Source organism: Anomaloglossus baeobatrachus, chromosome 9 (assembly GCF_048569485.1).
Source record: "Anomaloglossus baeobatrachus isolate aAnoBae1 chromosome 9, aAnoBae1.hap1, whole genome shotgun sequence".
Lineage (NCBI taxonomy): Eukaryota > Metazoa > Chordata > Amphibia > Anura > Aromobatidae > Anomaloglossus > Anomaloglossus baeobatrachus.
In genome coordinates this window covers 33,244,233-33,366,761 of record NC_134361.1, presented here as the reverse complement: position 1 = coordinate 33,366,761, position 122,529 = coordinate 33,244,233, and the positions used below count along the sequence as shown (strand labels likewise).

General features: G+C 50.0%; 4 protein-coding genes across 9 annotated transcripts in view; 3 read left to right on the top strand and 1 right to left on the bottom strand.

The window, feature by feature from the left end:
- Nucleotides 1-6,406: 6,406 nt before the first annotated feature.
- LOC142250382 (F-box only protein 27-like) lies at nt 6,407-13,555 on the bottom strand. Its single transcript, XM_075322540.1, has 6 exons — nt 13,471-13,555; nt 10,367-10,795; nt 9,931-10,042; nt 8,261-8,356; nt 7,572-7,710; nt 6,407-7,306 (listed from the first exon to the last, which is right to left on the bottom strand). Exons 2-6 carry the CDS (start codon nt 10,779-10,781, stop codon nt 7,151-7,153), a joined length of 918 nt encoding a protein of 305 aa, XP_075178655.1. The 5' UTR covers nt 10,782-10,795; nt 13,471-13,555; the 3' UTR covers nt 6,407-7,150.
- Nucleotides 13,556-13,664: 109 nt separating this feature from the next.
- ACP7 (acid phosphatase 7, tartrate resistant (putative)) lies at nt 13,665-46,605 on the top strand. Of its 3 annotated transcripts, none has more exons than XM_075323490.1 (14): nt 13,665-13,861; nt 24,373-24,477; nt 26,719-26,922; nt 33,985-34,167; nt 35,403-35,428; nt 35,819-35,916; nt 36,088-36,150; nt 36,233-36,347; nt 36,747-36,860; nt 38,681-38,738; nt 39,072-39,139; nt 42,000-42,071; nt 43,999-44,136; nt 45,737-46,605. In XM_075323490.1, exons 2-14 carry the CDS (start codon nt 24,378-24,380, stop codon nt 45,782-45,784), a joined length of 1,287 nt encoding a protein of 428 aa, XP_075179605.1. In that variant the 5' UTR covers nt 13,665-13,861; nt 24,373-24,377; the 3' UTR covers nt 45,785-46,605. The 3 variants fall into 3 exon arrangements, with proteins under 3 accessions (XP_075179605.1, XP_075179604.1, XP_075179606.1); XM_075323489.1 differs by lacking the exon at nt 13,665-13,861 and adding an exon at nt 17,241-17,327; XM_075323491.1 differs by lacking the exon at nt 13,665-13,861 and adding an exon at nt 17,245-17,327 and having other exon boundaries at nt 24,377-24,477.
- A 3,914-nt stretch (nt 46,606-50,519) lies between these two features.
- PAK4 (p21 (RAC1) activated kinase 4) lies at nt 50,520-101,083 on the top strand. 2 transcript variants are annotated; one of them, XM_075323488.1, is made up of 9 exons: nt 50,520-50,552; nt 86,317-86,534; nt 89,388-90,038; nt 90,130-90,552; nt 92,643-92,776; nt 93,414-93,540; nt 94,010-94,135; nt 94,227-94,361; nt 97,713-101,083. In XM_075323488.1, exons 2-9 carry the CDS (start codon nt 86,331-86,333, stop codon nt 97,866-97,868), a joined length of 1,956 nt encoding a protein of 651 aa, XP_075179603.1. In that variant the 5' UTR covers nt 50,520-50,552; nt 86,317-86,330; the 3' UTR covers nt 97,869-101,083. The 2 variants fall into 2 exon arrangements, with proteins under 2 accessions (XP_075179603.1, XP_075179602.1); XM_075323487.1 differs by lacking the exon at nt 50,520-50,552 and adding an exon at nt 72,214-72,319.
- A 15,846-nt stretch (nt 101,084-116,929) lies between these two features.
- LOC142251009 (uncharacterized) overlaps nt 116,930-122,529 on the top strand; it is a 14,267-nt gene continuing 8,667 nt past the window's right edge. The window contains exons 1-4 of one of the 3 annotated variants that reach the window (XM_075323485.1): nt 116,930-117,917; nt 118,008-119,256; nt 119,542-119,616; nt 121,583-121,679. In XM_075323485.1, the coding sequence (XP_075179600.1) occupies nt 117,021-117,917; nt 118,008-119,256; nt 119,542-119,616; nt 121,583-121,679 (2,318 nt within the window). In that variant the 5' untranslated portion in view covers nt 116,930-117,020. Of the gene's footprint in view, nt 119,257-119,541; nt 119,617-121,582; nt 121,680-122,529 lie in introns of all 3 variants that reach the window. The other 2 variants (XM_075323484.1, XM_075323483.1) reach the window with 2 other exon arrangements.

Below are 122,529 nucleotides of genomic sequence, written 5' to 3'. Positions count from 1 at the left end.
ATAGTTCAGGAATTCAAATATCTGGGTGTAAATATTAGCCTAAATCCGCATGATTTCCGTGCCCTTAATCTTGACCCCCTGCTGGCGCAATTTAGATAGAAAGTTTATTAATACCTGGTGCCGACTTCCACTATCAAACATTGGCAGAACTAATTTAACTAAATGGTGATGATGCCGCTATACCTTATACATAATTCTCCAGTGTGGATTAATATGGACTTCACCGAAATTGACACCTTATTTCGGGAACTTAAAGTACCGATCAAAAGTTTGGACACACCTCATTCAAAGAGTTTTCTTTATTTTCATGACTCTGGAAATTGTAGATTCACATTGAAGGCATCAAAACTATGAATTAACACATGTGGAATGAAATACGTAAAATATGAAACAACTGAAAATATGTCTTATATTCTAGGTTCTTCAAAGTAGCCACCTTTTGCTTTGATTACTGCTTTGCACACTCTTGGCATTCTCTTGATGAGCTTCAAGAGGTAGTCACCGGAAATGGTTTTCCAACAGTCTTGAAGGAGTTCCCAGAGATGCTTAGCACTTGTTGGCCCTTTTGCCTTCACTCTGCGGTCCAGCTCACCCCAAACCATCTTGATTGGGTTCAGGTCTGGTGACTGTGGAGGCCAGGTCATCTGGCGTAGCACCCCATCACTTTCCTTCTTAGTCACATAGCCCTTACACAGCCTGGAGGTGTGTTTGGGGTCATTGTCCTGTTGAAAAATAAATGATGGTCCAACTAAACGCAAACCGGATGGAATAGCACGCCGCTGCAAGATGCTGTGGTAGCCATGCTGGTTTAGTATGCCTTCAATTTTGAATAAATCCCCAACAGTGTCACCACCAAAGCACCCCCCACACCATCACACCTCCTCCTCCATGCTTCACGGTGGGAACCAGCCATGTAGAGTCCATCCGTTCACCTTTTCTGCGTCGCGCAAAGACACGGTGTTTGGATCCAAAGATCTCAAATTTGGACTCATAAGACCAAAGCACAGATTTCCACTGGTCTAATGTCCATTCCTTGTGTTCTTTAGCCCAAACAAGTCTCTTCTGCTTGTTGCCTGTCCTTAGCAGTGGTTTCCTAGCAGCTATTATACCATGAAGGCCTGCTGCACAAAGTCTCCTCTAACAGTTGTTCTAGAGATGTGTCTGCTGCTAGGACTCTGTGTGGCATTGACCTGGTCTCTAATCTGAGCTGCTGTTAACCTCCGATTTCTGAGGCTGGTGACTCGGATAAACTTATCCTCCGCAGCAGAGATGACTCTTGGTCTTCCTTTCCTGAGCCAGTTTCTTTGTAGCGTTTGATGGTTTTTGCCACTGCACTTGGGGACACTTTCAAAGTTTTCCCAGTTTTTTGGACTGACTGACCTTCATTTCTTAAAGTAATGATGGCAATTTGTTTTTCTTTACTTAGAATTTGTATTATGGCAAGAAAAAAGCAGCTAACAGCCTATTCAGTAGGACTATCAGCTGTGTATCCACCAGACTTCTGCACAACACAAGTGATGGTCCCAACCCCATTTATAAGGCAAGAAATCCAACTTATTAAACCTGACAAGGCACACCTGTGAAGTGAGAACCATTTCCGGTGACTACCTCTTGAAGCTCATCAAGAGAATGCCAAGAGTGTGTAAAGCAGTAATCAAACCAAAAGGGGGCTACTCTGAAGAACCTAGAATATAAGACATATTTTCAGTTGTTTCACACTTTTTTAAGTATTTTATTCCACATGTGTTAATTCATAGTTTTGATGCCTTCAATGTGAATCTACAATTTTCAGAGTCATGAAAATAAAGAAAACTCTCTGAATGAGGTGTGTCCAAACTTTTGGTCTGTACTGTATATGGAAGTAAAAGCATGCTAGGATTCGATTGGAGGGACTACAGAGAGGGAGGGAAGAGGGGGCTGGCCTTACCGTTCCCTTATTTATATTTTATTGCTTCTGAGATGCCGCACTTTAGAGGTTGGGGAAATGAGGGGGCATACGCTGTAAGTGGTGTAGTGGTGAGAGAAGGCTCGGATTGGAAATATACAAAACCAGGCCGCAGTCGATCAAGTAGGTGCAAAATAATAAAAAAAAAAAATCATAGAGAAAAACCCTGCTAAAAATTAACTTTTAATGATAATGTTAAAAGGTCAGAGACCAAAAAAAAGACGCAAACATAATAGGTAAAGTGCAGAGTGTGTAATAACATATGCTAGGTGGGAGAATAAAGATTTAGACTGGCCCTAGATAAGCCCTAATAAATCTCTCCCTACCTAGCAATGGAGGGTATGACGCCCTAGGGTTGTGGCGCCCCCATTCACCAACGGGAGACCCTACGTAGCCCTAATTAGCCCTGCACAAACCAAAAACCAATTAGACAAATAGAAGACCCCCATCAAAATCAGATGGAGAGTCAGAAAAACCTTATCTGAAAGTGTCCAGAGACAATGTCCCAACGCATTTCCTCCCACAGGTGCCAGGGATTCATCAGGGGACAACTAGAGGGTAGACAGCCAATGCAGGAGCCTCCCTGGGGTGCCAGATAGCTGGTGCAAGAAGGTGATACCTGGATTGCCCTAGTGTGTGTCTGCTCTTATATCTGTTACGTCACCGCCGGAGTCTGCTCCAGCGACTTCTGCTCCAATCGCCAGGCGACGCCGTGTTCCTACCATGGATGGTGCTGGTGATGGGAGAGGAGTCGATGCCAGCGGCACCGGTGGGCGCAGGCTCCGATCATCCACTGGGCTGGGTTATCTTGGGATCTGCAGTACCACTGGCTGACTGTACGTGGCATGCGTCTTCCAGCTGAAGTTGCCAGCGTTCAGCTACAGCCAATGGGAAGACCCCACACCCTTCTTAGTTCCCCTCCTGTCTGTTGACCTCTGCCAGAGATAGTTCTGATTTCCTGGCTCCTGGCCCGCCCTATTCTGTTTTGTGATTCCTGTGTGCTGACTTCTGCGTGTTTTCTGACTACCCTCCTGCCTACTGTTTTTGTACCTCGCTGCCCGATCCGGATGTGACCTCTGCTACGTTTGCTGACTACGTCCTTGCCTGCCGATTCTGTCCCTGTTCCGCAATTCCTGGTTTGACCCTGCCTGACAACTACTCTCATCGGACTGCAGCCTTCCACAGGTAGTGATCACCAGGGCCCTGTGTAATTCCAAATCCCTGTATAGGGGTTAAAGGGTTTCAGGGTTCTGGGGGTCCTGCTTGGCGAGTAGCTTCCCTCTAGCCTCCCCTTTACAGCCCATCTGAGTCTGTGGATCCAGGCAGGCGTTACATTATCCTTATCAGGCCATGACCCATAAACCGGAAGTACAAAATGTATCTGTAATCCCTGCGTCCGAAACATAAAATATATAATAAATTGTATGACTGGTACCAAGATTTTCATTAAATATGAGAAAAATGTATAAGTAATATAGAGTCAATACGATACACTACCTGGAAGTTATAATGCGTATTCCAAGGAGTTGTATGTACAGAACGTATATGTGTTCTAAAGTGCGCACCGGAAGCGCATCATCTGGGTGGAACGCAGGCAAAACCAAAACCGGAAGTTGTCAAAGCATAATGTGTGGAACAAAAATGCGTTCCAAAGCGCTTATATAGTGTGCGCACCAGAGGTAACGTCATCCAGGAAGCGCCAGGCATGCCAACATGCTAATGGGGGCGACTAGCAAGGGAAGCAACGCCCAGGGGACTAGTCCACTGGCCCATTAGGAGGTGTGCCTGCCCCTCCACAGCAGTCGAACCGCTCAGGTCCGGGATGGTTACTCATGACCCGGGGGCCAGTGGCCACTCTCAAATGATAAAGGGGAGGCTATTTACAGGGGAGATATAGTTCGTGACGCCACCCGTGGTGTGCGGTAACAGGGATTACCGCCGCTGGCGATGGGAGTTCCCGGGGCAGATGACACGGGGGCAGCCAGATGACGTTTCCCTCCACGGGTAGGGAAGGCCCTGGGACTCTGGATGGTGGTATGGATTGCAGGGGAGCGCAGGGCTGGTTGGGCGCAGGGGAATCACGTACTCACTCAGGTAGCATCGACAATCAAAACAAACCCTGACAACTCAGTAAACCAAGTCTCTGGGTGGCGCTGCCCTCTTGGGGGAGCTCGTCCGGGTATCCAGCCCCTGTAGTATTGCCGGGTGGTCCAAAGCCTGCCTCCGTGCACAAAATTGGAAGTGTTAAGGTGGCGCGTAGGCATAAAGCTGTCCAGGCCCCGCTCCCCAGTGTTGGTAGAGGAGCTGTGCTCTCAAGGGCTCACGCTTGGGATTTCTGTGGGATGCATGGGTTGGAAAGCCCTATCCCCCTCGTTTCGCTAGTGCCCCTGATCTCTGACCTTTGTGGGAACAGTCCATAAAGTCACTATCCTCCGCAGGTTAATTGCTGGGTTGCTTGAAGCTACTCCCCGAGCTAGGATCCAGTACCCCGCCGTGCTTCCGGTCCCAGACCGGCTATTTTACTCGAGCTGCTGACCATCCTACAAGACTAGGTCTAGGCACCCAGTCCCAATACCCCGCGACCAGGTCTCCAACTCCTCCGGACCCAGACCACCATCTGCAACCCAACCTTCAACTCCCCGGGAGCCACATACTCCCAGCTCCTCACTGCTCGAGGGCTACTTCACAACTACTCTCCCTTCGCTCCCCTGGAGCAAACTTCTCTCTAACCCCTCCCACCAGTCTGCCTGACCCCTAGGTGGGCAGCCCTATTCCAGCTCAGCAGCCCACTGGTGTGTCTGACAGGTGTGGTGTGAGGTGTGATTGCGATTTTGGATGCTGATGGAGGCAGTACCACAGGTTGGGAACCCAGAACCAAGAGGGGTTGAGTCCTGCACTAAGAATAAAGAGCGTGCAGTCCCCTGTGACGGCCTGACTAGTCCAGGGGCGTCACACATACGATAAGTAGTTCTCACAGAAGCACTCTCCCCAAATACTTTGCAGACTTATCGAACTAGAAAAAGGATCTCAGATCTTTATTAGACCAAAAATATCTCAGACCTGTGAAAAATATATATATTTTGTATTTGATCTGTGCAGCAGACATGTGCAGCTAACAGGCGCGGGTGGTTCTTGTTGACTAGTGATGCTGATGATGACATTGAATCATATTGACACATCAGTTATCATATAGTGAACATGGTAATAAAATAAAAAAAAATGATGCAAATGCAGTTTTTTTTGCGATATCAATGCATGCGAAATTTTTCCTCATTTTCCAGCACATTATGTGGCAGAATGAATGGGGTCATTCAAAAGTACAACTTGTCCCGCAAAAAACAAGCAAACGGCTATACTGACAAATAAATAAAAAAAAAGTTATGGCTCTTGGAAGAAAGTGAGGAAAAAAACCCAACAAAAAATGGAAAGTTGCCAGATGGTAAAGGGGTAAACAGAACAATATTCTGACCTTTCCCTTTTGGATCTTGTTAAAAATATACTCTTAAATATATTTTTCTTCCAATACGTGATAGACGCATGAAAGACAAAACTTCAAAATATGTAGAAAAATGAATAGATGTATTTTATATCTAATAAATTGGTTGCCAAAGTTCAGTTACAGAAAGGAAAAATAGTATTCTTCGTTAGCTTACGTAAAGAGTTAATAATTAGTCCATACAAATCAATAGAAATCTTCATCCAATCTTTCCTTGGTTCCTGAATGGAATCATGCTGGAGACCTGTCCCGCATATCTGGGCTGGATGGAGGGATCAAAGGAACAGGCTCTCAATAGCCTGACATGTGCGAGCGCGAGCAGCAGCCCCCTCCCTCCGTGTCCTGTCATTTATATGCAAGGTGTCCAAACCATATAGGTTGACGCATGTTACATGGTGTAATCTGCTTCCAGTATCTGGAAAGATCCAGTATGGTATTTATATCACACTATGTCAGCATTTATGTATATTCAATATTTATTCCTTATAAGAATTGTTATCAATAAGCTATGCCCTCCAACATAAAACAGAATTGTGAACATTTATAATATGTCCTATTATAAAGTGTTTGATAACTAGATGTATTAATTTTAATGTTTTTACAGATAGTCTTATTTCCAAGAAACCTCTTTACCTTCCTTGGACCGTTCTGTCTCTGATGCACTGGTATATATCTCAGAGGTAAGAAGCAAGCAGGGGAAGGATCCAGCTCAGACTCCAAGGATTTGAAGAAAAAGCATTTCTTTATTTCAACTTTGTTAAAGAGAATATATCCAAAAAGGTATAATGACACCGGCTGAAAAACACTGACAGATGGTAGATGATGGGGGAAAAAAAAAAAACTACGCGTTTCGGCGGTACGCCTTCATCAGGTCATTTCACTATGACCTGATGAAGGTGTACCGCCGAAACGCGTAGTTTTGTTTTTTTCCCATCATCTACCATCTGTCAGTGTTTTCAGCCGATGTCATTATACCTTTTTGGATATATGCTTTTTAACAAAGTTGAAATCCACAACCTCCGGTAACTGCCCAAGACCAGACGGATTTACATTTTGTAGAGCCTAATTAGCCCCTATAATGGCTAATACCTTTAACTCCCTGGATGAATGCACTTGTTTTGGCCCCCAATCTCTAGAAGCTCACGTCAGTGTACCCCCCCTAAACCAGGAAAGGATCTTTAGGTAACAGCTAATTATAGGTCCACATCCTTGTTGAACATCAACATAAAATTAGTCTTCAAAATAGACAGCGCTCTTTTCCCAACACAGATGAGGTAGGATTCATTTAAGGCAGAGAGGAGACAATGCTCATCATCTCCAAAGCTAAATTTTGCTCCACACTCTTTGGTCTTTTATCTGTTGATTCATGAAAGGGTTGATTAGGGGTCATAAGAAGACAGAAGGATTTGCACAGAAGATCTGTGGTTGGTTCTGCAGGATGTTTGGCACGAGCTCTCCGCCGACTACCTTCACAACCTGCATTCAAGGGTTGGTCACAGCAAATATTGATCCGATTTAGATTTCTCTTTTGTTCATTCAAAAAAATTGAATGATTAACATTTCTAATTTTTTCATGGCCTCTTCGTTCTGCAGCCTTTTCTTTTCCACACCTGCCTAGAACTTTTGCACAGTACTATATTTTTTAGTCTCGTACAGATTTTCAGTGTTAAATAATGATCGTCCGCCTTCAGTTGATTTGTTGGAGGGAATCATCCACAGGGCTCAAGGTTGTGACATTTCACAGTGACGGAGGAGTTTGTCATCCGAGCTCCGTACCATCCTTTCCAGAATTGTGTGTCTTTACCCGTGTGACTAAATTTCACATACCGGACGCCGGCTCCATACTGGCGGAATTCATGAGAAACCTGCGGAGACACAGCCACAAGTCACTGGATATTACTAAAATTACAAGAAAGAAGTCGCCCATAGAAGATGGCCCCGCAGTCAGGCTCCAGTGGAGCGTCCTGCGTTGGCACATAGAAGTGAAGGGGGCTGGCTGATGGCCTCATTTGAATAGCAAATGGAGCCCCCTTCTCTGTATATGCATCAGACATCAAAGGGGTCTGGCTTAGCGATTCACACGAGCAGTCAGGGTCCGATTCCCCCACATATGAGAGGACCACATCATACCTGGTGATAACTTGTGTCGTTCCACTGTGGGATGGGCTCGGGGGCCAAAGAAAACTCCTTTACAACAGTATGCTTATCGGCAGCCAAGAGCTGCACCTTTATCCGGTAGACACAGCCGCAGTCCTGGCGTCCGGCGTACCTACAGGAAAAAAGAAAAAAAAAAAAATTAACGGAGGAAATACAGGATCTAAAATGTCTCATCAGAACCGGACACCGCAAATCATTCAAGTGAAGTAAAGCGCTGACGACAACAGCGGCGGCCCCTGCACCGGACGCGATCAGATAGGTCTATGTGTCTGTGGTTCACAAGAAGCAGGTAAGGGGGACACCGCGGGAACGGAGGACAGGTAAGAATAATTTTTTGTGGGACCCTCACTCGGCGTTTTCAGCATAAAAAAAACGGGCTGAAAAACTCTTATACTCGAGTATATACGGTACTTAGAAATTTTATTAGTTTGGGCAAAATTGTCCTTTACAGTTCTGACACGGCAGAATTAGGGAGGCTCCAGTACAACCTCCCCCCCACCCCCCAGCTGCCAAGGCAGCTCATTAGCACCCCATGATCTTGTTGCACAATGAGCTGACTTTCTTTGGTGACAGCTGTACAACGCAGCTGCCATTCGCACTGCATAGAGCAGGTTCAGCACCAGGTTTTTAGACTTTAGTGTAAAGTGACTATAGTAACCCACCAGTCAGATATGCAGATGCTGGGCTGGTGCACGTCCAGGAGATGCTCCCACAGTCCTTCCTGTAACAGGTCTATGATCTGACTCTTCTCGCACCACCTGTAGAGAGAGGTAAATGGTTAATGTTCAATAAGATGCTCAGATTGTCAATATACGAGGGGCGATCCAAAAGTAATGATAATCGGTTATTTCTATTGCACACAGAAATTAAAATAAAATGTTTTCTTCTCTCTTAGGTACCCCTCTAGTCCAGGAAAAAAAAAAAATCACTTAAATAGGCCACGATTCCCAGGAGCTACATTCATTGAATATGAACTGCCGAGGAGTGAACATCAAAATGGAAAAAAACGAGCTCAGAGCGGTCACCAAATACCTCTGCTTGAAAAAAATGACTACCAAAGACATACACAGCGACTTGGTGGAAACATTGGGGGACTCTTCTCCTCCATATTCCACAGTTGCACTCTGGGCCAAGGAATTTAAGCTGGGAAGAACATCGCCGGAAGATGAACATCGTGAAGGACGCCCATCCACGTCCCTCAATGAAGAAAACGTGAAAAAAGTTGAAGAAGTTGTATTGGCAGATGGAAGAGTGACTATCAGGCATGTAGCTGAGGTCACATGGATCTCATATGGCAGGATTCAAAGAATCCTTGCAAAAGAATTGCATCTGAGAAAGGTCTCCGCGCGTTGGGTGCCAAAAATGTTAACCGACGAGCAAAAGAAGAAACGAGTTGACATTTCAATAGTAAATCTCGAAAAGTTACAAGCAGACAAGGAAAATTATTTGTCACGTTTTTTTTGACCATGGATGAGACCTGGATCCACCACTTTGATCCCGAAACTAAACAACAATCGATGACATGGAAACGAGCCGACGAACCGACGCCGAAGAAATTCAAAGTGTCAAGCTCAGCAGGGAAGGTTATGGCGTCCGTTTTTTGGGACGCTGAAGGAATTATAATGGACTATTTGGAGAAGGGAGCCACTATTATGGGCTCCTACTACGCAGAACAAATAAGATTGCGGGAGGCTAGCAAGGAGAAAAGGCGCGGCAAACTGCGGGCTGGAGTGCTGTTTTGCTGTTTCACCAAGATAACGCGCCGGCTCTCAAAGCTGCAGTTGCCATGGCAACCATTCAAGAAGCGGGCTTTGAACTGGTGGAACACCCCCCGTATTCGCCAGATCTAGCCCCCAGTGACTTCTTTCTCTTTCCTCGCCTCAAGGAACACCTCCGGGGCAAGAAATTTGATGACAATAGCGACGTGATAACTGCTGTTGGGGATTTATTTGAGGGTCAAGATCAAGAATTTTTTTTCGAAGGGAATTCTAAGTTTAGAAAAGAGATGGACTAAATGCATAGACTTGTTAGGAGACTATGTCGAAAAATATATATATTTTTTTTTTAACAAATTCGTGTTTATTATTGATTATCATTACTTTTGGATCGCCCCTGGTATAAGTAGATCCCCGCTTGTTTATGATCCATTCATAAGGATCCGGTACACACTGCACGGGCGCAGAATGCTCTTTCGGCCCCCGGACGGCGTGCATATTGCCTGCAGAACGTCCCCTGTTTACAGGAGGAAATGTGCTGCATGATCGGCGGCATGATAAAACGTGCCGGAGATTGGGAACGGCCATTATGAACTCTCAGACGACTGGTTACTCACGAGAATGAAGTGACGAAGCAGGTTTGCCTCTCCGCACCTTCTAAAGCCGAAAGGTTGACCTCCACCGTCCATCCATCGCCTCCATTTCTCACGGTCCAGTGCTTCAATCGTTCTGCAGGTAACAGTAAATCAGAATTATACAGCACGCGGTGAACGGCGACCATGAACCGATCCTTCAGCCCGTCCCAGTTTTGGTTGCTTCCTCTCCCACGTAGGTCTTGTTCAAGCCTGCGCTAATTGGGATAAGTGTTCCACCAGTATGGAATATTCGGGCTAAGCATATTTGTTATCCCTGCATCTATAAAAAGTCTCATCATTATCTAAAAACATTTAACAAGTATGGACAAACCCCCCCCCTCCCAAAAAAAACCCCAAAAAATTCAAAAATGCTGTTTTTTGTTCTTCAAAAGGAAGTCGCCGAGTCTTACGGCCTCACCTGCGCCATATGGATTACGCAGCAGGTTCTTTGAGAACGGCGTCTTCAGACAAACTCTCTGCCAGGAGAAGTCCCCGCACATTTCAGCCGCAAGGAGGATCTCTCGCCTACGATCTCGCTCACACTTGGTCCTCCATAGCGTGGGCGCATCCACCAGACGTCTCCAGCGCCGGCTCACGAGTCTACAGTGGAGGAGCAGGTCCAGCGAAGGTACGAAGCTGAGGATCAGGAGGAGGATCTCCTCCGGGAAAGGCTCCAGGTCCATGAAAAATTCCACATGCTGTAGATTACGTGAGTATTTGTAAACAGAGGTGAGGGCGTCATCAAGCATTTTCCGAGATGATGAAGACCGAAATGGTGATTTCTCCCGGGCCGATGAAGACGATATTCCCTGGGAGCTGCCCTGACCCATCATGAAGTGATCACAGCCTACAAGACAGAAAGGAAATATAAAGCAGCTACATAATAAGACCAGCCAGGACATGTGGGCACTGCTCGGCACACGGCCATGAGTATATCACACAGAGACCGACTGGCACCAGATGCTCAGTCCTCGGATCCAGTGCTGCTAGGACCTCGTTCACACCCAGACTGGACTACGAGCGAGATCAGGAGAGATGGTGGAGACGGCTGGAGCAGGTGGGAGGCGATGACGTGAGCGGGGGGGGGGGGGGGGGGGGAGCAGGTGCAAAGTTTCCCAACCAAAAAAAACTAGGAGGAGGAACATCTTCCAGCACGGCCGCGATCATTCACATCTGACGTCTGTTCTACTGAACACTTATGAGGCTTCCTCACGAATTCCCGAGTCTGGAGCATCTTCTATCATTACTGTGCATTGTGTTACTCCTCTGGAATTCTATGAGTGAAGCCGGAGCCACAGGATTCTTTTATGGAGCCATTGTCTCCCGGCCAAAGCAGTTCTGGGAATTGCACAGCATCGTGTGGACAGCAGCGGTCATTACAGGAAAGCCAAATAAATAAGGAATAACGTTTGGAACTCCATTCTAAGTCTGAACTGGGTGCAAAAACCTAAAAAAACCATCACTATGGGGAGATAAGGTATGCACACCAGTGACTATGTAAGGGGAATACATGAAATAGCAGAAACTGCTGTGTGAATACTGACATGAAAAATCCAATAGCTATATGTACAGTGAAAATGTGAAAAATGGAATCTGCATTACTGCCATGAACATATGAATCAAGAGAAATTTAGCTACGCCTTTGGCGTAGTGTTGGGGCTCTTCTGCATTGATCAATTCAGTAGCTAAATTTCTCTTTATTCATATATTCATGGCAGTAATGCAGGTTCCATTTTTCACATTTCATTCTTACATATAGCTATTGGATTTTTCATGTCAGTATTCACACAGCAGTTTCTGCTATTCCATGTATTCCCCTTACATAGTTACAGGAAAGCCGTCAGTCCCGCTGCAGAATCCCGGAGTAGCGGGCTGATATCCGAGCCTGTGGGCTGCGCTGGAAGCCAGAAGCCACGGCTACTGCAAATGAGTGCACTCACTTGTGGCCACTGCACTGTGGGAGCCCAGCGACAACCCGATACAGGAGGTCCCGTAACAAGACCCCGGCCACAGGCGCCGCCCCCCGCCCGTATCAACATGTTAATCTACAGGTTGAACTAGATGGACTTAGAGTCTCCCTTCAACCTTAAAAACTATGAAACTATGAAACTATGAAACAAGACCCCCGGCCACAGGCGCCGCCCCCCCCGCCCGTAACAAGACCCCAGCACAGACGACGCCCCCCCCCCTTGGTAACAAGACCCCGGCCACAGACGACGCCCCCCCCCCCTTGGTAACAAGACCCCGGCCACAGACGACGCCCCCCCCCCTTGGTAACAAGACCCCGGCCACAGACGACGCCCCCCCCCCCTTGGTAACAAGACCCGGCCACAGACGACGCCCCCCCCCCCCCCTTGGTAACAAGACCCCGGCCACAGACGACGCGCCCCCCCCCCTTGGTAACAAGACCCCGGCCACAGGCGCCGCCCCCCGCCCGTAACAAGACCCCAGCCACAGACGACGCCCCCCCCCTTGGTAACAAGACCCCGGCCGCAGACGACGCCCCCCCCCTTGGTAACAAGACCCCGGCCACAGACGACGCGCCCCCCCCCCCTTGGTAACAAGACCCCGGCCACAGGCGCCGCCCCCCGCCCGTAACAAGACCCCAGCCACAGACGACGCCCCCCCCCCTTGGTAACAAGACCCCGGCCACAGACGACGCCCCCCGCCCGTAACAAGACCCCAGCCACAGACGACGCCCCCCCCCCCCTTGGTAACAAGACCCCGGCTACAGGCGCCGCCCCCCGCCCGTAACAAGACCCCGGCCAGACTGCGCCCCTCCCCATAACAAGACCCCGGCCACAGACTGCGCCCCTCCCCATAACAAGACCCCGGCCACAGACTGCGCCCCTCCCCGTAACAAGACCCCGGCCACAGACTGCGCCCCTCCCCGTAACAAGACCCCGGCCACAGGCGACGCCCCCCGCCCGTAACAAGACCCCGGCCACAGACTGCGCCCCTCCCCGTAACAAGACCCCAGCCACAGACGACGACGCCCCCCCCCTCTCTCCCGTAACAAGACCCCAGCCACAGACTGCGCCCCTCCCCGTAACAAGACCCCAGCCACAGACGACGACGCCCCCCCCTCCCGTAACAAGACCCCGGCCACAGACTGCGCCCTCCCCGTAACAAGACCCCAGCCACAGACGACGCCCCCCCCTCCCGTAACAAGACCCCAGCCACAGACGACGCCCCCCCCTCCCGTAACAAGACCCCCAGCCACAGACGACGCCCCCCCCTCCCGTAACAAGACCCCAGCCACAGACGACGCCCCCCCTCCCGTAACAAGACCCCAGCCACAGACGACGCCCCCCCCTCCCGTAACAAGACCCCGGCCACAGAGGCTGGATCATGCTGGATCTCACGCTCCGAGGCCGCCATTAAGATACATTAGAAAGAAAGCGATGAGGTCATGAGCAAAATCATCACATTCTGCTGCTCACCGAGGAGACCTCTCCTGGGGCCCCGGTAACCCGCCCCTCCGTGTCACTCCCCCTCTGTGCCGGGCTCCGTGCACGTTACCTGTGAGGATGATCCGCGCTGTGTGCACACTACTCGCACATAGCAACAGCTGAGGGTGCAGAGCAAAACGAAACCAAACCGGCGATGACGTCACACAGCCACGCCTATCCGTGGGCGGAGCTCGGGCCATATGTTCAGGGAATTGTGGGAGTTGTAGTTTTCCCGCTGCAGCTCGTCTCCTGCTCCGCAGTCTATTATTTCCCTGCATTGTATTTACCGTTGTTTTAATTTCTCTTTGTTATTAAACCTGTAACAAGGAAACTTGAAATTTAGCAAATCAGATCCTACTGAATAAGGACCCGGCCTCAGCAGAGGGGGTTTCACGTTTTTCAAACTTTCTCAACAAGGAGCAAATAAGGAAGGAGGGGATCACATACTAAAAAGCCAAAAGGTATGTCCCTACACAAGCAAAACTAGTTATGGGGGTCAGAAACACAGAAACATTGCCAGGAGGAGCTAGAGGGGAACACACACTTTGCTGCAGACGTTCTGGTATGGGAATCCATGGAGTGTATGTGCTGGATGATGTGAGGTCGGGGGCTCTGCTGGGGCCGGATCATCCCCTCCAGGACTGGATGATGTGAGGTCGGGGCTCTGCGGGGGCCGGATCATCCCCTCCAGGACTGGATGATGTGAGGTCAGGGCTCTGCGGGGGCCAAATCATCACCTCCAGGACTGGATGATGTGAGGTCAGGGCTCTGCGGGGGCAGGATCATCCCTCCAGGACTGGATAATGTGAGGTCAGGGCTCTGCGGGGGCAGGATCATCCCCTCCAGGACTGGATGGTGTGAGGTCAGGGCTCTGCGGGGGCAGGATCATCACCTCCAGGACTGGATGGTGTGAGGTCAGGGCTCTGCGGGGGCAGGATCATCACCTCCAGGACTGGATGGTGTGAGGTCAGGGCTCTGCTGGGGCAGGATCATCCCCTCCAGGACTGGATGATGTGAGGTCAGGGCTCTGCTGGGGCAGGATCATCCCCTCCAGGACTGGGTGGTGTGAGGTCAGGGCTCTGCGGGGGCAGGATCATCACCTCCAGGACTGGATGGTGTGAGGTCAGGGCTCTGCGGGGGCAGGATCATCACCTCCAGGTCTGGATGGTGTGAGGTCAGGGCTCTGCTGGGGCAGGATCATCCCCTCCAGGACTGGATGGTGTGAGGTCAGGGCTCTGCGGGGGCAGGATCATCACCTCCAGGACTGGATGATGTGAGGTCAGGGATCTGCTGGGGCCGGATCATCCCCTCCAGGACTGGATGATGTGAGGTCAGGGCTCTACAGGGGTCGGATCATCCCCTCCAGCACTGAAGGATGTGAGGTCAGGACTCTGCTGGGGCCGGATCATCACCTCCAGGACTGGATGATGTGAGGTCAGGGCTCTTCGGGGGCCGGATCATCACCTCCAGGACTGGATGATGTGAGGTCAGGGATCTGCGGGGGCCGGATCATCCCCTCCAGGACTGGATGATGTGAGGTCAGGACTCTGCTGGGACCGGATCATCACCTCCAGGACTGGATGATGTGAGCTCAGGGCTCTGCTGGGGCCGGATCATCACCTCCAGGACTGGATGATGTGAGGTCAGGGCTCTTCGGGGGCCGGATCATCACCTCCAGGACTGGATGATGTGAGGTCAGGGCTCTGCTGGGGCCGGATCATCACCTCCAGGACTGGATGATGTGAGCTCAGGGCTCTGCTGGGGCCGGATCATCACCTCCAGGACTGGATGATGTGAGGTCAGGGCTCTGCGGGGGCAGGATCATCCCCTCCAGGACTGGATGATGTGAGGTCAGGACTCTGCTGGGGCCGGATAATCCCCTCCAGGACTGGATCGTGTGAGGTCAGGGCTCTGCGGGGGCAGGATCATCCCCTCCAGGACTGGATGATGTGAGGTCAGGGATCTGCTGGGGCCGGATCATCCCCTCCAGGACTGGATGGTGTGAGGTCAGGGATCTGCTGGGGCAGGATCATCACCTCCAGAGCTCCTGGATGTTGGGGGTCATTGTTCAGCTGCAAATTAAATTTGGAGCCAATGAGACACCTCCCAGATTACATGCGGGGTAAGTATCTGCTTGAATTTCTCAGCATTGGGGTCATTAAGGGCCCATGCCCACAATCAGCGTGATGTGATTATCTGGACGCAGGGTATTTTTTGCTTGGTCCGCTGCATACTCCCGCGTCTCCACACGAGAAAGTGACCTGCTGCACATAGGAAACCTGCAGCGCAGGTCAGTGTACACAGCGGAAAAGAAGCAAAGTGGGCTGGAGATTTCTACACATACCATCCACTGTGCTTGTATTGTACACCACAGCAAAAGTACCCGACTAACACTGATCTTGGGCACGGACCCTACAAAATCAGCAATGTTCAGGATCATAGGCACAGTGAGCGGCCAAGGAAACAGTGCAGCAGAGGAAGACAACATACCCTGTAGGAAAATGCCTGGAAGTGACATCAGCTGAGAACTGCAGCAACCAGAGCACTATATGGAGAAAAGTATCGCTGCCAGATTTTACTAGTGAATTCACATTTGTCATTTGATCACATTGCCCCCAATGTATAACATTCAGCCCTCCCCCCCCCCAAACCCTCCCCCTTCCCGTGTATAACATCTGGCCCCTCGCCCTCTGATGTACAATGTCCGGCTTGTTACCCCCCAGTTAACATCTGGTATCTCGCCCCTCGGTGTATGTCATCCCCGATATAAAACATCCATCTCCCAGGTGTATAACCTCAAGACCATAACATATGGACCTTCCAGATCTCTCATAATGAAGAATCGACGAATTTCAGCTAAAGCAATAGACATCATGGGGATTTCCCGTGAACGTGATTGTGTCATTATCCATGAACATTTGGATATGAGGAAGCGATCTGCAAAGTGGGTCCCCAAATGTTTGACAAGAGATCTGAGAGGCAGCGAGTGACAACGTCCCAGTCCATTTGTCAGTGTTTCCGGACTGATCAGAACTTTCTGGATCGACTGGTCACTATGGATGAGACCTGGATTTATTTGTATGACCCTGAAAACAAGGGGCAGTCAAAAAAGTGGAGGCACAGTGGTTCTCCTCGTCCAAAGAAGTGCAGGGTGCAAAAAATCAGTCACTAAGGTGATGGCGCCTGTGTTCTGGGATAAGAAGGGTGTGCTGCTAGTGGACTACCTTCAAAAGGGTTCCCCCATCAATGCAAGGTATTACATTGAACTTTGCGACCAATTGAAGGCAGCGCTGAAGGCCAAAAGGCACTGTCCAAAGGAATCTTGTTCCTGCGAGACAATGCTCTGCTCACACTGCACAAAGTGACCACGGCAAAACTGGCAGAGCCGGGCTTCCAGCTGGTGACCACCCACCTTATTCACCAGATCTAGCTCCCTCCGACTATCATCTGTTTCCAAATCTGAAGAAACACCTCAAGGGTACCAAATTTCACACCATTTCTGATGCAATGGCTGCTACGGATGCCTGGTTTAAGGCACAACCGAAATCCTTCTGTTTGCTAGGCTTACAGAACGTGAAATACCGATGTAAGAATTGTGGTGACATCAGTGGAGAGTATGTGGAATAAATGGAAAGTTTCATCATCCTATCTCGTTTCTTTCTGGGTAAAGCTAAAGACTTATCAGCAGATCTCGTAGTTACACTCCACCAAACATAGAAACATCCAACTAACTATTGATTGTTCGTTTTTTTATGCACGTCTTGTGCATTGCTGGTTTTGGGCAGTAGAGGGAGTCGTTACCCGCACAGGACGCGCCCCATAGGACGTCCCTTTTGTTTTGTTTCCGGCTTTTCCAACACTGTCTCCAGCTGAAATTTCACTTGCGGCTGAGCTGAGGGAGAAGTGTTTCATTTTACCCCTTCCCAGGTACGTACCACATAGGATTCAGCCCTGACGTCTCATGTACAACACTACACTGCGTTCTGTGAGCCGTTTTCATGGGATACGTGCCCTGAAATCCGCACCTAAAAAGTGTGTTAAAGGGGTTTCCAGTTTCGCTGCAGGGCTTGTAAAAAAAAAAAAAATCAAGAAGCTGTGCCTTGCTCACCCTCCCCTGGTCCAGCACTGAGTCTCTGCTTCTGCTCCGAGTGTTTATTGCCTAGAGCTCTGAAATCACGTCAACGGTGCTGTAGACAATCAGTGATCTCAGAGGCTCTTAGTGGCTTTTACTGTCAACGTGGGCAGAGGCACTGAGCTCACTGACTGGCTGCAGCTATGTCGATGTGATGTCACAGCTGCAGACAATCGCCAGGAGCATTGGCGGATAATCAGCACTGGACCTGAGAAAGGTGAGTTAAGCTCTGTCTGTTTTTTTTGGCACAACAAACTTCATCCTAAACTAGACTTTAAGGCCCTGTGCACACGCTGCAGTTTTTTTTTAAAAATCTGCATGCCTCTCCTGAAGCCAGCAAAGTCTATGGGTTTAGATTTGCCGTGCACACGGAGCGTTTCTTGTCCTTGCGGTTTTGGTGCAGATTTTGATGCAGAAAAAGTCTACAGCATGTCAATCATTGATCGGGTTTACGTTTTTTCACCCATAGACTTCAATTCATTGACTTTCTTGATGGACCAAAAAACTGCATCAAAACCGCATCTGTATTTTTTGCCACAGCGTGCAGATCTGGTGCAGAAAATTTCATAGCCTTAATGTGCGGTGAACATATCCTGAGTGTCTACTATGAAGCCCAGTTATAGGCGCTGGGCTTCACAAGTGCCCAAACATGGCAGACATGGGGCCTTCAGGAGGACACAGCTCCGATGGCAAAGCCATGGAGGACAATAGTTGCCTGACAGGAGACCTTCTCCCCATTTCCAACCTCTTAAATTCCGCAGCATCTAAGGCGGGCTTTGCACGTTGCGACATCGCAAGCCGATGCTGCGATGTCGCACGCGATAGTCCCTGCCCCTGTCGCAGGTACGATATCGTGTGATAGCTGGCGTAGCGAAAATTATCGCTACGCCAGCTTCACACGCACTCACCTGCCCTGCGACCGTTGCTCTGGCCGGCGACCCGCCTCCTTCCTAAGGGGGCGGGTCGTGCGGCGTCATAGCGACGTCACACGGCAGGCGGCCAATAGCGGCGGAGGGGCGGAGATGAGCAGGATGTAAACATCCCGCCCACCTCCGTCCTTCCGTATAGCCGCCGGCAGCAGGTAGGAGATGTTCCTCGCTCCTGCGGCTTCATACACAGCGATGTGTGCTGCCGCAGGAACGAGGAACAACATCGGACCTGTCGCGGCACCGGCATTATGGAAATGTCGGTGAATGCAACGATGATACGATAACGACGTTTTTGCGCTCGTTCATCGTATCATCTAGCATTTACACAGTACGATGTCGAAAGTGATGCCGGATGTGCGTCACTTTCGATTTGACCCCACCGACATCGCACGTGCGATGTCGCAACGTGCAAAACCGCCCTAAGGCGGTTTTCTGCTGCAATCAAAGCTAGACACAGGTGCTGGCTGTATAACACAGCTGGCACTATTGTTTGGTGCGGGCTCAGCTCCTGAACCTGCACCATGCACAACTACAGTACATGTACAGTGGATGTCGCTAATGGAAATGAGCGAGCCCCGAAACTTCCCTGGGTTCACGAGGTTCTGATGCTTTTTGAGTCAGTTTGCAGCTCCATGCTGATTATAATACAAAATATTACAGTTTTATCTCCCTCTATTAGTCACTGTTCCTCTAAATCCCAAACCACAAACCACTTTGCTGTGTCACGACTCCTCCATATGACCCAGATAGGAAGGATACAGCACGTGATAGAGGGAAACGGAAGGTTCAGTGATGGTGGAATAGGTACCGCAGAGCTGTGAGCCATTGCTGGAGAAAAGCGGCACCAGAAGTGTCTGGCGTCCACTTATCTCCCCCATCTATCTAATATATAAAGCTAAGTGTATGTATGTCTATAAGGCTATGTCCGCACTTTGCGTCGTCCTAGTTGCAGTTCTAAACGCATCCTCTGGCAGAAATTGCTTTTGCCAAAGTTGCTTTTGAGCACAGAATCGCGGTAAATACGCGTGCGTTTTTGCCGCAGTTTTAGCCGCGTTTTTAGCGCTTTTTGCATGCTTTTCCAATGCTTAAAGACAGATGCGTTTTGAACATAAAGACACTGCTAAATAAAGATTAAACAGTAAAACACTATGAAAAAAGGGGAAAAAAAGAAAACATAATTATTAAATCATAACGAAATTAGTTATGTTTAATAAAATTATAGCGGTTTTATGCTATTTATCGCTAAAATTCCAAAAAATTATTGTTTTTCATTAATTAAATTGTCGGACTATGTGTGTAAAGGGACATATCATTTCATTATTTTGATGGCAGAAACGCATGCGTTTATATAGTCCAAAACGCATTCTTTCTGCACCTAAAATGCAGGTAAAACGCTGGAATTCTGATGTTGGTTGCTTTTTACAGCTTCTCATTGGCTTCAATGTTAGCAAAACGCAGCCCAAATGGCAAAAACAATTGACATGCTGCTTCTTTGAACGCAGGGTTTTTGCCCAAAATTATGCAAATTAAACGCAGCGTTTTGAACTGCAAAGTGCGGTCTAGAAATCCCCATTTTCCATAGACTTTGCAGGAAAATCAAAACGCATGACTTTTGGCATGAAAACGCTGCAGAAAAGCAGGTGAAAATGCAAAGTGCACACATAGCCTTTGTGTGTGTGTGTGTGTATATGTATGTCCACTAAAGGGATCCGCACCGTTGTATGTACAATCATGAAATTTTGCACAGACGCCCCATGTGACTCAGGGAACATCGTAGACTTTGTTTTGACGGGAAAAATTAACGCCGCGCTTTACAGTTACTCTCAAAAATCCTGCCCCCATTAATCTGAATGGAGCTGGGAGACACGGGCTATTAATAGCAAGTGTCAGTGGTTGCTATAGGAACAAAATAAACTGTTAGTATAAGAAGCTTATGTGTGAGTGAGAGACAGAAAAAGACAGACAGAGACAGACAGGGAAAGAGACAGAGACACAGACAGAGATAGACAGGGAAAGAGACAGATAGAGACAGCCCTGGAAAGAGACAGACCCCTGGAAAGAGACAGCCCTGGAAAGAGACAGCCCTGGAAAGAGACAGCCCTGGAAAGAGACAGACCCCTGGAAAGAGACAGCCCTGGAAAGAGACAGCCCTGGAAAGAGACAGCCCTGGAAAGAGACAGACGGGGACAGAGACAGCCCTGGAAAGAGACAGACTGGGAAAGAGACAGAGACACAGACAGAGATAGACAGGGAAAGAGACAGATAGAGACAGCCCTGGAAAGAGACAGCCCTGGAAAGAGACAGACTGGGAAAGAGACAGAGACACAGACAGAGATAGACAGGGAAAGAGACAGATAGAGACAGCCCTGGAAAGAGACAGCCCTGGAAAGAGACAGACCCCTGGAAAGAGACAGGCCTGGAAAGAGACAGCCCTGGAAAGAGACAGACTGGGAAAGAGACAGCCCTGGAAAGAGACAGCCCTGGAAAGAGACAGACCCCTGGAAAGAGACAGCCCTGGAAAGAGACAGCCCTGGAAAGAGACAGACGGGGACAGAGACAGCCCTGGAAAGAGACAGACTGGGAAAGAGACAGAGACACAGACAGAGACAGGGAAAGAGACAGATAGAGACAGCCCTGGAAAGAGACAGCCCTGGAAAGAGACAGACCCCTGGAAAGAGACAGGCCTGGAAAGAGACAGCCCTGGAAAGAGACAGACTGGGAAAGAGACAGCCCTGGAAAGAGACAGCCCTGGAAAGAGACAGACCCCTGGAAAGAGACAGCCCTGGAAAGAGACAGCCCTGGAAAGAGACAGACGGGGACAGAGACAGCCCTGGAAAGAGACAGACTGGGAAAGAGACAGAGACACAGACAGAGATAGACAGGGAAAGAGACAGATAGAGACAGCCCTGGAAAGAGACAGCCCTGGAAAGAGACAGACCCCTGGAAAGAGACAGCCCTGGAAAGAGACAGCCCTGGAAAGAGACAGCCCTGGAAAGAGACAGCCCTGGAAAGAGACAGACCCCTGGAAAGAGACAGCCCTGGAAAGAGACAGCCCTGGAAAGAGACAGACCCCTGGAAAGAGACAGCCCTGGAAAGAGACAGCCCTGGAAAGAGACAGACGGGGACAGAGACAGCCCTGGAAAGAGACAGACTGGGAAAGAGACAGAGACACAGACAGAGATAGACAGGGAAAGAGACAGATAGAGACAGCCCTGGAAAGAGACAGCCCTGGAAAGAGACAGACCCCTGGAAAGAGACAGACTGGGAAAGAGACAGCCCTGGAAAGAGACAGCCCTGGAAAGAGACAGACCCCTGGAAAGAGACAGCCCTGGAAAGAGACAGCCCTGGAAAGAGACAGACGGGGACAGAGACAGCCCTGGAAAGAGACAGACTGGGAAAGAGACAGAGACACAGACAGAGATAGACAGGGAAAGAGACAGATAGAGACAGCCCTGGAAAGAGACAGCCCTGGAAAGAGACAGACCCCTGGAAAGAGACAGCCCTGGAAAGAGACAGCCCTGGAAAGAGACAGACTGGGAAAGAGACAGCCCTGGAAAGAGACAGCCCTGGAAAGAGACAGCCCTGGAAAGAGACAGACCCCTGGAAAGAGACAGCCCTGGAAAGAGACAGACGGGGACAGAGACAGCCCTGGAAAGAGACAGACTGGGAAAGAGACAGAGACACAGAGATAGACAGGGAAAGAGACAGATAGAGACAGCCCTGGAAAGAGACAGCCCTGGAAAGAGACAGCCCTGGAAAGAGACAGACCCCTGGAAAGAGACAGCCCTGGAAAGAGACAGCCCTGGAAAGAGACAGCCCTGGAAAGAGACAGCCCTGGAAAGAGACAGACCCCTGGAAAGAGACAGCCCTGGAAAGAGACAGCCCTGGAAAGAGACAGACGGGGACAGAGACAGCCCTGGAAAGAGACAGACTGGGAAAGAGACAGACCCCTGGAAAGAGACAGACCCCTGGAAAGAGACAGCCCTGGAAAGAGACAGACTGGGAAAGAGACAGACCCCTGGAAAGAGACAGACCCCTGGAAAGAGACAGCCCTGGAAAGAGACAGACCCCTGGAAAGAGACAGCCCTGGAAAGAGACAGCCCTGGAAAGAGACAGCCCTGGAAAGAGACAGCCCTGGAAAGAGACAGACCCCTGGAAAGAGACAGCCCTGGAAAGAGACAGACCCCTGGAAAGAGACAGCCCTGGAAAGAGACAGCCCTGGAAAGAGACAGACCCCTGGAAAGAGACAGCCCTGGAAAGAGACAGACCCCTGGAAAGAGACAGCCCTGGAAAGAGACAGACCCCTGGAAAGAGACAGCCCTGGAAAGAGACAGACCCCTGGAAAGAGACAGCCCTGGAAAGAGACAGACCCCTGGAAAGAGACAGACCCCTGGAAAGAGACAGCCCTGGAAAGAGACAGCCCTGGAAAGAGACAGCCCTGGAAAGAGACAGACCCCTGGAAAGAGACAGACCCCTGGAAAGAGACAGACCCCTGGAAAGAGACAGACCCCTGGAAAGAGACAGCCCTGGAAAGAGACAGACCCCTGGAAAGAGACAGACCTGGAAAGAGACAGACCCCTGGAAAGAGACAGCCCTGGAAAGAGACAGACCCCTGGAAAGAGACAGCCCTGGAAAGAGACAGACTCCTGGAAAGAGACAGACCCCTGGAAAGAGACAGACCCCTGGAAAGAGACAGCCCTGGAAAGAGACAGCCCTGGAAAGAGACAGACCCCTGGAAAGAGACAGACCCCTGGAAAGAGACAGCCCTGGAAAGAGACAGCCCTGGAAAGAGACAGACCCCTGGAAAGAGACAGGCCCCTGGAAAGAGACAGACCCCTGGAAAGAGACAGCCCTGGAAAGAGACAGCCCTGGAAAGAGACAGACGGGGACAGAGACAGACGGGGACAGAGAGAGACACAGAGATAGAGACAGACAGACAGACAGAGAGACTGATACAGAGACAGACAGAGACAGACACACAGAGACAGACAGACAGAGACAGACAGAAATTCGAAGGGAGATAGCTACTATCCCAGGCAACGCCCGGGTACTACAGCTAGTTGATATATATATTTAGGAAGGTGCATATTTATAATTACACTGACCAAAACCAATATGAGCCCGATTCATCATTTGTGTGCTTTTCTTTTTTTTTTTATTTGAGTGCCAAATTCTTCAAAATGACAATCGCAGTTCATCAATTTTGCACAAAATAAAAACGCTCTTTGTTTTTTGTCTTTAAAGCATTTTTTTTTTATTTTAGTGCTGAAGTTGGGATTTAAATCTAACCCTGTTTCACCCTGCCTAATACTCCCCCTATAATTTTCTATTGCCGTTGCTCTGATCGGTTTCCAGTGATTTGGGACCTGCCGGCATCTCCACTGTTTCATGAAGCCGGAGGTCAGAACTCAATACAAGTCTATGAGAGCCTCATTCTGGATCTCATAGACTTACACTGAGACCTTGTGACTTGTGCAAGGATGAAAATGCATGAGGGTGAGTATAAGGCCAGCTGCAGGGGACTTAGATTTAAAGCGCCACTCCAGTGCTGAAAAAAAAAACCCACTGGAGTGGTGCTTTAACCTTTTTTTGACCGTTTAGTACAAATAATCGCACATTCCTCTAAAATGTTGCAAAATTTGAGCAAAAAATGTTAGACATACATTTGATTTTAATCCATCCTGTTTGTTTTTTGTCATTTAGATGAGTGGTGCTAGTGATGACGGGCGTCCACTTTTCTCCCCCTGTTATTGAAATTACAAGCACTCTCATCCGCGTCTTGGAGTGCAGAATGGGGGGGGATGCTGGTTGTGTGATTGGACCCTTATGGTTTTTCAACCAATGATCCTGTACATTGGGAAATTAGGTATTTGTATATGGCCTTACTGAACTGATCTGTTCCTTTTATCAGGCAGGATGAGGACGTCTATTCTACCCCTGTGCGCGATCGTCATGGTCGTAAGCAGCGCCAGCATTGGGTGGTACCAGCCTGAGCAGGTGCACCTCTCATATACAGGTGAGCATCGGCCATAAAGTGGACTGTAATTTTGCATAAAAAAAACGTGTGTCATGTACAGGAATAAAACACAGAACACTGAAATGAATATTTTTTACCTGTTAAAGATGTGTAAAGATTGATAATGTAATGGTTTGCTGGTTGATGTCAGCTGTGAATTGTCAGCTGGCATCAAGCCCTGGGGTTAGTAATGGATAGGCGTCTATCAGACACCCTCATTACTAACCTAATAATAATAATAATAATAATAATAATAAAAATAATAATAAAAATAATAATAAAAAAAAAAAACACAGAGAAAAATACTTTGTTGAAATAAACACTCTCCAACACTTTCCCTCCCTTCGTTCATCACTTTATTAATAAAATAAAAAAACAAGCAGGTCCGCCGTAGTCCAGGAAATCCATCATAGTCCACAAATGGAAACCTAGAAAAAAAATACAAACACAGAGAAATAAAACAAGACATTTACCTTAATTCACTTAATTCAAAAAGAAATAAAAAATCCCACTCAGGTCCCACATAGTTCAGCGATTCCATCAAACAAAGTCTATGGCGCATCATTCTGACACTCCATAGACTTTGCTTATAGGCAATTCCAGGGTTACGCTGCACTGCATGATACCGGTGCCTATGAAGAGCAGTGACATCAGTAACGTTACTGTAGCACTCAGGGATAAGGGGTACTCGGTTCCGGGCAGAATAGGTTTTTCAGGAACTCACGGTGGTGGCCGTTACCCGATTCCGTGCCCTGGACCCTTTTTGTAATGTGGATATTTACAGGGGAGAATAAGGTAATGTTCACTTGTGACGCCACTTGCGGTGTTGCGGCTAAGTGTAGGGAACTGCCGCTGCAGAATTTCTCTACTGGGGCTGATGGTATTGGCAGCTAGAATGGTAGTCCCTCCGCAAGTATGGCTTTCCCCAGAGGATATATGGTGTAGTGGGCGTCGGAAGAAAGAGTCCACACAGAGGTATAGTGCAACTGGTTTACTCACTGCTGGTAGATGTTAACTGGTTGCCCGAGGCCGGCTGGTCCCGTTCGTCCCAGTGCCAGTTTAGTTCTCTGGTACCTTCTTCCCCTGCACCTGTCTCTGGTAAGTGGGTCCCCGTGGTATAGAACACTGGGGGTCCCCGGTTTGTGGTTTGTCCACTTCTGCTGCCTGACGGTAGCGTGAACCCTGTGGGGTTGGAGTCTTTGGTCCTGTCCTCAGTTCTCCCTTTGCTACTGAGTCTTCGAATTCTTACGGCCAGCAAGGTCCTTGATGGTCACCTTGCTGTGCAGTTGTTATCAGGTCGGCTTGGAGCTCTTTCCTGTCGTAGGGTCCTGTACCCTGTCGGTGCGTAGTTCCGGGAGTACTCCACCGTACTCCACTGGCAACCACTTCTCCTGGATACCAGGTCCCCATCAACCCGGGTCAGACAGTCTTCACCTTTCACTTTACACTCCACACTCTCACTCCGATTACTGTCAACTCTCCCTGTCCACAGTCTGCCCCTCCCACCTGGTCAACTAGTGGACTGGAGTGGCTCCACCTCTAGGCGGCCATCCATTGGTCCCACCCTAGCTATGTACCATTGTATGGGGGATTGTTTGGGGGAAAATTGGGATTTCCTGGGTTTTTTGTGTTACCGACACTGGGGTTCTGGGTCCCTAAGGGGGTAGGCCCTGCATCCCTGGTGGGGATATAGTACCTTGTAGCTCCCTGATGGCTTCGGGGGCGCTACATTACTGCTCATCACGGGGTCACCAGGTCACTCCGCGCGGTGAACTAGACTCAGCACCTCTGAACAGTTGTAACATTGCTGATGTCACTGCTCTTCAGAGGCACTGGGTATCACTCAACGCAGTGTGGCTTGGAATGGTCAGTAAGCAAAGTCTATGGAGTGTCAGAACGAGGCTCCATAGACCTTGTTCATTGGAATCGCTGGACTAAGTGGGACCTGAGTGGGACTTTTTTCTTAATAAAGTGGTGAATAAGGGTAAGTGTATTGTTTTATCTCTGTGTTTGTATGTTTCTGTTTTTTTTTTTCTTCACAGGTTTCCATTTGTGGATTCTTCTGCTACCGCCATAACACAGTGTATGGCACCGTGCAGAACGGCTCCTTCAGCTGCCTAGAGTCAGACCCCCCCATTGGTATTGATGATCTCTCCTGATGGTTCCTTCCTCTGGTGGCGGCATCCATCATACTGCTCAGTATAATTTATAATTATTGCATTGAACTTACTTTCCATCCAGGTCATCCAGCAACAATGACTGTGACCTGGACCACCTTCAGCTGGACCCCGTCGGTAGTAGAATACAACCCTCTGCCCGGACGTCCTTCCTTCAATCTCACTGCTTATGGCAGTGTCAGCCTCTTTGTAGATGGAGGACCAAAACATAGAAAGATGTTTATCCATCGGGTTACTCTGGAGAATCTGGATCCTGGTCAGAAATATGGTAAGATAAGATCAGAAATGACGGGAGGATGGAATGGTTGGGGTGGTCTCTTCTCATTGTGTCTTAGGTGGGCTTTGTTTTATACCAGACTAGTGAGTGTGATGACTGTCACAAGGTGGTGCTAGACACTATTTGTATGCCGTAAATGGAGCAGTAGTCAGACAGGCCAAGATCAAAAACCAGTAGGGCACGACAATACACTGGGTGGGGGGCAGACAGAGACGAGGCCAAGATAGAAGCCGAAGGTCAGGATTCTAGGAGTGTATGTACAAAATACAGGGAGCAGGAGGGGACGTGGTCAGGAGGAAGTCCGAGGTCAGAAGCCGGGAAGTCACAACAGAAATGGTGAGGTCAGGCAGAGACAGGTAAACAACAGTCCATGGTCGAGAAACCAAGATCTGAACACTGAGCACCACGGGAGCCAACAGCACAACTGTAAACAAGAAGTACGACTGGCGAAGTCCTGAGCTAACAGACTCCCTAATGAAGCAGGGCAATCACCGGGAACGAGAATCATCTGCGAGAGCCTCTCACAGGAAAACGTGAAACCCAGTGCTGTGAAACAACCTGAAGAGCACTTATCCTGCACCATAGGCAACATGTACCGGCTCTGCAGGACAGCATAGCAGAACAATACAGAATGTTCTGCACATAGGAATCATGACAGTCAGGTTGTTGAATACTATAGTTATAAGTAACTTCTTTAACGAGAACCTGTCACTTGCAATAATTATGTAATCTTTTAATCTAGTGTAAATGCCGCTGTTCTCCTGAATCCGGCAATGTTTTTCTTTAATTTTTACTCTTCTCTGTTGCTTCGATATGGACCACTTTTACCTGTATAAAATATAGTCTTGTTATCAAGTGGGTGTGGTCCACAGCTCCTCAGGGGATGACTCCTTGATGACCACACCCACTCATTAAGGCTAGAGTTATATACAGGGAAGAGTAGGCCATATCTCAGGAACAGAGAGGTCCAGAAACAAAAGAAAAACATCGCCGGATTCAGGAGAACAGTGACACTTACACTGGTTAAAAATTAAATAAAAATATTTGCGGCAATTAATTGTTATACAGGTGTAGCAAAGTTGGGGCTGTCATCTGGCCGTAATCGAGTATGTTAGCTGAATTCTGCTGGTGTCCAACCACTAAAGAAAGTAAGTTCTGTAACATCTGTACTTGGGCTTATATACTTTAGTGTTCACAGCTTAAACTGAGCAAGACAAGCTGTTCTCCTCCTCTTCTAATCTGTAAGCTTTTTAGAGCATTTACTTTTGCTTTAAGCCCCTCTGGTGCCATATTTTTTATAGTGAAATCTCATCAGACAGATGTTACAGGAGATATCCAGTTCTTAAAAACACTCATTATTAGTATATTACATTGGGTATGGGTCTGAATTTCCGCAACTTCATCAATCAGCTGTTTCAGGGGGCCACAGTCCTAATGTACAGAATTCCAAATACAAGTTTATTGAAATATTGGGGGGAAAAAAACACAATTCCGCCATTTTTTATATATATTATATATAATATATATGTATATATATATATATATGTATATATATATATATATATAATTCTCCAGGCGTATCTAGATCTAGGCCCTGTTTTTGATGTGTTTTTGGTGCAGTTGTGGGTACAATTTGGTGCCCTAAACTGTATAAATTTCCTTCTCCAGCAAAGTCTATGAGAATTAAGGCTAGGCACGTGCTTTGCGTTCACCTACTTGCAGTTCAAGAAGCACCTTTTTTCCCTAATCAATTTGACCAAAGTTGCCTTTTTCTGGAATTTTGCGCTGAAAACGTATGCGTTTTTGCCGCGTATTTGATGCGTTTTCAGCGCTTTTTACATGCGTTTTCACCAGCGTTTTGACAGATGCGTTTTGAACATCAAGACACTGCCTAATAAAGTTTAAACAGTCAAAAAGAATGAAAAAAGAGAAAAAAAAATAAAACTATATTAATGGGAAAAAAAAAGAAAATAGATGTAATTCATAAAATTATAGCGCAAATATACATTTTATCGGAAATATAGCAATAAATGCATATTTTTCATAAATTTAATTGTCGGATTTTGTGTGTGTGTAAAGGGAGATAGCAAATCATTATGTTAATGTCCAAAAACCGTGCGTTTTGGTAGTCCAAAACGCATGTTTTCTGCACTGAAAAAGCAGGCAAAACGCAGGAATTTTAAGGAATCTTGGTTTTTGCCATTTCTCATTGACTTCAATGTTAGCAAAACGCTGCAGAAATGGCAAAAACAATTGACACGTTGCTTCTTTGAACGCATGGTTTTTGCCACAAAATATGCAAATTAAACGCAGCGTTTTAAAACGCAAAGTGCAGTCGGAAATTCAGGTTTTACCATTGATTTTGCTGGAAAATGAAAACGCAAGCCATTTGGCATCAAAAAGGTGCTTATCAAAACCCTGCAGAAACGCAGGTAAAAACGCAAAGTACGTTCTCAGCCTTAGAAATGCTGTCCGTACAATGCTTCTTTTTTGCCTGCTGTTTTGGGTGCAGAAAACAGAAGCAGCATGTCAATTTTTGCATTTTTCCATTGAATATAGTGAAAAAACACATGGGCAAAAACGCACCAAAATGCGGCTAAAACGCACCGAAAACGCGTAAAAAATGCATGCATTTTTTAATGCGATTTTTCAGCAGAAGGAGCGTTTTTTTGATGAAGTAACAAAACTGCAGTGTGCACATATAGCTTCATATACTTTTTTTTTTTATTTTTTATTTTTTTTTTTAATTTTGTGGTTCAACAAAAATTGAGAATTTTATACACAAAACCCCAAACAAATAAAAAAATAAATTTGGTTTACTTCTTTCTGAGATCCATCTTTTTTTCTTTGTCTGTTAATGGAGCTGTATAAGTTCTTGTTTTTTTGCAGGGCCGGGTTTTAGTTTTTATTGATCCGGTTTTGGAGCACTTGTGATGCTTTTTAGCGCATGTTCAGGGGGAACGGGCAATGACTGAAAAGAGGCAATACTGGGGTTTTCATTTTGTTTTCTTTTCGGCATTTGCCTTTTAGGTTAAATCATTTTATGTTTTTATACAAACGGAGTGTTAGGTCCTGTGCACACGGTGCGTTTTTTAATGCATTTTTTGTATGCGTTTTTTGAGAAATCTGCTCCAGAATCTGCATGCCTCTCCTGAAGCCAGCAAAGTCTATGAGATTTCTGAAACGCTGTGCGCATGTTACTTTTTTGTTTTTTGTAGATTTGGTGCAGAAAAAAATCTGCAGCATGTCAATTGTTGGGGCATTTTTTTTCCTGTGTTTTTTAGCCCTTACAGCCATTGATTTCACTAAAAAAAAAATATAGAAAAAAAACATCAAAAACGCATGCCAAACAGTGCATATTTGATGCAGGAAATTTCTGCACCAAATCTGCAGCATGTGCACATAGCCTTATAGATAGGGTGATACCAAATCTTCAATGAAGCTCAGCCACAGGCTGGGTTTCATAGGAGGATGATGGCGGCTTTCATTAGCCCTCAGATGCCATGGCGACCCGTAGCTGCCATGACACAGCTACATTCATGAGCACCGTTATGAGGACATACTATTAGATCAGGGTTAAAAAAATATACAAGCCGGGCTTATGTAATTGGTTGCTACGGGCAACAAAAAACTGTTTTTCTCTTAGGGCCACAATGATAGTTCATAATAGGCCTCATTTCTCCAAACTGTTTTTGTTGTCTATAGCAACCAATCAGAGCACATCTTATAATTATTAAGCTAGTCTGGTAAAATGAAAGCTGCACTGTAATTGGTTGCTATGGGCAACAAAAGATGCATTTCTCTCGATGATAGATCGTAATAGGCCTCATTTCTCAAAACTGTTTTTTGTTGTCCATAGCAACCAATCAGAGTACATCTTATATTTATTAAACTACTCTGGTAAAATGAAAGCTGTGCTGTGATTGGTTGCTATGGGCTACAAGGCTTATTTTTCTATTTAGGCTATATCGGCGAAAAATGATTGATTGGGGTCTGACCATAGGGCTTCCCCCCAATCTGGGGAATAATGAAGTCCACTTACGGTAGTGCACATGGGGGACCACTGCTCTAATCACTGTCTACAGGAACAGTAGTCACACACGTGCACTACCACTGCAATGAATAACGGGGAGTCTGCCGTACATACTACCAATCCATTCACACATGAAACACAGGACCCCCGTTCTCAGAAGTCGGACCTCCACCCCAATACTTATACCTCCACTGATCATACTGTTATTACCGTAACTGTCCTGTGACAAGGTGATGAATCTCACTCTAGTTCACCAGGACTACCATTCTACCACTCTAGTCCACCAGGACTACCAGGGGTTGTCCCTTTTCAGAAAATCTTGGTATAATAAACAAACCATGCGTCAGCGAAGACAATAGGCAATACCAGATATTCAGAGCTGGACCTGGGGTAAATGATTAAAGGCCGATTTGTTTGTTTTTATATCAAACTGGGGACCATGATTTCCTATAAGTAGAGAATCCCTTTAAGGCTATGTGCGCACTTTCCGTCGTCCTACATGCAGTTGTAAACGCACGTTTTAGCCTTAATTGATTTAGCCAAAGTTGCCTTTTTCAGAAATTTAGCGCTGAAAACGCATGCGTATTTACCGCGTTTTAGATGCCTTTTTAGCGCTTTTTCCATGCGTTTCCACATGCGTTTTCACAGATGCGTTTTGAACATCAAGACACTGCTAAATAAAGATTAAATAGTCAAACAGAATGAAAAAAGAGAAAAAAAAGGGACAAATCTATATTAATGGGAAAAATAATAGAAAAAGATATATTTAATAAAATTATAGCGTTAATATACATTTTATCGGTAAAATAGCAATAAATGCATAATATTCTTACATTTAATTGTCGGATTATGTGTGTGTGTAAAGGGACATATCAAATCATTATTTTGAAGTTCAAAAAGCATGTGTTTTGGTAGTCCAAAATGCATGTTTTCTGCAATGAAAAAGCAGGTAAAACGCAGGAATTTTGATATTTCTTGCTTTTTGCTACTTCTCATTGACTTAATGTTAAGAAAACGCACCACAAATGGCAAAAACAATTGACAGAGTCCTTTTCTGAATGCATGGTTTTTGACCAAACTTATGCAAATTTTGAGATGCGTTTGGAAACGCAAAGTGCGGACAAGAAATCATGAATTCTCATTGTCTTTAATGGAAAACCAAAACGCATGCATTTGGGCACAAAAACGCTGCAGTTCAAAACTGATGCTAAACGCACCTGAAACGCAGGTGAAAACTGAAAGTGCGCACATAGCCTTAGGCTGTGGTCACACGAGCATATGGCATCCGATGCGAGTGTATCGGATGCGGCTCTTGGCTCCCGCTGTGCTGCGAGTGTAAGCAGAGTGTCATGCAGCGGTGATCCGATCCTGCAATCGGATCGCAGCTGTGGAGGAGAAGGCAGGCGCTGCGGAGGAGAGGGAAGGATTAAGCTCCCTGTCTCCTCCATACTCAGCTGATGCAATTATCGCACTGCACTTCGGTGTCATCCAAGTGCAGTGCGATGTTTCTCTCACACCTATAGACTTGTATGGGTGCAAGTGAAGATGGATCGGATTTCACCCGCAGCATGCTGCAATTGTTTTCTCAGTCCGATTAGGGCTGAGAAAATACTCGCAGATGAGAGTAACATGGATCTGAGTGGAATGCAATTTTTTATCACGTTTTCACGGTCTGTGGTGTAGGTGTATGTTACATGTGTGTGTTCAGCGTGTATTGTCTGTGTACTATCTGTGCTAGCCAATGAAGAGCAGGAACTTCTATACTCTGTCCCTGGCGCTGCGGTCTCCGGCGCTGCTGATTCTGGGTCCGCCTTGCAGTGAATATGCATGAGCATAATGAGTGGGCCCAGAAACAAGTGACAGCACCGCCGAAGACTGCAGAGCTGGAGACAGAGAGTATAGAAAATTATTTTATTTCAAAGACACGTGCTTACTCCGGTACGTGTCACATGGATCACATCAGTGTTGCGATCTGTGTGACACCCGTGCTGCCGGAGAAAAAGAGACATTTCGCCGTGTGGAGCACATGGACATGCATGTGCTTCAAACGGGCACATGTCCGTGAGAAAACAGGGATATGGGGCTGCGTATGTCCGTGTAGATATGAAAACGGACGTCGTACGTACCAGAATCACGGATGTGTGAAGGGGGCCTAACAGAGTGTTTTTACTCGAAACGCGTAGAGCTGGATAATACCATCATGTAATTATTTTATCCCCCTTTTTTCATTTTTTTCCCAATAAATGCGGTTTTAATATGGACTGAATATCTCTCTGAGGTTGCTGGATCTTCCTCGCTTTTTCTTCCTATCTCCAACATACCCTTGTGATACGGCTGATCGTTGGTGATCATGGCCCGCTTCATGGTGCCAAACGCTTTTGTTATTTTTTGCTGTCCGGGAGGTATTTGGAATCGTCACCACTATCACTCATCATCCTCCATGTGTGAAATCCCTAACCAGTGATAATCATACAGTCATCTTTGACTTCTTCTATAAAGCAGCAATATTTCATGGCGATCATAAGGGAGTAATCCACGGGTGTAGTTTACGGCCTTAAAATATGTGATGTGCTGTATACGGACAAATACCATACACCCTGCACCGTGCCATATATCCATCATCTGCCATCATCTGCCTAACAGTCTCCTTGGTCTGAGAGTGAATTACGGCCAGTTTGGGGCCACCTGCCATACTGCGGCTCGTTTATCTCAGTATATTTCTGAGAACCTTGTTTTTCTCACTGATGATTTATTATTTCTAGGTCATAATCATTGTGTCCTTGCTGTAATGGGAGTTATGGCTCCCAGCACGGACTACACCTACAGGTGGGCTTGTACTTGTACTCCGCAGCCTGCCTGAAAAAGCAGAGCTGCAGTATTAATGCTAGTCAAGGAGAAGAGTGAGGCTTCCTGACTACCCCCAGACTCCATTAGATACTGTGTACACTTGCGGATGATTGACAGCTGGGCCAGGTCAATATTTTTATTTGACACTTATTTTTTACAATTCTTGCCCTTAGTTTATCACTGCGGCAGTTCTCTTGGTTGGAGTCCTCAGTTTTCCTTCCGAGCGCTGCAGGTTGGTTCATCGTGGGGACCCCGCTTGGCTGTGTATGGGGATATGGGAAACGACAACGCTCAGTCCTTATCGAGGCTCCAGAAGGAGACGCAAATGGAAATGTATGATGCCATACTTCATGTTGGTAAGTACTTGACATTTAGGGTTAAGTTATAGGGTTAATTTTTAGAAATTATTAGGGAATTGCAGAAATACCAATGTTGCACAATAGTGTTAGGGAGGTCACATACATGTAATCTACCTTGAAAAGTCATGGAGGGGGTTTCTGTCTCCCAAACACTTTGCCTGGATCCTTCTTGCCTTGATTGACATTTCTTTTTGGCTCTGATACATCATCACAAACCAGCTATGGTGGCAAACGGCGCATGCGCAGAGCGGAGAAGGAGCAAAGGCCAGAATCGCTTCACTGTGCCTGCAGCAAGAGTGACATGGTGCCTACTGCTAATTACCCTGAAGACCCACAGAGGTGGTTCTCGTCTGCCATACAATTACACCAACCAGCCCCTTTCTGGCTTGATTGACCTTTCTTTTGCCAGTATACGTCATCATAAGCTAGCAATGGGGTCAAACAGCGCATGCGCAGTACGGAAAAGAGACACAGGCCAGAATCACTTCTCTGTGCCTGCAGCAAGAGGGACATGGTGCCTACTGCTAATTACCCTGAAGACCCACAGAGGTGGTTCTTGTCTGTCATACAATTACACCGGCCAGCCCCTTTCTGGCTTTACTGACATTCCTTTCACCTGTATTCGTCATCACAAGCTAGCAATGATATCAAACAGCGCATGCGCAGAGCAGAGCAGAAGCGGAGGCCAGAATTTTTCACTGTCCCGGAAGCAAGAGGACATAGTGCCTACTGTTAATTACCCTGAAGAGTCACAGAGGTGGTTCTTGTCTGCCATACAGTTACACTGGCCAGCCCCTTTTTGAATTGGCTGACATTCCTTTTGCCAGTATACATCATCACAAGCCAGCTTCGGTAGCATTGAATGTAGCGTGAAGATCAAGCCAAGGCCAGTTCATCTCGCTTCACTGCGCATGTGTCGGATGCCGATGGAAAAGCCATATGGATATCGCCTCTTGCTTAATATCCTGAAGAGTCTTGGAGGTGGTTCCTCTCTCACAAAGAGTCCCAATTCCTGGCAGCTATATGTCTTGTCCACAAGCCAACTATGGTGGCATGCAGGGTATACACAGTGAAGAGATGAAATGGAGGCCAGTACCCCGCACTCTATTACACCAAATACTGATGAAACGCCTATAGACATGTAAATCAATCCAGGAGGTGTAAAACTGGGGACAATATAAGGTGCAGGTCTCTCCCCAAAATAACGTCCTTTCTGTTTCTATTTCTTGCAGGTGATTTTGCCTATGATATGGACGAGGTAAAATATCTTTATGTCCTGCTGATACGCTAAAAAGATAGCTAATTTCTTCAAGGAACAGCGTCCCTTTTGTCCATAGGCGGTGTCCAGGATAGCAACCCTGGATATCAAGCCTATGAATTGTAACGAGCTTTCAAAAAGAAGGGAGAGCTGGGCTGCTGATATATTATGCTGAAATTATCGTGGATACAATTGTACTAAATTCTCAACTATGAAAAACATCACATCAAGAACGAAGAGATATTGAAAATGTTGAGAAATGTAAAAAATAGAAAACTCTACCGTAAACCACAGATCCCTATTTATCAGCATAGAGTAACAATATGCCAATGCTAGCTATGTCTTGGTTATAGTTATATCTGTTATAGTTAGGTCACACCTTTCTTCTAGGATGACGCTCAAGTAGGTGATGAGTTCATGCGACAGATCGAGTCGGTGGCAGCTTACGTTCCCTACATGACAAGTCCTGGAAACCACGAAGAGAAATAGTGAGTTGTGACCTATATCACTGCCATTATTTGTTGATTTTCAGTTCTTGGACCCCACCAAAAATTTGTAGCATGGATGCCCACCTACCGTATGCCGGCTGGACATGGCATGTAGACTTGATTCAGTTTTTACCATTTTTACATCCCCATCCCCGCATTTTTCTGTTATAGTAACTTCTCCAACTATCGAAACCGGTTTTCCATGCCGGGAAATACCGAAGGTCTGTGGTACAGGTGAGCGGACAGTGGTTGTGCTGCCATAAAAATACATGGTGACATGAGGACATTAGATATCAATGTGTTGTTATTTTACCAGCTGGGACCTAGGACCGGCTCACATCATCTCCTTCTCCACCGAGGTCTATTTCTATCTCAAGTATGGCCAAGAACTGGTGGCCGAGCAGTATCGCTGGCTGCAGAAAGATCTTCAGGTTCGGATGCAAGGTTTCTTTCTTCTGTTTGATGGATGGATGATTTGTACCAGTTTGGGGAGCATACAGCTCCTGAACCCACTGTGCCATAATATGGGGGTGTACTTGAGTGCTATATATTGAATCTATAAAGCCGATGCCAGCAAGGGGTTGATTCATAAAGTATGTTGGATCTAATAGTGTTATGAGGGTAAAAGGCAGAAATTTATATTAAGTTATTCAAAAAATACACAATGTCCTGGAATGCAAAACTTTGGGAGCATAGTCTTCCATTGGTGAAATTTCATCACGGTCCTGCCAAGGGTCCCCCATAGCCCCCTGTACTGTATACAGCACTCGGAGGCTAGCACCGGACACTTTGTACAGGTTCATGACTTACTGATGTTTTATTGTCTGCAGGAGGCCACCAACTCGGTTCATCGTTCTGAGCGGCCATGGATCATTACGACGGCTCACCGACCCATGTACTGCACCAACTTCAACAGTGATGACTGTGTCCAGCTAGATAGTACGGTAAGCCGGCGGGACAGAATGAAAAGCGATGAGACGTCGAATAGAGGAGGAGGATGTAAGAAAACGATGGAAAAGATGGATGGATTAGAAGGGGTATGACTAATAATAGCCTAAAGTTGGCCGTACACTAGACACCTCTTGGCCTAATGCTCATCCGGCAGACAGCTACCTCTCCCGGCTGGCTCCCCTACACACGAGTGCATTTTTTGGCTAAATGTTCATCTGTTTTCAGTTGGGAGAGAGGAGAAAAAAGCCGCCACACTCCCCGGGCAGTGGCTTAATTCCCATTTTAGAAAGAGAATGAAAGCGTTGAAATCGCAACGTGCCGATACTTCTCTCCCTCAACACCATCTGTCTGGTGACAATTGGGAGACCCCATACATATTAGATAGTTGGCTAATCCCACTGAAATTGGCCAATTGACTTTCTTCTTGAGACAAAAGACTTACCTCCATCATACATCATAGAGATTAGTTGTCTGAACCTGCCAATTTCAGCAGGAACGTTTGACCATCTAATTTATATGGTGGCCTCCCCCACTCTCTCCTGGGATCTGGAAGGATGATGAATTTTAACACCTGATTCTTTAGTCCTTCTAGGAGCTAAGCGGCTGGTAGGGATGCCTAGAGGAGAAAGAGGCGACTGGCAGAGGATTGCTCCCCTTTCTCTTTGCAGAACACACATGAATGCTGCCACGAGGGACTATAGGGATAGCGGGAAGCCGGGGCTCCAATGCTGACCTGCAGACTAGGAAGCCTTGTGCTATCCCTATTCTCAGAGGTACCTCTAATGGTGGGAATGTCTGAGTCTCCTTCTTGGTCTTGCTCTAGACCAGCCTGATCTTATAAACCCACCCCCTCCCCCAGAGGGGGTCGGGACAGGAGTGTGATTTAACCCACAGAAATAGACAAACAGAGGAAACCAAATCTCTGTCACACAACACGCACACACAGAGGTATAAGACAATAAGAGATTAGGAGGAAAACAAGAGCAGGGTGGAAACAAAAAGGCCATGGGTAACTCCACATCAACACAAAGCACAAAACAATGCTTTCTTTAGCAAGTTTGTGACACCAGAACTTACAGAAGAACACAGCATAAACTATAGTCGGCGTAGGTAGAAAATTTCCTCCAGCCTAAAAACGAGAGGAGCAGAAGTGATTGGCTTCCTTACAACATGTGATCAAAGATGCCTAACGAGCAGGCAAGCATAGGTTAACTCTTGCTAACCTGTCTATGAATGAACAGACAGTAGTTTTACACCTGGATCTGCCTGATTTGATCAGAAACACCAGAGAAACCATCGAACAGAGTCTCAGACTCTGCAATGTGAACAGAACCTGATTCCGCCATGACAGTCGGAGACTTTTGTGCAAAACTCTGTGTGCCACATGCTCATTTGAACACAGCATGCATGAGTATCGATTGGACGTATATCTGTCAATCAAATGAGCATTGGGCCAAGAGCTAACTCAAGTTTATGCCCACCAGACTCATGAACGATGACCATATAATACAAGGTCTCTCTGGATCCACCACTCTGGAAGTGGTATCCTGCTTAGGTTCACGGAGGGGTCTTGAGGAGAACCCCTGAATCACATCCATAGGCCCTGGACAGGTGAGGTCAGATGTCTTACTAATATCAAAAACCCTTCATACATGACCCAATTCTTGGAGCAACTTCTGCCTCGGGCCGTGTGGGGATGTTTTTAGAGAATGGGTCTGGATTGTTCTCTACACCTTGATGTTTCAGGTATATAGATATCTCCTATGGATCTCGTTGACTCCTCCACTAACACATTTCGTGATCTATTTTGTAGACCAGGACTGGACTGCCGGGTGGACAGTACGCGTTGGAGGATCTATTCTATAAATATGGTATAGTAATAGATATGTCATTTCTGAATATAATAAGAGGATACAATCCTTACTCTTCTGATATTATTTCTGTCATTGAGATGTCTACGAAAACGTAGAGACACAAGTTTCAGACACTGAACACAAAGCCAGCGTGTAATACTACAATTCACCTGTAGTGGGCGCTGCAGAAAAATGCATAGTCAGCTGGATCATCCCCCGGCACAATCCACGCCGATTACCCTTTGTTATTGGTCAGCTATGTTCAGCTTTACTGATGCAAAAATCAGCCCATGTATAATGGCGCAGTGGTCATACATCAGTATTTATACTAATTACATGCATATGTTTTAGGGGTGGACTTGGAAATCTGGGCACATGAGCATTCCTACGAGCGGATGTGGCCTGTATACAACTGTACGGTGAGTCTACTGCACATTATAACATGCGATATTACAGTTACGCGGGTGATGCTATGACATCATGGTGAGTTTCAGACAATTTATCAGGTATGACATCACAGTAGGTTTACTTTAACTAGGTCGTTATGACATAGTCAGTCAGTTAGCTGTTGTCTCGATGTGACTGATGGATAGCGAGGGACAAGGGGCTCTTATACTGTCCCTCAGGCTATCCCTAACCTCCGGATTACCCCTGATGGTAGAGAGTCCCATGCCTTACTATTCTCCTGACCAGCACTAAACTGTTTTCCCCAAGGATGGAAGGTGCAGGAGTGTGATGCCAAGTTGCCAACACAGACAAAGACAGGGAAAAACCAAAACTCAGACACACAGGAATAAACCATAAGAAACTAAGGAGAAAAGCAAGAGCAGTAAGGCAGCAACAAAAGAACAATATGGGCTAAAACCACAACTGCTCATAGGTATAAAGAACTACAACCACCAGTAAGTCTGGATCACAACAGCTCACTAGACCAGTATAGAGAAGCTATAGCTGGCACTAATGGAATAGTCCAGCCAGCATATATAGGAAGGGAGAGAAAGTGACTGGCTCCCCCACAGCATGTGATCAAAGGAGACTAACAAGAAGCCCAGCAGAGATTAACTCTTGCTAGCCTGCCTATAGACTACAGGTCTGTGAATTGATGCAAGAGTCTGATCATAGACATCAAAGTAGTTAGCAGGCAGAGTGCCAGAATCTGTAGACCCCACATATCCTGACGCCGCCATGACAGTCAGCGATGTTTGTAAAATCCTCCTCGTGATAGCTGTGACGTCACAGTAAATTTCAGGCAGGTAGGATACTATGACATCACAGTAAATTCAGGCAGGTAGGATACTATGACATCACAGTAAATTCAGGCAGGTAGGATACTATGACATCACAGTAAATTTCAGGCAGGTAGGATACTATGACATCACAGTAAATTTCAGGCAGGTAGGATACTATGACATCACAGTAAATTTTAGGCAGGTAGGATACTATGACATCACAGTAAATTCAGGCAGGTAGGATACTATGACATCACAGTAAATTTCAGGCATGTAGGATACTATGACATCACAGTTGGTTTCAGGCAGGTAGGATACTATGACATCACAGTAAATTCAGGCAGGTAGGATACTATGACATCACAGTAAATTTCAGGCAGGTAGGATACTATGACATCACAGTTGGTTTCAGGCAGGTAGGATACTATGACATCACAGTAAATTCAGGCAGGTAGGATACTATGACATCACAGTAAATTCAGGCAGGTAGGATACTATGACATCACAGTAAATTTCAGGCAGGTAGGATACTATGACATCACAGTTGGTTTCAGGCAGGTAGGATACTATGACATCACAGTAAATTTCAGGCAGGTAGGATACTATGACATCACAGTTGGTTTCAGGCAGTTGGATACTATGACATCACAGTAAATTTCAGGCAGGTAGGATACTATGACATCACAGTAAATCCAGGCAGGTAGGATACTATGACATCACAGTAAATTCAGGCAGGTAGGATACTATGACATCACAGTAAATTCAGGCAGGTAGGATACTATGACATCACAGTAAATTTCAGGCAGGTAGGATACTATGACATCACAGTTGGTTTCAGGCAGGTAGGATACTATGACATCACAGTAAATTTCAGGCAGGTAGGATACTATGACATCACAGTTGGTTTCAGGCAGGTAGGATACTATGACATCACAGTAAATTTCAGGCAGGTAGGATACTATGACATCACAGTAAATTCAGGCAGGTAGGATACTATGACATCACAGTAAATTCAGGCAGGTAGGATACTATGACATCACAGTAAATTCAGGCAGGTAGGATACTATGACATCACAGTAAATTCAGGCAGGTAGGATACTATGACATCACAGTAAATTTCAGGCAGGTAGGATACTATGACATCACAGTTGGTTTCAGGCAGGTAGGATACTATGACATCACAGTTGGTTTCAGGCAGGTAGGATACTATGACATCATAGTAAATTCAGGCAGGTAGGATACTATGACATCATAGTAAATTCAGGCAGGTAGGATACTATGACATCATAGTAAATTCAGGCAGGTAGGATACTATGACATCATAGTAAATTCAGGCAGGTAGGATACTATGACATCACAGTAAATTCAGGCAGGTAGGATACTATGACATCACAGTAAATTCAGGCAGGTAGGATACTATGACATCACAGCTGGTTTCAGGCAGGTAGGATACTATGACATCATGGTAGGCTTCAGGCAGTTACGCTACTATGACATCACAGCTGGTTTCAAGCAGGAAGGATAGAATGACATCACAGTATGTTTCAGGTATGTAAGCTGCAATGACATCACGGTGAGTTTCAGACAAATTATCTGGTATGACATCACAGTAGGTTTCCATTAGTTGGCCGTTATGACATCACACATGAGTTTGTCAGTCAGTTAGCTGTGACATCACAGTAGATATCAGACTGGTAATCTATTAAAACACCCCAAGAGGCTGCATTCTGCCAACATTTATGATGTCAGAAGTGGATTTCGCTCAGGTAGGACACTATGACATCACCAGTGGGTTTCTCCAGTAAATTGCTGTGACATCACCAAGTAGCAGACATAACATACGTACCATGAGACAGTCTGATCTGCCTCAGGGGCTCCTATATTTGGCGTCTACCCTCACGGGTTTGATCCTCTATACTCTCCGTAGTACCACCTTTACCGGTTTAGTAATGACTGCAGAGCTGACCCCCCGGAGACCCCATCAGACAGTGATGAGTATGAGGATCGGCGCTATGCAAAGATTTCCTATTCAGACCGCTGTTCATTGCAGGTTTATAATGGATCCCTCCAGGCTCCTTATACAAATCCCAGGGCTCCGGTGCACATAACCACGGGATCTGCGGTGAGTTATATGTCCTTGTTATAGTTCACAGAGATCTAGTTGTAACTTAGAGTCATTCTAAGGTTCACAGAGTTTTAAACATGTTTTCTGGGACTTCATTATTGATAACGTATCATCAATATCATATCTATGGGGGTCCGACTACTGCCCCCCCCACCGATCAGCTGATCGAAGAGACTGTGGTGCATTGGAAATGGAACAGCGCCGTACACGGTGTAGTGGCTGTGATTGGTACTGCAAGTTCTCTCCAATACAAGTGAATAGGATGGGGCTTGCAGTACCATTTATGGCCACTACACAATGTATGGCGCGCTTACACTTCTGCACATCAGCTGATTGGTGGAGGCAGGAGTCGGACCCTCACCGATCTGATATTGATGACTTATCCTAAGTGATAACACCTTCAATCTGCAGTATGTAATCATTTGTCATTGACAGGGTGTTGGTGTGTGAATCCTGCTTCATACAGGGCAGGTGTCAGCTGTGTTATACAGCCAGCACCTGACTCTAACAGCAGCAATTGGAGCTGTGTAACCCCTTTAATGCCGCTGCCGCTTTCTGACAGTGGCATTTAAGTTGCTCAATTCTGGTGGGGTGGTCTTATATGTTGGTGTACACAGTATTCTGCCCCTAGTGGTGGCTATAAACATGCCCAGTTTTGATAATTTAAAGGGAATCTGTCAGCAGGTTTTTGCTGCCTAGGCTGAGAGTAGCATAATTGGTTTGCCAGAGCATACAAATGCTCAGCGTCCAGGTGACCATGGGGATGGTATGGAAGGAAGGCCCTGGTGATAGGGAGAGAGGACACCTGCAATTCAGCTGAGTCTCTACCCTAAGCTCCCTAGCATCCCTATACGGGTTTTATCGCAGTCATGTGCCTAAGCACTCGCTTGCCCTGAACTCACCCTGGCTAGTGAGAAGGCCGGCGAGAACACTAGTCTCATCACTGCAATAATACAAAACAACATGAAGGAGACAACACTGAGGGGAAAAGAGACATTAAAAAAACACTTCAAGTTTTTTTAATGCAGGAAAACACAGCAGCTGCAATAGTCATGACTCCTCATCTTCTCCAAGAGACAGGCTCCTTACAGAACGATCAGCATAAGAATGAGATTCTATAGCCGGCATCAGATGGTAAGACACGTGACTCTTTATAGCGAAGGGGAGTGGTCACAAAAGAGCTGCACCAGAGATTAAGGCTACAAAGGACAGCCAGATAGGAAAGAGTCGTTAACCCCTTCAGTACTAAAACAAAATAGATACATTAAATTACCAGTTGTAAACCTGCGAACATTAAGGTGAACCTTCTCACCCGAGGTCTCCCCAGAGCAAGATACACTCATGACAATAATGTAGGGACAGATACCCTGATTCCTCTAATGTGTCACATACTGGGTTGCTTAGTCTAGTTTCAATGAAGTCACAATAGGAGATTATCACTAGAGGACAAAGTGTCTTGTGCCATGTAGTCTCCTGTTCTGTGCAACTCCTCCATTGATGCACAGTGTACACAGAAAGCTGCCAATCAGTGATGTGGGCGTGGTTACACAGAGCTCCGCCTTCAGAGGACTGTTACATCTGTTGCAGAAAAGAACAGTGATCATATCAAAACTGCAGCAAGCAGCCCAGTAAATGACACATCACTGGAATCAGGGTCTCTGTCCCTACATTATGCTGCTGTCAGATTACATAGCAAAACCTGGTGACAGATTCCTTTAAGTCTATGGTTTACGGGAAGCAGCAGATTTGGTGTCGTGTATCAGTAAAACAAAGCTCCAGATACTATAAAGATAAACTATTAAATTGGAAAGTACAGACTTTTGGATTTCACAATGATCTGCTGTGATTGTTGGATATTCAGTTAAGTGAAATTTCTAAATTTATTGATAAATTTATATTAAATTTTTCTTTTTTGGGGGGTCAGGGATGTAGGGAGCAGCTGGATCCTTTTTTTCCTCTGCATCGCGAATGGAGTGCGGTAAGGATAGAAGATTACGGCTATACGCGGATCCACATAGCCAACAAGACTCACATACACATCCAGCAGGTGTCCGATGACCGGGTGAGTGCGTGTTACATGGTGTGTATATATATATATATATATATAGAGCACGTGGGTTTAGCACGGGTGCTGTCTTATGACTGACATACTGAGGGTTCGGAGGGTCACACGTCCATAGAGTCGTTTGTAGGACACTTTATTTTCCATAGTTCTTCTGCTAGTGCTAAATATAGGGTCAGTCCATCCTCTGTGAGCCAAAGCTGCAGGGCGCTGTCTCCTCATCAGTGCAGGGAACTATCAGCCAGAAATCTAGTGCAGCTCACAGAGGATTGTCTATATCAGAGGAAAATGTGGTGCGACTCCCGTACAAACAAAGCTCTGATAACTATGACGTGCCGCACCCGGTGTAAGCATCGCGTGACCAAGAGTGATCTCGTCCTCTGAAAATTGTCTATTGTTTAAATGAGCTGGCTATGGAAAATACTTTTTTAGAGCTGGGTTTGTCACAGAGTCCAGGCAGAACTGGCCATGAAAGTAGCAGTGATACCCCAAATAATACAACATATAACAAATGGAGAAAAAGACATGGATCGCACATCCCAAAAATACATTGATCTAACAGCCGCTAGGCAAAAATTTTGTTACCATTCTGATCAGACTGTATTAAGCCCACTGCCACGTCACGGCGAACCTCTAGAGTGGGTCCCTATCCTAAGCCTTTGTGGTGCGGCACTGTGCACCAACCACTGCTGCAGCGACAAAGCACCAGCAGGGCAGGCGACCCGGTGCCTCACAGCACCCATGCTGCAAGGCAAAGCCCCTAAGGCTCCAGGCCGCACTGCCCCACTGTCACGACACCACCACAACAGCGGCCACCGCACAGCACCAACACACAGTGAGAGGAGCTGCGCACTCACCTCCCACTGGGTCCCATAAGTGAACTGGGAGCAAAAAAGGCTGACCCCCCTTGCAGTCTCCTGCTAATTAAAAACACCTGTGCCAAATGGGGGGAGTGCAGATCCAAGCAAAAAAACGAGGGGGATAGTACATATTAATATAACAAGAGCTGGGTTTGTCACAGAGTCCAGGCAGAACTGGCCATGAAAGTAGCAGTGATACCCCAAATAATACAGTAGAGCTGGGTTTGTCAAAGAGTCCAGGCAGAACTGGCCATGAATGCAGCAGTGATATCTCCAGCGATACAGTAGAGCTGGGTTTGTCACAGAGTTCGGGCAGAACTGGCCATGAATATATCAAAGATATCCACAGCAAAATAGTAAAGCTGGATTTGTCACAGAGTCCAGGCAGAACTGGCCATAAAAGTGGCAGTGATACCTCAAATAATACAGTAGAGCTGGGTTTGTCACAGAGTCCGGGCAAAACTGGCCATGAATATATCAAAGATATCCACAGCAAAATTGTAAGGCTGGGTTTGTCACAGAGTTCAGGCAGAACTGGACATTCTCTGGCTTCCTGATATCTGCAAGATCCGTCTCCATAAGGTTTGTATGTAGTTTGCAACCTTGGAAACAAATAGGTGTGCATAAGAGCTGTATACACAAAACGGTAGGAAGCTAAATGTTTGTTTTTTTGTTTGTTTTTTTTTTTCATAAGGAAACACATTATATTATACCTTGTGTTGTGTGTTTTTCTTCCACAGGATGGAGAGATAGTGGATGAGATCTGGCTGGTTAAAGACAAGCGGTGAACCCTGAGGTCTATGTTTTCTGGATGCGAGTGAATTATTGGACTCGGAATCATCTCCAGAATTGTGTCCTTGTGTCTGTGACTCAGGATTAATGTCCCATGTATCTCAGGAATGATCCCTCTGATTCTGCTGATCTCTTAGAATGAATAGGCACTTAAAGGGGAAGTCTCATGATGATGACAACCCTTGTATGGGGCACATATATGTATGTAGAGCGGTCTCTATGAGTCTGAATCATATTGGTGGACTGGAGCCGTGCTTGTGTTATATGTATGGATGCCGTTTACCATAGACTGTAGGTGTCAGGGGCGCGATGTGGCGTCATCCGTTATACTATAGTGCACAAACAACGGACGCATCCCGTCTGAGATGAAGGTCAATGCCCGGATTTATGTTCTATGATTTCTGACCGCACCTCTCAGCTTTATCCTGATGATTTCTTCATGTCACCATCTTCACTCCATCTCGGACTGGACAGAACTAAAAGAGCCTCATGAAACCGGAGAGGAACCCGCCCCGGACTGGGGGTCTCATACATACAATGCAGCCTAGGAACAACTAATTATACCCAAAAGACAAAACATAGCCCTTTTTTTTCTCTTAACGAGGCCAATAGTAAATGGAACCTCCAGATTGGTGTGGAAATGTCAATATTAACTGATTTCAACCAAACATTGATTTATTTTTAATATTTACAAATATGACATTCCCTCCATTGTTCTTTCTATTCCATCTTAAAGGGAATGTGTCATCAGAAAATTACAGTGTTTACATCAGATTGTTATGTTAAATGTATTCAAGGTGTTACATTTCTGATAATGGAAAGAAATAGTAGAAATCGGGTTTCTGAAGCCGCGCCAAAGATCACCACCAGGACATCAGATTTATGTGACTTTATTACAGCATCGGTCTACGCGTTTCGTGAGCGCTGCTCACTTCCTCAGGACCATATGAAAGACACCATCAATCAGGTGTCTTTCATATGGTCCTGAGGAAGTGAGCAGCGCTCACGAAACGCGTAGACCGATGCTGTAATAAAGTCACATAAATCTGATGTCCTGGTGGTGATCTTTGGCGCGGCTTCAGAAACCCGATTTCTACTATTTCTTTCTGTTATCAGCCCTTGGGTTGCCGCGGCCAGGATCCATTGATACATGCGAACATAGTAGTTGTGACTTTCACAACTACATATGGTGAGTAGTTTTTCTCCCCTCCATACCCTGTGTCTATAAGGGTAAGACCCTATTGCGCTCTTTGTCCACAGCTCCTGTTTTGTATTTCTGATAATGGATCATAAAATGAATCTTGCTCCAATTTCAATCTTGCAATTTTCCTACTGACCACAAGGAGCAATATTAGACTCCTATTTCCTGTTTTTAACATGGATATTAGCAGCAGTCGACTGACTCAGGCAAGCCCCACATGTATGCAAGGTTTATATTAGCATCCCAATCTGTACAGAAGGAGGAGGAGGTGAGCTGTGACATCACCTATTGTGAATGGTTGATCCTGTGTCATCTACAGTATATAGAGGTGTTATCAGTCATTGTACAGGAGGAGGAGGAGGTGAGCTGTGACATTACCTATTGTGAATGGTTGATCCTGTGTCATCTACTGTATATAGAGGCGTTATCAGTCATTGTACATTAGGAGGAGGTGAGCTGTGACATTACCTATTGTGAATGGTATATCCGGTGTTATCTACTGTATATAGAAGTGTTATTATTCATTGTACAGGAGGGGGAGGTGAGCTGTGATATCATCTATTGTGAATGGAGGAACCTGTGTTATCTACTATATATAGAGGTGTCATCAGTCATTGTACAGGAGCAGTATGGGGAGATAAGGTATGCACACCAGTGACTATGTTAGGCTATGTGTCCACGGTAGAATGTACCTGCGGATTTTTCTGCCTGAAAATCTGCGACTTTCGCGGCAAATCCGCACCCGCGGATTTGCCGCGGATTTACCGCGGATTTTGATGCGGATTTTTTTTTTCCCCATTCAAAACCAAAAATCCGCACCAAATCTGCACCAAACAATTGACATGCTGCAGATTTTTCCGGATCAAAATCCGCGGCAAATCCGCAGCGGAAAAATCCGCAGCATGGACACAGCATTTCCAAAATGCCATTGAAATGGCTTGGAAGTGCCGCTGCTGCAGATTTTTGGCAAATCCGCGGCAAATCCACGGCAAAATCCGCGGTAAATCTGCAGCGTGGGCACATAGCCTAAGGGGAATACATGAAATAGCAGAAACTGCTGTGTGAATACTGACTTGAAAAATCCAATAGCTATATGCAAGAGTGAAAATGTGAAAAATGGAATCTGCATTACTGCCATGAACATATGAATCAAGAGAAATTCTTGATTCATATGTTCATGGCAGAATGCAGATTCCATTTTTCACATTTTCACTCTTACATATAGCTATTGGATTTTTCATGTCAGTATTCACACAGCAGTTTCTGCTATTTCATGTATTCCCCTTACATAGTCACTGGTGTGCATACCTTATCTCCCCATTGTACAGGAGCAGGGCCGCCTCCAGGTTTTTATGGACCCTGGGCAAAAGAGTCTCAGTGGGCCTCATCCACACATAGACATGCACAGATACATACACATACAGACATACGTACACATACATATTTAAAGGGAAATTCACAAGAACACATAAATAGACATAAATCTATACACAGTCATATACACTGACATACATAGATACACATCATACATGCACACACACATTATTTTTATATATTTATACTGTACATATATTTCTAATATTGGGAAGCCGGCAACAGCCTCATTCACCTCCCGGCTTGTCTAACAGACATGGCCGCACATAGAGCACACTAACACTGCTGTATATACATCACAAGAGAGGCTGGGGACATACACATTACTGGGGGGAATACATATTACTGAGGAAAGGGGTATACAGCAATGGGGGGCATACAGCTCTAGAGGAGGACAGTGACTCTGAGGTGGGGGGATAAACAGCTCTAAGGTGGGGGGGGTGACATGCAGCTCTGGGGGTATACAGCTCTGGGGTGGGGGGGGCACATACAGCTCTGAGGGGGTATACAGCACCTGGGTGGAGGGGACATACAACTCTGGGGGTATAGTAGTATGCAGCCCCCATATTCCTCCATATAGTGTTATGAAGCCCCCATATGGCACTATGCAGCCCCCATATAGCACAATGCAGACCCATATAGCATTAGGCACCTTCATGTAGTATACAGCCCGCATATAGCACAATGCAGACCCAGATAGCATTACGCATCCTCATGTAGTATACAGCCCCTATATAGCACAATGCAGACCCAGATAGCAATAGGCACCCTCATGTAGTATACAGCTTGTATATAGCACAGCTGTATACAGCACAGTGCAGAGCCAGAGAGCAGTAGGCACCCTCATGTAGTATACAGCTTGTATGTAGCACAGCTGTATACAGCACAGTGCAGAGCCAGATAGCAGTAGGCACCCTCATGTAGTATACAGCTTGTTTATAGCACAGCTGTATATAGCACAGCTGTAGAGCCAGATAGCAGTAGGCACCCTCATGTAGTATACAGCCTGTATATAGCACAGCTGTATACAGCACAGTGCAGAGCCAGATAGCAGTAGGCACCCTCATGTAGTATACAGCTTGTTTATAGCACAGCTGTATATAGCACAGCTGTAGAGCCAGATAGCAGTAGGCACCCTCATGTAGTATACAGCCTGTATATAGCACAGCTGTATACAGCACAGTGCAGTGCCAGAGAGAAGTAGGCACCCTCATGTAGTATACAGTGATTGTACATACTCACTTCTCCTTGTTACCCCGCTGCTCCGGTCTCCTCGGTTCGTCCATTGCTGTTCTCGCTCTGACCTCTCAGCAGGTGCGCAGTGATGACGTCACCGCGCTCCGCTGCAGAGCTGTCAGTTACAGCGGGGAGAATGATAAGAGAGGGAACGTGCCGCTCCATCTCATCATTGCTCTCAATTGTACCGGCAACTGCGATGCCAATACAATTGAAAGCGTGATCTTTGGCGGGGGGAGGGGGGCGGTGACAGCGCGGGCACCGGACCCCCCTGAGTAGCGGTGCGCCACTCCTGCCACCGCGAGTGGGCCCAGGCCCCCCCCCCCCTACTGCATAAATATGCAACCTAAGAAAAATAAATAAAAAAAAAGTTTGTTCTTGGGCATAAATGCCAAAATGGTAAACTATATATTTGTACACACACACACACACACGTCTACAGATCGTATAGCTCTATAGTTAGGAAATTACATAAAAGCTAAAGCTCTTGGAAGAATAGAAGAACACAATGGAGAGCAAAGAGCGGTCCAGTGTGACTGTGACCCCGGGGGCCCTCAGGAGCTTGTGCTGCCCCCGCGTAGGGCGCAGGCTCCGCCATCATGGCCGCGGCGCTGCAGACACCGCCCTAGTCACGGCTCATCCCCTACTGCCGAAAGCCGCTAAACAAACGTGCGAGATATGAATCCTCTCCGCCAATCAGCAGCCTCCATCCACATGACTGACATTGGCCTAGTTCACCCAATCAAAGAGCAGTAATCTGCAGAGTGACAGATTTCCCCCCCAATGAGGACGCGCTTCCTCATCCAGCAGGCGGGGCCGTTGACGGCGTACGGCGTTGCTGGGCAGCAGGCGCTGAGGAGCTAGTAGTCCCCGGATGTTGAAGCTCGTAGGACAACATGGCGCCCGGGGCCGCAGGACAGAGGACAGTAAGACGAGGAGAGCCTGGGCTCCAGGTAAGGGCAGTGTGACGGCGGCGGGAGGTCCGGTAGAATCTGCTTGGTCGGGGCACTTTGCAGTATCTGCTGGTGCAGGCTTTGCTATGTATGTACTGACTTGTGTAGTTTGTGTGACGTACGACAGTAATCGCCCGATATGATTTTAGCGTACCTGCTGTTAATGAGACAGGTGCGGAGCGCTACAGGGCGTCGTGACAGTGGGGGAACGGAAACTGCCCCTTATCAAGCGGCTGAGATCTACTCCTACAGGCGGGACCCAACTCTGCACACAGCAGCATACAGGACATCGGCTATTCAAGGGCCCGGCTCCAGGGCTCCGCGGGGGGAACAGGGACCCGGCTCCGCGGGGGGTCCAGGCGTCAGGCTCCGCGGGGGTCCAGCTCAGGCTCCGCGGGGGGGGGTCCAGGCGTCAGGGCTCGCGCGGGGGGGGGGTCCAGGCGTCAGGGCTTCCGCGGGGGGGGGGGGTCCGGGCGTCAGGGCTCCGCGGGGGGGGGGGGTCCGGGCGTCAGGGCTCCGCGGTGGGGGGGGGTCCGGGGCGTCAGAGGGCTCCGCGGGGGGGGGGGGGTCCGGGCGTCAGGGCTCCGCGGGGGGGGGGGGGTCCGGGCGTCAGGGCCTCCGCGGGGGGGGGGGGGGGGGGTCCGGGCCGTCAGGGCTCCGCGGGGGGGGGGGGGTCCGGGCGTCAGGGCTCCGCGGGGGGGGGGGGGGTCCCGGGCGTCAGGGCTCCGCGGGGGGGGGGGGTCCCGGGCGTCAGGGCTCCGCGGGGGGGGGGGGGGGGTCCGGGCGTCAGGGCTCCGCGGTGGGGGGGGGGGGTCCGGGCGTCAGGGCTCCGCGGGGGGGGCGGGGGGGTCCGGGCCGTCAGGGCTCCGCGGGGGGGGGGGGGGGGGTCCCGGGCGTCAGGGCTCCGCGGGGGGGGGGTCCGGGCGTCAGGGCTCCGCGGGGGGGGGGTCCGGGCGTCAGGGCTCCGCGGGGGGGGGGTTCCGGGCGTCAGGGCTCCACGGGGGGGGTTCCGGGCGTCAGGGCTCCACGGGGGGGGGTTCCGGGCGTCAGGGCTCCACGGGGGGGGGGGGGGGGTTCCGGGCGTCAGGGCTCCGCGGGGGGGGGGTCCCGGGCGTCAGGGCTCCGCGGGGGGGGGGTCCGGGCGTCAGGGCTCCGCGGGGGGGGGTTCCGGGCGTCAGGGCTCCACGGGGGGGGGTTCCGGGGCGTCAGGGCTCCACGGGGGGGGTTCCGGGCGTCAGGGGCTCCCACGGGGGGGGGGGGGGGGTTCCGGGGCGTCAGGGCTCCGCGGAGGGGGGGGTCCGGGCGTCAGGGCTCCGCGGGGGGGGTCCGGGCGTCAGGGCTCCGCGGGGGGGTTCCGGGCGTCAGGGCTCCACGGGGGGGGGGGGGGTTCCGGGCGTCAGGGCTCCACGGGGGGGGGGGGGGGGGTTTCCGGGTGTCAGGGCTCCGCGGGGGGGGGGTCCCGGCGTCAGGGATCCGCGGGGGGGGGGGGGGTCCCGGCTCCAGGGCTCCGCGGGGGGGGGGTCCCGGCTCCAGGGCTCCGCGGGGCTGACAGGCACCCGTCTCCAGGGCTACGCAGGGGGGGATGGCGGTGGGGGTTCCAGCTCAAGGCTGCTTGGGGGCGGCAGGGACCCGACTCTAGGGCTACACAGGGACAGCAGCGGGATCCCGGCTCCAGGGCTACGCGGGGGCGCTGGTGGGGGGGGGTCCCTGCTCGAGGGCGCTGGTGGGGGGGGGTCCCCTGCTCGAGGGCTGCGCGGGGGGCGCTGGTGGGGGGGGGTCCCCTGCTCGAGGGCTCTGTTGGGGGGGGTTCCCCTGCTCGAGGGCTCTGTTGGGGGGGGGGTTCCCTGCTCGAGGGCTCTGTTGGGGGGGGGTCCCCTGCTCGAGGGCTCTGTTGGGGGGGGGGGTCCCCTGCTCGAGGGCTCTGTTGGGGGGGGGGTCCCCTGCTCGAGGGCTCTGTTGGGGGGGGGTCCCCTGCTCGAGGGCTCTGTTGGGGGGGGGGTCCCCTGCTCGAGGGCTCTGTTGGGGGGGGGGTCCCCTGCTCGAGGGCTCTGTTGGGGGGGGGGTCCCCTGCTCGAGGGCTCTGTTGGGGGGGGGGTCCCCTGCTCGAGGGCTCTGTTGGGGGGGGGGGTCCCCCTGCTCGAGGGCTCTGTTGGGGGGGGGGTCCCCTGCTCGAGGGCTCTGTTGGGGGGGGGGTCCCCTGCTCGAGGGCTCTGTTGGGGGGGGGGTCCCCTGCTCGAGGGCTCTGTTGGGGGGGGGTCCCCTGCTCGAGGGCTCTGTTGGGGGGGGTCCCCTGCTCGAGGGCTCTGTTGGGGGGGGGTCCCCTGCTCGAGGGCTCTGTTGGGGGGGGGGGGTCCCCTGCTCGAGGGCTCTGTTGGGGGGGGGTCCCCTGCTCGAGGGCTCTGTTGGGGGGGGGTCCCCTGCTCGAGGGCTCTGTTGGGGGGGGGTCCCCTGCTCGAGGGCTGCGCCGGGGGTGCTGGTGGGGGTCCCTGCTCCAGGGCTGCGCGGGGGACGACGGCGAGGGTCCCTGCTCCAGGGCTCCGCGGGGGCGACGTCAGGAACAACTTTCTGAACATTTTTTTCCCCCCACTTTGGGGGCGGAAGAGGGAGAGGGACCTGAAGTGCTTTGTTTTCTAGTGGCGTCACACACGGGGTTACACTGTGTTTTATTAGTGCTGTCACTTTTACAACATAACAAATCTGCAGCTGTTTTTCTTCAATAACATGAAACAGGAGGGGACAAGGTTTTCTTTCTGGACTTGGCTTTTGTACAATCACTATGATATTGTCATATTGTGGTGTATTATGGCAGACACGGCTGACACGAGGGCCTGCAGCGCGCTCCAGGATGGGGCCATATTCGCAGTCTGCACGCGCTCGCTCCAGATTCTGCTCTGGGCTTTTGCTGTTTTTGGTGCCGATTTCCACATCTATAGATATCAGTAGGAGTGTGACTTGTGGGAAATCGTGTGACAAATGTGCAGGAGTGGATGGTCTGTCCTCACTGAAATGAATGGCAGATCCGGAGTAGGTGGAGGTCTCCGCGGCCGGACCCCACTGATCAGACTCTTGTGATCGCGGTCACTCTGCTGTCAGTTCTATATTTATATTAGATTTTTCTGTGCTCTCTTGTCTCGCTGTGATGGGGGTCTGGAGCTGTCAGCTCTTTGTGACCAATGAGGGGTCTGTCCTCTATCAGTGTGGATTGTGGAGTGTCTGTCCTCAGAGCTGGGACCCTTGTCACAATTGACACTTGCGGGTGTGACATTGCTGTGCAGGATAAATCCCAGACACCAGTAGACGGGGCCTGAAGATTGCACCGACCTAACTTCTCTTATTAGCCACCACATTCACAGCCCACGAAGTTATCAGCCATCTCATGTTAATGTTGGGATTAAATCTTTATAATATTACAGCATTGCATTATGGGGAGTCCCAATACATGATAGCTTTACATTTTTGGAACAATTAACTATACCTTCAAGACTTTGTACTCTAAAGACCCCCCTCAACTCCTGGGAACGCCCCCCCCTCCTCTGACTTTTGGGGATCTGGAGGCCCCTCCCCCCTCTCCTCTGACTTTTGGGGATCTGGAGGCCCCTTCCCCCTCTCTGACTTTTGGGGATCTTGAGCCCCCCCCCATCTCTGACTTTTGGGGATCTGGAGCCCCCCCCTTCTCTAACTTTTGGGGATCTGGAGCCCCCCCCTTCTCTGACTTTTGGGGATCTGGAGCCCCTCCCCCCTCCTCTGACTTTTGGGGATCTGGAGGGCCCCCCCTCTCCTCTGACTTTTGGGGATCTGGAGGGCCCCCCCTCTCCTCTGACTTTTGGGGATCTGGAGGGCCCCCCCTCTCCTCTGACTTTTGGGGATCTGGAGGGCCCCCCCTCTCCTCTGACTTTTGGGGATCTGAAGGTCCCGCCCTCCTCCAGTCTCCGACGCTTGAGTCTTCATTTGATGATTCCTACTGGTCTTATTGCTGGGACCAGTGGTCAGAAAAGTGAAGGGGTTTTGATGAATCAGACTTTACACTGCATAAGCCTGCAGTGGTGAAAATAACAGAGCGTTACTCCTCCGCTGCTGCCCCTGGCCTAGTTAGCATGGTTGTAGTCAGAAACTGGGGACAGCAGCCTTTTGTCAACTGCATCGTTATCACCTGTATAGCCCTGTGGGTACATGGGGACATGACTTGGGAAGTTCTCCACGTATTTTCCTCTGACGGCTGGCTCTAGCGGCACAACTATACTGGATTAACACCGGATTCCATCCTGTAGAGTGGTGACATGCGTCCAGGATATATAATCGTGTGATCAGCAGAGCGCTGTCATCTCCATCATTCCCTACAATGCAGGAGTCCGAGCACTGATTCTCCTCTGTCTCCCTATACAGCTGCCCTCTGTACCGGGGATCTGCAGCTCGCCCCTTACCTACCCTCTGTACCGGGGATCTGCAGCTCGCCCCTTACCTGCCCTCTGTACCGGGATCTGCAGCTCGCCGCTTACCTGCCCTCTGTACCGGGGATCTGCAGCTCACCCCTTACCTGCCCTCTGTTGTACCGGGATCTGCAGCTCGCCGCTTACCTGCCCTCTGTACCGGGGATCTGCAGCTCGCCCCTTACCTGCCCTCTGTACCGGGGATCTGCAGCTCGCCCCTTACCTGCCCTCTGTACTGGGGATCTGCAGCTCACCCCTTACCTGCCCTCTGTTGTACCGGGATCTGCAGCTCGCCGCTTACCTGCCCTCTGTACCGGGGATCTGCAGCTCGCCCCTTACCTGCCCTCTGTACCGGGGATCTGCAGCTCGCCCCTTACCTGCCCTCTGTACCGGGGATCTGCAGCTCGCCCCTTACCTGCCCTCTGTACGGGGATCTGCAGCTCGCCCCTTACCTGCCCTCTGTACGGGGATATGCAGCTCGCCCCTTACCTGCCCTCTGTACGGGGATCTGCAGCTCGCCCCTTACCTGCCCTCTGTACCGGGGATCTACAGCTCGCCCCTTACCTGCCCTCTGTACTGGGATCTGCAGCTCGCCCCTTACCTGCCCTCTGTACCGGGGATCTGCAGCTCGCCCCTTACCTGCCCTCTATATACCGGGGACCTGCAGCTCGCCCCTTACCTGCCCTCTATATACTGGGGACCTGCAGCTCGCCCCTTACCTGCCCTCTATATACCGGGGACCTGCAGCTCGCCCCTTACCTGCCCTCTATATACCGGGGACCTGCAGCTCGCCCCTTACCTGCCCTCTGTACCGGGGATCTGCAGCTCGCCCCTTACCTGCCCTCTGTACCGGGAGCTGCAGCTCGCCCCTTACCTGCCCTCTGTTGTACCGGCATCTGCAGCTCGCCCCTTACCTGCCCTCTGTTGTACCGGCATCTGCAGCTCGCCCCTTACCTGCCCTCTGTTGTACCGGCATCTGCAGCTCGCCCCTTACCTGCCCTCTGTTGTACCGGGACCTGCAGCTCGCCCCTTACCTGCCCTCTATATACCGGGGATCTGCAGCTCGCCCCTTACCTGCCCTCTGTACCGGGGATCTGCAGCTCGCCCCTTACCTGCCCTCTGTACCGGGGATCTGCAGCTCGCCCCTTACCTGCCCTCTGTACCGGGAGCTGCAGCTCGCCCCTTACCTGCCCTCTGTACCGGGAGCTGCAGCTCGCCCCTTACCTGCCCTCTGTTGTACCGGCATCTGCAGCTCGCCCCTTACCTGCCCTCTGTTGTACCGGCATCTGCAGCTCGCCCCTTACCTGCCCTCTGTTGTACCGGCATCTGCAGCTCGCCCCTTACCTGCCCTCTGTTGTACCGGCATCTGCAGCTCGCCCCTTACCTGCCCTCTGTTGTACCGGGACCTGCAGCTCGCCCCTTACTTGCCCTCTATATACCGGGGACCTGCAGCTCGCCCCTTACCTGCCCTCTGTACCGGGGATCTGCAGCTCGCCCCTTACCTGCCCTCTATATACCGGGGACCTGCAGCTCGCCCCTTACCTGCCCTCTATATACCGGGGATCTGCAGCTCGCCCCTTACCTGCCCTCTGTACCGGGGATCTGCAGCTCGCCCCTTACCTGCCCTCTGTACCGGGGATCTGCAGCTCGCCCCTTACCTGCCCTCTGTACCGGGAGCTGCAGCTCGCCCCTTACCTGCCCTCTGTTGTACCGGCATCTGCAGCTCGCCCCTTACCTGCCCTCTGTTGTACCGGCATCTGCAGCTCGCCCCTTACCTGCCCTCTGTTGTACCGGCATCTGCAGCTCGCCCCTTACCTGCCCTCTGTTGTACCGGCATCTGCAGCTCGCCCCTTACCTGCCCTCTGTTGTACCGGCATCTGCAGCTCGCCCCTTACCTGCCCTCTGTTGTACCGGCATCTGCAGCTCGCCCCTTACCTGCCCTCTGTTGTACCGGCATCTGCAGCTCGCCCCTTACCTGCCCTCTGTTGTACCGGCATCTGCAGCTCGCCCCTTACCTGCCCTCTGTTGTACCGGCATCTGCAGCTCGCCCCTTACCTGCCCTCTGTTGTACCGGGACCTGCAGCTCGCCCCTTACCTGCCCTCTATATACCGGGGACCTGCAGCTCGCCCCTTACCTGCCCTCTATATACCGGGGACCTGCAGCTCGCCCCTTACCTGCCCTCTGTACCGGCATCTGCAGCTCGCCCCTTACCTGCCCTCTGTACCGGGACCTGCAGCTCGCCCCTTACCTGCCCTCTGCACCGGGGATCTGCAGCTCGCCCCTTACCTGCCCTCTGCACCGGGGATCTGCAGCTCGCCCCTTACCTGCCCTCTATATACCGGGGACCTGCAGCTCGCCCCTTACCTGCCCTCTATATACCGGGGACCTGCAGCTCGCCCCTTACCTGCCCTCTGTACCGGCATCTGCAGCTCGCCCCTTACCTGCCCTCTGTACCGGGACCTGCAGCTCGCCCCTTACCTGCCCTCTGCACCGGGGATCTGCAGCTCGCCCCTTACCTGCCCTCTGCACCGGGGATCTGCAGCTCGCCCCTTACCTGCCCTCTGCACCGGGGATCTGCAGCTCGCCCCTTACCTGCCCTCTGCACCGGGGATCTGCAGCTCGCCCCTTACCTGCCCTCTGCACCGGGGATCTGCAGCTCGCCCCTTACCTGCCCTCTGCACCGGGGATCTGCAGCTCGCCCCTTACCTGCCCTCTGCACCGGGGATCTGCAGCTCGCCCCTTACCTGCCCTCTGTACCGGCATCTGCAGCTCGCCCCTTACCTGCCCTCTGTACCGGCATCTGCAGCTCGCCCCTTACCTGCCCTCTGTTGTACCGGGATCTGCAGCTCGCCCCTTACCTGCCCTCTGTACCGGGGATCTGCAGCTCGCCCCTTACCTGCAATGGAAACCTAATGCTGCGGCCCCTTTATTCTCAGAGACTTGACCACCACTGATCATGGAGTGATGACGCGTCGTAACGCCAAACTATTGCATCAGAAGATAAGATCCGCGCCGCTCACAGTAATAAGCAGCCGCAGCGTATATTGGTGATTTGTCGTTCTGGATTATTAGCAGCACAAAAGTTTAATATCTCAAGAAAGAAATATGTGGATCGCTGCGTGCTGCACTTTTACCCAGGAGCTGCGCTCCCTTCTGCTGCACCCTGTGCTGGGCGAGTCCGCTCAATATTATTTCCTCTGTCCTCTCACCCCTTATGGACATTCTTGTTCTGCCCAGTGACTTTCTGACCCTGGACATGGAAGGGTTAAAGCAATAATCGCTGGTAGGACAGAGGTGTGGCAGCTCTGGATTGGCACAGGTCGGGTGATTTAAGGACTGGGTGCGGTGCTGTGAAGAGGACAATGAGCCGGGGCTTTCTCATTTATGGCTTATGCGGATTTAGCTGCCAAATCGTCACTTATAGACCCTGCAGTTTTCTGGAAGCATTGTCTGTATTCTACCTTATTAGAAAGCGGGTTATTGCCTGGCGGGAGTTATGTAATGTCGTGCAGTGCTGCCCCCTGCTGTCCAGGTGCAGCCATAGCGATGACAGCGCTGAGTGACAGCATGACACAGGTGTATCGCTGCCAGACAAGCTGTGACCTGCTGCAGGAACAAGTGCATCCTCCTCCACACCCGTCATTACCCCGTGTCTGCCACCGATGGCTTCAAATTACATCTCCAGCAGATGGGGAACTACAGCTCTCAGCATGTCTTGTAGAGTCAGTGTTACATTCACAGCCCTACTCCACCATTACATGTGCCTGCACGTTACTATGAGCAATATCTGCAGGAGCTGTGCTGCGGAGACTTTAGAAAGAGAACCCCATCTTGTGCTCTGTGGAGTTTCTGGGGAACCCCCAACCATCACCACACCACCATCTCTGGGGAGAGGCCCCCACCCATACTGGAGACTTTATGGGGAGGCCTCACCCGCCCGCCCAACGCTACAGACTCTAGGGGGACCCTCCCACCAATAGTGGGAAGAGGCCTGAACCCCCCCCCCCCCACACACGCTGGCGACTCTGGGGAGAACTGACCCCCCCCCCACCGTCACTGACGACTCTGGGGAGAACCGGCCCCCCCACCCTCGCTGGAGACTCTGGGAACAGGGCCCACCCACCCACGCTGGGGACAGGGCCCCCCCCACACTGGAGACAGGGCCCCCCCCCACGCTGGAGACTCTGGGGACAGGGCCCCCCCCCCCCCCCACGCTGGAGACTCTGGGGACAGGCCCCCCCCCCACGCTGGAGACTCTGGGGACAGGGCCCACCCACCCACGCTGGAGACTCTGGGGACAGGGCCCACCCACCCACGCTGGAGACTCTGGGGACAGGGCCCACCCACCCACGCTGGAGACTCTGGGGAGAACCGGCCCCCCCACCCACGCTGGAGACTCTGGGGACAGGGCCCCCCCACCCACGCTGGAGACTCTGGGGACAGGCCCCCCCCCCCCCCCCCCCCACGCTGGAGACTCCACATATGAAACTTTGCTTAAAGTAAATAATTGTTTTCCCATTTCCAAAAATCTGTTATTCACGTCTTCAAATGCATCGTGCGAGGCTTGTAATTATCCAAATCTAATTGCCCCCAGAAGGAGCGCAGGGTAGAGACTTCTATATTATGTAACGCGATGTGTGATGAGGCATGTGGCGCTCGTTCTGCCCGGGGCTGCGGAGTCTACCACCCGAGGAGGGCATAATGTACCCTGCTATACAGAAACCTAACACAAATCTCATGCAAGTGATATTCAGTGTTAAAGGGGTCCTCTGAGGTCAGGACATAGTCACTGTATGATCAGTCAGCGACCGCCACAATCCAAAAAGCCATCGGATGAAGGCTAGCACCAGAAGCCTTTCCTGTTCTGTTCATGAACCAGGAGGCTCAGGATGAGCAGAGCCGTCCTGCAGATTGTCATTAGTACTGCTGGTGCCTCTACCATAGCTGTGCGGGGCGGGGGCGGCCGGTGCGTTGGACGCTGTCCAGGTTTCATTCCTGCGAGCTGATAACTCCCATTATTCGCTCCTCCACGTCACATTATTTGGATTGCGGGGCTTTCTGGGGTCCGATCGTCCGCCTTGTTACATTATGTAGATTGCAGGGCTTTCTGGGGTCTGATCTTCCGCCTTGTCACATTGTGGATTGCAGGGCTTTCTGGGGTCCTATCCTCCGCCTTGTCACATTGTGGATTGCAGGGCTTTCTGGGGTCCGATCGTTCGCCTTGTTACATTATGTGGATTGCGGGGCTTTCTGAGGTCCAATCGTCCGCCTTGTTACATTATGTGGATTGTGGGGCTTTCTGGGGTCCGATCGTCCGCTTTGTGACATTATGTGGATTGCGGGGCTTTCTGGGGTCCGATCGTCCGCCTTGTTGCATTATGTGGATTGCAGGGTTTTCTGGGGTCCGATCGCCCGCCTTGTTATATTATGTGGATTGCAGGGCTTTCTGGGGTCCGATCGTCCGCCTTGTTACATTATGTGGATTGCAGGGCTTTCTGGGGTCCGATCGTCCGCCTTGTTACATTATGTGGATTGCAGGGCTTTCTGGGGTCCGATCGTCCGCCTTGTTACATTATGTGGATTGCGGGGCTTTCTGGGGTCCGATCGCCCGCCTTGTTACATTATTTGGATTGCGGGGCTTTCTGGGGTCCGATCGTCCGCCTTGTTACATTATGTGAATTGCGGGGCTTTCTGGGGTCCGATCGTCCGCCTTGTTACATTATTTGCATTGCGGGGCTTTCTGGGGTCCGATCCTCCGCCTTGTCACATTATGTAGATTGCAGGGCTTTCTGGGGTCTGATCCTCCGCCTTGTCACATTATGTAGATTGCAGGGCTTTCTGGGGTCCGATATTCCGCCTTGTCACATTGTGGATTGCAGGGCTTTCTGGGGTCCGATATTCCGCCTTGTTACATTATGTGGATTGCGGGGCTTTCTGGGGTCCGATCGTTCGCCTTGTTACATTATGTGGATTGCAGGGCTTTCTGGGGTCCGAGCGTCCGCCTTGTTACATTATGTGGATTGCAGGGCTTTCTGGGGTCCGATCGTTCGCCTTGTTGCATTATGTGGATTGCAGGGCTTTCTGGGGTCCGATCGTTCGCCTTGTTGCATTATGTGGATTGCAGGGCTTTCTGGGGTCCGAGCGTCCGCCTTGTTACATTATGTGGATTGCAGGGCTTTCTGGGGTCCGATCGTTCGCCTTGTTACATTATGTGGATTGCAGGGCTTTCTGGGGTCCGATCGTTCGCCTTGTTGCATTATGTGGATTGCAGGGCTTTCTGGGGTCCGATCGCCCGCCTTGTTACATTATGTAGATTGCGGGGCTTTCTGGGGTCTGATCCTCCGCCTTGTCACATTATGTAGATTGCAGGGCTTTCTGGGGTCCGATATTCCGCCTTGTCACATTGTGGATTGCAGGGCTTTCTGCGGTCCGATATTCCGCCTTGTTACATTATGTGGATTGCAGGGCTTTCTGGGGTCCGATCGTCCGCCTTGTCACATTGTGGATTGCGGGGCTTTCTGGGGTCCGATCGTCCGCCTTGTTACATTATGTGGATTGCAGGGCTTTCTGGGGTCCGATCGCCCGCCTTGTCACATTCTGGATTGCGGGGCTTTCTGGGGTCCAATCGTCCGCCTTGTCACATTGTGGATTGCAGGGCTTTCTGGGGTCCGATCGTCCGCCTTGTTACATTATGTGGATTGCGGGGCTTTCTGGTGTCCGATCGTCCGCCTTGTTATATTATGTGGATTGCAGGGCTTTCTGGGGTCCGATCGCCCGCCTTGTTACATTATGTAGATTGCGGGGCTTTCTGGGGTCTGATCCTCCGCCTTGTCACATTATGTAGATTGCAGGGCTTTCTGGGGTCCGATATTCCGCCTTGTCACATTGTGGATTGCAGGGCTTTCTGCGGTCCGATATTCCGCCTTGTTACATTATGTGGATTGCAGGGCTTTCTGGGGTCCGATCGTCCGCCTTGTCACATTGTGGATTGCGGGGCTTTCTGGGGTCCGATCGTCCGCCTTGTTACATTATGTGGATTGCAGGGCTTTCTGGGGTCCGATCGCCCGCCTTGTCACATTCTGGATTGCGGGGCTTTCTGGGGTCCAATCGTCCGCCTTGTCACATTGTGGATTGCAGGGCTTTCTGGGGTCCGATCGTCCGCCTTGTTACATTATGTGGATTGCGGGGCTTTCTGGTGTCCGATCGTCCGCCTTGTTACATTGTGGATTGCGGGGCTTTCTGGGGTCCGATCGTCCGCCTTGTTACATTGTGGATTGCAGGGTTTTCTGGGGTCCGATATTCCGCCTTGTTACATTATGTGGATTGCGGGGCTTTCTGGGGTCCGATCGTTCGCCTTGTTACATTATTTGGATTGCGGGGCTTTCTGGGGTCCGATCGCCCGCCTTGTTACATTATGTGGATTGCGGGGCTTTCTGGGGTCCGATATTCCGCCTTGTCACATTGTGGATTGCAGGGCTTTCTGGGGTCCGATATTCCGCCTTGTTACATTATGTGGATTGCGGGGCTTTCTGGGGTCCGATATTCCGCCTTGTCACATTGTGGATTGCAGGGCTTTCTGGGGTCCGATATTCCGCCTTGTTACATTATGTGGATTGCGGGGCTTTCTGGGGTCCGATCGTCCGCCTTGTTACATTATGTGGATTGCAGGGCTTTCTGGGGTCCGATCGTTCGCCTTGTTGCATTATGTGGATTGCAGGGCTTTCTGGGGTCCGAGCGTCCGCCTTGTTACATTATGTGGATTGCAGGGCTTTCTGGGGTCCGATCGTTCGCCTTGTTGCATTATGTGGATTGCAGGGCTTTCTGGGGTCCGATCGTTCGCCTTGTTGCATTATGTGGATTGCAGGGCTTTCTGGGGTCCGACCGTCCGCCTTGTTACATTATGTGGATTGCAGGGCTTTCTGGGGTCCGATCGTTCGCCTTGTTGCATTATGTGGATTGCAGGGCTTTCTGGGGTCCGATATTCCGCCTTGTCACATTGTGGATTGCAGGGCTTTCTGCGGTCCGATATTCCGCCTTGTTACATTATGTGGATTGCAGGGCTTTCTGGGGTCCGATCGTCCGCCTTGTCACATTGTGGATTGCGGGGCTTTCTGGGGTCCGATCGCCCGCCTTGTTACATTATGTGGATTGCAGGGCTTTCTGGGGTCCGATCGCCCGCCTTGTCACATTCTGGATTGCGGGGCTTTCTGGGGTCCAATCGTCCGCCTTGTCACATTGTGGATTGCAGGGCTTTCTGGGGTCCGATCGTCCGCCTTGTTACATTATGTGGATTGCGGGGCTTTCTGGGGTCCGATCGTCCGCCTTGTTACATTGTGGATTGCGGGGCTTTCTGGGGTCCGATCGTCCGCCTTGTTACATTGTGGATTGCAGGGTTTTCTGGGGTCCGATATTCCGCCTTGTTACATTATGTGGATTGCGGGGCTTTCTGGGGTCCGATCGTCCGCCTTGTTACATTATGTGGATTGCGGGGCTTTCTGGGGTCCGATCGTCCGCCTTGTTACATTGTGGATTGCGGGGCTTTCTGGGGTCCGATCGTCCGCCTTGTTACATTGTGGATTGCAGGGTTTTCTGGGGTCCGATATTCCGCCTTGTTACATTATGTGGATTGCGGGGCTTTCTGGGGTCCGATCGCCCGCCTTGTTGCATTATGTGGATTGCGGGGCTTTCTGGGGTCCGATCGTCCGCCTTGTCACATTATGGATTGCGGGGCTTTCTGGGGTCCGATCGTCCGCCTTGTTACATTATGTGGATTGCGGGGCTTTCTGGGGTCCGATCGCCCGCCTTGTTGCATTATGTGGATTGCGGGGCTTTCTGGGGTCCGATCGTCCGCCTTGTCACATTATGGATTGCGGGGCTTTCTGGGGTCAGATATTCCGCCTTGTTACATTATGTGGATTGCGGGGCTTTCTGGGGTCCGATCGCCCGCCTTGTTGCATTATGTGGATTGCGGGGCTTTCTGGGGTCCGATCGCCCGCCTTGTTACATTATGTGGATTGCAGGGCTTTCTGGGGTCCGATCATCCGCCTTGTCACATTATGGATTGCGGGGCTTTCTGGGGTCAGATATTCCGCCTTGTTACATTATGTGGATTGCAGGGCTTTCTGGGGTCCGATCGCCCGCCTTGTCACATTCTGGATTGCGGGGCTTTCTGGGGTCCGATCGTCCGCCTTGTCACATTGTGGATTGCAGGGTTTTCTGGGGTCCGATCGCCCGCCTTGTTACATTATGTGGATTGCGGGGCTTTCTGGGGTCCAATCGTCCGCCTTGTCACATTGTGGATTGCAGGGCTTTCTGGGGTCTGATCGTCCGCCTTGTTACATTGTGGATTGCGGGGCTTTCTGGGGTCCGATCGTCCGCCTTGTTACATTATGTGGATTGCAGGGCTTTCTGGGGTCCGATCGTCTGCCTTGTCACATTGTGGATTGCAGGGTTTTCTGGGGTCCGATCGCCCGCCTCGTCTCCCCCCAGCATATGTCTTGCTGGTGCTTGTGTATTGTAAGACGCAGCTGTCTCGGATAACAAGTGTAAGTAACCCTCTTGGAAAGGATAGTGCCACGTGCACGGCTGGCACTCGCTGCTGTGCCCATATTGTAGACGCAGGGCACAGCATAATGCCTTGTGACAAAGGCGCTTACCAGGACGGACGTTACCCTTTCATGTCACACATGGTTATTATTCCACGGAGGGCCACGCCGCAGGAAGGAGCAGAATCAATTGGCATCAGCCCTGCTGTAATCTGAACAGTCATTTGTAGGGGTCATGTTCCTTTAATACCCTCTAGACCCCGGCATGTGTCTGGAGGCGCAGGGGGGCAGCCTGGAGATGGGCTCGTGTCTCCTTCTACATTCCTCACATAGCTGTCCCATCCCCCGTGTCAGTAACCCCTTCACCCCGAGTGTGGTAAGAATCCGCACATTGACTCATGGAGTATGTCCTGCCATGTGCACAGGGCGAGCTTTGTGTATGGCGTATGCCGGGCCGCGGGCACAGCTGCCGCTCGCTGCACGTATCCACCACATGGGTTATTGGGGGTCGCTCAGATACAGCAGCCTGTGTGTTACCCTGTGATGGCCGTGTTGTGTTCATGGGACCCTCACTTTGTTGGGTATTTTTTTTGAAAGATTGGCAATGTGTAGGGAATGACCCAAAATAATGAAAGGAGCATACCCCTTCTATGACTGTGGTGACGTCCCATCCATGAGTCATGTCCGCTATGGTCAGTCATGGGCTGTGCTGCGATCAGCAGAAATGGGAGACAAGTTCGGAGACGCTGCAGACCATGGTGGTTCAAGGTCTTCAGACTAATCTCCAGCACTGAAGAGGATAGACCTCCAATCCAGCCTCCGGTCTCCATATGGTGACCACATGGGTAACACCATGAAGAGGCCTTCATGAGGGAACGTCTCATTGGTCTAATTCTGGGATTATGGTGTTGGAAGGCACAGTGGCGGCACGGTGGCTCAGTGGTTAGCACTGCAGTCTTGTGGTGGCTCAGTGGTTAGCACTGCAGTCTTGCAGCGCTGGGGTCCTGGATTCGAATCCCACCAAAGACACTATCTGCAAGGAGTTTGTATGTTCTCCCCGTGTTTGCGTGGGTTTCCTCCGGGTACTCTGGTTTCCTCCCACACTCCAAAGACATACTCGTAGGGAACCTAGATTGTGAGCCTCAATGGGGACAGAGTTGCCGATGTATGTAAAGCGCTGTGGAATTAACAGCGCTATGTAAATGATTAAATATTATTATTTTTATCCAGACCCCTCTATTCCAGGTGCTCGGCATTACATTCATTTGGTGACAGTAGAACAAGTGGTGCGGCCATTTCTCCAAAATATCTCCAGTGTGGTTTTTTGGCACAACACCAGGCCACATGTTTCTCGTACTACTGTTCGCAGCCTGCACTGCCTTGACGTACTCCCATGTCTGCAGCTTCTCCAGACTTGCCTCCCATCAAGCACATCTGGGACGTCATTGCTCAGGAGCTGCCAGCAGAGGATCTTGATGATTTGCATTCAGTGCAGAAGAACATTCCTCAGATGACCATTCCTTAGGCCATCTGTAGCAGCCAAGGTTGGAAGTGTGGGCGCGCTTCTATTATATAACCCATATATATATATAATATATACAGTTAGGTCCAGAAATATTTGGACAGTGACACAATTTTGGCGAGTTGGGCTCTGCATGCCACCACATTGGATTTGAAATGAAACCTCTACAACAGAATTCAAGTGCAGATTGTAACGTTTAATTTGAAGGTTTGACCAAAAATATCTGATAGAAATTGTAGGAATTGTCACATTTCTTTACAAACACTCCACATTTTAGGAGGTCAAAAGTAATTGGACAAATAAACCAAACCCAAACAAAATATTTTTATTTTCAATATTTTGTTGCGAATCCTTTGGATGCAATCACTGCCTTAAGTCTGGAACCCATGGACATCACCAAACGCTGGGTTTCCTCCTTCTTAATGCTTTGCCAGGCCTTTACAGCCGCAGCCTTCAGGTCTTGCTTGTTTGTGGGTCTTTCCGTCTTAAGTCTGGATTTGAGCAAGTGAAATGCATGCTCAATTGGGTTAAGATCTGGTGATTGACTTGGCCATTGCAGAATGTTCCACTTTTTTGCACTCATGAACTCCTGGGTAGCTTTGGCTGTATGCTTGGGGTCATTGTCCATCTGTACTATGAAGCGCCGTCCGATCAACTTTGCGGCATTTGGCTGAATCTGGGCTGAAAGTATATTCCGGTACACTTCAGAATTCATCCGGCTACTCTTGTCTGCTGTTATGTCATCAATAAACACAAGTGACCCAGTGCCATTGAAAGCCATGCATGCCCATGCCATCACGTTGCCTCCACCATGTTTTACAGAGGATGTGGTGTGCCTTGGATCATGTGCCGTTCCTTTTCTTCTCCAAACTTTTTTCTTCCCATCATTCTGGTACAGGTTGATCTTTGTCTCATCTGTCCATAGAATACTTTTCCAGAACTGAGCTGGCTTCATGAGGTGTTTTTCAGCAAATGTAACTCTGGCCTGTCTATTTTTGGAATTGCTGAATGGTTTGCATCTAGATGTGAACCCTTTGTATTTACTTTCATGGAGTCTTCTCTTTACTGTTGACTTAGAGACAGATACACCTACTTCACTGAGAGTGTTCTGGACTTCAGTTGATGTTGTGAACGGGTTCTTCTTCACCAAAGAAAGTATGCGGCGATCATCCACCACTGTTGTCATCCGTGGACGCCCAGGCCTTTTTGAGTTCCCAATTTCACCAGTCAATTCTTTTTTTCTCAGAATGTACCCGACTGTTGATTTTGCTACTCCAAGCATGGCTGCTATCTCTCTGATGGATTTTTTTCTTTTTTTTCAGCCTCAGGATGTTCTGCTTCACCTCAATTGAGAGTTCCTTAGACCGCATGTTGTCTGGTCACAGCAACAGCTTCCAAATGCAAAACCACACACCTGTAATCAACCCCAGACCTTTTAACTACTTCATTGATTACAGGTTAACAAGGGAGACGCCTTCAGAGTTAAATGCAGCCCTTAGAGTCCCTTGTCCAATTACTTTTGGTCCCTTGAAAAAGAGGAGGCTATGCATTACAGAGCTATGATTCCTAAACCCTTTCTCCGATTTGGATGTGAAAACTCTCATATTGCAGCTGGGAGTGTGCACTTTCAGCCCATATTATATATATATAATTGTATTTCTGAACATATTTTTGTAAACAGCTAAAATAACAAAACTTGTGTCACTGTCCAAATATTTCTGGACCTAACTGTGTGTGTATATATATATATATATATATATATATATATATATAAATACAGTATATACTCCAGACACAATGCCCGTGTCTGTTTCTTCTGCAGTCATGTGTAGGTCAAGACTTCTGACCTCTCGGTCGTAAAACTATCTCCTGCTTTTCATCTGTGAACCTTTCACGTCCCTCCGTGCTGAATTATTCCGAGCTGTTTCCTGGCTGTCACCACCTGGGGGGTGCTTTTACTTTTGCATGGTACAGACCCTTGTTTGTTTCTGGTCAGATAGGGCTGTAATGTCATCAGTCGCAGGCACCGTCTGAAGATGAATCCATCTGACGCTTTGTGTATTCTGGTTTCCTATAGTGGTGATTTAGCCCCCGGCCACCCCTCTCCTCCCCCTCCCCGGACCTCTGCTGTGTCCTGCACATGTGATTGTGGACACCAATATTTTAAAAAAAGAAGGTAAAGGAGGTGTCTGCTTTGGATAGAAGTAGCCCAGAGTGCGCTGATCAAAGCTGGCACCATCTGTGGGGGGACAGGCAACAAGTTTAGAGGGGTATGCCCATCTCCAATATCCTATTCCAATATGTAGTAGGTGTAATAATAATATTAGCAAATACCTCCTATTAGAAATGTAGTATAGATCTCCTGATATAGCCATTTCTCTTACCTCATGTGCAGGGCATTGCAGCTTAGGTTATCCGCTAGAACCTAACTGTCCCTATATAAGTGGACGTAACCATGGATGCCTCAGCTGCAATACCCTGCACATGAGGTAAGAGACATGGCTATATCAGGAGAACTATACTACATTTCTAATAGAAGGTATTTGCTAATATTATTATTACACCTACTACATATTGGGATAGGATCTTGGAGATTGGAATACCCCTTTAATGTTCCCATGCAGCGCCTCCGCAGGGGATCCGGAGCATTACACCTACTAAGTAATGTGAATTCTCTAAAGCTAAGTTCACATTTCCGCTAAAATCTATCAGTCACAATCCGCTGCTCTTGTAAACAGCGGAATCCGTTTAGCGGATTCCGCTGCTCCCATAGACTTGTATGAGCAGCGGATTGTGACTGATGATGCTGCGTTGCACCCTCCGCCCGACTGATCAGTCGTGGAACGATTGACCGCCGGGCGGGAGGAACGCAGCATGTAACGTTTTTTGAGCAGCGAGATCCGTCGGATTTCGCTGCGCATGCTCTCTGGCTCCCTGCACACGTCACCAGCTTTGGTTGGTTACCCGATATTTACCCTGGTTACGGTGCAAGGAGCCAGCGCTAAGCGGTGTAGGCCCGTAACCAAGGTAAATATCGGGTAACCAAGGTAAACATCGGGTGCTTTGCTGTTACCCGATATTTAGGCTGGTTACGTGTGCAGGGAGGCCGACACTTCCCCGCTCGGCCCCGCCCCCTCCCGCACTCCGCACATGTATGTACACACACACACACACCTGTCCCCAGCCATGCAGACAAGCACTGACACCCTCGTCTGGCCCCGCCCCCTGCTCGGCTCCGCCCCCTCCCGCACTTTGCATGTGCACACACACACATACATACATACATACATGCACACACACACACTCACTCACTCACTCACAGATACACTCACCTGTCCCCAGCCATGCAGACCGCAGCACTTCCACTGACATCCTCAGCGCCTGGCCCCGCCCCCTGCTCGGCTCCGCCCCCTCCCGCACTTTGCATGTGCACACACATACATGCATACATACATACATACATACATACATACATACATACATACATACATACATGCACATACACACACTCACTCACAGATACACTCACCTGTCCCCAGCCATGCAGACCGCAGCACTTCCACTGACATCCTCAGCGCCTGGCCCCGCCCCCTGCTCGGCTCCGCCCCCTCCCGCACTTTGCATGTGCACACACATACATACATACATACATACATACATACATACATGCACATACACACACTCACTCACTCACACATACACTCACCTGTCCCCAGCCATGCAGACCGCAGCACTTCCACTGACATCCTCAGCGCCTGGCCCCGCCCCCAGCTCGGCTCTGCCCCAGAACTCCGCCCCCCGCACACAACGGAATCCGACAAAGAATTCTGTTCTTTGTCATCCGTTGTACAGCGTTGAACAGCGCATCAGTCACATGCGTCAAGCGACGCATGTGACTGATACAAATCAACGGAAATGTGAACTTAGCCTAAGGCTGCTTTCACACATCCGGTTTTTGCTGTCAGGCACGATCCGGCGAAAAAACTGATGCGACGGAACAATTTTTTTTCACCGGATCTGTCGCATCAGTTTTTTCCATGTGTTACTTCCGTTTTTTGACGGATCCATTGTGATACTGAGCATGTGAAGATCAACGGATCCGTTGTTGGATTCCGTCATATGCCAGATGACGATGGATTCGGTGCCCATAAGCTTCCATTATACAACATGCCAGATGGCTCCGGATCCGGCGTGGTCCGTTTTTTTTTGTTTTTTTTTTTTGCCGGAGACAAAAAACGTTGCATACTGCGACCTTTCAGGCAGCCGGACGAAGAAATTTCGCTGCATCCGGCGGGCACCGCATGCAACGCAAGGCAATCCGGCATAATCCAGCGCTAATGCAAGTCTATGGGGAATAAAACGGATCAGACACCGGATCCGTTTTAACCGCAATTCGCCGGATTGTGCTTGACGGCGAAGATGTGTTGAGCGTTGAGTTTCCATCACTGCTCCCCCCATCATTTGGCTGCAGCGTTGAGGTTATGTGGACATTGCTGCAGACAACCACTGAGATCAGTGCTCACTGATGGTCTGCAGCGGTGTCACCATTGCAGCTAATCTTAACCCGTTGGGGTTTAGGAAATGAAATTTTTTTTTTCTTTTAGTTTTCTGAAAAGGGCACAGCCATCTTTACGGCAATCCCCGCAGAGTCGTGGGTTATGGCGGTCATATAATAGCCGGTCGTGCGGCCGGTGAGCAGTCAGATGAGCCGGGTCACGCCGCTGGTTACTCTCTTTAATCCTTTGTGTGCGTACAAGCAGTGAAAGCAGATATACATTAACATGTGCACAACACGCCTTGTCATTAACCCCCGCCACCAGCGCCTCCGAGCGTCCCCTGTGCCAGCCAAAACTCGCTCCGCCTGTATTTCTAGAAGGCGATGTGACACTTCTCTGCCAGAAGATGTGTGTGAGAGTCTGTCGCTCCACACGGCTGTGGACAAGGACGGCAAGGGGTCAAGAGCTTGCAAAAATTAATCAAAAAGCATCATAAAAGACTCCTGTCCAAGGCGGCGTCCAAATATTGAGGGTCTTTGTGGGGTGCAGCAATGGAGATGGATAAGGACAAGCCCTGGATCTCTGTTTATAGGACAGGTGCCCACATATCTCAGCATGGGGGGATGTTTAGGAAGCCCCCCTGAGCTCAGTTACATATAACCCCCTTTGTCTATCAGGTATTGTGTGTAGAATATAATATATTTATTCATTTATATAGCCTGGTAATTCCACAGCGCTTTACATACATCAGGAACACTGTCCCCATTGGGGCTCACAATCTAAATTCCCTATCTGTATGTCTTTGGAGTGTGGGAGGAAATGGGAGACCCCGGAGGAAACCCACGCAAACACGGGGAGAACACACAAACTCCTTGCAGATGTTGTCCTTGGTGGGATTTGAACCCAGAACCCCAGTGCTGCAAGACTGCAGGGCTAACCACTGAGCCCCCACAAGACTGCAGGGCTAACCACTGAGCCCCCACAAGACTGCAGGGCTAACCACTGAGCCCCCACAAGACTGCAGGGCTAACCACTGAGCCCCCACAAGACTGCAGGGCTAACCACTGAGCCCCCACAAGACTGCAGGGCTAACCACTGAGCCCCCACAAGACTGCAGGGCTAACCACTGAGCCCCCACAAGACTGCAGGGCTAACCACTGAGCCCCCACAAGACTGCAGGGCTAACCACTGAGCCCCCACAAGACTGCAGGGCTAACCACTGAGCCCCCACAAGACTGCAGGGCTAACCACTGAGCCCCCACAAGACTGCAGGGCTAACCACTGAGCCCCCACAAGACTGCAGGGCTAACCACTGAGCCCCCACAAGACTGCAGGGCTAACCACTGAGCCCCCACAAGACTGCAGGGCTAACCACTGAGCCACTGTGCATGTATGTGACAGTGATGGCCCCTCTGCTCTTTATTATCACATGAGTTGTATTCTGCACTGCACCCGGCTTGCAGGAGACATCCTGACATGAGGTGCTCTCTTGGGTGTGGGGGTGCCAGGCTTGTATATGATCCTTGGTATTGTTTTCGCAGCCCTCTCTTGTCTGTGTATTGTGATCCGGACCACTCCTGGCACCCTCCGTCTTCTCCTCTCCTCCTCCCTCCTCGCCTGGGCCGGGGAGGAGCTGATCTGTCACGTCATGAAACTGGCTGGGGCAGCGAGAGGGCCTGAAACTTCCCACCAGACAGCTCCAGATCTCCTCTCCTGCAGCCGGTGCCCTCTGCTCCTCAGCCTCTATGGTGTCCGGAGCCCAAAGCCATGCCAAGGGTGAGTCCTGACTGTGGGGGGCTGTGTAGGGTAACCCCGAGGGGACCTTAGTGCGGTCCTGCCTCAGCCATTATTATAGGGGAGCCACCTGCGGAGCGGAGTAATGTCCATCCTGCAGTGGTCACAGTCCTACACCCTTAGTGTCTCCTCTGCTTTGGCCTGAACCTTTCAGATGCTTTATTACATGAACACGTTTGGGGGGTGAGGGACTCATTCTTTTGGGGTATCTGGTCGTAGATCTTGATTGCTACACTTGACCCTTAGGCTATGTGCCCACGCTGCGGATTTACCGCGGATTTTGCCACGGATTTGCCGCGGATTTGCCGAAAATCTGCAGCAGCGGCACTTCCAAGCCATTTCAATGGCATTTTGGAAATGCTGTGTCCATGCTGCGGATTTTTCCGCTGCGGATTTGCCGCGGATTTTGATCCGGAAAAATCTGCAGCATGTCAATTGTTTGTTGCGGATTTTGGTGCGGATTTGGGTATAGAATGGGAAAAAAAAAATCCGCATCAAAATCCGCGGCAAATCCGCGGTAAATCCGCGGATTTTCAGGCAGAAAAGTCCGCAGGTACATTCTACCGTGGACACATAGCCTTAAGGGACATTTTATTGACCCATTCATCGAAGACATTTCTATTGATTGTAGAAAAGTGTTCTCGACATTCCAGCTGTTGTGAAACTACAAGTCCCAGCATTCCCTGACAGACGCAGGTTCACAGTGGCTGGAGGCTGCAGACCTCTAGGGATAGGACGTGACGGTACATCAACTATCTTCAGGGCATCTCACGGGGAATCGTGTACATGCCGCCACACCATTCCTTATGCCACCGATGTACGGCGCCATGTGCCTCCTTGTGCCTCCGGTCTACGCTGCCATTCCCCTTCTTGTGCCGCCGGTCTACAAAGCCACGCCGCTCCTTGCGCCGCCGGTCTACAGAGCCACGCCGCTTCTTGTGCCGCTGGTCTGCAGAGCCACGCCGCTTCTTGTGCCGCTGGTCTACAGAGCGACGCCGCTTCTTGTGCTGCTGGTTTACAGAGCCACGCTGCTTCTTGTGCCGCTGGTCTACAAAGCCACGCCGCTTCTTGTGCCGCCGGTCTACAGAGCCACGCCGCTTCTTGTGCCGCCGGTCTACAGAGCCACGCCGCTTCTTGTGCCGCCGGTCTACAGAGCCACGCCACTTCTTGTGCCGCTGGTCTACAGAGCCACGCCGCTTCTTGTGCTGCTGGTCTACAGAGCCACGCCGCTTCTTGTGCCGCCGGTCTACAGAGCCACGCCGCTCCTTGTACCACCGGTCTACAGAGCCACGCCGCTCCTTGTACCACCGGTCTATGGTGCCACGCCATTCCTTGCACCGCTGGTCTACAGTGCCACACCGCTCCTTGTGCTGCCGGTCTACAGTGCCACACCACTCCTTGTGCCACCGGTCTACAGTGCCACGCCGCTCCTTGTGCTGACAATCTACGGTGCCACACCACTCCTTGTGCCACCGGTCTATGGTGCCACGCCACTCCTTGCACCGCTGATCTATGGTGCCAGACCGCTCTGTGTGCTGCCTTTGGTGCCACACTGCTGTGTGTGCTGCCGGTCTACGGTACCATCAGGGAGACCATCATTATCAGGTTTCTGTAGATCGTTTGCTGGGATGTAGATGTAGCTATATGGGTGATCCAGCATCGGCGGGGTGATACCTTAAAGATGGAGGCCGGGGTACCTGGTGCGATGCTCTGTTTTTGGTGTCCACTGGATGATGACTTTCTGAATGGAGCAGATTATTAATGCAGAACAAGTTCTCCTGTGCTGCTGTATTATTAATGCTGGTGAGAAGGTGAATACCAGACGTGCAGCCGAGCAGGAGATAATACTACACCGAGGTGGACGACAACCGGAAAATAGAGCGAGTGGCAATGTGTGCGCCGGAGCTGCCGGCTGCCGCTGTGCCGAGCACCGTGTACCACCAGCCGTGCCCGTACTCTCATTTATCACTGTATATCGAGACACACGTGGGGGGGGGGGGGCTTATTTTATGGGGCGCAAACAGACGGATCACATAGGCTGGAAAAAAAGACCCCAGATCATCTAAATCAATTATACATTTTGTCACTAAATCATTTATAACAGACAATGTTGTGTAGTGAGGAATCATCCAGCCCTTTCTTAGAGGCTGTTAGTATCTGCCATTACTTCCTCTTGTGGTCGGCATTCCACAGTCTGACTGCTCTAACTGTAAAGAACCCTTTCCTATTTAGCTGCCGGAATCGTCTTTCTTCCACCCGCAGTGAGCACCCCTGGTCCTTGGTATTGTCTGTATGTGAGTAGATGTGGGAGATGATTTACAAACTATGCAGATGGGAGATGGCCACCGTATTAGCTGCTCCCCAACGTTTCCAAAAAGAGGTACTAAATTGATCAGAATGGTATTTTGTTGTTATAAATCCCCCCCGTTCCAGGCATCCGTAGTTTAGGGCTACAGTCAGCACACGGACTCTTACTAGTCTGTGGCACAATTCACACTGGTGATCCCAAAATCATTGGAAAATATTGGAGTCAGTTCCTATGGAGTGGTACAAGCCCGAGTCTTCCTTGGGGAAGTGTCTGGGAGCCGGTGCAGCAGCCGCAGTACGTGGACGGTGTATCCTGCTGAGCTCATGTTTGGCCGCTGGCTCGCTCCTCAGGAAGGAAGCGGCGCTGCTCGCTGCTGCGTGTGAAGATTGTTCTGCGGGGTGGAATCACTTTCTATTTTCTCTGTAGTAACCAAATAAATAAAAGATCCAAGGAGCTTTCTGGGTGTGGGTTGTGGTGGGGGGGGGGTCAGCTATTAGGCCCCTGTAGTAACCTTCATTGCAATGTAGCATGTCCCAATCTGTCTGCCGGCGGTGTATTGAGTCTGATTATGGTTTAGGGTCCTATTTTCTTATCTCATTTTTTTTGTTTTTTGTTTTTTTTTGGGGGGTGGGGGGGGGGGGAACTACGATGGGGTCAGGCCATCAGTGCCAGCTCAATACATGCAGACCATGCCATGTGTTTCACACTTGCGTTGAACTGCATCCGTTGCATTGCGTTGTGTGACGGATGCAACGGATCGTACAAAAACGGAAAGCTTTTTTCTTTTTTTTTTCTTTTCTTCTTTACAGTTTTACCGGCAGCAGACTATTGTGAACGATCAGCTGAGCACTCTCAAAAGCCGGCAGCCGGGCGCTCAGCTGATCGCTCTCAAAAGCCGGCTGCCGGGCACTCAGCTGATCGCTCTCAAAAGCCGGCGGCTGGGCGCTCAGCTGATCGCTCTCACATGCCGGCGGCCGGGCGCTCAGCTGATCGCTCTCACGTGCCGGCGGCCGGGCGCTCAGCTGATCGCTCTCACGTGCCGGCGGCCGGGCGCTCAGCTGAGAGCTCTCGCATGCCGGCGGCCGGGCGCTCAGCTGAGAGCTCTCGCATGCCGCCGGCCGGGCGCTCAGCTGAACGTTCGGCCACCGAGAGACAAAATAAAGTTTCTGTGATTAAAAAAAAAAATGATCATGCGCAGTGAAAAATCAAGGATTCCGCCGCTCAAAAAACGTTACATGCTGCGTTTCTTCCGCCCGGCGAAAGCAACGCAGTGTTGGCCAGCGGAAGCAACGCAGGTACTTTTGGCACAGTCAGTCATCTATACAAGTCTATGGGAAATAGCGGAATCCGTTCCGCCGGGCGGAAGGAACGCAGCATGTAACGTTTTTTGAGCAGTGGAATCCTTTATTTTTCACTGCGCATGCTCATCTTTTTTTTTTTTATCACAAACTTTATTTTGTCTCTCGGTGGCCGAACGTTCAGCTGAGCGCCCGGCAGCCGGCTGTTGAGAGCAATCGGCTGAGCGCCCGGCAGCCGGCTTTTGAGAGCGCTCAGCTGAGCGCCCGGCGGCCGCCAGTAAAACTGTAAAGAAGAAAAAAAAGCTTTCCTTGTTTTGTACAATCCGTTGCATCTGTCACACAACGCAATGCAACGGATGCCGTTCAACGCAAGTGTGAAACTGGCCTTATAGATAGTGATAAAACTAGAAAAAGAAGGGCTGATAGGGTTTTACCAGATAAACAGCGGAGTAATGTATAAAAGTATACACTCGCCTAGTGTGGTTGTGAGGGTCACCGCTACCACATGTAGCATGAGATAATGGCGGCTGCCGCAGCCCCACGTGGATCAATCTTCAAAGCAGGAGAGAAGGGGTTAACGCCGCACTTCGCCAGAAATCATATAGAATCGTTGATTAAATCTTTTATTCCATAGGTCTACATGTTTCAAGGACCAGAGTATTGTCATTGGGCATTGTTGATATTCTGGTCCTGAGGAAGAGGTTTCATACCTCGAAACGCGTAGACCTATGAAATAAAAGATTCATTATTTAATCAACGATTAATATGATTTCTGGCGTTAACCCCTTCTCCTCTCCTGCTTTGAAGACATGTTTTATAGATAGAACAATGATCTGCAACTTCTAGCTGTTGCAGAACTACAACTCCCAGCATGCCCTGACAGCCTGCGACCGTGCACAGATCAGGTCATAAGATGTTGAGTGATGGGACCCCCCAGCCCTATAGACTGATCCGGACTTGGTGAGGGTCTCGGCGATCAATCATCGATGCGCTATGTATAGGGTCAGTCCATATGGATGTGCAGTGTATACACAGATTCTCCATGCAGGGAATGAGCTTTTTCTTGTGCAGATCCTCCGTGTGTGAACGGCCCCTCAGGACGCAGGTTTCCTGTGTAATGAATGTTCATGGCCGCTCGGTTCTGCATGACTGCTCTCCTTCTCGGGTAATGAGTTACTAATTAGGAGGAGAGGAGCACTGCTGTGGGGGAATGTGGAGCTGCGCCCGCTGCTCACAGCACAGATGACCAGTTTAACCCTGCAAAGAGCAAAGCCGCTGGTTCATCCAGCCTAGAGGGGCAGAGATGGGGCGCAGCGTCCCGATGAGATTGCCTCTGATTAGCCGCAGTGGATTCACTTGTAATCTGTTATCTGCCACCTCCATCCATGTGATCTCATGTATGTTCTCCTGGCACTGCGGAGCGCATTGTGTTGGTCGCCTTCCCCCGTAAAACGAAACGCCCCACCGATCCCGGGAATCGAGCACTAAAGTGCCCTGTTGTATTTTAGTAGCCACCGCTCCATTCATGGACTATGGGACTGCTGCAGATAGCCAAGCGCTGTATTCGGTCGTGTCCAGGAGTCCCACGGACAATGAATGAAGCTCTCTATGCAGCACTGTGAAGCAGACATCCAGGTTTTTTTGAGGTTTTCTCAAATACACTAGTTTTTCATGCCACAATAATCTAGAGATTTTCAAGGAAAGTGCCTTATTTGCAGTTCTGCTTCAATATAAATGACCTGCACTTTTTTTTTTTTTTTTCCCACCAGATGTTTTTCAAAATGTTTTCAGGGGAAAAAAAAATGCTCATATGCCTCATATGAGCAGCAAAGTGGATTTCCTATAGCAATGGACAGTTTTCCAAGCATTTTGAAGGGTATTTTTAAAGGGAATCTGTCACCAGGTATTTGCTCCCCCAATCTGAGAGCAGCATAATGTAGAGACAGAGATCCTGATTCCAGCGATGTGTCACTTACTGAGCTGTTTGCTGTTATTTTGATAAAATCATTGTTTTCTCTGCTGCAGATCTAGCAGTTATAGAGATCATGAATATGCTGGACTACCTACTGCACGCCAAGTAGTCCTGTAATGATAATCTACTGCTGATTTAATCAGTGATTTTATCAAAGCAACACTAAGCAGATCAGTAAGTGACACATCGCTGGAATCAGGATCTCTGGCCCTACGTTATGCTGCTTTCAGATTAGAAGGCAAAAAAACCTGGTGCAGATTCCTTTTAAGGAGAGGTTTCAGTGGATCAGCGCTCAGTAAAAATCAAACATCCTGTGTGAGCATAGCTTTACATGCCAGCATAGCGAGACTGGTCTGCCCAGCAGACGGTGTTAGGTTATGGTAGGTAGTGACACCACAGCGGGGTATATCTCAGCCCATTGCTGGGGTCTTCCTGTGAGATCTAGATGGAAGCCAGTGAATCAAAAAATGTATTTTCAAAAATGCAACATCCAGAATCCATGTACAGAGAATATTTTGCAGCACATAGATGCTAGATTTTTCATTTGCAAAATACAGAAAATAATATATTGTTGCATGGAAACAATCAACAGGCAGGCTTACCGCTGCTGCTGGATCTTATCGGGTTATTTTCATTGGTCCTCTGACTTCTTTGGATACCTGACCGTCTGTTGTGTCATTAACCCAGGATTAGTATTTGTGTGTAAATGAGACCAAAACCCTCAGATACAGCAGTGCTTCCTATATACTTCACAATCAAGGTTTAGGAATAGGTAAAAATGTGCATTAAAAATTGCAATAAATTGCTTGGATTTAAGGTTTAGGAAATCCCATCTCCATTGTCTCCAGCAGTCCTTCACTGTTTCCATTGTCTCCAGCAGTCCTTCACTGTTTCCATTGTCTCCAGCAGTCCTTCACTGTTTCCATTGTCTCCAGCAGTCCTTCACTGTTTCCATTGTCTCCAGCAGTCCTTCACTGTTTCCATTGTCTCCAGCAGTCCTTCACTGTTTCCATTGTCTCCAGCAGTCCTTCACTGTTTCCATTGTCTCCAGCAGTCCTTCACTGTTTCCATTGTCTCCAGCAGTCCTTCAATGAGAGGGCCACATACGTCTCCTCATCATAAATGGGTAAAAACAAGCAACATTGCAATTTCTCTTTTCTTAAGAATCCTCAGTCAGATTTTTAATTTTATAGTTTTACGACTTGTTGCCTAAGTTACGGGCCACCTCTGCAGTTTATCAGCGGTGGCCGGTCTCCTAGGTAAGTAGCACAGCTCTTACAAGTGCTTTCCGGTTGCTCTATAGTTGACTGAATTGCTAGAATGAACCAACTCTACTGCCCCTTCACTCCTCCAACGCTGCGGGGGCAAAACTATCTCTGCCAGTGGCAGGGGAGAGCGCACAGCGCGGGCCACCGTCACCACCGTGCCACTGGTCAAACTGTCTTTCATCAGGAGAGCACTGCATACTGGCAGGAATCTGGGTGGTAGGAGAGCTGTGTGCTCCTGAAAATCGGCCATGAGACAATCCCTTTATGAAGTCTGGGGGTCTCACCACAATGACCCTTAGTTATCACAAGATCAAGACTCTGCAGAGCCTTGCCTAGTTTACAGCACACCACATTTTATTCTCTATGGGACTGCTGAAAAGAACTGTGCTCAGTCCCATAGAAAATGAATGGAGCAGATGTCCTGCCACCGCTGCTTTCAGGGAGGGGGTGAGCATTCAATTTCTTGGGGTTGCTGGCATGCCCATGGCCGGACCCCACACAAATTAGCAACTTATCACCTTTACTATGGATAGGTGCAGCCTCTGAGATTCTTGGGGTTGCTGGCGTGCCCATGGCCGGACCCCACACAAATCAGCATGTGATCACCTATCCTATGGATAGGCGCAGCCTCTGAGATCCTACAGGACTATTCTCTTCTCGTTATCTAGGAATACTATCAGCCTTACACACGGATTTCACTTCTGCAATGTTTGGAGAGACAGATGCTCGTGCAGTAAAGTCATCGCTGCCCGGTAGACACTTTACACATGGCTCTCCACATGGCCGAGGGTTAAAGTTCCCGACATTCCCATTATATTACAACACATGGAGATGATTGAACTTCCAGCTTGTGTTTATCAGGAAGTGAGAGCAGTGATATCAGCAGGGCCTCGGGCACAGGCGCACTATATTTGTAACATGAAATCATAGACGGTATATATCTGGGGCTTTCCGCCCCTAGAGGCTCCAGGTGAAGCCGGTCCTGCAGAACATGGGGCAGGGGCGCTGTGCTGCCGCGTGTCTGGAGGCTTTACCACCTTGTACCTCTGATGCCCATAAGCTGAAATTGTGTATAAACACAAAAAGAAATGGGAACGAGATGCAGAAAGCAAATAAAATATTTGGGGTCTATGGCTATGTTTGCCATAAAGGACATACTGGTGATGCACAATAAGGCCTCCAGCTGCTGTACTGACCTGGGGAGGGTGATATAAGCACACTATGTCATCCCTTTACCCTCCCCGGCACAGTTATTACAGAATATGGTTCAGGTGTTTCTGTCCTCTGTGTCATTGCGTTCCCCTGTATTGTGACCGTCACAGCTGTCTATTTGGCAGACTTTCGCTGTCGGCCTGCGTCTGGGGTGTGACTTTATGAATGATGGGTCTGTAGACTGGAATAACCAGTGTATCACCCGTGTGTATCCGTCATGTGATGGTGAGTGGGCGATCAGCGTGCGCTGCGTTACCAGGAGGTGTATAGGATGTGATGGAGTGCGCTGCGTTACCAGGAGGTGTATATGATGTGATGGGGGCCGCTACTCATAGCTTCACCTCTATATCAGTATAGTACACGCTGATCTACAGCCCAGTATACGGAGCCGGGAGGGAAAGTGTCCGGGAGAGTCACACACCCAGTAATGGCCGGCTGTCAGATCAGATGCCTCATTGTGCTGTGGTTGTCAGAAGTATCTGTGCCTATATAATTTACAGGACGAAAGTAGTATCTGTGCCTATACCATTTACAGGCAGACAGTACTATCTGTGCCTATACCATTTACAGGCAGACAGTACTATCTGTGCCTATACCATTTACAGGCAGACAGTGCTATCTGTGCCTATACCATTTACAGGCAGACAGTGCTATCTGTGCCTATACCATTTACAGGCAGACAGTACTATCTGTGCCTATACCATTTACAGAAGACTGTACTATCTGTGCCTATACCATTTACAGAAGACTGTACTATCTGTGCCTATACCATTTACAGAAGACTGTACTATCTGTGCCTATACCATTTACAGGCAGACAGTACTATCTGTGCCTATACCATTTACAGAAGACTGTACTATCTGTGCCTATACCATTTACAGGCAGACAGTACTATCTATGCCTATACCATTTACAGGCAGACAGTACTATCTATGCCTATACCATTTACAGGCAGACAGTGCTATCTGTGCCTATACCATTTACAGAAGACTGTACTATCTGTGCCTATACCATTTACAGAAGACTGTACTATCTGTGCCTATACCATTTACAGGCAGACAGTACTATCTGTGCCTATACCATTTACAGGCAGACAGTACTATCTGTGCCTATACCATTTACAGGCACACAGTACTATCTGTGCCTATTCCATTTACAGGCACACAGTACTATCTGTGCCTATACCATTTACAGGCACACCGTACTATCTGTGCCTATACCATTTACAGGCAGACAGTACTATCTGTGCCTATACCATTTACAGGCACACAGTACTATCTGTGCCTATACCATTTACAGGCAGACAGTACTATCTGTGCCTATACCATTTACAGGCAGACAGTACTATCTGTGCCTATACCATTTACAGGCAGACAGTACTATCTGTGCCTATACCATTTACAGGCAGACAGTACTATCTGTGCCTATACCATTTACAGGCAGACAGTACCTACGGTATATCATTTACATGAAAGTAATACTTGGATGTAACCATATTTACAAGGAGGAAGTTCTATCTGTGCCAGTATAATGTACAGGGCGGCACTGTCTGTGCCAGTGTAATGTACAGGGCGGCACTATCTGTGCCAGTATAATGTACAGGGCGGCACTATCTGTGCCAGTATAATGTACAGGGCGGCACTATCTGTGCCAGTGTAATGTACAGGGCGGCACTGTCTGTGCCAGTGTAATGTACAGGGCGGCACTGTCTGTGCCAGTGTAATGTACAGGGCGGCACTATCTGTGCCAGTATAATGTACAGGGCGGCACTGTCTGTGCCAGTATAATGTACAGGGCGGCACTATCTGTGCCAGTATAATGTACAGGGCGGCACTATCTGTGCCAGTATAATGTACAGGGCGGCACTATCTGTGCCAGTATAATGTACAGGGCGGCACTATCTGTGCCAGTATAATGTACAGGGCGGCACTATCTGTGCCAGTGTAATGTACAGGGCGGCACTGTCTGTGCCAGTGTAATGTACAGGGCGGCACTATCTGTGCCAGTGTAATGTACAGGGCGGCACTGTCTGTGCCAGTGTAATGTACAGGGCGGCACTGTCTGTGCCAGTGTAATGTACAGGGCGGCACTATCTGTGCCAGTGTAATGTACAGGGCGGCACTATCTGTGCCAGTGTAATGTACAGGGCGGCACTGTCTGTGCCAGTGTAATGTACAGGGCGGCACTGTCTGTGCCAGTGTAATGTACAGGGCGGCACTGTCTGTGCCAGTGTAATGTACAGGGCGGCACTGTCTGTGCCAGTGTAATGTACAGGGCGGCACTGTCTGTGCCAGTGTAATGTACAGGGCGGCACTGTCTGTGCCAGTGTAATGTACAGGGCGGCACTGTCTGTGCCAGTGTAATGTACAGGGCGGCACTGTCTGTGCCAGTGTAATGTACAGGGCGGCACGGTCTGTGCCAGTGTAATGTACAGGGCGGCACTATCTGTGCCAGTGTAATGTACAGGGCGGCACTGTCTGTGCCAGTGTAATGTACAGGGCGGCACTATCTGTGCCAGTGTAATGTACAGGGCGGCACTATCTGTGCCAGTGTAATGTACAGGGCGGCACTATCTGTGCCAGTGTAATGTACAGGGCGGCACTATCTGTGCCAGTGTAATGTCTAATGAGCGTGTGCAGAGGACGTTGTGAAGGAAGGGGCAGGAGGTGAGCTGTGACATCGCCTCCTGAAGATTGCAAGATTTCGAATGGTTTTTTGTTTTTTTTTTTAGAATAAAGATTGTGATATATCTTTTTTACTTTTTTGCCCAAATATTATAATAATAATAATAATTAATTTTATTCATTTATATAGCGCTATTAATTCCACAGCACTTTACATACATTGTGAGCCCCAATGGGGACAGTGTTGCCAATCTAAATTCCCTAGCTGTATGTCTTTGGAGTGTGGGAGGAAACCGGAGAACCCGGAGGAAACCCACGCAAACACGGGGAGAACACACAAACTCCTTATTGTTAATCTCCCATAAATGAGATCGTCAGCCGCCGTGTATCCATCCCATCAGACGCTGTGTTATCAGGCCGTCCTTCCGAATATTTATTATGGGTGGAGGGATACGTTATTGGCTTTCCTACGTCGTCTCCTATAAAAATATCACTTAAAGGAATATTCCAGTCATTCCTTGCAACTTCTCAACCCAGACATACTAATCCTACAAGGTCTCTCCGACCGAACATTTATTACTCCTACTCGATCCCCATTGTGTCCTTACACTGTTCAGATCTTTAATTATTGGGAAACACTGCCAGGAGGAACAACAGAGGAACAACACCATACCAATTTGTAAGAAAAGACACTCCAACATTTATGGTAAATACAAGTATATGCTAAAAATGAAAATTTAAAGGGGTAGTCCAGAAACAAGATATTGATTCTTGGGGTAGGTCTCCAGGATCAGATCGGTTGTGGTCCGACAACAGGGACTCTCCCCATGAAGAGCTGCCGTGGAGGACGCTGGAAAACCAGTGTATGGAGTTGGGAGACCACAGCGCTGTAGACTGTGTAGTGGCCGTTCTGGGGTATTACATCCCATCTCCCGTTCACTTCAATAGGAGCTGAGCTGCAGTACCTGACAATGGCCACTACACTGTGGATGGCGCTGTGATGTTGGGGCACTGAATACTGTGTGCACATGCAGCATCTCTGGGACCCACTCACAGTGGAGGGAGGGGGGGGGGCAGTAGTGGGATGGGGGGGCGAGGGGGAGACCTACCCTAGGGATCTGCAGCCGACCACAATTCACTTGAATGGTAGTGTATAGCTGAGATCACGATAAATGGGATACTGCGCTGCAGAAAATCATTGATGTCCAGAGAGGTCGAACCCCAAAGGATCATTAAAGGGGGGGGTCCTCTGATGTAATGAAGTTATCCGCTCTCCCCAGAATGTGATGTTATTGATTGGTGGGGGTCCGACCGCTGGGCCCTGCTGCGATCAGCACTTTTTTCTTATCCCCATGAGTCTGTAGCGGTGGTGCCCACACTCGTCCTCTCTCCATTCATTGTCTATGGGACTGCTGTGCGCCTCGTTTGGCCTTTTCCATCAGCCCCATAGACAATGAATGGAGCGGCGGTCTGGCATCTGACGTTGGAGAAATGGGTCCACATGTATGACTGGTGGGGTTCCGGTCGCTGGGACCTGCTGCGATCACTTTTTTCTTATCCCCATAAGTCTGTAGCGGTGGTGTCCTCGCTCATCCTCACTCCATTCATTCTCTATGGGACTGCTCAGCGCCTTGCTTGGTATTTCCCAGCAACCCCATAGTCAATGAATGGAGCAGCGATCCGGCATCTGACGTTGGAGAAATGGGGTCCGCATGTATGACTGGTGGGGGTCTGATCGCTGGGACCTGCTGCGGTCAGCACTTTTTTTTTCTTATCCCCGTAAGTCTGTAGAGGCAGTGCCCATACTCATCCTCACTCCATTCATTCTCTATGGGACTGCTGCGTGCCTTGTTCAGCCTTTTCCAGCAGCCCCATAGACAATGAATGGAGCGGAAATCTGGCAGCTGGCGCTGGAGAATTGGGTCCACATGTATAATTAGTGGGGGTCGGATCGCTGGGACCTGCTGCGATCAGCACTTTTTTTTTCTTATCCCCGTAAGTCTGTAGAGGCGGTGCCCACACTCCTCCTCACTCCATTCATTCTCTATTGGACTGCTCAGCACCTCGCTTGGCTTTTTCCAGCAGCCCCATAGACAATGAATGGAGCGGCGGTCTGGCATCTGACGTTGGAGAAATGGGTCCACATGTATGACTGGTGGGGTTCCGGACGCTGGGCCCTGCTGCGATCAGCACTTTTTTCTTATCCCCATAGAGTCTGTAGCGGTGGTGCCCACACTCGTCCTCTCTCCATTCATTGTCTTTGGGACTGCTGTGCGCCTCGTTTGGCCTTTTCCATCAGCCCCATAGACAATGAATGGAGCGGCGGTTTGGCATCTGACGTTGGAGAAATGGGTCCACATGTATGACTGGTGGGGTTCCGGACGCTGGGCCCTGCTGCGATCAGCACTTTTTTCTTATCCCCATAAGTCTGTAGCGGTGGTGTCCTCGCTCATCCTCACTCCATTCATTCTCTATGGGACTGCTCAGCGCCTTGCTTGGTATTTCCCAGCAACCCCATAGTCAATGAATGGAGCAGCGATCCGGCATCTGACATTGGAGAAATGGGTCCGCATGTATGACTGGTGGGGGTTCGATAGCTGGGACCTGCTGCGGTCAGCACTTTTTTTTCTTATCCCCGTAAGTCTGTAGAGGCAGTGCCCATACTCATCCTCACTCCATTCATTCTCTATGGGACTGCTGCGTGCCTTGTTCGGCCTTTTCCAGCAGCCCCATAGACAATGAATGGAGCGGCGGGCCGGCAGCTGACGTTGGAGCAATGGGTCCGCATGTATGATTGGTGGGGGTCTGACCGCCGTTATTCCACTGATCATGGAGTCACGGTGTATTTAGCCTGTATAGTATCCGTTTTATGTAAAGCCCCTTTAATTGAGCGCTTCTTGCAGTTGTATCAGCGATGGACGCGCTATCCGTAGCGTCTGCTCTCTGTTGTCAGTACGTTATTTATCGTCTGTAACCAATGTGCCCAAATTAGAAATGGCTGGTCTCCGTTTGATCTCGGGCGTCGGCTGTTTTCGGCGTTCTGTTACCATGGCAACGGCCGCGCTTCCTCTAAAACACACACGAAATACATTCTTTGTGGGAAGTTTCTCTGTTCTGTTTCTCTGCCTCATTAGGGCATCAGTAGAAATGTGGACGGATCGGCCGACACGGTGCGCTCCGCAGTGCGGACCTCATCCCGGAGCCATCTCTCCAGCATGGCCGCGCTGCTGATAGCGGGGCAGACGGGTTGTCACGTGTGGCTCCCTCTTTTCTTACCTGTACCCGCTTCTCCCCCAGGTCAGCTAGCTGCCATGTTCAGTAAGAAAAAGAAACGCATCGAGATCTCGGCCCCGTCCAACTTTGAACATCGGGTGCACACCGGCTTCGACGAGCAAGAACAGAAGTTCACAGGACTCCCGCGACAATGGCAGAGCCTCATAGAAGAGTCTGCCAAGAGGCCCAAACCGCTGGTGGACCCCGGCTGCATCACCACCATCGGACATGGGGCACAAAAGGTGAGGAACCAGGGTGAGACATAGCGTGTGAGAGCATGGAAGAATGTCCCCATAACCGTACTGAAGGTAGACCCCCTCCCCGATGTACCTATGTGCCCCATCAGCAGGAAAGGGGGTGATAACATGAAGAAAAGTTCACATCCCAGGTCATGCAGGGGGGACAGACGTAGCCGGGTGTTATCGCACCGCTTGGGTGTTCTTAGCTCTGGCCAGATGTAAGCCGTGTATAGGGTCAGTATGGCATGTAGAGCACGCCGGGCACTGCAGATCAGCTGCTGGTCACTTCTGTAGGGGCTGAGCTGCAGCACTCGGCTGTGCCATACAGCGCAAAGGGGATCAGCTGATCCTGGGTGTGCCGGGCGCTGAGCCCCTGAGGACAGCAAGAGCTTTGAAGTAGAAAACCCCTTTAAGAGCTCATAGCTGAACTCTGCAAGTGATGAGCAACTGTCAAAATGATTTGTGGCCCTTCACAATTGTTTACAGCTACAGATCAGAGGACTCACAAGACCGCTCTGCTCCGCTGCCAAGACCGAGAGTCCGCACCAGGCAAGAAGTGCTCACATGAGCCGTCCAGGCCCTGCGGGGAGCACAGTCTTTTGGCAGATGCTGTCTGAGACACTAAGTAGTATGCATTACTGCCTTAAAGGGGATGTAGACGATTAGAAATCATGGCTGCGTTCTGATCAAAGTAGCTCCACACTTGTGTACAAGGTTTCTGCAGTGCTACCTCTCAGCCCCCTCTGCAGGTTGTGTGCGGTTCTGCAGATCGGCCCCCTCTGCAGGTTGTGTGCGGTTCTGCAGATCGGCCCCCTCTGCAGGTTGCGTGCGGTTCTGCAGATCGGCCCCCTCTGCAGGTTGTGTGCGGTTCTGCAGATCGGCCGCCTCTGCAGGTTGTGTGCGGTTCTGCAGATCGGCCCCCTCTGCAGGTTGCGTGCGGTTCTGCAGATCGGCCCCCTCTGCAGGTTGTGTGCGGTTCTGCAGATCGGCCGCCTCTGCAGGTTGTGTGCGGTTCTGCAGATTGGCCCCCTCTGCAGGTTGTGTGCAGTTCTGCAGATCGGCCCCCTCTGCAGGTTGTGTGCAGTTCTGCAGATCGGCCCCCTCTGCAGGTTGTGTGCGGTTCTGCTTATCGGCCCCCTCTGCAGGTTGTGTGCAGTTCTGCAGATCGGCCCCCTCTGCAGGTTGTGTGCGGTTCTGCTTATCGGCCCCCTCTGCAGGTTGTGTGCGGTTCTGCGGATCTGCCCCCTCTGCAGGTTGTGTGCAGTTCTGCTTATCGGCCCCCTCTGCAGGTTGTGTGCGGTTCTGCGGATCGGCCCCCTCTGCAGGTTGTGTGCGGTTCTGCGGATCGGCCCCCTCTGCAGGTTGTGTGCGGTTCTGCAGGTTGTGTGCGGTTCTGCAGGTTGTGTGCGGTTCTGCAGGTTGTGTGCGGTTCTGCAGGTTGTGTGCGGTTCTGCAGGTTGTGTGCGGTTCTGCAGGTTGTGTGCGGTTCTGCAGGTTGTGTGCGGTTCTGCAGGTTGTGTGCGGTTCTGCAGGTTGTGTGCGGTTCTGCAGGTTGTGTGCGGTTCTGCAGGTTGTGTGCGGTTCTGCAGGTTGTGTGCGGTTCTGCAGGTTGTGTGCGGTTCTGCAGATCGGCCCCCTCTGCAGATTGTGTGCGGTTCTGCAGGTTGTGTGCGGTTCTGCAGGTTGTGTGCGGTTCTGCGGATCGGCCCCCTCTGCAGGTTGTGTGCGGTTCTGCGGATCGGCCCCCTCTTCAGGTTGTGTGCGGTTCTGCGGATCGGCCCCCTCTGCAGGTTGTGTGCGGTTCTGCGGATCGGCCCCCTCTGCAGGTTGCGTGCGGTTCTGCGGATCGGCCCCCTCTGCAGGTTGCGTGCGGTTCTGCGGATCGGCCCCCTCTGCAGGTTGCGTGCGGTTCTGCGGATCGGCCCCCTCTGCAGGTTGCGTGCGGTTCTGCAGATCGGCCCCCTCTGCAGGTTGCGTGCGGTTCTGCAGATCGGCCCCCTCTGCAGGTTGCGTGCGGTTCTGCAGATCGGCCCCCTCTGCAGGTTGCGTGCGGTTCTGCAGATCGGCCCCCTCTGCAGGTTGCGTGCGGTTCTGCAGATCGGCCCCCTCTGCAGGTTGCGTGCGGTTCTGCAGATCGGCCCCCTCTGCAGGTTGTGTGCAGTTCTGCAGGTTGTGTGCGGTTCTGCTTATCGGCCCCCTCTGCAGGTTGTGTGCAGTTCTGCAGATCGGCCCCCTCTGCAGGTTGTGTGCAGTTCTGCAGATCGGCCCCCTCTGCAGGTTGTGTGCAGTTCTGCAGATCGGCCCCCTCTGCAGGTTGTGTGCAGTTCTGCTTATCGGCCCCCTCTGCAGGTTGTGTGCAGTTCTGCAGATCGGCCCCCTCTGCATGTTGTGTGCAGTTCTGCAGATCGGCCCCCTCTGCAGGTTGTGTGCAGTTCTGCTTATCGGCCCCCTCTGCAGGTTGTGTGCAGTTCTGCTTATCGGCCCCCTCTGCAGGTTGTGTGCGGTTCTGCTTATCGGCCCCCTCTGCAGGTTGTGTGCGGTTCTGCAGGTTGTGTGCGGTTCTGCAGGTTGTGTGCGGTTCTGCAGGTTGTGTGCGGTTCTGCAGGTTGTGTGCGGTTCTGCAGGTTGTGTGCGGTTCTGCAGGTTGTGTGCGGTTCTGCAGGTTGTGTGCGGTTCTGCAGGTTGTGTGCGGTTCTGCAGGTTGTGTGCGGTTCTGCAGGTTGTGTGCGGTTCTGCAGGTTGTGTGCGGTTCTGCAGGTTGTGTGCGGTTCTGCAGGTTGTGTGCGGTTCTGCAGGTTGCTCGCGGTTCTGCGGATCCCGCTGCAGATTTAACTATTCTGTTCTTCTCCTTCATAGACGATTGTGCGTGGCAACAAGCTGTCACGGGACGGCTCGCTGACGTGGCTCCTGGATGAGTTTGAGAACATGTCCGTCTGCCGCTCTAACTCTCTGCGCAGAGAGAGTCCTCCGTGTCCCCCAAAAGAGAAACAAGTCCCTATGGAAAATGGTGTGAGCGACGGCCGTCTCCGGAAAGTTCGTGAAGATGGAGGTAGGGGTCCGGAGAGAATCCGGGCAGAGCCCGGAAGAGAGAGGCCAAGAGAAGATCCAAGAACGGTGCCGCAACAGCCACGGGGCCAGGAGCCGAGCAGTAAACACCGGCTGCCTCCTCCGGATTACCCCAAGTCATCGGAAAACAAGTCCTCGCGCTCTCACGAGAGAACGGACGGGAAAAAACGAGACCACCCCACGACTGATGGGGACTACAGCGAACCGGCTGATAGGGTGGTCAGGAGGGAAAAGGAAGACAAAAGGCCAAAATCGGCCTACACTGGAGGACCGGGCAGCCCACAGTCTCCCCGAGATAAGAGGCCGCTCTCCGGGCCCAATATCCGGACACCAGCCAACCCTGCCGCCGAGGGAGCCCCGAAACCAGCACAGCAGACAGGGCGACCATTCAACACCTACCCCCGCGCAGACACGGACCCCGGCAGGGGGGCTCCTCCACAGGTGAGTACAGGATTAAAGCATTTGTTTTAGATTCTTTACGGTAACAGCAGTAATTCTTACAACCCTCTTTTTTTTACTTTTTCTCTTACAGGTACCGGATTCTCGTTCGGCCAACCCTCTCAACCCCAAAAACCCTTCAAGCAGAAGCAGTTCTCGGCCACCACCACCTCCTCTCCATCCCAAACCTAAACTCCCAGAAAAGCCATCTCCTGCCGTCCTGTCCCAGCACAGCTCCGACCCGCAGCTCTCCCGCCCACCACAGACGCAACAGCCTCCTCAGCCGCGGTCCCCACAGAAGGAGCCCCAGCGGGTGTCACATGAGCAGTTCCGGGCGGCTCTACAGATGGTGGTGGATCCCGGCGACCCCAGGTCCTACCTCGATAATTTCATCAAAATCGGAGAGGGCTCCACTGGGATCGTGTGCATCGCAACCATCAAGAGCTCCGGGAAACTGGTCGCGGTGAAAAAGATGGATCTCCGCAAGCAGCAGAGGAGGGAGCTGCTTTTCAACGAGGTAAGGGCGGACCTCGGAGGCCCCGCCATGTTACACTACCGCAGAGGCATGTCAGCCCTTTATAAAACTTGGGAAAACAATAGGCCAGACCCATTTTTGCATATCAGGTACCGTATTTTTCATTTTATAAGACACACTGGATTATAAGACTCACCCCAAATTTAGAGGAGGAAAATAGGGCAAAAACATCCCACCGTGTACTGTAACAGCTCACCAGGGGGGAGCGGCGGTGGTGGAGCAGCTCGGGAGGCAGGATCGGCGATGCTGCGGGATGCAAGGAGGGGTTGTCGTGGCTCAGGAGGTTCAGTGGACGGAGGGTCAGTGATACTGCGGGCATGGGGGTGTCGCAGCGGCAGGCGCCATTAATTTGCCGGCGGATTACAGCCTCCATTGATTCGTCCACGGTTGACGAGACTGACTTCAAGAAAATGGCAGCGGAGGTGGTGTGTGTGCAGATAGGCCTCCACGGCCATTTTTTTTAAGTTCATCTCCTTCATCTGTGCACGCTCTACCTTTGCGGCCGTTTTCTTGAAGTCCATCTCGTCACCCGTGGGCGATTCAATGGAGCCCGCAACCCGCTTTCAGATCAATGGCACCTGCCACATCACCAACCCTCCGTCCTGTGAGGATCCTGAGCCGCTCCACTGCAGTGACCCCCCCCCTCAGTGTCACCCACCTGTCTCCTGTGACCCCGCTCTTGGAAGCCACATCCGGATCATAAAACTTTCCCCCATTTTTTTTTTTTTTGGGGGGGGGGGGGGGAGGAGGAATAAAGTGCGTCTTATAATCTGGAAAATACGGCAACTGCACTCTGAAACATGGAATAGTGATTGATGGATGCCGGCGGGTTGTTATGGCCACCCACCGGCTCCATGTTGATATAGATAGATATATATATATACATACATACATATACGTATACGTATACATATACATATACATATATACATACATATATACATACATATATATATATATGTATTTTTATATATATATATATAATATTTTAAATTATTTTTTAGTTTAAGCCACCATTCGTCCAAAGATGCAATAAAAATGATCCACCTTTCATACAGTATGCCGTAGTCATATCAATAAAAAAAACGAAAGCATGCCATTAAAGAAGCGACCCGTCGTTCAGCCCCGTTGATGGAAAAATAATAATAATAAAAAAAATTATTGGGGTCTCAGGAAATTGCAACACAATCCATTTTTTTTTTTTTTTTTTGCACGACTAATAGCAAAAAAACTTTCCAGGTTTGGTATCACCGTCCTGGTACTGACCTAAAAAATATCATGTTGCCAATTTAGTATCTCATCACACAGTGCATGCTGTAATAACCCCCTAATAAACATTGCCGGAAATGCAGGTTTCCTTTTATACGTTATTTGGATTTTTCTCCCCTTTTTTTCCCTTGTTTTGAGCTATGTTGGAAAGAGAGCAAAATTATTAAAAATTATGACTTATCCTGTAAAACGTTAGTCCTAATACAGGGATGTGAAGGGACAAATGAAAAATATAATAAAAAAAGCGTGAAAACTAAAAATGTCATGGTCCTTAAAGGGAATGTGTCACCAAGTTTTTGCCACCTAATCTGAGAGCCGCATAATGTAGGGGCAGAGGTGCTGATTCCAGCAATGTGTCACTTACCAGACTGCTTAGTGTATTTTTTTTATAAAATCACAGTTTAATCAGCAGCAGATTATCATTACAGGACTACTTGGTGTGCAGGTAGTCCAGCATATACCTGAGCTCTGTATAACTGCTAGATCTGCAGCAGAGATGACATTGATTGTATCAAAATGACAGCAAACAGCTCAGTAAGTGACACATCACTGGAATCAGGATCTCTGCCCCTACATTATGCTGCTCTCGGGGGAGCAGAAACCTGGTGACTGCCTGTAAGGGGTTAATATTGTGTAAACCAGCTCATACGGTAGCACTGGAAACAGTGACCTCTAGTGCTGGAATCGGGAACTACAGCGGAGTGCTGTCTGCAAGTATTGGCTGTACGCTCCTTACAGACATCCGTTGTCTTCCGCCCCGATCTCTTGTTTCTCGGTTGGTTAACCCTTTCCGTGCTCGGCAGGTGGTGATCATGAGGGATTATCAGCACGAGAATGTGGTGGAGATGTACAACAGTTACCTGGTGGGGGACGAGCTGTGGGTTGTGATGGAGTTTCTGGAAGGAGGGGCCCTGACGGACATCGTCACGCACACCAGGTAAGTGCTGCCATTTTTACTTTCACCTTTTCAACAGGGAAAGGGTTAAAATAAAGCAGTAAGCTATTAATACATGGGGGGAGTGAAGGGTTAGCCCAACTGGTGCAATTTTGGACAGAATATTACTGGATTGTGACCATGCCGCAACAATTTAAAAAGTAGCGCTGCGGATGCCGGCAGGCTCTCGGGGCTACGCTCCGGCAGGCTCTCGGGGCTACGCTCCGGCAGGCTCTCGGGGCTCCGCTCCGGCAGGCTCTCGGGGCTCCGCTCCGGCAGGCTCTCGGGGCTCCGCTCCGGCAGGCTCTCGGGGCTCCGCTCCGGCAGGCTCTCGGGGCTCCGCTCCGGAAGCCGCAGATCACGGCCGTCTCCAGTGGCCCCGGTCCTGTGAATCCATCTCCACTAACCCTAGTGACACGATGGCAGTATAATAATCTCTAGTGGATGTGACGCAGCGCGGCCGGGCTCCGGTCATTGATTATCGCGCACAGATTCGTGTTCTCGGCACATTCGCTGCTGGTTTTTATGTTCCGGTCGTTTTTCTTCGCCATTATTCACATTTATCAGAAGATCTGTGACGGTTTCCATTTACTCTTCTCTCCAGACTTGTCACTGATGAATGTGTTGTTTTTGCTTCCAGGATGAATGAGGAGCAGATTGCTGCTGTGTGCGGCTCTGTGCTGCGAGCGCTGTCCGTGCTGCACGCCCAGGGAGTCATTCACCGGGACATCAAGAGCGACTCCATACTACTGACCCACGACGGGCGGGTAATCATCTGGCTTTATAAAGGCGCAGGATATGTTATTTGAATTATGCATTGTGGGGCCCGGCTGGATTGGGGGATGCTGTGGGGCCCGGCTGGATTGGGGGATGCTGTGGGGCCCGGCTGGATTGGGGGGGATGCTGCCAGGCCTGATGGGGGGGATGCTGTGGGGCCTGGCCAGATGGGGGGGGGGGGTGGGGGGGCGCACTACTGGGCTGGATGGGCCGCTACAGGACCTGACTGGATGGGGTGTGCTGCAGGGCCAGATGAGATGATGTGTGCCCAGATAGATGGGGGGGGCACTTCCAGGCCAGATGGTACACTATGGGCCAGGCTGGATGGGGGGCACTGCAGAGCCTGGCCGGATGGGGATGCTGCTGGGCCTGATGTAGTCAGCTCGGGGCGGTGAATTTGGAGGAACGCCTCTGTTTTGGTGGCTCTCGTGGCCTGTAACGCTCCTGTTCTGTTCGCAGGTGAAGCTGTCAGACTTCGGCTTCTGTGCCCAGGTAAACAAAGAGGTTCCCCGTCGTAAGTCTCTGGTGGGCACTCCTTACTGGATGGCTCCGGAGCTCATCTCGAGGTTACCCTATGGTCCGGAGGTGAGGAGTGTTCCTGGATCGGTGAATTGGGGGATCGGGGTGTGATTCTTGCGGCCCCCCCGTGTGACTCTGGTGTATTCTCCCTCCTCAGGTGGATATCTGGTCGCTGGGGATCATGGTGATAGAGATGGTGGACGGAGAGCCGCCATACTTTAATGAGCCGCCACTGAAGGCCATGAAGATGATTAGGGACAATTTGCCACCAAAACTGAAAAATGTGCAAAAGGTAAGAGCATCTCTATACGGGAACGATCATTAACCATTAACCCCTTAATGCGCAAAATAAAATTGGGAAAACCACACCAACCAGATCTCTCCTCTTGATGCAAAGACAGCCCAAACATGCGCCAAACCCCCCCCCCCCTCCCGCCACATAAGGACAAGCGACGGGACGGGCTCCATTATAAGAGATCATCCGCAGCATGCCTCGGTGTAGTCGTCTGTAGATGGCGCTAGAGAGGCAGACGTGTGCAGGAATCCTTACCGTGTGATTGGTTCTTTGGGGAGGGGGTTGCCGTCTCTTGCTGTTTACTTCCGGTCCATTTCCTTTATTTGTTTGAGATGATGACCCAATAAAGTATGTAGGACATGAGTAAGCGATGATTACATAGATGCTGCGCGGCGTCCTGGAGCGGATCTGTGCACACGTGATCACCGGGCTCATGATGCCGCAGAGGAATCGTGTACATTGCATCCACATTGTCATCCACTTACTCAGCCGACCTCAGGAACTGGTCCAACGACATCGAATCGGGCTACATAACATTTAGCAGAGTTGACTTTGTCATATGACTCTGATACCATGAGAGCTGCGTCCTATTTGGTGCTTCCAGGAACAGCGCCATGCTTTTACTTGTGGCCGTGCCAGGTATTACAGCTCCATCCCATTCATTAGGTTTGAGCTGTAATACCGGACTGTTTATACTGTGGATAGAGACATCCTGGGGGTTATTCTCACCTATGACCGCAGCATCTCCTCTCCTAAATTACAGGCCCCCACACGTCACATGCGACATGTGTTACTGTACGTGGCTCTGTAATACGGCACGGCAGGGGCGCTGCCTGCTCCAGGGCTTATAATCCACCACTTCCATGTAATTGCTGATCACAGTAATATGGGGGAATTAGGGCTCCAGTCCATGTAGCTGAACCAGTTTTCATTTACTGTTAATCATCCCTGATGGAAAACATGAATCATAATGTGTTGTTACATAGTACAAGATCCACTTGATTACATGCATTTTCACATCAGATTGGTTTAGGATTCCTTTACTACACAGGATCCACTGTTCATAATAGGTGATGTTACAACTCACCTCCTCCTCCTCCTGTGCAATGACTGATAACCTCTATATATAGTAGATAATACAGGATCCACCATTCACAATAAGTGATATCACAGCTCACCTTCTCCTCCTCCTGTACAATGACTGATAACCTCTACGTACAGTAGATAACACAGGAGCCATCATTCACAATAGGTGATATCACAGATCACCTCCTCCTTCTCCTCAGGTACAATGACTGAAAACCCCTCTATATACAGAAACTAACACATAATCTGCCATTCACAATAGGTAATGTCACAGCTCACCTCCTCCTGTACAATGACTGATAACACCTCTATATACAGTAGATGATACAGGATCCACCATAAGTGATATCACAGATCACCTCCTCCTCCTGTACAATGACTGATATATATATATATATATATATATATATATGTTATGTTAAGATAATACAGGATTCACCATAAGTGACGTCACAGCTCACCTTCTCCTCCTCTTGTACAATGACTGAAAACACTTATGTACAGTAGAGAACACATGATCCACCATTCACAATAGGTGATGACACTCAGATCTACCTCTCTGGTCCAGATGTCACATCTCTGCTGTCCAGAATCCCAGAGTGCCTATCTGCTATATCTTCCTTCTTTTCCTCTCGCTTCCTAAAGCTCAATATGGCCAAAACTGAACTGATCATCTTTCCTCCATCTCCCCTGCACTCTCCACCTGATCTATCCATTACAATTAATAACATCACGCTCTCCCCAGCACCCAAAGTTCGGTGCCTCGGAGTGACCTTTGACTCTGCCCTGTCCTTCATACCGCACATCCAATCCCTCACCACCTCCTGCCGTTTTCAACTCAAAAATATCTCCAGAATCCGCCCTTTTCTCAATCCCCAATCTACAAAAATTCTAGTGCACGCCCTCATAATCTCCCGCATCGACTACTGCAACATCCTCCTCTGTGGTCTCCCTGCTAACACACTCGTCCCTCTCCAGTCCATCCTTAACTCTGCTGCCCGACTGATCCACCTCTCTCCTCAATACCACCCCGCTTCTCCTCTCTGCAAGTCCCTCCACTGGCTCCCAATCTTCCACCGTATCCAATTCAAATTACTAACACTGACCTACAAAGCTATCCATAATCTGTCTCCTCCATATATCTCTGAACTAATCTCTCGCTACACTCCAAAACGTAACCTCCGGTCCTCCCAAGATCTCCTTCTATCCTCCTCTCTCATTCGCTCCTCATGCAACCGACTCCAAGACTTCTCCCGAGCATCCCCAGTCTCCTGGAACTCACTGCCTCAACACGTCAGACTATCTACTACACTCGCAAGCTTCAAACGGAACCTAAAGACTCATCTGTTCAGAAATGCCTATAACCTTCAATGACCTCACTGCTTCACCACCGTGCGGAGCTGCCGCCCCACCACCGTGCGGAGCTGCCGCCCCACCACCGTGCGGAGCTGCCGCCCCACCACCGTGCGGAGCTGCCGCCCCACCACCGTGCGGAGCTGCCGCCCCACCACCGTGCGGAGCTGCCGCCCCACCACCGTGCGGAGCTGCCGCCCCACCACCGTGCGGAGCTGCCGCCCCACCACCGTGCGGAGCTGCCGCCCCACCACCGTGCGGAGCTGCCGCCCCACCACCGTGCGGAGCTGCCGCCCCACCTACACCCCACCTACTGTCTCCTCCCCAAAATCCTTTAGGATGTAAGCCCGCAAGGGCAGGGCCCTCTTCCCCCTGTGCTAGTCTGTCTATTGTAACGTGTACATGTATTCTGTATGTAACCCCCTCATGTACAGCACCATGGAATCAATGGTGCTCTATAAATAAATAATAATAATAATAATAATAATAATGTCACAGCTCACCTGTACAATAACTGATAACACCTCTGTATATAGTAGGTAACACAGCATCCACCATAGGTTATATCACAGCTCACCTCCTCCTCCTGAATGACTGATAACACCTCTATATACAGTAGATAACACAGGATCCAACATTCACAATAGGTTGTATCACAGCTCACCTTCTCCTCCTGTACAATGACTGATAATACCTCTATATACAGGAGATAACACAGGATCCACCATTCACAATAGGTGATGTCACAGCTCACCTCCTCCTCCTGAACAATGACAGGTCGCCTCACATGCTCGTAGTGCCCGTCTTTTGCGGCAGATTTTGGTACTGACCCTGGGATTGGTGGCGATATCGGCAGTCGCCCCAACAATGAGGGTCCGTTCCTGACGTGGATCTGCTTCTATCTTTCAGGTTTCTCCTTTACTGAAGGGATTCGTTGACCGGCTTCTGGTGAGAGACCCAAGCCAACGAGCCACTGCTAACGAGCTGCTGAAACACCCCTTCCTGACCAGGGCCGGGCCGCCGTCATGCATTGTACCGCTGATGAGGCAGAACCGCATGAGATGAGCTCCAGACACGGGGGACTTATCCCTTCACGCAGCCCACCAAAGACTGACCTAACCTGGAGGAGTGAGGACGTGAAGGTGGCACCTCCGCCATCTGCTCAGTATTGTACCAGGGTCCCTGGATAAAAACTACTGACCCCACCCCTCTCCCGGAAGCCCCTGACGGTCGCGGTCTCCTCTCTGTGCTCTTTTCTTCCCTGTAGCTCTGCAATCATCTCGCCGGCCTGATGCAGGTAATTTACTTGTGACGATGCACAACACGGGACCTTGAGAAAAGGGGATCAGTCCCGAACGAAGCTGGGAGGGACCAGGACACCGGCCGTGCTCATCTGGGACCACCACAACACCGGCCCCTCATTCATTACCTGGGACGAAACACTGGAAAACAGACTGTGGTCAGGGATAACTGGAATACCGCGGGGTGGGCCGAGGGTGGGAATGGGACGGGAAAACATGACCTCAGCCCATCGACTGGTCCCACCTCAGGTCAGGCCCAGTGTGAGCATTTGGCATTTCTCAATGGGCAGGAGAAGGTGAGGGTCTGACGACAGGACTGCCCCCCTCTGGTTTCATTGCGCTTCTCTATAGTTTGCACTATTCAGGGCACATTCAATGGCCGCCGAGGGTGCGACGGCAAAGCGCAGCAGTGGTAATGACCCGTGTGCAGCACTAATGTGACCCCAGTAAGAGGTATTCCTGTCTCGTGGGCGGTGGGACTCGCATCCATCCTGATGATGACGGGGCCGCTGATCGGATGCAGTGCTGCCACCTCTTCTGGGGGAATGTGCACGTAGCAAATCTGCTCTTCCGCTCCTTAAGATTGTGATTGCGGATTTCTTCCATGCACAGGAAGACATCTGCAACAAAAGAGACTTGCAAATCAAGTTGGCTTTGTGCACTTGTACCTATAGTCTGAGGCTGCCCTGATCTGCCACTGTGCAGGGGAACCACCGTGCCGCTCCATCTCTGTCCGGGGTAACCGCAGCGCCCGCTCCATTTCTGTCCGGGGAACCACCGTGCCGCTCCATCTCTGTCCGGGGAACCTGCAGCGCCCGCTCCATTTCTGTCCGGGGAACCACCGTGCCGCTCCATCTCTGTCCGGGGTAACCGCAGCGCCCGTTCCATCTCCATCTCTGTCCGGGGTAACCGCAGCGCCCGTTCCATCTCTGTCTGGGGTAACCGCAGCGCCCGTTCCATCTCTGTCCGGGGTAACCGCAGCACCCGCTCCATCTCTGTCCGGGGTAACCGCAGCACCCGCTCCATCTCTGTCCGGGGTAACCGCAGCGCCCGTTCCATCTCTGTCCGGGGTAACCGCAGCGCCCGTTCCATCTCTGTCCGGGGTAACCGCAGCGCCCGCTCCATCTCTGTCCGGGGTAACCGCAGCGCCCGCTCCATCTCTGTCCGGGGTAACCGCAGCGCCCGCTCCATCTCTGTCTGGGGAACTTGCAGCGCCCTCTCCATCTCTGTCCGGGGAACTTGCAGCGCCCGCTCCATCTCTGTCCGGGGTAACCGCAGCGCCCGCTCCATCTCTGTCCGGGGAACTTGCAGCGCCCGCTCCATCTCTGTCCGGGGAACTTGCAGCGCCCTCTCCATCTCTGTCCGGGGAACTTGCAGCGCCCGCTCCATCTCTGTCCGGGGAACTTGCAGCGCCCGCTCCATCTCTGTCCGGGGAACCCGCAGCGCCCGCTCCATCTCGGTCCGGGGAACCCGCAGAGCCCGCTCCATCTCGGTGCAGGGGAACCGCAGCATCTCGGTCTGAGGTAACCGCAGCGCCCGGTCCATCTCGGTGCAGGGGAACCGCAGCATCTCGGTCTGAGGTAACCGCAGCGCCCGCTCCATCTCGGTGCAGGTTCCCTGAGTGGCAGCAAAACTATTCTCGGGTTTTTGTTTTGGGCTTCAGTAATCTAGTGATGGCAGATCTAAGCGATTTAGAGAAGTCCCCTGAATCCATTCACATTGATGTACTAATGTCTGCGAGCCGTCCATCACCTCCCAGACAGAATATCCCGCCATATGCCATATACTGCAGTCGTGAACCCTGAAGATCTTCATTTTCCCACCCTTAACTCTTACCTCTCCGGACTCTAGAAATGAAGTACACGAGACAGCACCAAAGAACACTACGTATAACCTATCACTACATATAATCTATGGGCTGTGACCGCAAATGGATACTACGCCCTGAAGACCCCTACGGTTGGACCCCCGCCCTGGAGGAGAGTATTGTCTTCCTTCATGACCGTAGACTCCAGTAATTAACACTTCACAGCTCACGTGGCCGCCTTTCCCTTTAACGCGCCCTTTCTACCTGGCAGGATGTATTTGCTATTTCTGCAGAGATTCGAGAGATGACCGTAATCTGGACTAGAACCAACCCAACCCGGCCGCCCAATTTTTCCACCTTAGTCTCTCCAACCCCCAATAGAGGGGGGATTTGCCAACAGACTTGTAAAGCCCATTGCCACCTTTACGGGTGTGAAAAAGTGTGAATCAATGTTAAAAAAGAAAAAAAGTCTCCATACCGTTTTGTGTACGCAGCTCTTATGCAGACGAGAGCAGAATGAACAAAATGACAAATATCTGCCAGGTCTGACTACAAAGGGTTTGTTTGTAGTCTGTAACCATGGAGACACATAGGTCTGCATGGAAGCTGTAGACCTAAAATGGGAAGATCATTTTTTTTTTATTAGGCACTATGCAAAGCTACTTTTTGGGGGGGGGGGGGGTTGTTAAGATTGTGGAACAATACTTAAGGTAGTGATGGACAAATTACAAAGTATGCAAAGGCTTAAAGGGTTTTCTGGGACTTTAGTATTGATCAGCTATTCCTTGGGATAGGCCATTGGTGGGGGGGGGGGGGGGAGTCTGAATTTTGGCCACATCCGATCAGCTGACTATATCTGACTATGGCGCTCCAGAGTGTAACGTTCATGGCTTACAGCGCCATGCTGTCAGTAGTGGGCGCGCCTCGTTATTACAGCTCACTGCTTCTCACCAATGCAACAGCACCATAGGTGGTGTAGTGGCCATGAGCGGTACTGCAGGCTCTTATACAACTGAATAGATTTCAGTAAAATGGGTCAGCAATAAAGAAAAATAAATCTGGAATTGTGATGGATAAATATATATATATATATATATATATATATATAATATATATCTCGAAATACATTATATTTTTTATATATATATATAATCTCATGATATATTATATTTTATTTATATATATATATATATATATATATATATATATATATATATATATATATATATATATATATATATATATATATATAATATATATATAAAAAAGTGATCATATAGGTTAACTCTAGAAATGCCTGCCTCCCTATCATTGTGTTAATTACTATATGTTTGGGGGTCAATAGTGCCTTACCCCATAGATTTCCATCATCACTTTACTGCCCCCCCTCCATGTGACAATCAAGGACCATCCGAATGCGCCGCAGATTGGGCAAGCAATACTTGTAGCACTGGGAGAACGGCCCGCGGACCCCCGCTCCGTGCCCACCCTTCCCCCCCATCCTTACATGAGTGACTACTGGTTATAGTTTTATATATAAATATATATTTATAAAGTGTATAATGTTTTGCAGTATTTTCCTGCATTTTGACCTGGAGACAGAAATATGCTGTGACATTGAGGGACTTGAAAACTTAAAAAAAGGATCTCTGCTTTTCAATTAATTTGTACAAATAAATTCCAGTGTATTTTGCATCTTTTTGGTTTGAACCGAGCGGAATAGATTAATGACTAGTTTTACAAATACAGTTTTGGATAAAAAAAAGTTCGTCTGTGTTTATTTAATCCGTCACGGAAGGTGAAGAGGCGTCTGAATTTCTTTTGTTCCTTGTGTCATGGTGAGTGAATGTGTAGTGTGCACAGAGCCTGATCAGGGTGGGTGTAAAGGAGCAGAAATGGGGCCAAGGTCCGGACTCTGTGCAGCCGGTCATGTTCTTTCACCAAACTCCCCCTCCATGTCTGTATGGACCTTGTGTACTGGGCACCATCATAAGGAACAGAAAAGTATCTTCTCCAAACTGTTCCCACAAAGCTGGAAGCTACAACTGTCCACATTGTATGGCTCGGCGTTGTGCTTGGGGATGCATGGCTCGGCATTGTGCTTGGTGATGTACGGCTCGGCATTGTGCTTGGTGATGTACGGCTCGGCATTGTGCTTGGTGATGTACGGCTCGGCATTGTGCTTGGTGATGTACGGCTCGGCATTGTGCTTGGTGATGTACGGCTCGGCATTGTGCTTGGTGATGTACGGCTCGGCATTGTGCTTGGTGATGTACGGCTCGGCATTGTGCTTGGTGATGTACGGCTGGGCATTGTGCTTGGTGATGTACGGCTCGGCATTGTGCTTGGTGATGTACGGCTGGGCATTGTGCTTGGTGATGTACGGCTCGGCATTGTGCTTGGTGATGTACGGCTGGGCATTGTGCTTGGTGATGTACGGCTCGGCATTGTGCTTGGTGATGTACGGCTCGGCATTGTGCTTGGTGATGTATGGCTCGGCATTGTGCTTGGTGATGTACGGCTCGGCATTGTGCTTGGTGATGTATGGCTCTGCATTGTGCTTGGGGATGCATGGCTCGGCATTGTGCTTGGTGATGTACGGCTCGGCATTGTGCTTGGTGATGTACGGCTCGGCATTGTGCTTGGTGATGTACGGCTCGGCATTGTGCTTGGTGATGTACGGCTCGGCATTGTGCTTGGTGATGTATGGCTCGGCATTATGCTTGGTGATGTACGGCTCGGCATTGTGCTTGGTGATGTACGGCTCGGCATTGTGCTTGGTAATGTACGGCTCGGCATTGTGCTTGGGGATGTACGGCTCGGCATTGTGCTTGGGGATGTATGGCTCGGCAATATGCTTGGTGATGTACGGCTCGGCATTGTGCTTGGGGATGTACGGCTCGGCATTGTGCTTGGGGATGTACGGCTCGGCATTGTGCTTGGTGATGTACGGCTCGGCATTGTGCTTGGGGATGTACGGCTCGGCATTGTGCTTGGTGATGTACGGCTCGGCATTGTGCTTGGGGATGTACGGCTCGGCATTGTGCTTGGTGATGTACGGCTCGGCATTGTGCTTGGGGATGTACGGCTCGGCATTGTGCTTGGGGATGTACGGCTCGGCATTGTGCTTGGTGATGTATGGCTCGGCATTGTGCTTGGGGATGTATGGCTCGGCAATATGCTTCGTGATGTACGGCTCGGCATTGTGCTTGGGGATGTACGGCTCGGCATTGTGCTTGGTGATGTATGGCTCGGCATTGTGCTTGGGGATGTATGGCTCGGCAATATGCTTCGTGATGTACGGCTCGGCATTGTGCTTAGGGATGTACGGCTCGGCATTGTGCTTGGTGATGTACGGCTCGGCATTGTGCTTGGTGATGTACGGCTCGGCATTGTGCTTGGGGATGTACGGCTCGGCATTGTGCTTGGGGATGTACGGCTCGGCATTGTGCTTGGGGATGTACGGCTCGGCATTGTGCTTGGGGATGTACGGCTCGGCATTGTGCTTGGGGATGTACGGCTCGGCATTGTGCTTGGGGATGTACGGCTCGGCATTGTGCTTGGGGATGTACGGCTCGGCATTGTGCTTGGGGATGTACGGCTGCAGCTGCTCAGCTATGAAGCTCCCGGCAGGTGCAGTTTTTGTGCTGATGTTACTAGAGGAGGTCTGGACTCTGCAGTTCTGGGGTCAGCAGAGCGGTGGTGACTTTTCTCCCCTCTGCTCCTCAGCACTCGGCCCCCGCTCTGTAATGTTATGGGGTCTGAGTTGCTGCGGTTCCTTCCACTTCTCAATAATATCACTCTCAGGTAATGGGGGAAGATTTAGGAGGAAGGAATGTCATGACCACTGATGAGCGGGCACTACCATGCTCGGGTGCTCAGTACTGGTAACTAGTGATGAGCGGGCACTACCATGCTCGGATGCTCAGTACTCGTAACTAGTGATGAGCGGGCACTACCATGCTCGGGTGCTCAGTACTGGTAACTAGTGATGAGCGGGCACTACCATGCTCGGGTGCTCAGTACTCGTAACTAGTGATGAGCGGGCACTACCATGCTCGGGTGCTCAGTACTCGTAACTAGTGATGAGCGGGCACTACCATGCTCGGGTGCTCAGTACTCGTAACTAGTGATGAGCGGGCACTACCATGCTCGGGTGCTCAGTACTCGTAACTAGTGATGAGCGGGCACTACCATGCTCGGGTGCTCTGTACTCGTAACTAGTGATCGGGCACTACCATGCTCGGGTGCTCTGTACTGGTAACTAGTGATGAGCGTGCACTACCATGCTCGGGTGCTCGGTACTGGTAACTAGTGATGAGCGTGCACTACCATGCTCGGGTGCTCTGTACTGGTAACTAGTGATGAGCGTGCACTACCATGCTCGGGTGCTCGGTACTGGTAACTAGTGATGAGCGGGCACTACCATGCTCGGGTGCTCTGTACTGGTAACTAGTGATGAGCGGGTACTACCATGCTCGGGTGCTCTGTACTGGTAACTAGTGATGAGCGAGCACTACCATGCTCGGGTGCTCAGTACTGGTAACTAGTGATGAGCGGGCACTACCATGCTCGGGTGCTCGGTACTGGTAACTAGTGATGAGCGGGCACTACCATGCTCGGGTGCTTGGCTCTTGTAACTAGTGATGAGCGGGCACTACCATGCTCGGGTGCTCAGTACTCGTAACTAGTGATGAACGGGCACTACCATGCTCGGGTGCTTGGTTCTCATAACTAGTGATGAGCGGGCACTACCATGCTCAGGTGCTCAGTACTAGTAACTAGTGATGAGCGGGCACTACCATGCTCAGGTGCTCAGTACTAGTAACTAGTGATGAGCGGGCACTACCATGCTCGGGTGCTCAGTACTCGTAACTAGTGATGAGCGGGCACTACCATGCTCGGGTGCTCAGTACTCGTACCTAGTGATGAGCGGGTACTACCATGCTCGGGTGCTTTGTACTGGTAACTAGTGATGAGCGTGCACTACCATGCTCGGGTGCTCGGTACTGGTAACTAGTGATGAGTGGGCACTACCATGCTCGGGTTCTTGGCTCTTGTAACTAGTGATGAGCGGGCACTACCATGCTCTGGTGCTCAGTACTCGTAACTAGTGATGAACGGGCACTACCATGCTCGGGTGCTTGGTTCTCATAACTAGTGATGAGCGGGCACTACCATGCTCAGGTGCTCAGTACTAGTAACTAGTGATGAGCGGGCACTACCATGCTCAGGTGCTCAGTACTAGTAACTAGTGATGAGCGGGCACTACCATGCTCAGGTGCTCAGTACTAGTAACTAGTGATGAGCGGGCACTACCATGCTCAGGTGCTCAGTACTGGTAACTAGTGATGAGCGGGCACTACCATGCTCAGGTGCTCAGTACTGGTAACTAGTGATGAGCGGGCACTACCATGCTCAGGTGCTCAGTACTAGTAACTAGTGATGAGTGGGCACTACCATGCTCGGGTGCTCTGTACTGGTAACTAGTGATGAGCGGGCACTACCATGCTCAGGTGCTCAGTACCCGTAACTAGTGATGAGCGGGCACTACCATGCTCAGGTGCTCAGTACTAGTAACTAGTGATGACCGGGCACTACCATGCTCTGGTGCTCAGTACTGGTAACTAGTGATGAGCGAGCACTACCATGCTCGGGTGCTCAGTACTGGTAACTAGTGATGAGCGGGCACTACCATGCTCGGGTGCTCGGTACTGGTAACTAGTGATGAGCGGGCACTACCATGCTCGGGTGCTTGGCTCTTGTAACTAGTGATGAGCGGGCACTACCATGCTCGGGTGCTCAGTACTCGTAACTAGTGATGAACGGGCACTACCATGCTCGGGTGCTTGGTTCTCATAACTAGTGATGAGCGGGCACTACCATGCTCGGGTGCTCAGTACTAGAAACTAGTGATGAGCGGGCACTACCATGCTCAGGTGCTCAGTACTAGTAACTAGTGATGAGCGGGCACTACCATGCTCAGGTGCTCAGTACTGGTAACTAGTGATGAGCGGGCACTACCATGCTCGGGTGCTCAGTACTCGTAACTAGTGATGAGCGGGCACTACCATGCTCGGGTGCTCAGTACTCGTACCTAGTGATGAGCGTGCACTACCATGCTCGGGTGCTCGGTACTGGTAACTAGTGATGAGTGGGCACTACCATGCTCGGGTTCTTGGCTCTTGTAACTAGTGATGAGCGGGCACTACCATGCTCTGGTGCTCAGTACTCGTAACTAGTGATGAACGGGCACTACCATGCTCGGGTGCTTGGTTCTCATAACTAGTGATGAGCGGGCACTACCATGCTCAGGTGCTCAGTACTAGTAACTAGTGATGAGCGGGCACTACCATGCTCAGGTGCTCAGTACTAGTAACTAGTGATGAGCGGGCACTACCATGCTCAGGTGCTCAGTACTAGTAACTAGTGATGAGCGGGCACTACCATGCTCAGGTGCTCAGTACTGGTAACTAGTGATGAGCGGGCACTACCATGCTCAGGTGCTCAGTACTGGTAACTAGTGATGAGTGGGCACTACCATGCTCGGGTGCTCAGTACTGGTAACTAGTGATGAGCGGGCACTATCATGCTCAGGTGCTCAGTACTAGTAACTAGTGATGAGTGGGCACTACCATGCTCGGGTGCTCTGTACTGGTAACTAGTGATGAGTGAGCACTGCCATGCTCGGGTGCTCAGTACTCGTAACTAGTGATGAGCGGGCACTACCATGCTCAGGTGCTCAGTACCCGTAACTAGTGATGAGCGGGCACTACCATGCTCAGGTGCTCAGTACTAGTAACTAGTGATGAGCGGGCACTACCATGCTCAGGTGCTCAGTACCCGTAACTAGTGATGAGCGGGCACTACCATGCTCAGGTGCTCAGTACTAGTAACTAGTGATGAGCGGGCACTACCATGCTCAGGTGCTCAGTACCCGTAACTAGTGATGAGCGGGCACTACCATGCTCAGGTGCTCAGTACTAGTAACTAGTGATGAGCGGGCACTACCATGCTCAGGTGCTCAGTACCCGTAACTAGTGATGAGCGGGCACTACCATGCTCAGGTGCTCAGTACTAGTAACTAGTGATGAGCGGGCACTACCATGCTCAGGTGCTCAGTACCCGTAACTAGTGATGAGCGGGCACTACCATGCTCAGGTGCTCAGTACTAGTAACTAGTGATGAGCGGGCACTACCATGCTCAGGTGCTCAGTACCCGTAACTAGTGATGAGCGGGCACTACCATGCTCAGGTGCTCAGTACTAGTAACTAGTGATGAGCAGGCACTACCATGCTCAGGTGCTCAGTACCCGTAACTAGTGATGAGCGGGCACTACCATGCTCAGGTGCTCAGTACTAGTAACTAGTGATGAGCGGGCACTACCATGCTCAGGTGCTCAGTACCCGTAACTAGTGATGAGCGGGCACTACCATGCTCAGGTGCTCAGTACTAGTAACTAGTGATGAGCGGGCACTACCATGCTCAGGTGCTCAGTACCCGTAACTAGTGATGAGCGGGCACTACCATGCTCGGGTGCTCAGTACCCGTAACTAGTGATGAGCGGGCACTACCATGCTCGGGTGCTCAGTACTCGTAACTAGTGATGAGCGGGCACTACCATGCTCGGGTGCTCAGTACTCGTAACTAGTGATGAGCGGGCACTACCATGCTCGGGTGCTTGGTTCTTGTACCCAGCAGTTGGACGCTCGGGTGGGTGTGACTTGTGTACCAGGTATCATGGAAGTAAATGGGGAACTCGAGTGTTTTTTCAGAAGCTTTCCTGAAATTGACTTCCATTATGTTTAGGTATCAGTCGCGCCCATCCAAGCATTAAAGGCAATCTGTCAGCAGGTTTTTGCTGTGTGAGCTGGGGACGGCATGATGTACGAGTGGAGAAGCACAGTAGCTTTTTGTTTTTACCAGTGTGTGCAATTGTTCCCATAAACTAAAGGGTTTATTACCCTGTGATTAGCATTACAGGACTAGACACTCACGTGCAGGGCAGTCTGACCCCTCCTGCTGAGATTAACACTTCATTGAGTGCACAACCTCTATAGAGAGCCTGGTGTGGAGGGAGTACAGGGGGGGGGGGGAGCTCTCCAGGTTACACACTGGGGGGAGGCGGGGAGGGGCTGCAGGGTATACACAGGTGGGGGGAGGGCTGCAGGGTATACACAGGTGGGGGGAGGGCTGCAGGGTATACACAGGTGGGGGGGAGGGCTGCAGGGTATACACAGGTGGGGGGAGGGCTGCAGGGTATACACAGGTGGGGGGAGGGCTGCAGGGTATACACAGGTGGGGGGAGGGCTGCAGGGTATACACAGGTGGGGGGAGGGCTGCAGGGTATACACAGGTGGGGGGAGGGCTGCAGGGTATACACAGGTGGGGGGAGGGCTGCAGGGTATACACAGGTGGGGGGAGGGCTGCAGGGTATACACAGGTGGGGGGAGGGCTGCAGGGTATACACAGGTGGGGGGAGGGCTGCAGGGTATACACAGGTGGGGGGAGTGGCTGCAGGGTATACACAGGTGGGGGGAGTGGCTGCAGGGTATACACTGGGGGGAGGCGCTGCAGGGTATACACTGGGGGGGAGGCTGCAGGGTATACACTGGGGGGGAGGCTGCAGGGTATACACTGGGGGGGAGGCTGCAGGGTATACACTGGGGGGGAGGCTGCAGGGTATACACTGGGGGGAGGCGCTGCAGGGTATACACTGGGGGGGAGGCTGCAGGGTATACACTGGGGGGGAGGCTGCAGGGTATACACTGGGGGGAGGCTGCAGGGTATACACTGGGGGGGAGGCTGCAGGGTATACACTGGGGGGGAGGCTGCAGGGTATACACTGGGGGGAGGCGCTGCAGGGTATACACTGGGGGGGAGGCTGCAGGGTATACACTGGGGGGGAGGCTGCAGGGTATACACTGGGGGGGAGGCTGCAGGGTATACACTGGGGGGGAGGCTGCAGGGTATACACTGGGGGGGAGGCTGCAGGGTATACACTGGGGGGAGGCTGCAGGGTATACACTGGGGGGAGGCTGCAGGGTATACACTGGGGGGAGGCTGCAGGGTATACACTGGGGGGGAGGCTGCAGGGTATACACTGGGGGAGAGGCTGCAGGGTATACACTGGGGGAGAGGCTGCAGGGTATACACTGGGGGGGAGGCTGCAGGGTATACACTGGGGGGGAGGCTGCAGGGTATACACTGGGGGAGAGGCTGCAGGGTATACACTGGGGGAGAGGCTGCAGGGTATACACTGGGGGGAGGCTGCAGGGTATACACTGGGGGGGAGGCTGCAGGGTATACACTGGGGGAGAGGCTGCAGGGTATACACTGGGGGAGAGGCTGCAGGGTATACACTGGGGGAGAGGCTGCAGGGTATACACTGGGGGAGAGGCTGCAGGGTATACACTGGGGGAGAGGCTGCAGGGTATACACTGGGGGAGAGGCTGCAGGGTATACACTGGGGGGAGGCTGCAGGGTATACACTGGGGGAGAGGCTGCAGGGTATACACTGGGGGAGAGGCTGCAGGGTATACACTGGGGGAGAGGCTGCAGGGTATACACTGGGGGGGAGGCTGCAGGGTATACACTGGGGGGGGAGGCTGCAGGGTATACACTGGGGGGAGGCTGCAGGGTATACACTGGGGGTGGTGGCTAAAAAAAAACAGAAGTTACTGATTAAGTTTCCAAAACGCTTCTCCATATAGTGTAGATAAAGTGCTAAGTTTCTGCAGATGTTATCCCCCCCCCCTCCCTCCCCTCCCCCCCCCCCCCCCCCCCCGTCGTGGTTTTACCCTCCCTAGAGTTGTAGTGCACCATTTAATCCTGAGGATTGGGCTGTATAGTTCTTGTCGGAGTGTAGTGGCGCCCCCTGCTGCATTCACCCCTGTTGTTGCTGTGCTCCACTATCTCCTTTCTGATGGAGCATTTCCTCGTTCCCAAGATCTATGGTGGTCCTTGCCCCCCCCCCCCAGCCACAATGGCTCCACCACTGTTCTTTCCCCCATTATTCTTATACGCAGCACACCCCGGGGGCCGGGTTGCGAGGCGTCCTCTTCTGAGCAGACAGTTGCTTTGTCCATGACGTCTCGATGCTTTCTGTAATATCTAATCTTACGCTTGATGACGCTCAGAGGAGGCAATGGGCGCCTCGTAAATCTGTCCTGTGGAATGTGTGCGCTAATGGCACCGTAATGATAATTATACCCCTGCCGTGGTAATAGGATGAAGCGCCTGGCAGTGCCCTGTGCAACGCCCGGGTCCGGTTTACTGGCAGCTCTGCGAGCACTACCATGCTCGCTCATCACTACTTAGGAGTACTGAGCACCCAAGCATGGTAGTGCCCGCTCATCACTAGTTACAAATACCGAGCACCCGAGCATGGTAGTGCCTGCTCATCACTAGTTACAAATACCGAGCACCCGAGCATGGTAGTGCCCGCTCATCAATAGTTACGAGTACTGAGCACCCAAGCATGGTAGTGCCCGCTCATCTCTAGTTACGAGTACTGAGCATGGTAGTGCCCGCTCATCACTAGTTACAAATACCGAGCACCCGAGCATGGTAGTGCCCGCTCATCAATAGTTACGAGTACTGAGCACCCGAGCATGGTAGTGCCCGCTCATCACTAGTTACGAGTATTGAGCATGGTAGTGCCCGCTCATCACTAGTTACAAATACCGAGCACCCGAGCATGGTAGTGCCCGCTCATCACTAGTTACAAATACCGAGCACCCGAGCATGGTAGTGCCCGCTCATCACTAGTTACAAATACAGAGCAATCAAGCATGGTAGTGCCCACTCATCACTAGTTACGAGTACTGAGCATGGTAGTGCCCGCTCATCACTAGTTACAAATACAGAGCACCCGAGCATGGTAGTGCCCGCTCATCACTAGTTACGAGTACTGAGCACCCGAGCATGGTAGTGCCCGCTCATCACTAGTTACGAGTACCGAGCACCCGAGCATGGTAGTGCCCGCTCATCACTAGTTACGAGTACAGAGCACCCGAGCATGGTAGTGCCCGCTCATCACTAGTTACGAGTACAGAGCACCCGAGCATGGTAGTGCCCGCTCATCACTAGTTACGAGTACTGAGCACCCGAGCATGGTAGTGCCCGCTCATCACTAGTTACGAGTACCGAGCACCCGAGCATGGTAGTGCCCGCTCATCACTAGTTACGAGTACAGAGCACCCGAGCATGGTAGTGCCTGCTCATCACTAGTTACGAGTACTGAGCACCCGAGCATGGTAGTGCCCGCTCATCACTAGTTACGAGTATCGAGTACCCGAGCATGGTAGTGTCCACTCATCACTAGTTACGAGTACTGAGCACCTGAGCATGGTAGTGCCCGCTCATCACTAGTACAGTGCCCCAGATATTGAATGGAGCAGGAAGCCATATGTGCAACCAGACGATCCATTAACACTAGAAGTCCCAGAGAGGGGTCATTTGACATTTCTACCATTAGAATCCTGTGGAGCTCGAAATTCCTGGGACTTCTCTTAAGCTGCACTTGGGATGTACAATCTATACATTACAGCACTACAATCCCAGATAAGTAATGCATACTTCAGAGCTGCATTTGAAATTCTGCTTGCTGTCAGAAGTTGCCAGGACAGCTGAGCTTCTATGCTTAACAAAAAAAAATAAATTATGAGCTCAGAATTAAAATAAGTGTCACGTTCTGTATAGAGATTGGACTCCTAAGTAATCCCGGTGGAGTGTCGCTCTGAAGCTTGCATTATTAGTAATGCAGCTTTGGTCGATAATCCAGACTGTAATACAAGATCAGGACACGATAACATGATGCATTCACAAGTGGGAAAACAACCCCCATCTCATGCCCCGGATCAGGAGCTTAAAGTGGACCAATAATGATATTTCTGCGCCTGATCGCTCTTGGTGTTGTTCACCAGACAGCGTAACGGTCTGTGGATAAAGCTGACCTAGGTAAGGTTTCCTCGCTGCTGCAAAGCGTCATGGGGGCTACCACGAGGCTGGCATTTCCCTGTGTAAATATATGGCGTACTTGCCCTTTAAATGTAACACCGGAATGCAGAATGTGATACAAAAAGAAACAGCCGACACAATGAAGAAAATGATACAAAAGAGAGAAATAGCCGCTACAATGAAGAATGGAAGATCCATACAGACGATCACATAATGGGTCGATGGTGACAAAAGCCTCGGCTGAATGGGTGCCGGGGCGATGACGGTCTCCTCCTGGATCAGCCTGTATTTCTGCAACCGCGAGTTATACAAATATCATAATAGAAGATAACAACATATCTTCCCCGTGATTCACAAATGGGAAGAGGACAAGTCATAAACAAATGTATCTATGGAGAACAATCAGACTATTGTCATGGCTGGCGGTCCAGTGTGGTCCTGACTCGGGGCGGATCAGGGTTCACCAAAATGTGCCCTCTTTAACAATCACCCCCCCTCTCCTCTTCGAGGTACCACACAATGATACCTCAAGCCATTGTCACTTGTGACTCTTAGCTTGGGGCGCACAAGGACCTTTCACGTGACACAAATGAACATATATAAACTGTAGCAGATCGTTCAGATGTAGAAATACGGATCTTGTCCCCCCCAATATTTGCAATATTGAAGTCAATAGGAATTGGCTGCAATACCACACAAGGCCATGGAAAAGAGTGGCGCTGTTACTGGAGAAAATGCTATTTCTAATGTAATGCAAAGTCTCTAAAGGAGTGTTCCGGCTACACCAGGGTAGGTGATGATTGCTATATCAGGTGGTGTCTGACTGCAGGGACCACCAGTGATTGCTGCACTCCGTGCATTGTCTATGGGACTGATTGAGACAGATCCTCAATTTGGGTATAAAGGACCCTATTTTGGAGACAGACCCCTACAGATCAGATATGTCAACCAATCAGATGAATCCCTGTAATTACAGGACAATTTGTACAGACCCCCTCTTGTCCGGCTCCTGGAGGGAGGTCTTAAGTGGGGTCCCTCCTCCTTATGTTCACATGTCTAATAGGACACGTAGACTGGGTTGTCTTCACAAGACACCCCTCTTAGGTCTCTTCTTTAAAACTGCTCTAAAATAAATGGCTTTTCCAAATAAAAGTGGAACATTCCTTTAAGTAAACAAAGTGATCCCTTCATGTTTGACCTTCAAAGGCTATGTTCACATTTCCGTTGTTTTGCTTCCGTCGCCTTGAGGAATTACGGTATCCTACAAAATATTTTGCAGGACTCCGTTTTTCCCCCATAAACTTCTATTAGCGACGGATTGTGACTGATGGCCTTGCGTTGCATCCGCCGCATGACGGATTAGTCGTTTAGTGACTGACCATCAGGCGGGAGCAACGCTGAATGTAACGTTTTTTGGAGCGGCAAAAAAACTGACTCCGCAGGTGTCCGTCGCCATCCGTCACAAGCTATAATGGATGTTTATGGTGCGGGATTCCGTTGTAATCAGTCACGACGGAATCCAGTGCTGGATTCCGTCATGCTCTACTGAGCATGCCCAGCATGTTTGACACACCCATTGGGCTGACCCAAACACAAGCGGATCACGATGGATCCGTCAAAAAAAAACGGATGTTACGGACGTGAACGGAATCCTGTGAAATAACACATCCGTTGACATCTAAAAAATGACGGATCCGTCGTTACATCGCAACGACGAACCTGACGGAAGCAAAACAACGGGAGTGTGAACTTAGCCTAAGAGGCTGTTATTGTGATGTGATCCCTTTCTAAGTTTGTCTATCCAGTAACACAGGCAGCTCATTAATTTTCATGTGCAGTGTGTAATGCTTCACTTAGCCTGTAGGGGCGCTGCAGGGAAAATGAACACATTGCAAATAACCATTGATTCCTGGAATTGAAGCCGTGCCATCATCTTATCTCCGACTCACAAAAGGCCAATATATATTGTGGAGGTCCCAATATTGTATGGTCTTAATTGATACTTGGTACTGTATATAAGTAAAACAAAGCATCTCCGGCCTGAGCGGCTAAAAGGCATCATGTGGCCGTCACCCTTTTATATCAGGAGGGTTTGGATATTTAAAGGTTTATTGCAATTTACAATATTTTATAAGATCATGAATATTAAGAGTAGGCCGCAGGGTGCGATGAGAGATCCGCGGTTTCTCCGTCCTGGACGAGGCGACCTTCCTGTTTCTGATGAATTGTTAAAGGCTCCATTCACACAAAGAAATGTCCGTAGAGAAGTTATCACTTCCCTCCTGAACGCACCATGAAAAAGGGAAGAATATTTTATAATAGGAAAATAACAAACAGTCCAAAGAGAAAATATGCGGTTTAACCAAATATTTGCATCCCCCCTTAAAGAAAACCTGTCACTTGCCATTCATTTATATTTTGTTACCTGGTGTAAACGCCGCTGTTTTCCTGAATCCGGCGATATTTTTCTCTTGTTTCTGCGCCTCTCCATTCTTGAGATATAACCTCTTCTTCCCTATATATAAACTTAGACAAGTGGGAGTGGTCATTGATTTTTCTCGCTAGATGTTTTATGACCACACCCAGTTGGCTGATAAGCCTAGATAGAGGAAAGAATGGGCCATATCTCAGGAACGGAGAGGAGCTGGACCAAAAGAAAAACATCGGCGGATTCAGGAGAACAGCGGCATTTACAATAAAAATTACTTACTTAGACAAGTGACAAGACAATGAATGCTTTATTTAAACTGATACATATATTAACCTCCAGCAGGTGAGTACTATATAAATGCACATTTTTTGTAACCTGAAAGGGCTAAAAAAAAACACAAACTAATATAGTGTGATTATTTCTGTACAGAGCAGGTGCTGAGTGCACAGTGTCAGTGAGTCACCAGGGAGGGGACAGGAGTTACAGGCTCGGGAGCTATGAACACAATCACACCTATCAGTATACGGCTGTACACGGAGGCTCAGGTGTGTCTCACAGAGAGATTGCTCTAAATACCGAGCAGCCATTCTCATTTTTCCATAACCTATGATCAACCTCTGAAAAACCTGATATTAAGGAAGATCATGTAAACCAGTATGAACTATTACCGCCATCCACAGCTGGTTTCATATGCATATTGCAACGGATTGTCTTTTACAAAGACTGATATCAGAGATCACTCTGATCCTGGCTGTTTAACCCACTTGAAAATAATATATTATTAAAAATAGAGCAATCTCAGAAGTGGTGCTTGGATAGGGTCCCAATCCTTAGTATAAATCCTACAGGAATCCGGCGCTCAAAAGGAAAGTATGAAAGTTTCCTTTTGAGTGCCAGATTCTTGTATTTTTATTAACCCAGTTGAAAACAATATATTAGAAATACAGCACTATCATAAGTGGTGCTCAGATAGGGTCTCAATCTTTAGTATCAATAATGCAAAAATTTGGTGCTCAAAAGGAGGTATGAAACCTTCCTTTTGAGTGCCATATTCTTGCAGTACTATTAACCCAGTTAAAAATAATATATTAGAAATACAGCACTCTCAGAAGTGGTGCTCAGATAGGGTCCCATTCCTTATTATAAATAATACAATAATCCGGCGCCCAAAAGATAGGTGTGAAAGGTTCCTTTTGAGCGCCGGATTCTTGTATTATTATTATTAACCCAGTTGAAAATATATTAGAAATACAGCACTCTCAGAAGTGGTGCTCGGATAGGGTCCCAATTGTTAGTATAAATAATACAAAAATCCGGCGCTCAAAAGGAAGGTGTGAAAGCTTCCTTTTGAGTGCCGGATTCTTGTATTATTATTAACCCAGTTGAAATTATATTAGAAATACAGCACTTTGAGAAGTGGTGCTCGGATAGGGTCCCATTCCTTATTATAAATAATAGAAAAATTCGGTGCTCAAAAGGAGGTATGAAACCTTACTTTTGAATTTCGGATGCTTGTATTTATATTAATCCAGTTGAAAATAATATATTAGAAATATAGCACCCTCAGAAGTGGTGCTTGGATAGGGTCCCATTCCTTAGTATAAATAATACAAGAATCCGGCGCTCAAAAGGAAGGTGTGATAGGTTCCTTTTGAGCTCCGGATTCTTGCATTATTATTATTAACCCACTTGAAAGTCGGTATCAATAGAGACTGTTGCATCCACGTGGTTATAGATTGGTTATTCTGGCATCTGGGGGTCTAACAATGCCCCCCCACCCTCCCAAATACAAAAGCGGCATGGTCTAACAGCCTTTTTGTCAGTTGTACCCTCGCACGCAAAATACACTGCAATACTTCTGTATTATGTAAGCGATGATATCCCCAAATAGGATATAAAAAGAAAAACTTTTTACAAAATTCAAGTGAAAAATACCCCAAATGTCACCATTTTCCCATCCTCAGGCCCTTTAGTATTGGAAATAAAAAAATATAAACTACATATAATGGTTAATGCCAAGTCCATAGGGTCACAAACTATAATATAATTATGCATAAAAAACACAAAAAAAACCACAATTACTAATTATTGTTCAATTCGTCACAATAAAGAATGGGGGGAAAAAAAGTAATAAAAAAAAGTTGTATATATCCTTAAAATGATACCAATAAAAACTAAAGTATAAATAAGTAAATTTATTCTGACAAAATAAGATTTTTTTTAATTTTTTTTTTTTTAAAGTATATAAAATTGTTTATTGCTTTAATTGCACTGACCGCAATAAAGTTAACATATTTATATAGCAAAATATAAGCATAAAAAAATCCCAACTGGTGCCAATAAAAATTACGACTTCTCCCCTTATGGCCAAGTGAAAAGAAAAAGGTTCTGTAAAGTTGTTGAGATATGAAGATTGACAGGAAGGTGTGGAATCATGTCAGAAGTGATCATATCCGTGCCTCATTGTGTCTCCGAAACACTTGACAAGGGGCACCCAGAATTAATTACAGGAGAGGAGTCCCTGCCGGCACCTGAGCACAATGACAGGCTTCTTCTGCAGATGACGCGATCCTGCCTCCTGGGCCGGCACGCCTTCCCTCCTCGCCTCACTACTCATTATGTCACACACCTACACTCCTCGTCTTCTCTCTGGGAAGAAGGAGCCGAGCCTTAAAAAACACCTGGAAGGACAGAGAGACGGAGAAAAGACGGGAGAATGAGTGACTGCTCACCGCATGAGGGGCAAGTTGGCCCAACGGTGGACGTGGTGGGAGAGCCAAAGTTGGCCGGGAACATTCACGTAAAAGAAGGCGGCGAAGAGAATGTAAGTGTCAGGAAAAAAGAAAAGACGCAGAAATCGCAGGGAGACGGTGACCTGATAGTATGGACCGAGACGCAAGAAGGACCATCTAAATATGAGACTCCTGGAAAAGAGACAATCGAGACAGATGGCAAACTAGAAGACCACAAAAAGAAAGATGATCACAAAGCGAAACCTGACAAACACAAGAAACATAAAGAGACACCCGAGAAGCCTGGAGCCGCTAAACGAGTGCAAGTAGATATGAAAGGAGCTGAGAAACCGGACCATAAGGAGACTGCTGAGGAACAGAAGACTAACGTGACAGCTCAGGTAAAAGAGGAGCCGAAAGGGACAGCTCAGGAACAGGAGAAGGCTAAAGAGACTGCTCAGGAACAAAAGGCACCTGCAGTGACTGCTCGGGATCAGGAGAAACCTATAGTGACTGTCCAGGTACAAGAGGGGCCTAAAGTGACAGGTCAGGTACAAGAGGGACCTAAAGTGACAGCTCAGGTACAAGAGGGGCCTAAAGTGACAGCTCAGGTACAAGAGGGGCCTAAAGTGACAGCTCAGGTGCAAGAGGGGCCTAAAGTGACAGCTCAGGTGCAAGAGGGGTCTAAAGTGACAGCTCAGGTGCAAGAGGGGCCTAAAGTGACAGCTCAGGTGCAAGAGGGGCCTAAAGTGACTGCTCAGGTGCAAGAGGGGCCTAAAGTGACTGCTCAGGTACAAGAGGGGCCTAAAGTGACAGCTCAGGTGCAAGAGGGGCCTAAAGTGACAGCTCATTTACAAGAGGGGCCTAAAGTGACTGCTCAGGTACAAGATGTGCCTAAAGTGACTGCTCAGGTGCAAGAGAGGCCTAAAGTGACTGCTCAGGTGCAAGAGAGGCCTAAAGTGACTGCTCAGGTGCAAGAGGGGCCTAAAGTGACTGCTCAGGTGCAAGAGGGGCCTAAAGTGACTGCTCAGTTGCAAGAGGGGCCTAAAGTGACAGCTCAGGTGCAAGAGGGGCCTAAAGTGACAGCTCAGGTGCAAGAGGGGCCTAAAGTGACAGCTCAGGTGCAAGAGGGGCCTAAAGTGACAGCTCAGGTACAAGAGGGGCCTAAAGTGACTGCTCATGTGCAAGAGGGGCCTAAAGTGACAGCTCAGGTACAAGAGGGGCCTAAAGTGACTGCTCAGGTACAAGAGGGGCCTAAAGTGACAGCTCAGGTACAAGAAGGGCCTAAAGTGACAGCTCAGGTACAAGAGGGGCCTAAAGTGACAGCTCAGGTACAAGAGGGGCCTAAAGTGACAGCTCAGGTACAAGAGGGGCCTAAAGTGACAGCTCAGGTACAAGAGGGGCCTAAAGTGACAGCTCAGGTGCAAGAGGGGCCTAAAGTGACTGCTCAGGTACAACAGGGGCCTAAAGTGACAGCTCAGGTACAAGAGGAGCATAAAGTGACAGCTCAGGTGCAAGAGGGGCCTAAAGTGACAGCTCAGGTACAAGAGGGGCCTAAAGTGACAGCTCAGGTACAAGAGGGGCCTAAAGTGACAGCTCAGGTACAAGAGGAGCATAAAGTGATATCCCAGGAGCAGGAGAAGCCTAAAGAGACTGCTCATGATCAGGAGGAGACCAAAATGTTTAAAGAGGACAAGTCTAAAGTGACAGCTCAGGTAGAAGAGAAGCTTAATGTAATATTACCGGAATTGGAGAAGTCCAAATTGACATCTCTGGAACAGGAAAAGTCTATTGGGACATCTCAAGAACAAGAGAAGTCTAAAATCACATCTTCTGAACTGGAAAAGCCCAATGTAACGTCTCAGGAGCAGGAGATCACCAAACAAGCAACTCTAGAAGTACAAAAGTCCATAACACCAGAACAAGAACAGGAAAAGTCCCAAGTGACATCAATTGAAGAGAAAGTAACTTTGGGGATAAAGCCGCCCAAATGGAAACCTACTAAACATGAGCCACAGACGGACCTATTTCCGAACTTTGCAGATCTTGTTCCACCGGTGGAGAAGGAACCAGAGACGGCTCAGGGCTGGTTAGAATTGTGCGAAAAGGAATGGGGTCTACAGAAGAAAGCAATCGCCTTACCAGCCAATGCCAACTGGAAGGACATCTATAAGAAGAAACCTTTCGGAAGGAACTTCCTGAAAAGCCCAAATCCTGAAGGTATTCTTCTACACATCTCTCAGATCACTTTTACCCCAGAATATTCCTACAGATGGGGCGCCCTACACAGGATCCCACCATGCATGGGTTGGGCACCTTCTTGGCCGATATAGAAGTTGCATGGGCCGTCATGGGTGCTTGTCTAGAATATTTCCCAAATATTTTAACATGTAGCTCAAGGCAATCCTACAGTTAATGTGTTATCATGGATTTTCTCCCTTTTCCCTTTTCTTGTCCTCCCGACAAGTTGTAACCTGTATATTAATGTATGTGTAATTTCACTAGGTTTATCCACCTCACAGCTTCCTCCAGCAGAAGAATTCGACCCACCCCCAGAGAAGAAGCCCCTGGAGACATTAGGTCTGTGTCAGAAAGTCATACTATTCTCTTCTGCCATGCTGTAAGGATAATCATGTTCCTACCTGCTCTCATATAGTTCTTGTCATTTCCCAGCTCACACCCAATGTATCGCTCCCATCATTTCCATGTTTTCCTTTTGTAACGATCACTGGGCTCCACTTATAATCTAGTGTCTTTCTAGTGAAAACTGTGCTACGTGATTTCTTTGTCCAATGCTCTTTGGCTTCCTGAGAATAACCAAGGTTTAGTGTTAGGGTGATAGCTGATGGCCAATAAAACCGTTTGGGCAGCAGGTACTGGCTGTATGTATTGGACTTGCTATAAGTGTTTGTTTTTCATGTCATTATATTTAAAACAAAATCCTGAAATCTCGTTGTTTCCACAAAGAACCTTATAATAGGTTGACACTTCCTTTTCCATAGAAAGAGAACACTTCTCAGTAATCCCTTCCTGTTCTGTGTAGATCACTTCTCCATAATCTCTTGCTGTTCTGTGTAGATGCTGTCTGAGTAATCTGTGCCGCCCCCACGACAGCCGACGGGCTGCTCGGACCCGGATCCACAGTGGCTCGAGGGGTCTCCGGATCCGAGGCGGGGTCGCGCAGCTACCCGGAATAAAAAAAGGGGGATTTTTTGGGGTGGTGAATGGGATAATGTTCGTGACGCCACCCACGGTATGTGGTAACGTGAGGGACCACCGCTGCCGTTTGGGGGAGAGAGCCCGGGAACGATGGAGTGGCAGCTCGAGATGTTAACCCCTCCGTGGGCAGGAGGAGTGGTGTCCCGGGACTCGGTGATAGATGGAGTGGGGAACCCGTCGGGAGTGAAGGGATATCGGATACTCACACAGTCCAAAGTCACTGACTCTGACACCAGGTAAACCAAACTCTTGAATGCTCCATCTCCTTTCGTGGAGCACGCTGGGTCCGTGCCCCTTTGGTGTTGCTGGTTGGTCTGAAGCCTTGTCCCTTGGCACAGTGTTCAACTCTTTGTGGATCCCTTTTGCCTATGACTATTCGGGTCCCACTCTCCTGCGTGGCTAGCAGGCTGAGCTTGCTCTCAGGGTTCACGCTTGGGATTTTTTGGACGGTTGTGGGAAGTCCTATCCCCCTCGTTGCGTTAGTACCCCGATTCTGGAGTGGGTGGGGAACGGTTCCTGAAGACTCTGTTCCTGTCGGGTGAATTAATGGGCTGCGTGAAGCTTCTTCCCAGCCTAGGGTCCGCGTACCCCATCGTGCCCTGGCCCCTGCCGGGTTGTAGCACAAGGCAGTCTGCCTGCTCTCTGTAGCAGCACCGTGCCCCCTGTCACTACCCCCTGCGACCAGGATTCCAGCTTCTTCTGGCCAGGCCAAAGTCTGGCACCTGGGACGGGTACAGGAGCCCAGCTCCACAGTGTGACCTGTCCTGTCACCGCTGCTCACTGCTCAACTACTACTCTTCAACTCACATCTCTGCCCTCCCTCTTCCATCCCTCCATCTGGGTGGCCCTATTCCCCTCAGGCTGCCCAATGGGTGTTTGGTGGGTGTGGTGCAGAGTGTTCAAGATCTGTGTATACCTGTTGGTAGCAACACCAAATTGTCAGGACCCGTAACCAAGGAGAAGCGGGTACCATGCAGAAGGGAAGATTGCACTGCACCCTTGTGACGACCTGATAGGCCAAGGCGTTACAAATCCTTTCCTGTTCTGTGTAGATCACTTCTCAGTGGTCACTTCCTGTTCTGTGTAGATCGCTTCTCAGTGGTCACTTCCTGTTCTGTGTAGATCGCTTCTCAGTGGTCACTTCCTGTTCTGTGTAGATCGCTTCTCAGTGGTCCCTTCCTGTTCTGTGTAGATCACTTCTTAACATTCAGTAATCTCATTTTCATCACAGACAACATTACACTGACAGAGCAGCGCGCAGCTTTCTCCTCTGTCCCAGTCTTGTATTCATACACAGACGCTCAGTATGTACCTTTTGTCTTTTCAGGTAACTTCAGCGGGTGGCAAATAAGTAGTGAAGAAATCCCTGTGGACAGAAGTAATATTCCTCCAGGCGTGGTGGTCTGTTACCTGCCCGTGTACAGGTGGGTGACCTCTCTCATGTATCCGTAAGGCCTTAAAGAGAATCTATCAGCAGGTTTTTGCTACCTCAACTGATAGCAGCATGATGTAGGCAAAGAATTCCTGAATCCAACGATGTATCACTTAGATTACTGTGCGTAGCTGTTTTGACACAATCCTAGATTTTAGATTTAGCCATGCAGGAGAGGTGAGAAACCTGCCCTCACCCACACCAGGCTCTCTATGTATAAAGTCTATAGACAGTGAGCGGCTTATCACAGAAGGAGGTGTGCCAGATTAGCTGATATTTAGCTGACTTTTTCCAGCAATGATAATCTGCTGAAGCTAAAACAAACATTGCAATCAAACAGCAGCACTGACCTCGATAAGAGATACATCACTGAAATCTGTTAACCCTTGCAGCATGCTGTCTTTAGATTACATAGTAAAAAATCTGCTGACAATTTCCCTTTAATGCTGTAAAACAGCTCTGCCCTTCTTCAAAATAAAAAAAGCAGCATATACTCACCTCCTGGACCAGACTCATTCCAGTAATATTGGCGCTGTATCTCCTGGTGACCCGGAACATTGCTGTGTTACATGAGCACTGCAGCCTATCAGTTGCCACTGATTGGCTGCAGCCTTCAGAGTTTAATCAGCCGAAACTGGAGACACATCACTGATATGTGTAGCGCCAACGTCCCTGGTGGGACGCTGAGTTACTCGCCGCCCAGGCTGGTTCACGTCCTCACTCTCATTCCCCTGGTCGTCCATGTGTGCTACAGTCCTCTCCTCTCCCTGGGGTCTGTGCACGTGGCACCAGCTCCCCAGGAACGTGCCTAGTTCGCCTGCCCACCGACCCTCCTCTTAAAG

Bases quoted from the DNA above. Each gene is read 5' to 3' on its own strand.
- LOC142250382 (XM_075322540.1), bottom strand. From the start codon at position 10,781: ATGATGGGTCAGGGCAGCTCCCAGGGAATATCGTCTTCATCGGCCCGG. The intron at 8,357-9,930 runs GTGAGTAACCAG...CTCTCTCTACAG, and splicing joins TGCTTCGTCACTTCATTCTC to GTGGTGCGAGAAGAGTCAGA. The intron at 7,711-8,260 runs GTGGGTTACTAT...TTTTTCCTGTAG, and splicing joins AGCATCTGCATATCTGACTG to GTACGCCGGACGCCAGGACT.
- ACP7 (XM_075323490.1), top strand. From the start codon at position 24,378: ATGAGGACGTCTATTCTACCCCTGTGCGCGATCGTCATGGTCGTAAGC. The intron at 24,478-26,718 runs GTGAGCATCGGC...CTTTCCATCCAG, and splicing joins GGTGCACCTCTCATATACAG to GTCATCCAGCAACAATGACT. The intron at 35,917-36,087 runs GTGAGTTGTGAC...TTTCTGTTATAG, and splicing joins GGAAACCACGAAGAGAAATA to TAACTTCTCCAACTATCGAA.
- PAK4 (XM_075323487.1), top strand. From the start codon at position 72,289: ATGGTGTCCGGAGCCCAAAGCCATGCCAAGG. The intron at 90,039-90,129 runs GTGAGTACAGGA...TTTCTCTTACAG, and splicing joins GCAGGGGGGCTCCTCCACAG to GTACCGGATTCTCGTTCGGC. The intron at 94,136-94,226 runs GTGAGGAGTGTT...CTCCCTCCTCAG, and splicing joins GGTTACCCTATGGTCCGGAG to GTGGATATCTGGTCGCTGGG.